This window comes from Bubalus bubalis, chromosome 17 (genome assembly GCF_019923935.1).
Source record: "Bubalus bubalis isolate 160015118507 breed Murrah chromosome 17, NDDB_SH_1, whole genome shotgun sequence".
NCBI lineage: Eukaryota > Metazoa > Chordata > Mammalia > Artiodactyla > Bovidae > Bubalus > Bubalus bubalis.
Genome location: NC_059173.1, coordinates 68,712,951 through 68,857,129, shown reverse-complemented (window position 1 = coordinate 68,857,129; position 144,179 = coordinate 68,712,951).

Here is a 144,179-nt window from a genome sequence, read left to right as displayed (position 1 = left end):
TGAATTGCACCATGCCAGGCCTCCCTGTCTATCACCAACTCCTGGAGTTCACCCAAACTCATGTCCATCAAGTCAGTGATGCCATCCAGCTATCTCATCTGTTGTTCCCTTCTCCTCCTGCCCCCAATCCCTCCCAGCATCAGAGTCTTTTCCAATGAGTCAATTCTTTGCATGAGGTGGCCAAAGTATTGGAGTTTCAGCTTCAGCATCAGTCCTTCCAATGAACACCCAGGACTGCTCTCCTTTAGAATGCACTGGTTGGCTCTCCTTGTAGTCCAAGGTACTCTCAAGAGTCTTCTCCAACACCACAGTTCAAAAGCATCAATTCTTTGGTGCTCAGCTTTCTTCACAGTCCAACTCACATCCATACATGACCACTGGAAAAATCATAGCCTTGACTAGATGGACCTTTGTTGGCAAAGTAATGTCTCTGCTTTTGAATATGCTATCTAGGTTGGTCATAACTTTCCTTCCAAGGAGTAAGTGTCTTTTAATTTCATGGCTGCAGTCACCATCTGCAGTGATTTTGGAGCCCCCAAAAATAAAGTCTGACACTGTTTGCAGTGTTTCCCCATCTATTTGCCATGAAGTGATGGGACCAGATGCCATGATCTTAGCTTTCTGAATGTTGAGCTTTAAGCCAACTTTTCCACTCTCCTCTTTCACTTTCATCAAGAGGCTTTTTAGTTCCTCTTCACTTTCTGCCATAAGGGTGGTGTCATCTGCATAGCTGAGGTTATTGATATTTCTTCTGGCAATCTTGATCCCAGCTTGTGCTTCTTCCAGCCCAGCGTTTCTCATGATGTACTCTGCATATAAGTTAAATAAGCAGGGTGACAGTATACAGCCTTGACGTCCTCCTTTTCCTATTTGGAAGCAGTGTGTTGTTCCATGTCCAGTTCTAACTGTTGCTTCCTGGCCTGCATATAGGTTTCTCAAGAGGCAGGTTAGGTGGTCTGGTATTCCCATCTCTTTCATCATTTTCCACAGTTTATTGTGATCCACACAGTCAAAGGCTTTGGCATAGTCAATAAAGCAGAAATAAATGTTTTTCTGGAACCGTCTTCCTTTTTCCATGATCCAGTGGATGCACCACTAACCAATCAGAAGAAAGACATAAACTCTACAGGCCTCACCCAAAATTTGCCATTAAAACTCTTTCCTGAAACCCACTGGCTAGCACAAGCCACTTCCTCTCCTTACTTGGCCCTGCAGTAAAGCTTTCTCTTCTCCAGACTCCAAGGTTTTGGTTTGTTTGGCTTCGCTGGGCATCAGACACAAGAACTTGGGTTCAACAAAAGAATTCCTACATCTTTATGTATGAACTTTTTAATGTTGTTTTATAAATATTGTAAAATTGCTTAGTAGAATCTTCCAATCAAAACACTGAAACATGTAAAATATCATGTATGAAACGAGTTGCCAGTCCAGGTTCGATGCACGATACTGGATGCTTGGGGCTGGTGCACTGGGATGACCCAGAGGGATGGAATGGGGAGGGAGGAGGGAGGAGGGTTCAGGATGGGGAACACATGTATACCTGTGGCAGATTCATTTTGATATTTGGCAAAACTAATACAGTTAAGTAAAGTTTAAAAATAAAATAAAATTAAAAAAAAAAAAAAAAACCACAGTGAGAAGTCACTTCACACTTGTTTTAATGACTATCTTTAAAGCAATAAGAGATAACCAGTTTTGGAGATATGTGGAGGAAAGGGAACATTTGTGGACACTATTGTAAATTGATGCAGCAACCATGGAAAACAGATTGGAGGTGTCTCAAAATATTAAAAGTAGAACTGCCATATCATCCAGCAACTCAACTTCAGGGTATTTATCTGAAGGAAACAAAATTAGTATCTCAAAAAGATATCTCATCCCTGTGTTTACTGCAGCATTATTTACAAGACATGGAAACAACCTTAGTGTCCATCATGGGAATAATATATATATATATATATATATATATACACACATACATTTTTCTTTGTATATATATATTATATTATTCAGCCATAAACATAAGGAAATCTTGCTATTTGTATTCATAACAACATGAACAGACCTTGAGGGCCCTGTGCTAATGAAATAAGTCAGTTAGAGAAAAACAAATATTGTATAATAGCATTTATATGTGGAGCCTTAAAAACAAACAAACAAACTCATAGAAAACAGATTGATGCCTACAAGAGGCACAGGGTGTGGGGTGGACAAAATGTATGAAAGTGGTCAGAAGACACAAATTTCCAGTTATAAGATAATAAATCCTGAAGATATGATGTACAGCATGCTGACTGTACTTAACAATGCTGAACTGTGTATTTAAAAGTTTTAAGAGAGTAAATCTTAAAAGTTCTCATCATAAAAAATCTGTAATTATATGTGATGATGGATATTAACTAAAGTCATTTATGAATCATTTCAGAATACATGCAATATCAAATCATTATGTTATACACCTAAAACCAATACAAGGCTATATATTAATTATAGCTCAACTAAAAGTAAGTTAAGATAAAATACAAGAGTAACAGCAAAACGAAATAGTTAACAACAAAAGGAAATTGGAACATAAATAAAGTAGAATGAATGAATGAAAAATCACACAAGTGGAAGCAAAAAAATCAAATGCAAAAGCAGTGATGCCTTCTTCTCCACATGCGAGGCTGATGTGACCAAATGAATCGATGAAAGAAATGCATCACAGTTAGGTTTTATATTATGTGTAGGTATTCATCTAATAACTGATATTATTTTTAAAGGAATTTAATATAATAGAAATTTGATTGAAGTAATCTCAAAAAAAGTACTCCTGGCAGCAGTGTATAAGACCTCTTAATAGGGTTCAGTGTTATCATAAAAAAAAAACCTTGTTAATCGGATATATGAAAATTGGTGGCTTATTATTCCAATTCTCATTCTTAAATTGTGAACATAAAAAGTACATTTGTCAGCTCTTGTATGCCCTTTTTCTGACTACTGTGTTTCAGAGAGAAGGCAAAGTTTTTTGTGTCCTATAGAATCAGGGATCATCTGCTTTACTTGTGCACCCCAGTCAGCACTCAGAAAAGACGAGGATACTAGGTGTTCTGGGGAAGCAGTGAGCCGATTTCACATCTCCATCAACTGACTGAGCTATTATTTTGCTTTGGATTGCAAAAAAGAAGGTATTTTTGAAATTCTTACCTAAGAATCCTGGTTTTCCAATCATTTTTTCATTTTTTTAATCCCCTATTTTATTTCTTTAATATTTTGCCTTCTGATAGAAATAAATGGCTAAGAGTTAGTACCAGCACAAGATAATAAAGCTAGCAATTCACGCAAGGAATTAGAAAATTTAGCCTTTTAAATTAATCGCAGCTCATGTGGCTTCACCAAATGCTATGACATGAAAAACTGATACCTCACCTGATGCCATCAAAATAGGTACAGTCCACCTATGACTATTTTGATCCTGGCCTTTTTGTAAATGCTCATGTAAAACTGTTCTGAGACAAATTCTTCTGGGGACTTACTCTGATGTGATTCATAGACCATTTTCATGGCGTTTTTATTAGAAAAATGACAGAGGCCAGTTAAGAGGATTTTAGTAACAATTAAGATCTTGTTTTGTAATTAAAGAACATTCCCAAACTCTGGGACATTTTCCTAGACATTGCTATGTCCAAACGAAAAGTCAATATTCCAGAAGAAAATGTGTTCCACCTTTAGAAGAGTGTTTTAAATCTTAAGCCTAAGTTTTATTTTATTGTTTTGTTTTTTTAAGGCTTAAACTTTTCAGGCATGTAAAATGAAGAGAGAGTCTTCAGAACCCTGAGAAACTCACACACTCAAAGATGGTCACTTTTTTATTTGGAAGATTCATTACTTGGATTTTCCAGTTTTAGTTCAACTAGACCTTCCATTTATAAACTTCAAAGTCCATTCTTTTGTTGTTGTTGTTGTTGTTTATTGACAATGTCTCTTCTGCCACAAACATTGTCCATGACCCAATTCCAAGCACCCCCCTTAAAAACGGCACTTAATTAAACCAACAAAAAAACTAGCAGGGTAAAGAATTATAGGGTCAGAAACACGGGGTCCCAGCATTATAAACAACATGGAGATAGATCATAGAATTCTGTCAAGTATCCCAAATCTAATTTATGTGGTCAATAATATAATTCTTTCCATCTCTGTGAGAAACTTATCCACCACACTCTTGTGAATATATAGTTTGAGTACAATTTCTCCTCTAACCACGCCCCCATTAAAATGTAACACATGTCTATAGCAAGCATTAAATCAAAAAACAAAGTACAGGAAATTGTTTTCATGTGTTGCCTGTGCTTTAAAAGAATGGAATAGAGGAAACTTTGCAATTAATGCTATTGTAATGCTTTATGGCTCAGTATGAAGAACTGTGCCCATTTCTGACCTACTCTCTGCTCCTCTCAAGAAATGATGCAATCTCAATCATTCCTGCTCCCAGGTGAGCCATGACGTTTGCATTTGGTGAGTGGTATCTAAACAGACTTTCTTACATGAACTAAAAGTCAAGAATATTTATGTGCACATTTTTCCCATGAATGTTATTATAACCAGACACAAAATCTAAAGTGCTACTACAAGTTATAGCTGCCTGTACCAATTTCTCAATAAAAGCAGGAAGCTCCTAAAAGAGCAGCAGTATTCTGGAAGGTGCTAAGCGTGCTCCAAGAAGAAAGAAGGAAAGGCACAATTGCTTGTAAAACCAGCGTTGAGTGTCAGCCTCTGACTCTCAAGCGAGCTGTGTCAGACTCCTGGCAATGAACAAGAGCTAGGGCCGTTCCCCACTCCTGCCTAGCCAGGAGGCACAGCCTGGCGCTGGCGACATCATGGTCAAGACACTGTCTCCTGCAGCTGGGACAACTTAAGACACTGAACAGTATCTCTGTCAGATGGGCGTCCAGTTGACCTAAATAGAAGGCAGAGGCATTGAGTCTGGTCTAGCTTTTAGAGAAGGGGCATATATGCATCGCTAGTTTGGTTTGTTTGTTTGTTTTTCTCTAATGCTCACTTGTGATAAAAGCAAAATTCCCACTTACTTAGATAATCTATGAATTGAAAAAACTATTGATTTTTTTGTTCCCTCCGTGTATGCAATCCAATTAGATGTGCTGCTCATGAGATAAATATATGTGACACAGAAGCTCCTTTACTTACAAAATGGCTAGTTTCTGGAAAGTTTTGTCAAATTCAGCTGTTTGTAGCACCAAAGTGATTTTCATAGAAGGGACAGTTATCCCCATTTGGTGGCAATGGACAGACATGGTTCTTATGCTCTGGCTCCTATCTTCTGTAACCATGAAAATGTGCAAGTTGAAAGCTTGTAAGAGGTAAGTTCCCTAGGGCTGGCTGCTGTTACAAATTACCACAAACTGGGTGCCTTAAAACAACGGAAATGTATTCTCTCACCTTTCTGGAGGCTACAAGTCTCTGAAATTCAGGTGTTGGCAGGGTTGGTTGTTTCTGGAGGCTCTGAAAGACGATCTGCTCCAAGCCTCTCTCCTCAGTCCTGCTGGTTGCTGGCGTCCTTTGGTGTTCTTTGGCTTGTAAATGTGTCCCTTCAGTCTCTGCCTCCATCTTCCCATGGTGTCCTCCCTGTGTATCTGTGCCACTCTGTCCAAATATCTGCTTGCTAGAGCATTAGTCATTGGACTAGGCCCAGCCTAATCCAGTATGACCTCTTTTTAACCTGATTACATCTGCAAAGACCCTATTTCCTCATAAGATCACACTCATAGGCAAAAGGGGTTAAGACTTCATTGCATCTTTCTTGGGGACACAATTTAATCCATAATACCCATCATCTCCCAAATATAGTGTTTACATTCAACTAAAATTGTTAAAGTTGTCTTTGTGTAAATGAATGAACAAATGTTGAAAACTTATTACTTATGTCTTACAATCTACTGGTATCTTAACATACAAATCTACTTAATTTGAGAAACATGCATATTCTACTGTGGACATAATAGTAAAGCTTTGTGTACATATACATTTTCAAATTTGCTTATTGAAGTGTCATTGATTTACAATGCTGTGTTAGTTTTAGGTGTATAGCAAAGGAATTCAGTTTTATATATATGTTTTATTCTCTTTCAGATTCTTTTCCATTATCAGTTATTTCAAGATATTGAGTAGAGGTTCCTGTATTATACAGTAAGTCCTTGTTGTTTATCAATTTTATATACAGTCATATACATCCATTAATCCCAAACTCCTAATTTATCCTTCACTCCTATGTACACATACATTGTTTGTGGAGATAAATATGAACACACTCATTCCACCCACAGAAGCACACACAGACACAACCTTTTTATACTACACCCTGCATGAGAACTGATGACGCTTTACCGGGGTGCTTCTCGTGCTACACACACATTCACATCTACATGCTAGGCGTATCTAAGAAGGCTCAGTTATCTTTGAGCACATTCCACAATTCCGTATCTGGCACTGATAAAGGACATTTTTCCATTAATCAGATTCATAGTACAAGCTTATTGAAAAGTGGTGGAAAGGGTCATCAAACAGCATATTTCAACTTATACTCCTTTTTGTTTCTTTAATCAGATGTTCATGGATATCATGGCTAACTATTCACCAAGCCTGTTTCTTCATCTTGTGCACATACCTAGATGATATTTTTTTAGCCAGGTGAATGTGACTGTAGACCTGACTTCTACTCCATGGATGTATGCGGAAGGAATGTGTGCCATCCCAGGCGTGGCTCATAAAAGCCTCCTGCACATAGTCTCCCTTCCTTTGGCTTGAGTCAGACAGGCAAAGCAAACCTGGAAGCTCTATGTTGCAGGGGAAAGAACCACAAGATGAAAGAAGCCTGCATTTCTGAATCACTTCTTGGTGATCATGAATTTTCATTCTGCATGAAGCCCATGCAGCTGATGACTTCCATTGAATTGCTGGATTCTGCACGTGTTAATAGTTTCCTTCCTATGTGCCTGCTGCCATGTGTATTTCTCTCTTATTTAAAGTCTTAGTCTTATCTCCTTGACTAAATGGTAAACATGTTGAGGACTTTTGCTTTGTTTCTTACAACTCCTTGTTTAGAGTCCAGCACTACTGAAATGCTCAGTATGTTTATTGATCTGTGGGTGAGCTGATTCCTAAGAAAACCAAGGGCAAATTTTATCAGATAAATAAGTTTGGGTGTGAAAAAAAAAAAGTGAAAATGTTAGTTGCTCCGTTGTGTCCAACTCTTTGTGACCCCATGGACTGTAGTCTGCTAGGCACCTCAACACAGAGATCAAACCCAGGTCTCCTGCATTGTGGTCAGTTTCTTTACCACCTGAGCCACCAGGGAAGACCCAAAATGTTAGTCGCTTGGTCATGTCTAACTGTTTGTGACCCCATGGACTGTAGCTCTCCAGGCATGGAATTCTCCAGGAAAAAATACTTAATAACTTTCAAACTGGTTTCAAGGCCATAAATGAATACAAAGTGCATATACATACATATATATATTTAAAGTATAAACATTAAGAACCATAAATGCTGTGAAAATCTATTTACATGTGTTGCTCTCTTTATCCAAGAAGATGAAAGAGGTTTTATTGAATTTCTTTCAGAGTATTTTGAGAGAAGGCAGGACATTCTTAGATACAAATTTATTTTGAGCTGAAACTTTCAATGTATTTGCTGCCATACCTCTGCTAATTTATCAAATTACGGTTAAAATTAAAGGTGAAAAAAAACTCACCCTATTTCTCAGATTTAATCACAGTAAATAGGCTCACAAACTAAATTCAGGCCATCTGTAATTACTTCCTATCCCTGTGTAAATTCTGTTTTCCAACTGGGTATTATACTAATGAAAATATAACTTAAGTCCAAGTCAGATTGGCTTCAGTTAGTTTAAAGGGCCTCTGTGAGGACCGAAAAGCTGTCTTGTAATACAAGGAGATGAATGGAAAGACAAAAACTAATAGATGGTGAGGATTCATCCCTTTAATGGCTAGTGTCTTTTTCAGAACAGCTTTTCTTCATTTTCTAGTAACATGATTTACCCCTTTGGGTTGATGAGAAGTCAGAAAACCTGGACTTGATCCACTATAGTGTCCTCCTGTCCTCAGACTTTCTGGAAGCCAAGATGACAAGTGATGATCACGGGATCCAAACACATCTGTTCTGAAATTGTTCCACCTGAGGCTGATGGGACAGACTTCTTTACTTTTCTGGTGGCAGAGTTGTTGGGCTGACTTGAAGGATGACTTTTCCCTTCACATGGAGACAGAGGATGAGGCCAATGTAGATTACAAAAAAAAAGCAGAGATGACAAACAGAAATAGAGAAAAACATAGTCTTAGCAGCACTGATGGAATGCCTTGATAGGATTCAGAGATGATGTTGAGTAATTCCTGAGGCCAGTATTATCCTTTGTCCTGAGGCTGATTTTGTAAGCCTATGAACCCCCATTACTGAGTGAAAGCTAGTTTGTGCTGTACTTTTATCACTTGAAACTAAAAATGGTTTCCGTATTAGTGGTCCTCAGAGCTGAAGTTTTCTTTTCACTCTGGCATGGCATACTGATTTCTGCTAGTTTAGTTTTCTTCTGCCCTTAGTAATCTCACTTTTCACCATTGCTCTGACTATTTTTCCAAACTGTTTTCCAACAAAATCTTAAAGGGTGTACCTTGCACTATATATTCATGATGAATGTTCTGGAAGGTTAAGAATAATATATCTTTGTATTACAGAAATCTTAGAAATGTTTGTGTATACTCTTCATAAAATTCTGGATTTTCTACCTTATGGCACCCCACTTCACAAGGCTCTCCATTTAACAAGCTAGAAAATGGCTTGCAAAGTAGACTCACTGGAATTATATCGCTCCAGGAGACATCTTTATTGTTTTAGTAAAAGAATGTTTGGCTGGAACATAAAACAACTTTTAATGTTCTTTCTAGCATCCTGTAAGGATTGAGATTCTGGGAAAGTAATACAATAAAAATAACAAAAATCACATTTTCCAGGATTCATAAGTATTAATAGTTGAGAGCCAATCATACGGTAAAAGATTACTCACTGAATTTAGAATTAGAAGACATCTGAGACATATTTGATAATAGTGAAAGGCACATAACCCTAAGGGTCTCAAACAAGTTTAATAACCATTAGATTGAAACTAAAATTGATGATATGAATGGCTAAGTCAGCATTGGAAAAGACTCTGATGCTGGGAGGGATTAGGGGCAGGAGGAGAAGGGGACGACAGAGGACGAGATGGCTGGATGGCATCACTGACTCAATGGATGTGAGTCTGAGTGAACTCCGGGAGTCGGTGATGGACAGGGAGGCCTGGCGTGCTGCGATTCATGGGGTCGCAAAGAGTCGGACACGACTGAGCGACTGATCTGATCTGATCTGATGTTATATATTGTTATAAATATATATATAAGTTATAAATATTTATATTGTTATAAATATTCATTTCCAATGCTTATGACTAAGAATTTGAGAAGAACCAATAGCATAACATGAAAATATTTACTAATCAACTTTCTGTTAACATTCAGTTCAGTTCAGTCGCTCAGTTGTGTCCAGCTCTTTGCGACCCCATGAACCTCAGCACGCCAGGCCTCCCTGTCCATCACCAACTCCCAGAGTCCACTCAAACTCATATCTATTGAGTCGGTGATGCCATCCAACCATCTCATCCTTTGTTGTCCTTTTCTCCTCCTGCCTTCAATCTTTCCCAGCATCAAGATTTTTTCAAAGGAGGAAGTTCTTCACATCAGGTGGCCAACGTATTGGAGTTTCACCTTCAGCATCAGTCCTTCCAATGAACACCCAGGACTGATTTCCTTTAGAATGGACTGGTTGGATCCTTTGCAGTCCAAGGGACTCTCAAGAGTCTCCTCCAACACCACAGTTCAAAAGCATCAATTCTGCTGTGCTCAGCTTTCTTTATAATCCAACTCTCACATCCATACAAGACAACTGGATTAGTCCCCACCAAAACATCCCAGTCAACTTCACACTGGCATTATCTTCTTTGTCTGGTCCTGATGATTTCCAGTTGCAACATGAAATTGCAAGTCTTGCCAAAAAATTTTACAAAGGTGAGGAAAGGTTTTTGAGAGAGTTGTTGAATTCCACTGAAAGCTGTTAAAAAGGAGACTCTAGCAGATTTAAATGCATTAGCAATCAAACAAGACAAAAATTAATAAATATAGGAATGCAAAATAAAATGATTTGAATATTAAAATAAAGTGACATTGATGAAACTCTTTTCTGTTTTTTTAAAAAATAAATTATCTGTGTACTATTATCCTTCTGCCATAATGTCACTGTCACCAAAATCCTATTTTTATCCCTTCTTTGCATTTCCTAAGAATTTCAATATAGATAAACTTAAGTGATAATCTAAATTTTGCTTAATAAATAAAAATTATTTTCATATTTTTAGTTTTATTTTTTTAAGAATAGTTCTCAAACAAACATCACTTGTCTAATTCACTTAGAAAAGCTGGTCTGCATTTTAAATGAATTCATTTTGAGTGGCCCTTTCTTGGTTCCAATTTTCTTCTGGTAATAAGAACCCTTGTGTCTCTCTGACAACACTTATCACATTGTTGATGCTTATGTTTTCCATACCAAACTGTGAACTCTTTAAAGTCTGGTAACTTCTTTAATTCATGCTTGATTTCTCTAATGCTTAACTGAGTACCCACTCATAGTGCTGGTGGAATAAATGAATAGATGAGCAGATGAATCTAACATGCATCAGCCAATGGCCCTGGCATTTCCATTTAAGATTGATGTCCTGGGTCCTGGAGGTCTTATAGTCTATTTCTAGAGGCAGAGACCTGCACAAAATAATTTCTTGAATCCCTTAAAATTTATCAATCTCTAAACTATTTTGCATTTGGACCCCTTTGAAAATATAATCTTGAAGTGGACTTAAACATAGATAATCATAACTCACATGAAAAATGTTTCCAAGATATCCAAGGGATATCTCACAAAACTATTTCTTGTCACTAAGAAGGGCCAACTTTTAGATGAGAAATCTACATGCACATCTTCCAAGAGTTATGATACCTGTTTGAGAATGGTCTCATGTAGATTCAAGGAGCCAGTGGCATGATAAACTTCTGCCCAAAAGGTCTTGGGACAGCCCAGAAAGTGGCTCAGAAGCTGGCTGGACTTAGAATGAGGTTGGCCCCAGAAGGGTTTGCACACTCAGCCCACAGTTACTGACATGCTTCTTTGATTCACCTAATGGAAAGTAACCCTAAAGGGGGCCCTCTCTGGCTGGCCTGAAACTATATGGCTCAGACTAAACATATTAAATTCATTACAGCAAATTGGTCTTTGGCCCCTGGTAGTTGCAGGGCTACAGGGAGGACAAAAATCTTTGCTGCTGTCAGGACATTGGAAATCTGCCACTAGAGATACAGATGGAGGTAGGGATGGACTTTCCACAGATTCAAAAATGGGACTCATTATCCAATTAAAACAGATTGATTTAATGGCTTAGAGGATGATATAATGTGTCCAGGAGGGACCCATAAAAGGCTTTGTGAGCTCAAACAAGCACTCTGAAAAAGCACCCTGGGAGTTTCATGCAATGCTATATGGCCCTGCATTTGGAGGCAACTGAATGCCACACACACAGGTCAATATTAGTATGAATACTTTACATCATTTCTTTACCCTAAAGAGAGACCAATGAGGGCTGATACAATACAACTCAATTTACTGATCACCTACTATGTCCCAGGTGTTTTTCTAGTCACTGCTCTATCAACATGTCTTAAAAGCACTCTAACGTCTGAAACAGGTTTCTAAAAAAGGCCAAGGGAGGAAGTCTACAGTATTTGGATAACTCTGGTTTAGTTGACTCCTAAACTAGCTGTCCATCCAATTTAGATGTTTCTTTGGATTAGGAGGCAGTGACCATAAAAACTGTAATAGGCCCAGGAGGAGCTGGAAAGAGCAAAGTGTATTTAGAGTTGTGCGACCATCACTGCTGCAGAAAGGTAGAGGAACCAGAGATCAAATTGCCAACATCCACTGGATCATCAAAAAAACAAGCGAGTTCCAGAAAAACATCTACTTCTGCTTTATTGACTACGCCAAAGCCATTTACTGTGTGAATCACAACAAACTGTGGAAAATTCTTCAAGAGATGGGAATACCAGACCACCTTACCTGCCTCCTGAGAAATCTGTATACAGGTCAAGAAGCAACAGCTAGAACTGTACATGGAGCAACAGACTGGTTTCAAAATGGGAAAGGAGTATTCAAGGTTGTATATTGTCACACTGCTTATTTAACTTATATGCAGAGTACATCATGCAAAACTCCAGGCTGGATGAAGCACAAGTTGGAATCAAGATTGCCAGGAGAAATACCAATAACCTTAGATATGCAGATGACACCACCCTTATGGAAGAAAGTGAAGAAGAATTTAAAAGCCTTTTGATGAAAATGAAAGAGGAGAGTGAAAAAGTCGGCTTAAAGCTCAACATTCAGAAAACTAAGATCATGGCATCTGGTCCCATCACTTCATGGCAAATAGATGGGGAAACAATGGAAACAGCGACAGATTTAATTTTCTTGGGCTTCAACATCACTGCAGATGGTGACTGCCACCATGAAATTAAAAGATGCTTCCTCCTTGGAAGAAAAGTTATGACCAACCTAGACAGCATATTAAAAAGTAAAGAGATTACTTTGCCAACAAAGGTCCATCTAGTCAAAGCTATGGTTTTTCCAGTAGTCATGTATGGATGTGAGAGTTGGACTAAAAACAAAACTGAGTGCCAAAGAATTGATGTTTTTGAACTGTGGAGTTGGAGAAGACTCTTGAGAGTCCCTTGGACTGCAAGGAGATCAAACCAGTCAATCCTAAAGGAAATCAGTCCTGAATATTCTTTGAAAGGACTGATGCTGAAGCTGAAACTCCAATACTTTGGCCACTTGATGCAAAGAGCTGACTCATTTGAAAAGACCCTGATGCTGGGAAAGATTGAAGGTAGGAGGAGAAGGGGATGACAGAGGATGAGATGGTTGGATGACATCACTGACTCAGTGGACTTGAGTTTGAGTAAGCTCTGGGAGTTGGTGATAGACAAGAAAGCCTGGCATGCTGCAGTCCATGGGGTCACAAAGAGCTGGACATGACTTGAGCACCTGAACTGAACTGAACCATCACTGTAATCAAATTTAGAACATTTTTCAGTTCAGTTCAGTTCGGTTCAGTCTCTCAGTCGTGTCCAACTCTTCGCGACCCCATGAATCGCAGCACGCCAGGCCTCCCTGTCCATCACCAATTCCCGGAGTTCACTCAGACTCACATCCATTGAATCAGTGATGCCATCCAGCCATCTCATCCTCTGTCGTCCCCTTCTCCTCCTGCCCCCAATCCCTCCCAGCATCAGAGTCTTTTCCAATGAGTCAATTCTTCACATGAGGTGGCTAAAGTACTGGAGTTTCAGCTTCAGCATCATTCCCTCCAAAGAAATCCCAGGGCTGATCTCCTTCAGAATGGACTGGTTGGATCTCCTTGCAGTCCAAGGGACTCTCAAGAGTCTTTTCCAACACCATAGTTCAAAAGCATCAATTCTTCGGCGCTCAGCCTTCTTCACAGTCCAACTCTCACATCCATACATGACCACAGGAAAAACCATAGCCTTGACTAGACGGACTGACCCTCAAAGAAATCCCATGTTGGAGAACTGATGTCATCAAGATGGTGATATAGGTTGTTCCGTCCTTCAGTCTCCTTCACAAGAGGGCCAGCCAACAACTATCTGTAGACAAGACACCACTGTGAAAACCCCAGAACCTGAGAAGGGGAGGCTGAAGCACCCCCTGGACCCCAGAGACCAAGAAAGGCTACATTAGAAGGGTAGAGGAGTACACTGACAGCATTCCCCAGGCCCGTGGTGTCACCAGTGAGAAAAGAAAATCTGAGGTGGACATCCAGTCCCCCGGGGTAGTGAAACACTTCCCAGGAGGTACACTAGGGTCTTCCTTCATAGGGGTCACTGCGGAAATCTGCAGGGCTTGACCAATGAAGAGCAGACAGAGATGAAGAGCAAAGTTTACAGCAACTGTGCTCGGATCCTGGAGACAATGTTACTGCTTTCAGCTGCATCTGAGGAGATTGCCCAGCTATTGGTTCTGCCCATCTGTAGAGCTAAGTCATGACCCTGTCTGTCCAAAGAACTTAGTTGGTAGTTTTGCCTGATTTGGGTCCCTAGTCAATGGGCAATATCATCCATGGAATTACTTCTGTGGCCCTGCCTGGGCAGAGAAGCAAGTTTGAAGACCTGCCCAGTGGCAGAGGGTAACCCTAAGTCCCAACCCACAAGAAAGTTGCTCAAGGAATCTGGGCAGCTGCAGAGCCCATCTATAGCCAGCAGCCTTGCCACTAGCCTTGCCCAACTGCTGAGTATAAGCCTCTAGTCCCATAAAACCAGAGAACCTAAACAGTGACCATGGGCTTCAGAGACTAGCCTACCATACTGCCCAGCCCTGAAGCATAGCTTAAAACACCATTCAGGAGCAGAGTCCAGCATTAGGGCCAGTCCAATTACTAAACACAGTCTTTGGCCTCCCTCAGTCAGGGAGCCCAGCCAGTGACCTCACCCAAACTTGATGCACAGCTTACAAGAACTCAGACCGAGACCATGCCAAACTACAGAGCACAGTTCTGAACCCCTCTCGACTGCAGGATACAGTGGGAAGCCCTGTCTGACAAGAAACACAGCCAGTGTCTGAACCCAAAAGCAGAGCACAGCAAGAGATCTAGCTGATCACAAAGCCCAGCCTGCAGCCCTGCCTGGTGGGAGGGCACAGCTTGAGTCTCCACCTCACCAAGAGCCACTCGGGAGCCCAATGAAGCCTTGCCCTATCAAAGCCCAACCAGTGGCACTGCCCTGCCGTGGAACAAAGACCACAAACTTGCCTGACCCAGATAATGGTCTCAACTGGCCACAGAGAAGAGTCAGCAGCCCCATCCAACAAAGGAGCTCACCCAGCAGCCATTCTTGCATAGAGAGCCAAGGCACCAGTCACATCCAGCTTTCAGAGATAGAAGCACCTTGCCCCAACTTCACAGTATGAACAGCGCTTTTGCCCAATTACACATCCCACTAGCCTACCTACAGGAATAACTAGATGACCCAACTAGTACACCATGCTGAACCTACTGGTGAAGCTCTTTCCCTGCCAAAGCAAACTTGTAAACTCTAGCAAAAAGGTCTACTTACACAAATATGGAGATACCAACATGACTATATAAGGATAATAAGGAATCATGAAACAGAAATCAATAAAGCTCCAATCAGATCAGCTCAGTTTAGTTACTCACTCATGTCTGACCCTTTGTGACCCCATAGACTGAGCACACAAGGTTTCCCTGTCCATCACCAACTCCCAGAGCTTGCTCAAACTCATGTCCCTTGAGTCAGTGATGCCATCCAACAATCTCACAGTCTGCCAGCCCCTTCTCCTCCTGCCTTCAATCTTTCCCAGCATCAGGGTCTTTTTTAATAAGTCAGTTCTTCGCATCAGGTGGCCAAAGTATTAGAGTTTCAGCTTCAGCATCAGTCCTTCCAGTGAATATTTAGGTTTGATTTCCTTTAGGATTGAGTGGTTGGATCTCCTTGCAGTCCAAGGGACTCTCAAGAGTCTTCTCCAACACCACAGTTCAAAAGCATCAATTATTCGATGCTCAGCCTTCTTTATGGTCCAACTCTCACATCCATACATGACTACTGGAAAAACCATAGATTTGACTGGATGGACCTTTGTTGGCAAAGCAATGTCTCTGCTTTTTAATATGCTGTCTGGGTTTGTCATAACTTTTCTTCCAAGGAGCAAGTATCTTTTAATTTCTTGGCTGCAGTCACCACCTGCAGTGATTTTGGAGCCCAAGAAAATTAAGTCTGTCACTGTTTCCATTGCTTCCCCATCTATTTGCCATGAAATGATGGGACTGGATGCCATGAATTTTGCTTTTTGAATGTTGAGTTTTAAGCCAGATTTTTCACTCTCCTCTTTCACTTTCATCTAGAGACTTTTTAGTTCCTCTTCACCTTCTGCCCTAAGGGAGGTATCATTTGCATATCTGAGATTATTGATATTTCTCCCAGCAATCTTGATTCCAACTTGTGCTTCATCCAGCCCAACAGTACATCACATGATGTACTCTGCATATAAGTTAAATAAGTAGGGTAACATATACAGCTTTGATATACTCCTTTTCCAATTTGGAACCAGTCAATTGCTCCATGTCCGGTTCTAACTGTTGCTTCTTGACTAACATACAAATTTCTCAGGAGGCAGGTAAGGTGTTCTGGTATTCCCATCTCTTGAAGAATTTCCCACAGTTTGTTGTGATTCACACAGTCAAGGCTTTAGTGTAGTCAATGAAGCAAAAGTAGATTTTTTTCTGGAATTCTCTTGCTCAGAAAGAATGAAGATGCTAAGCCAAAGTGAAAAAAGCATCCAGTTGTAGATGTGGCTAGTGATGGAAGTAAGGCCCAATGCTGTAAAGAACAATATTGCATAGGAATCTGGAATGTTAGGTCCGTGAATTAAGGTAAATTGGAAGTGGTCAAACAGGAGATGGCAAGAGTGAACATCGACATTCTAGGAATCAGTGAACTAAAATGGACTGGAATGGGCTGATTTAATTCAGATGACCATTATATCTACTACTTTGTGCAAGAATCTCTTAGAAGAAGTGGATAGCCCTCATAATCAACAAGAGTCTGAAATGCAGTACTTGGGTGCAATCTCAAAAATGACAGAATGGCCTCTGTTCATTTCCAAGGCAACCATTCAATATCACAGTAATCCGAGTCTATACCCCAACCACCAATGTCAAAGAAGCTGAAGTTAAACAGTTCTATGATGACCTAAAAGACCTTCTAGAAATAACACCAAAAAAAAAAAAAAAAAAAAAAGATGGTCTTTGCATTGTAGGGAAATGGAATGCAAAAGTACAAAGTCAAGAGATACCTGGAGTAAAAGGCAAGTTTGGCCTTGGAGTATAAAATGAAGCAGGGAAAAGGCTAACAGAGTTTTGTCAAGAGAATGCACTGGTCACAGCAAATGCCCTCTTCCAACAACACAAGAGACAACTCTACACCTGGACATCACCGGATGGTCAATACTGAAATCAGATTGATTATATTCTTTGCAGCCGAAATTGGAGAAGCTCTATATAGTCAGCAAAAACAAGACTGGGAGCTGACTGTGGATCAGATCATGAACTCCTTATTGCAAAGCTCCAATAACTGACCCTAAAAAAAAAAATCTATGAACTGTTTGACAAAGAATTAAGAATAATCTTCTTAAAGAAATGCTGAAGAGAGTTCTTTGAGCTGAAATGAATAGACAATTATAACAAGGAAACATAAAAACATAAAACATGCTTGTAGAGGTAAGAATATAGTCAAATTCAGAATATTCTAATATTGTAATACAGTGGTGTGTTAATCACTTAAATCTAGTTCAAAGTTTAAAGGGCAGAAATGTTAAGAATAGGAATAGCTATCATAATTTGTTAATTGGATACACAATATAAAAGGAGACAAACTATGACATTGAAAACACAAATTATAGAGTGAGGAGTAAGTATAGAGGTTTTATATGTAATAAAATTAAGCTGCCATCAGCATAAAATACTGTTTATCTATAAGATGTTTTATGTAAACCTCATGGTAATGACAAAGAAAAAGCCTACAGTAAATGCATAAAAGATAAAAGAAAGGAATCAAAGCATATTGCTGTGGAAAATGATCAACCCACAAAGAAAGACAGGAAAAGAAAAAGAAAGGAATAAAGGAACTACAAAACAGCCAGGAAACAATAATATAGCTACAGTAAGTCTTCAGTTCAGTTCAGTTCAGTTGCTCAGTCATGTCCAACTCTTTGCGACCCCATGAATCGCAGCACGCCAGGCCTCCCTGTCCATCACCAACTCCCAGAGCCTACCCAAATTCATGTCCATCGAGTCTGTGATGCCATCCAACCATCTCATCCCCTTTCATCCTTTTCTCCTCCTGCCATCAATCTTTCCTAATATCAGGGTCTTTTCAAATGAGTCAGTTCTTCGCATCAGGTGGCCAAAGTATTAGAGTTTCAGCTTCAACATCAGTCCTTCCAATGAAAATCCAGGACTGGTCTCCTTTAGGAAGGACTGGTTGGATCTCCTTGCAGTCCAAGGGACTCTCAAGAGTCTTCAACACCACAATTCAAAAGTATCAATTCTTCGGCACTCAGCTTTCTTTATAGTCCAACTCTCACATCCATACATGACCACCGGAAAAACCATACCCTTGACTAGACGGACCTTTGTTGGCAAAGTAATGTCTCTGCTTACCTATCAATAATTACCTTAAATTTAAGTGGATTAAATTCTCCAATCAAAAGACATAGAATGGCTGAATGGATTAAAACAAAAATATTCAATAATATCCTGCCTATACGAGATTCACTTTGGCTTTAAGGACCTACATAGGTCCTTAAAGCTAAGCCTTCATAAGGCTGAGACTAAACAAAAGGAAAAAGATATTTCAAGCAAATGGTAACCAAAATAGAAAGTGATAATGAGTTTACCTATATCAAACAGAACAGAGTTTAAGCTAAAAATGGTCACCAGAGACAGAGGTCATTATATAATTACAAAGGAGTCAATTCATCACTAAGATATAACAATAGTGATTATTTTTGCAAACAACATTGGAACAGCCAAGTGTATAAATAAAATACCAAGGTCAGGGGCGGCAGCTGAGAGGAGCAACCCCACATCCAAGGAGTAGTGGAAGCGGGCGCAGGAGGGTGGAAAGGAGCTACTCCACATTCAAGATCAGGAGGGGTGACCTCATCCAAGGTAAGGAGCAGTGGCTGCGCTTTGCTGGAACAGCCATGAAGAGATACCCTACATCCAACATAAAAGAAACCCAAGTAAGATGGTAGGTGTTGCGAGAGAGCATCAGAGGGCAGACACACTGAAACCATAATCACAGAAAACTAGCCAATCTGATCACATGCTAGCCAATCTGATCACATGGACCACAGCCTTGTCTAACTCAATGAAACTAAGCCATGCCATCTGGGGTCACCCAAGACAGACGGGTCATGGTGGAGAGGTCTGACAGAATGTGGTCCACTGGAGAAGGGAATGGCAAACCACTTCAGTATTCTTGCCTTGAGAACCCCATGAACAGTATGAAAAGGCAAAATGATAGGATACTGAAAGAGGAACTCCCCAGGTCGGTAGCTGCCCAATATGCTACTGGAGATCAGTGGAGAAATAACTCCAGAAAGCATGAAGGGAGCCAAAGCAAAAACAATACCCAGTTGTGGATGTGACTGGTGATAGAAACAAGGTCCGATGCTGTAAAGAACAATATTGCATAGGAACCTGGAATGTTAGGTCCATGAATCAAGGCAAATTGGAAGTGGTCAAACAGGAGATGGCATGAGTGAACATCGACATTCTAGGAATCAGTGAACTAAAATGGACTGGAATGGGTGAATTTAACTCAGATGACCAAATACCTACTAAAGTGGACAGGAATCCCTTAGAAGAAATGGAGTAGCCATCATGGTCAACAAAAGAGTCCAAAATGCTGTACTTGGATGCAATCTCAAAAATGACAAAATGATCTCTATTCGTTTCCAAGGCAAACCATTCAATATCACGGTAATCCAAGCCTATGCCCCAACCAGTAACACGGAAGAAGCTGAAGTTAAATGGTTCTATGAAGACCTACAAGACCTTTTAGAACTAACACCCAAAAAAGATTTGCTTTTCATTATAGTGGACTGGAATGCAAAAGTAGGATCAAGAAACACCTGGAGTAACAGGCAAATTTGGCCCTGGAAAACAGAATGAAGCAGGGCAAAGGCTAATAGAGTTTTGCCAAGAGAACACACTGGTCATAGCAAACACCCTCTTCCAACAACACAGAGAAGACTCTACACATGGACATCACCAGACGGTCAAAACCGAAATCAGATTGATTATATTCTTTGCAACCAAAGCTGGAGGAGCTTTATACAGTCAGCAAAAAAAGACTGGGAGCTGACTGTGGCTCAGATCATGAACTCCTTATTGCCAAATTCAGACTGAAATTGAAGAAAGTAGGGAAAACCACTAGACCATTCAGGTATGACCTAAATCAAATCCCTTATGATTATACAGTGGAAGTGAGAAATAGATTTAAGGGACTAGATCGGATAGAGTGCCTGATGAACTCTGGACTGAAGTTCATGACATTGTACAGGAGACAGGGATCAAGATCATCCCAGTGGAAAAGAAATGCAAAAAAGCAAAATGGCTGTCTGAGGAGGTCTTACAAATAGTTATGAAAAGAAAAGAAGCAAAAAGCAAAGGAGAAGAGGAAAGATACTCCCATTTGAATGCAGAGTTCCAAAGAATAGCAAGGAGAGATAAGAAAGTCTTCATCATCAATCAATGCAAGCAAATAGAGGAAAACAGCAGAATGGGGAAGACTAGAGATCTCTTCAGGAAAATTAAAGATACCAAGGGAAAATTTCATGCAAAGATGGGCTCGATAAAGGACAGAAATGGTATGGACCTAACAGAAGCATAAGATATTAAGAACAGCTGGCAAGAATACACAGAAGAACTATAGAAAAAAGATCCTCACGACCCAGATAATTACTCACCTAGAGCCAGACATCTGGGAATGTAAAGTCAAGTGGGCCTTAGAAAGCATCACTATGAACAAAGCTAGTGGAGGTGATGGAATTTCAGTTGAGCTATTTCAAATCCTGAAAGATGATGCTGTGAAAGTCCTGCACTCAATATGCCAGCAAATTTGGAAAACTCGGCAGTGGCCACAGGAGTGGAAAAGGTCAGTTTTCATTCCAATCCCAAAGAAAGGTAATGCCAAAAAATGCTCAAACTACCACACAATTGCACTCATCTCACACACTAGTAAAGTAATGCTCAAAATTCTCCAAGCCAGGCTTCAGCAATATGCGAACCATGAACTTCCAGATGTTCAAGCTGGTTTTAGAAAAGGCAGAGGAACCAGAGATCAAATTGCCATCATCTGCTGAATCATGGAAAAAGCAGGAGAGTTCCAGAAAAACATCTATTTCTGCTTTATTGACAATGCAAAGCCTTTGACTGTGTGGATCACAATAAACTGTGGAAAATTCTGAAAGAGATGGGAATACCAGACCACCTGTTCTGCCTCTTGAGAAACCTATATGAAAGTCAGGAAGCAACAGTTAGAACTGGACATGGAACAACAGACTGGTTCCAAATAGGAAAAGGAGTACATCAAGGCTGTATATTGTCACCCTGCTAATTTAATTTATATGCAGAGTACATCATGAGAAATGCTGGGCTGGAAGAAGCAGAAGCTGGAATCAAGATTGCTGGGAGAAATATCAATAACCTCAGATATGCAGATGACACCACCCTTATGGCAGAAAGTGAAGAGGAACTAAAAAGCCTCTTGATGAAAGTGAAAGAGGAGAGTGGAAAAGTTGGCTTAAAGCTCAACATTCAGAAAACTAAGCTCATGGCATCTGGTCTCATCACTTCATGGCAAAGAGATGGGGAAACAGTGGAAACAGTCTCAGACTTTATTTTTGGGGGCTCCAAAATCACTGCAGATGGTGACTGCAGCCATGAAATTAAAAGATGCTTACCCCTTGGAGGGAAAGTTATGACCAAACTAGACAGCATATTAAAAAGCAGAGATATTACTTTGCCAACAAAGATCCATCTAGTCAAGGCTATGGTGTTTCCAGTGGTCACGTATGGATGTGAGAGTTGGACTGTGAAGAAAGGTGAGTGCCGAAGAATTGATGCTTTAGAACTATGGTGTTGGAGAAGACTCTTGAGAGTCCCTTGGACTGCAAGGTGATCCAACCAGTTCATCCTAAAGGAGACCAGTCTTAGGTGTTCATTTGAAGGACTGATTCTGAGGCTGAAACTCCAATACTTTGGCCACCTCATGTGAAGAGTTGACTCATTGGAAAAGACCTTGATGCTGGGAAGGATTGGGGGCAGGAGGAGAAGGGGATGACAGAGGATGAGATGGCTGGATGGCATCACCGACTCGATGGACATGAGTTTGGGTGGACTCCGGGAGTTGGTGATGGACAGGGAGGCCTGGCGTGCTGTGATTCATTGGGTTGCAAAGAGTCGGACACGACTGAGTGACTAAACTGAACTAAACTGAACAGAATAAAAAGGAAAAATAAACAGCAATAAAATGATAGTTGAGGATTTTAATGCTCCATTCTCCAGGTAGTCAATAAGGAAATAAACAATTTGAACAACACTCTTGACCAATGGACCAAACAGATGTACATAGAACATTCTATCCAACAGCAGCAAAGTATACATTATTCTTCAACACCTACAGAACATTTTCTAAGATAGATCATAGGTTCGACCACAAAATAAGTCACAAAAATCCAAGAACATAGAAATTATATCAAATATCTTTTCTTATCATAAATGATATGAAACTATAAATCAACAGCCAGAGGAAAGTTAGAAAATTTAACAATAAAGAAAATTAAGAAACACACTCTTTAAAGTGTTGCTAAAGAAAAAAAAATTTTAAAGCTTAAGATAAAAAAAAATTTAAACAACTTACCAAAACGTATGGCATGCAGGAAAAGCAGTTCTGAGATAAAAAATTTATAACTAGAAACTCATATTTTTTTTAAGTCTTAAATAAACAACCTAACTTTAAACCTCAAAGAACTAGAAGAATAAACTTAACCCAAATTTATCAGGAGGATGGAAATAAAGATTACAGCATAAATAAATGAAGTAGAGAATAGGAAAACAATAGATAATATAAACAAGTTAACTCTTTGGAAAGAAAATAAACTGATAAACCTGTAGCTAGACAAACCATTAAACTTAAAGGACTCAAATAAAATTATAAATTAAAGAGCAGAAATTACAACTGATACCACAGAAACACAAAGGCTCATAAGAGACTACTACAAACAATTACACATCAACAAATTAGACAACCTAGAGTAAATGGATAAATTCCTAGAAATATACAACTTGCCATGACTAAATCTTGAAAAAATAGAAAATTTGAACAGATTGATACTGAAAAAGGGTATTTCCTGGTAGTCAAAAACCTCCTAAAAAAGGACCTGATGGTTTCACTGGCGAATTACACTAAACATTTAAAGAATTGACATTAATTCTTCTCAAATTTTTCCAAAAAATTCAAGTGAACACTTCCAAGCTCATTTTAAAAGGACGTTATTAGTCAAATTCATCTACCATAGCCAGATAAGGATGCTAGAAGAAAATAAAATTATAGGCCAATATCCCTAATGAGTAACATGCAAAAATTCTCAACAAAATTCTAGCAAACTGAATTCAACAGCACATTACAAGGATCATAAACCATAATTAAGTGGGATTCATCTCTAAGATGTAAGAATGGTTCAAAATATGCAAATCAATAAATGTGTTACATTACATTAATAGAATAAAAGGTAAAAATCATGATCATATTGATAGATGCAGAAAAACACTTTGACAAAATTCAACATGATTTTATGATATAAACTTAGAACAAATTAGATTGATAAGGAATCTACTTCAACATAATAAAGACCATATATAGTGAGCCTGCAGCTAACATAGTTTAAAAGGTAAAAGGTTGAAAACTTTTCTTTAAGACCAGGAACATAACAAGAATTTTCATTCTTACCACACCATTCTATATAGTACTGGAATTCTAGCCAGAGCAATCAAGTAAGAAAAATAATTAAAATTTATTTAAATCAGAAAGAAAGAAGGAAGACAGTACATGTTTACAGATGACATAATCTTATATATAGAAAACCTTAAAGGTTCTACCAAAAAAAAAAAAAAAACTGTTGGAACTAATAAATGAATTCAGTAAAGTTGCAAGATACAAAACCAACATACAAAAATCAGTCACATTTCAAAATATTAACAATGAACTATTTTTAAAAGACAAGCAACTCCTATAGCTCAATTCCAGAAAAATAAATGACCCAATCAAAAAATGGGCCAAAGAACTAAATAGACATTTCTCCAAAGAAGACATACAGATGGCTAACAAACACATGAAAAGATGCTCAACATCACTCATTATCAGAGAAATGCAAATCAAAACCACAATGAGGTACCATTTCACACCAGTCAGAATGGCTGCAGTCCAAAAGTCTACAAGTAATAAATGCTGGAGAGGGTGTGGAGAAAAGGGAACCCTCTTACACTGTTGGTGGGAATGCAAACTAGTACAGCCACTATGGAGAACAGTGTGGAGATTCCTTAAAAAACTGGAAATAGAACTGCCTTATGACCCAGCAATCCCACCGCTGGGCATACACACTGAGGAAACCAGAATTGAAAGAGACACATGTACCCCAATATTCATCGCAGCACTGTTTATAATAGCCAGGACATGGAAGCAACCTAGATGTCGATCAGCAGATGAATGGATAAGAAAGCTTTGGTACATATACACAATGGAGTATTACTCAGCCATTAAAAAGAATACATTTGCATCAGTTCTAATGAGGTGGATGAAACTGGAGCCTATTATACAGAGTGAAGTAAGCCAGAAAGAAAAACACCAATACAGTATACTAACGCATATATATGGAATTTAGAAAGATGGTAACAATAACCCTGTATACGAGACAGCAAAAGAGACACTGATGTATAGAACAGTCTTTTGGACTCTGTGGGAGAGGGAGAGGGTGGGAAGATTTGGGAGAATGGCATTGAAACATGTAAAATATCATGTATGAAACGAGTTGCCAGTCCAGGTTCGATGCACGATACTGGATGCTTGGGGCTAGTGCACCGGGACGACCCAGAGGGATGGTATGGGGAGGGAGGAGGGAGGAGGGTTCAGGATGGGGAACACATGTATACCTGTGGCGGATTCATTTTGATATTTGGCAAAACTAATACAATTTTGTAAAGTATAAAAATAAAATAAAATTAAAAAAATAAATATAAAAGCAAAAAAAAAGAAAGAAAGAAAAAAAAAGATAAACAATCCCTTTCACAATAGGATCAAAAACAATAAAATACTTAGTAATAAATTTAACTAAGGACATGAAAGATTTATACACTGAAAACTGTAAAGCACTGTTGAAAGAAATTGAAGAAGATGCAAATAAATGGAAAGATACCCTTTGTTTATGGATTGGAAGAATCAATATTGCTAAAATGTCCATACTACTCAACGTCATTTTTAGATTCAATGCAATCTTTATTAAGATTCCAATGATAATTTTTAAAGAAATAGAAAAAATAGTTCAAAAATTCATATGGAACCAAAAAGACCTAGAACAGCCAAAGCAATCTTGAGAAAGAAAAACAAAGTTGGCGGCATCACATTTCCAGATTTCAATCTGTGTATAAGCATATGGTAATCAAAACAATATGGTACTGGCATAAAAGCAGAAACATAAATCAATACAACATGATAGAGAAATGAACCCACATGTATATGGTCAACTAATATTAATATTTGATGAAGGGACTGAGAATATCCAATGGGAAAAAGAGAATCTTTTCCATAAATGGTGCTGGAAAAATTGGATATTCACATGCAGAAAAATAAAACTGAACTCCTATCTTAAGTCACCGAAAGCAGGGGAAATTGGCGACGGTGGGGATACAAACTTGTAGTTATAAGATGAATAAGTTCTAGATAGGTAATGTACGCAATGGTGACTATAGTTAACAATAATGTGTACTTAAAATGGCACCCCACTCCAGTACTCTTGCCTGGAAAATCCCATGGATGGAAGAGCCTGGTAGGCTACAGTCTGTGGGGTCGCAAAGAGTTGGACACGACTGAGCGACTTCACCTTACCTTACCTTAAAAGTTCTTAAACGAGTAGGTCTTAAGAAACTAATACATTGTAAATCAACTATATTCTAATTTAAAATTTTTTAAAAAGATTTCATGTCAGACACACACACAAATGGTAACTATTTGAGGTAATAAGTGTGTTAACTAACCTTATCATGGTAATCATTTCTCAGTATAAACATACATCAAATCATCATGTTATACACCCAAGCTTACACAATATTGTATGTCAATTATATTACAGTAAAGTCTGGGGGGAAAGTGCTCCAAAGGTTACAAAAAGGGGTATTTGGTCAGAATGCCAACTATGCGCCCTGAACACAAAGAAATTATACTGAAATGAAATATAAGGATTTAGGTAAAACACTACTTGTCTTTAAAGCTAATTGGAACAGGCTACCACCAATATTTTTAAAACCTCACACTTATAGATTAGTTGGGCAGATCCATCTTGAAAATTTTGTGTTTAGATTTGGAAACTGCTCATCAAGATTTCTGGGGTCTTTCTCCATCTCTTGAAGCTAGTTCTGCTCAAGAGGAAAATTTAGAAGATTTTGTTGCTTTGAATGTCGCTTTCATGAGGTTATGGATAAGGTGCAATTTCAGGTTGAGCATTTAACCTAGAATGGGAGATGAATGAGTTCAGGACTGTTTCTGTTGAAAGAGCTACTGAAAACCTTGGCTGTGCGAGCTGTAAAACATAACATCTATTACTGTATTAAATATTCATAATTTTTCTCTTTAAAACAAAATTTTGTGTTGCTTTAAAAAAAAAAGAATCTATAAAAGATTAGTAAAATAGAAACACAAGTTTATAAATATATAAAAAGCAAGATTGCTAAGAGTCTGCTCTCCAAATGCAGGGAGCCCAGATTCAGTCCCTGGTTAGGGAGCTAGATACCACATGTCTCAACTAATAGTTTATGTTCCACAACTAAAGATTCATGTTAGGGAAATTAAATGGAAGTGTTCTTGTTCAGGCTTCAGAGCCAAGAGAGCAGAGTGGGCCTCTGACCTCACTTCTGACCTGCCTGGACACTACCCCAACTACATGCCTGCTTGTGAGTGCACTGATTGTTACCAGTAATATGAACGGTAATATAGATAAGACACGGAGTGGGTCTTGGAATTCTTGAGCCCCTGGTGGAGGTCTGGCCAACCACACCCAGGGCTTAACAAAATCCTGTGACTGGCAAGATAAACAACATTGTAAAGAAGATTAATGTGAAACCAGAGCTGCATTTTGCTCACATGATGATACCAGTTTGTGTCCTGGGATTATAAGTAGGAACTCCCCAAATCTGCAATTTTGAAGTCTCACCCATGGAACAGACACACTACCCAGGACCTTTTCCCAGTTGGGAGTGCAGCACGGGAGTTCCCAGTGCTGCTTGAGCCTGGATGCTAGTCACCTCAATTAGTTGATATATGTGCTGGTACTCTCCTCCACTGTTGCTGTTTCTTTTCTCTTAATGATTGTATATTGAAAGTAAGTTAAATAATTCTCCATTAAGTATTGAAATTATTTATTTGTATATAATGCATGGTTTCTTTTGTTCATGAATCCTTTGAACCTGAAACAAAAATTAAAATTTTGGCAAAACAATTCCATGTACCACGATGAAGATCAAAGCTCTTGTGTGCCGCAACTAAGACCTAGTGTGGCCACATGAATAAATAAATAAATAAAATATTTTTTGAAAAATGATAGATTGCACATACACTACTTCAAAAGTGTAAGCTAAAAATTTGCCTACAAACTTCCTTGTAATCAAACCAAAAAGGGCACAATAATTTACATTACTCTCATTTTGGAAAGGCAGACTCAAACCAATTTTTTAAAAAAGAATAAAAAAGTCTTCTAGATGCTAGAAGAAATTTCTCACATGGAACATTGTCCAGAAAGCATTAAGTGATGTAATAAACAATACTCATATCTTTTTTGTACAACAAATTAAAAAATGAATGCCATCTGTTTGTTTCTTGTAGAAAATTTTGCTAAAAGCTAAAAGAATACTATTAAAGCAAAACTTGGAGTGGATAAAATATGCTGCATTCCAATAGCCTAATTTGAGCCAAGATTAGAACTTAGAGAAATAAATAGATCCTTCAAAAGTAAGTGGATAGTTTAACTCTTCATTTTAGAGATATCACACTTTTTCCTCTCTTCCCTCAGTATTTATAATTCTAACAATAATATCTCCTACAAGACAGTAATTTTCAGATAAATTGGACAAAGGCAATGGAAAGGCACTAACATATATTCTGAAAGACTGATCTTCAAGGACTAGGCCTGTCCAACCACTTGAGAATTTCTGGCTCAGATAACTTCCCTATATACAGTTGCTCTCATTTTTATTTCTGATGGGGGCACAGAAGACTTTTTGAAATTATTTTCTTAGATGGGAGTCTGGGTACCAATTGCAAGAACATCATATAAAGAAGGTCCGATTGCCAGGAGAACATTGATAGTTCCACCAGGGTTCTCCCTAGAAGGCAGATTTCAGGAGCATATGTGAGCAAAGTAAGGAGTTTCCTGATGAATATCCACTCTGGCATTTAAAAAAAAATCCAATTCAGGCTCCAAAATCTCTCATTCTAGAAAAGGCAGAAATGGTACTGGCCTCAATGGTCATCAAAGTGTAGAACTGACTTCCAAGAAAACCCCCAATAATGCTCCTGCAGAACCTGCAAGGATGATGCCATTTCTCTAAAGGAGTGAACTCCACTCTTTACATCTGTTCTGCATCTCAAGCTGCATGGGGCAACAAAGGTAGATGATTTCTGCTGGACAAGACTTGACTAGGGAAGAAAGATATGAACCCAAGTGGTATTCCCTTTCAACCCAGGAAAATGATGACTAGAGAAAGAGGAAAAAAGGCCTTCAGAACTTTCTATAGAAGCAGCAAAATGACATGAAGCCACTGCACCAAGAGACTTCTCACTTTCCCCACTTGTATCCTTTGGATCAAATTGATGGCAGGCATCTAGAAATTATTGTTTAATAAACATGATGTCTAAGACATTGAGTGGGAATTAATTAAAGGAAGGCCACTTCTTTTGAGCTTGGAATATTAAACAAACCAACTGAATAAATAAAGGTATATTAAGGTATTTCCTTTGTCATCCACCTGGAAAGCATATGCATAGGACAATCTTCAGTGATCTTTTTTAAATGTGCTCAGCCCATTAAATTTATGATGTGGAAAAATGGAGATAAAAGAGCAGAGACTCAAGTCATGGTGATTGAATTTGACCATAATGTGAAAAATAGTTTAGGCCATGAAAACTACTATTTAGCTCAAGAGATCTGCCATCTTCCTACTAATTACTTCTCTCTTTATTTTGCTTCTATGTGCATGAAACTAAGAATCTAAGTTTCTTACTGTGGAGGAGGCAATCCTGAGCAGCACACAAGCACAGAGGTGCTCAGCACACCAGGTGGAAATGGATGTCTGGTAGAGACACTTGCAGTATTTCACTCAACTCTCACTTCCACTGAACAACTCCATGTGACTTGGCCTCTTCAGTACCTCATCTCCATCAAGTCTCTTTTTTCAATGCACTGGCTGTGGCCTCAGCCACTGTCTTCACTTCCCTGGCTACTGTAATTGCCTCCCAACTGATCTTCTGGCTTCCTCTCCAAGCTCTTTTTCACTTCATTCCCCATAACAGGACTCCAAATCTGAGCATGACATTTACCTGGTTAGAAACCTTCAATTGCTTTCCATTATGCTTAGGACCAAAGCACACACACAGATAACAAACAATCAAAAGAATCTCAGGGTTAGGGGCCTATATGAAGCCCTCTCCTTCCTGCTCTATACTGGGCTTCCTTCAGGTTTTCAAACACACTCTACTTCCTGCCCCAAAGGGGTCACATGCATTGTTGCTTCCACCTGCCAACTCCCTTTGCCTGAGTTACACATCCTCCAGGTCTCAGCTGAAATATGATTTCCTCTTTGACTCCGGTCTTCACAGACTTCCTACACAAATTAGGATTCTCTTTATCAATTTTCATAGTCTTTCTCCATCAGAACTCAGAGCACTTGAATTACTTATTCAATTGTCTTCTCCAATAATCAAAAGCTTCATGAGAGAAGCCACGAAGTCCTTTCTTCAAATTTGTAACTACAAAATCTAACATAGAAACAAATATTATTATTTCTATTTAAGAGATTAAAATAACTGAAGAATTGAAAGTTGAAATTATTTGTCCAGGGTCTTTAAGCTAGTAAGCAGAACTGAGCATTTAATCTTTATCCATTAAACTCAAACATTTATATTTCTATTTCACTTGCCTCCTTTGTTTTATGAACAAAGAAATATTTTATTCTTTGAATAAAATATAAAATATTTTGAATAAAATATATAAGAATAAAATACTTAGGAATATATCTACCTAAAGAAACTAAAGACCTATATATAGAAAACTATAAAACACTGATGAAAGAAATCAAAGAGGACACTAATAGATGGAGAAATATACCATGTTCATGGATCGGAAGAATCAATATAGTGAAAATGAGTATACTACCCAAAGCAATCTATAGATTCAATGCAATCCCTATCAAACTGCCAACAGTATTTTTCACAGAGCTAGAACAAACAATTTCACAGTTTGTATGGAAATACAAAAAACCTCAAATAGCCAAAGCAATCTTGAGAAAGAAGAATGGAACTGGAGGAATCAACCTGCCTGATTTCAGGCTCTACTACAAAGCCACAGTCATCAAGACAGTATAGTATTGGCACAAAGACAGAAATATGAACAAAGAAATAGAGAAATGCAAGAAATGAGTATTGAATGTGTAGTATGTTCTAGATTTAGGCTGCTTTCATTAATCCTCACTACCCCATGTGCTATTCTGACCTGTCTCCATGACTAAATGTAAATCTCTTAAGATCAGAGACTGTATGTTCTTTTTTTGTTTTTCTTCTGTATACTTAGCATGTAGCATTTGGTTCTAAACACAAGAGGAGAATTCTGTGCCAAGTGATTGTGAGTATTTACTAACTGAAGAGTGATAGTTTGGAAAACGAATTTTTGAAAGTGAGAGGTTGGGAGGGTCTGTAGGAGAGAAGTCTGATGAGGATGATAAGGTAGTTCATGTCCAAAGACATACACACATACATCCTCTGCATGGAAATATAGCAACAATAGATAAAATAAAGAGAAACTATAAGACCATAGTTGGGATAAAAATAAATGAGGCAATCCATTGCCCAGAAATTGATCATAAAGGCACACTGATGAGTGGGGCTGCGGGACCTGGGACTGGAAGATGGGAAGTAGCAGTGGGTGCTCAACAGAAAACTGACTCCTATGGAGTGACTCTGGCTAAAAATATTTGCTAGTAAAGTGAAGCTAAGAAAGAGAAATCAATAACAGGGATATGAATTTACCCAAGATGAAGTTAATCATATAGAAGAGTGTACGGTCAGGCTACTCAAGGTGGCTATTCTCCTGCTCTCTGCACATCACCTGCCTGACCAGGACCTGCTTCCCCAACACCCTGCTTACAGGGCTGACCTTCCTACATACTTGCCCCAGGCCTCAGCTAGTGACTGTTCTTATCAAAGTGTGGTGAGGAACTTGCTCCTCTTCTGGCTTCCCTGGTAACCAATGAATCACTCTGACGTCAGCACCCCCTATAACTGATCATTTTACAGTCCTCCCCTGGAGTGAAACCTGCTGCAGCCTTGTCTTGCCCTCCATCCAGTGCACACAGTGGGTTGTTTCTCCAGCACCTTGCTTCTGACACATAAGCCCCCCCATCCATTAAACCACTGGTGTGTCTATTGCTGACACATTAGCTATTTCTTTGGTCTTAAAGATGAGCCAGTACAGGCTCAGGAGGCTGCAGCCCACCAAATAATCTGATAAAATATTAATAGACATATGTTTAGAAACTCAAAGAGATAGGAAATAAGAAAAAAACTAAGATAAAAGATATAGAGAATAAGAAATAATACAACGAACTAATCTTTAACCTTAAACCTTTAACCATATGAAATGAAAATGTAATAGATTGCACATATACTAGACAAAAAATAGTTGAGAGATTTAGAAAATTACCTAATGATTTAAGTGCTTAATGGTTTAAGGAATAGTGAATTCAGAAGCACTGAAATCAAGACCATGAGAGAGAAATCCACTATCATTATAAGAAATTTTGACACAGCTCAGTAAGACAGTGATAGATTAAGCAAAGAAAAAAGTAAGAAGGACTTAAAGCCTGAACAAGAAAGCTAAAAAGCTGAGTTAATAGATGCATTTATAGAATCAACCACATTCTAGGGCACAAAATATATCAACAAATCTTAAAAATTCAGCATTAAATAGCTCATATTATCCAATCATAAAATGATTAAATTACAATCAAATAAAAATATTATTTTAAACATTCACATTAGAAATTTAAAATCCAAATCTTAGCTTACTCTTGATGTAAAGAGAAATCACAGTTATTTAGAATAAGATGTTAATAAAATTAATTCACATAAACTTTATAGGAAGCAGCAAAATGGTACTTGTATTAAATCTTTAAATAATAAAAGTTGAAAATAAATACACGAACTAAAAACCTAGGAAAAAATGAAACTAAAATAAGCCTGTAAAATGTAGAAGAAAGAAAAAATAAAGATGAGAGTGAATATTTAAAAATAAAATATTTTTTAAAGTATTAAGAAAATCAAAAGCTATTCTTTGGAAAAATCTAATAAAATACACAAATCTCTAGAAAACCAATAAATTACATAGTGGGAATATGCACAAATAAATATTATCGTAAAAAAGGGAACATAATTATGGAAACAGTAGAAAGTTTTAAAACTCATAAATAAATATTAAATACAACATCAATTCAAATTCATTCTTTAAAACAGACAGTATCCTATAAAAATATCATTTATTAAAATAGTCTCAGACTTCCCTGGTGGGTCAGTGGTTAAGACTCCATGCATCCAATGCAAGGGGCATGGCTTTGATCCTTGATCAGGGAACTAAGATCCCATCTGTTGTTCAGCACAGCCAAAAAATAAATGAACAAATAAAATAGTCTCAGGGAATAACAGAAAATCTGAAAAAATCAATAACCATTAAAGAAATTGCCTAAGTAATCAATTCTTCCATTAGTAAGAGTGATGGTGGGGTAGAAAGACAGAAGGAAATTGTTTTGGAAGTAAGATGTAATGAATCTACAGGAATGAATCTATAGATAACTTGCATTTTGTAAAGACTGTTTCAGAGAACTGAATTAAATAAAGTTGTTCAATCCTTCTAGAAGGCTAGCTGGACCCAAAATGAAAAGGGACAATACAATTACAGCTTAAGAATTGTGAGTATTATGAATAGAGATGCAAAAGTCAGCTGAATTTAGCAAAATTTTCAATATGACCAAGTTTAGTTCCAGGATATAAGAATGGTTGAATACCAGAAAACCTACTAATATTTTATGTGATATTAGCAGATAAAAGGAAAATTTTTCTATGATGCAAAAATTTGATAAATTTCAGAATTTACTCATTCAAGATGGAAATTCTTGCTTGATAAGCTAGGCCTAAAGGGAAAGTTCTTTAACCTAAAAGGAATTTCTGTTAAAAACTTGCATCAGACAGCACACTCAGCTGTAAACTGCAATTCCATCACAATTAAATAAGGAATAAGATAGATTTAATTGCCATTTGCTTTTCAGTCTTATGCTGAGGATACCATCCAATGCAACTAACCAAGACAAGAGAGGAAAACCTTAGGAAGTAGAAAGATTGAATCAAAACACTACCCTCCTTTTCAGTTTCCCTCTGTTCATCCAACCCCATCCATAGTAGATTTTCTGATATTCATGCTTGAACTAAACTCTACTTGGTCATAATGAAAATTCTGCTAAGTTCAACTAACTTCTGCATCTCTATTCATAATATTCATAATTCTTAGACTATAATTGCATTGTCCCTTTTCATTTGGGGTCCAACTAACCTTCTGGATAGAAGGCTAATTTTCTTTCATTTTCAACTTTCTTCACAGGTACCCTTACTTCTTCTAGGGAATCAAGTCTCCATTCCATTCTGCTCTGAATCAAAGACACCCTCTCCTCTAAGTGTCACACAGACAGAAAAGTGGTTAACTTGCCATTCTGTGGGTTGGGGAAGAAGAGATATCAGAGAGGTTTTCATTCTGATTTATAAGTTTGATTTTTCTATAAGCAGCTGAAAATTTCAGATAACTTCTGACAGGGTGGAAATTAACTTTCTCCTGAAATCCTTCATCAAATTAAAAATGAGATTTTTTTTTCTCAGTTATATAACTTTGTCATTACTGTCATTTGTCCTTTATCTGGGCTCAATTACAAGGCAAACCTTGGCAAAGAAGACGTCCATAGTAATCACCTTAACCCAATTCTTATGACTTTTTCCTGTCTAGGAGACAGGGGTGTGTGTGTGTGTGTGTGTGTGTGTGTGTGTGTGTGTGTGTTAGTAGCTCAGTTGTGTCTGACTCTTTGCAACTCCATGGATTTTAGCCTGCCAGACTCCTCTGTCTATGGAATTCTCCAGGCAAGAATACAGGAGTGGATTGCCTTTTCCTTCCCCCAGGGAATCTTCCTGACCCAGGGATCAAACCTGGATCTCCCACATTGCAGGCAGATTCTTTACCATCTGAGCCACCAGGGAACCTTTGTATCAACATCTGTCCTTGAAAAGCATAGTTGTTCTTTGACTCAGCAATCATACTCTTAGGAATTTACTCCAAGGAAACTATCAGATGTAATACAAGGATATTTGTCCCAGCATCACCTATAATAGAAAATATTTTCAATTAATATAAATTTACAATATAGAAATCAGTAAATTATAGGCCATTAATCTCATAAAATGTTTTTCAGCCAATAAAGAAAAAATGATGCTGTAGGAAAATATTTATCAACATGAGAAAAATATTCTTGATATCTTGCTAAGTTAAAAAGCAGCTTGTACAATTTTGTTTGATAAATGTTATTATTTACATAGTCACCTGTGTGGGAAATTATTGAGATGATCTATAACCAAAACTTTGCTTATCTCAGAATGGTATGATTACAATTATTTCTGTTTTATTTGTTTGTTGTTTTTCATTGCGTTTTTTCATGTGTTCCAAATAAGAAAGTAAAAAAAATTAGCCCCTGATAGCTGTCAGTTGGGAGCTGGACTGCCTCTAATAGCCAGATCTTAGTGTTCTACTGAGGAACATAAACCGTTTCACACCTTCATCTGTGACCATGATACAGCAAGACAAAGACAAAACTATTCTCTAAACATGCCTGAGTACAGACAAAAACAAAAACACTGCAAACCACAAACAGCCAAACACAGGGACTGTGACTTCTTTGCCATTTATAACATTAGCCCCATCTGCTCCTTCCTAGATAAAAGCTATTAAGAACCCCAGTCAAAAATTTTCCCTTTTTCCACTTCTTAACAGCATCAATTCACAGCAAACCTACAAAGTCCTTGAACCCTACCCCAAATCACCTAGCACAGCTTAATTTCATAACAAGCCCTGAAGCACAGCCCTGGGGTGCTTCCCAGAGGCCTCCTTGGCCACGAGCAGATCAGTCTAACTGCTTTCCTACAGTTCTGTTTCTGCTGGCCTTTGGCCAAAGGTGGTCTTTGGCAAAGATGTATGCACAGAGTACGTATCCTTTTGTAATTAAAATTATACATATTTTAAAATCAAAATTAAATAATCTCCAGGTGACTTTTGACCTCTTACCAAGAGGTATACCCTCAATTTTCCCTGGGTTCTTGAGTTTACAACCAGCCAGCCCTCTGGCCCAGCACAGGAGGCATCCATAGGTATCATCATAGGAGCTCTATAGGTATCATCAGCCAGGCTTGGAGTTGGTTCTCTGTCTCTGTGGTCACAGAGATCATCATTCTTGCCCTACCTACCTCATGACAACAGTGTAAAGAGGTGACACTGTTTGTAAGTTATAAGCAAACTTGAAAGTAGCTAAAGCGATAACCATTTAATCAATACAGATTTGTCAAGTGACTTCAGCATATATATATAATAATGTTCTGCTGCTGCTGCTAAGTCGCTTCAGTCGTGTCCGACTCTGTGCGACCCCATAGACGGCAGCCCACCAGGCTCCCCCGTCCCTGGGATTCTCCAGGCAAGAACACTGGAGTGGGTTGCCATTTCCTTCTCCAATGCATGAAAGTGAAAAGTGAAAGTGAAGTTGCTCAGTTGTGTCCGACTCTTAGCGACCCCATGGACTGCAGCCCACCAGGGTCCTCCATCCATGGGATTTTCCAGGCAAGAGTACTGGAGTGGGGTGCCATTGCCTTCTCCAATATAATATCAAAGAGCTCCAACTGAAAAGGAACTGAATCCTAAGTCTGTCTCTAAGAAAACAGGGAAATAACAGAATGGCATTGTGGGAAAATTAACAAGATGGCACCAGTCAAGCCCTCTGGCCCCCTGTTCTGTAAACAATGATTTTGCAAGGTTATGTAACAGCTGAGATCACTTATAGCAATGCACATGCGTGTCACAAGGTACTCACTTGGTCATGGGTTACTCTGTGCGGTATGCCTGTGTAAGCTTTACCCGGAAAAGCCCGGAAGGGTTGTATGCAGTTATGTTGTGTTATGTCTGCTGCTACGGCATCAGCCAGTAGAGAATAAACATGTCTGCGGTTCCTACAGCTCCTCGCATTTTTTTCCAGCCTTGTAGCTCACACCTTGCCTACCCTGGGTTCAGTGAACAGTGCATACAATGTAAACAATAAGACAGTTGGTGACATACAGAGGATCGGCAACATGGGCATTCAGTTCAGTTCAGTCACTCAGTCGTGTCCAAATCTTTGCGACCCCATGGCCTGCAGCACACCAGGCTTCCCTGTCCATTACCTCTCAGAGCTTGCTCAAACTCATGTCCATCGAGTCAGTGATGACATCCAACCATCTCATCCTCTGCCATCCCCTTCTCCTCCAGCCTTCAATCTTTCTCAGCTTCAGGGTCTTTTTCAATGAGTCAGTTCTTCGCATCAGGTGGCCAAAGTATTGGAGTTTCAGTTTCAGCATCAGTCCTTCCAATGAATATTCAGGACTGATTTCCTTTAGCATTGACTGATTGGATCAAGGATCATTTAAAATAATAGAAAACATCAACAATGATTCCCTCAGAAATCATCAAACAGGATAAATTCATTTATTTTGGACTTCCCTAATTCAGCTTAATAGGGAAAATCGATTTAAATCTAAGAAATTTAAAAATAAAATTATTTGTCCCAATAGCAATTTTTCATACAGTTTTCTAAACCTTGGCATCAATTTTCATGCAGAACTATGAGTCAACTACCTCTGACTCAATTGACTGTTTTATTAAATCTGTAAAAGAAGGGAAGAAAATAAGAGAAACAACACAATGTGTTAATATGTACTTCTATGCTAGAAACAATCATTTCTTAACTTCTAAGAGGGTAAGAATAATAGGGCAATGATCAGAAATGAAGAAATGCAGGGGTCAAAAAATAATAACTTGGATAGCTTTTAAGAGCAACTAAACCAAAATGAATAGATACCTCAATGCTAGTGGCATAGTTTACTATGTGAGCTGTTTCAAACATTTTAAGAAGGTATTCTAAATGAGGTTAACATTGGAGTATTAATGAAACTAAGGATTTCTCATAATGTTTTCTTTCTAAACATGATGAGTTTTATTTTTCTTTTCTGTTTTCTTAAAAATAGAAATCAGCTGTTTTCATTTATAAATATTTTATTGAAAATGCATTATGAGGGACTTTTAAACCAGCTCTTAAACAAACAAATGGAATCCTTGACCTTCTTTGCAAAAAATCAGATGTTTCTTATCTCACTTTTTAAAATGTAAAAAGGGGACTAGTCTGTGGTCATAAATAAGGTTTCACAGAACTAAGATGCCAAGATTAAAATCTTTCTCCTACATGGCTATTTAATGCATTAATTGCTAAGGGAAAAATAAGTTCAAAACCAGACTCCAAGAATTGATAAGGGGTTACATTTAAGCTATGTAAAAGACTACAGGGATCCCCTGGTCCCAGCAGGTAACTGTTTGAGTTTTCAGGCTTCTTGTTTCCACTGTAGATGATTAAAAATGCTTTGGTGGGCAGATGGGCCATCTGATGCAGACGTGATGCAGCCACTCACAGAGCTGACAGTGGCACCATGCTGGTTTCCAGACCAGCGCACCGCCTCAGCACCCCCCACCACCCAGAGCTGTGCGTCTCATAGAAACACCCTCTGTGCAGGAGCCTAGTACCATGCTTTGTTTTTTCCCTCCTCTTACATTCCCTGTTTAAGGTCCTCATTTTTCCACTTATAAGTATCTGGCAAAGATTACAAAATAAATGAAATAAAGAGGAAAATAGTGTCATATTTCAAGATACAGGATAGGTTTGTAAGGGGACAAAAATCTCATCATGTGATATTTGTATCTAAGTAGAAAGCATCACATAATAATCTATCTTCTGCATCTTTTTTTTTAATAAAACACTCCTGTTTGCAGACAAATCTTTTTGGTCAGTGTTGTACACAATAGGTTGTATCTTCCTTTGGCAAGTTGTCCTTGACACCTGTGATACCAGGACACTATAATTGGGGATTGTTTTCAAAGTAGATACATGTCAGTGTTTATGTCAATTTTTAAATTGAAGATGATGAAAAGTGAGGAAATACGTGGTGACAGTCACAGCCTGAGTCAATTCATGTTTAGAGATTCACACACTCTATTTCCTTTTGCACTGTGTCATGACGCTGGAGGCGTGAGGTATTAGGATACATGTAAAAGATGTGTATCCTCATCACCAGAATGACTAAATAATGGAGGGCACAGACAATGCCTTCTCCTCTTCCAGAAGTTAGCAAATATATGAGTCTTGTGTACCTGGAAAAATGTCACTTCCTGTTATCGAATTAAGTCATATGGGCCCTGTTTGGGCCATAGCTCAGCCCAGGCAGGGGATGGTTCTCCTTCTGTTGGGGTTTGAGTAGTCAAATAACAAAACTCAAGCTGAGATTGATGTGGCCAATGGCCAAGGAATGAAAAAGTAGGAACTAAGTTCATAATCAACCTCTTGCTCATCTGGTGAGGGATTTAATTTCAAAGAATAAAGGTAAAGATGAAAAGAGGAGGGGTGAAATGCAGAGGTGTGTACATTAGTCTACCTTGGAAGGAGAAGAAATTCTTTGAGGGAATGGGGTGCCACACCCTTTTTTTTTTTTTTTAATTTTATTTTATTTTTAAACTTTACATAACTGTATTAGATTTGCCAAACATCAAAATGAATCCACCACAGGTATACATGTGTTCCCCATCCTGAACCCTCCTCCCTCCTCCCTCCCCATTCCATCCCTCTGGGTCGTCCCAGTGCACCAGCCCCAAGCATCCAGTATCGTGCATCGAACCTGGACTGGCATCTCATTTCATACATGATATTTTACATGTTTCAATGCCATTGTATTGGTTTTGCCATATATCAAAATGAATCCGCCACAGGTATACATGTGTTCCCCATCCTGAACCCTCCTCCCTCCTCCCTCCCCATACCATCCCTCTGGGTTGTCCCATTGTACCAGCCCCAAGCATCCAGTATCGTGCATCGAACCTGGACTGGTGACTCGTTTCATACATGATAGTATACATGTTTCAATGCCATTCTCTCAAATCATCCCACCCTCTCCCTCTCCCTCTCCCACAGAATCCAAAAGACTGTTCTATACATCAGTGTCTCTTTTGCTGTCTCGTACACAGGGTTATTGTTATCATCTTTCTAAATTCCATATATATGAGTTAGTATACTGTATTGGTGTTTTTCTTTCTGGCTGACTTCACTCTGTATAATAGGCTCCAGTTTCATCCACCTCATTAGAACTGATTCAAATGTATTCTTTTTAATGGCTGAGTAATACTCCATTGTGTATATGTATCACTGCTTTCTTATCCATTCATCTGCTGATGGACATCTAGGTTGCTTCCATGTCCTGGCTATTATAAACAGTGCTGCGATGAACATTGGGGTACACGTGTCTCTTTCCCTTCTGGTTTCCTCAGTGTGTATGCCCAGCAGTAGGATTGCTGGATCATAAGGCAGTTCTATTTCCAGTTTTTTAAGGAATCTCCACACTGTTCTCCATAGAGGCTGTACTAGTTTGCATTCCCACCAACAGTGTAAGAGGGTTCCTTTTCTCCACACCCTCTCCAGCATTTATTGCTTGTAGACTTTTGGATCGCAGCCATTCTGACTGGCATGAAATGGTACCTCATTGTGGTTTTGATTTGCATTTCTCTGATAATGAGTGATGTTGAGCATCTTTTCATGTGTTTGTTAGCCATCTGTATGTCTTCTTTGGAGAAATGTCTATTTAGTTCTTTGGCCCATTTTTTGATTGGGTCATTTATTTTTCTGGAATTGAGCTTTGGAGTTGCTTGTATATTTTTGAGATTAGTTGTTTGTCATTTGCTTCATTTGCCATTATTTTCTCCCATCCTGAAGGCTGTCTTTTCACCTTGCTTATAGTTTCCTTTGTTGTGCAGAAGCTTTTAAGTTTAATTAGGTCCCATTTGTTTATTTTTGCTTTTATTTCCAATATTCTGGGAGGTGGGTCATAGAGGATCCTGCTGTGATGTATGTCAGAGAGTGTTTTGCCTATGTTCTCCTCTAGGAGTTTTATAGTTTCTGGTCTTACATTTAGATCTTTAATCCACTTTGAGTTTATTTTTGTGTATGGTGTTAGAAAGTGGTCTAGTTTCATTCTTTTACAAGTGGTTGACCAGTTTTCCCAGCACTACTTGTTAAAGAGATTGTCTTTAATCCATTGTATATTCTTGCCTCCTTTGTCAAAGATAAGGTGTCCATATGTGCGTGGATTTATCTCTGGGTTTTCTATTTTGTTCCATTGATCTATATTTCTGTCTTTGTGCCAGTACCATACTGTCTTGATGACTGTGGCTTTGTAGTATAGTCTGAAGTCAGGCAGGTTGATTCCTCCAGTTCCATTCTTCTTTCTCATGATAGCTTTGGCTATTCGAGGTTTTTTGTATTTCCATACAAATTGTGAAATTATTTGTTCCAGCTCTGTGAAGAATACCGTTGGTAGCTTGATAGGGATTGCATTGAATCTATAAATTGCTTTGGGTAGTATACTCATTTTCACTATATTGATTCTTTCAAGCCATGAACATGGTATATTTCTCCATCTATTAGTGTCCTCTTTGATTTCTTTGACCAGTGTTTTATAGTTTTCTATATATAGGTCTTTAGTTTTTTAGGTAGATATATTCCTAAGTCTTTTATTCTTTTCATTGCAATGGTGAATGGAATTGATTCCTTAATTTCTCTATTTTCTCATTATTAGTGTATAGGAATGCAAGGGATTTCTGTGTGTTGATTTATATCCTGCAACTTTACTATAATCATTGATTAGTTCTAGTAATTTTCTGGTGGAGTCTTTAGGGTTTTCTATGTAGAGAATCATGTCATCTGCACACAGTGAGAGCTTTACTTCTTCTTTTCCAATTTGGATTCCTTTTATTTATTTCTTTTTCTGCTCTGATTGCTGTGGCCAAAACTTCCAAAACTATGTTGAATAGTAATGGTGAAAGTGGGCACCCTTGTCTTGTTCCTGACTTTAGAGGAAATGCTTTCAATTTTTCACCATTGAGGATAATGTTTGCTGTGGGTTTGTCATATATAGCTTTTATTATGTTGAGGTATATTCCTTCTTTTCCTGCTTTCTGGAGAGTTTTTATCATAAATGGATATTGAATTTTGTCAAAGGCTTTCTCTGCATCTATTGAGATAATCATATGGTTTTTATTTTTCAATTTGTTATTGTGGTGATTTCATTGATTGATTTATGGATATTGAAGAATCCTTGCATCCCTGGGATAAAGCCCACTTGGTCATGATGTATGATCTTTTTAATGTGTTGTTGGATTCTGATTGCTAGAATTTTGTTAAGGATTTTTGCATCTATGTTCATCAGTGATATTGGCCTGTAGTTTTTTGTTTGTTTGTTTGTTTGTTTGGCATCTTTTTCAGGTTTTGGTATTAGGGTGATGGTGGCCTCATAGAATGAGTTTGGAAGTTTACCTTCCTCTGCAATTTTCTGGAAGAGTGAGTAGGATAGGTGTTAGCTCTTCTCTAAATTTTTGGTAGAATTCAGCTGTGAAGCCATCTGGACCTGGGCTTTTGTTTGCTGGAAGATTTTTGATTACAGTTTCAATTTCCGTGCTTGTGATGGGTCTGTTAAGATTTTCTATTTCTTCTTGGTCCAGTTTTGGAAAATTGTACTTTTCTAAGAATTTGTCCATTTCTTCCACGTTGTCCATTTTATTGGCATATAATTGCTGATAGTAGTCTCTTATGGTCCTTTGTATTTCTGTGTTGTCTGTTGTGATCTCTCCATTTTCATTTCTAAGTTTATTGATTTGATTTTTCTCCCTTTGTTTCTTGATGAGTCTGGCTAATAGTTTGTCAATTTTATTCATCCTTTCAAAGAACCAGCTTTTGGCTTTGTTGATTTTTGCTATGGTCTCTTTTGTTTCTTTTGCATTTATTTCTGCCCTAATTTTTAAGATTTCTTTCCTTCTACTAACCCTGGGGTTCTTCATTTCTTCCTTTTCTAGTTGCTTTAGGTGTAGAGTTAGGTTATTTATTTGACTTTTTTCTTGTTTCTTGAGGTATGCCCGTATTGCTATGAACTTTCCCCTTAGGACTGCTTTTACCGTGTCCCACAGGTTTTGGGTTGTTGTGTTTTCATTTTCATTAGTTTCTATGCAAATTTTAATTTCTTTTTTGATTTCTTCTGTGATTTGTTGGTTATTCAGCAGCATGTTGTTCAGCCTCCATATGTTGGAATTTTTAATAGCTTTTCTCCTGTAATTGAGATCTAATCTTACTGCATTGTGGTCAGAAAAGATGCTTGGAATGATTTCAATTTTTTTAATTTACCAAGGCTAGATGTATGGCCCACGCTGTGATCTATCCTGGAGAAGGTTCCATGTGCGCTTGAGAAAAAGGTGAAATTCATTGTTTTGGGATGAAATGTCCTATAGATATCAATTAGGTCTAACTGGTCTATTGTAGCATTTAAAGTTTGTGTTTCCTTGTTAATTTTCTGTTTAGTTGATCTATCCATAGGTGTGAGTGGGGTATTAAAGTCTCCCACTATTATTGTGTTATTGTTGATTTCTCCGTTCATACTTGTTAGCATTTGTCTTACATATTGCGGTGCTCCCATGTTGGGTGCATATATATTTATAATTGTTATATCTTCTTCTTCGATTGATCCTTTGATCATTATGTAGTGACCATCTTTGTCTCTTTTCACAGCCTTTGTTTTAAAGTCTATTTTATCTGATATGAGTATTGCTACTCCTGCTTTCTTTTGGTCCCTATTTGCATGGAAAATCTTTTTCCAGCCCTTCACTTTCAGTCTGTATGTGTCCCCTGTTTTGAGGTGGGTCTCTTGTAGACAACATATGTAGGGGTCTTGTTTTTGCATCCATTCAGCCAGTCTTCGTCTTTTGGTTGGGGCATTCAACCCATTTACGTTTAAGGTAATTATTGATAAGTATGATCCCGTTGCCATTTACTTTATTGTTTTGGGTTCGAATTTATACACCTTTTTTGTGTTTCCTACCTAGAGAATATCCTTTAGTATTTGTTGGAGAGCTGGTTTGGTGTTGCTGAATTCTCTCAGCTTTTGCTTGTCTGAAAAGCTTTTGATTTCTCCTTCATATTTGAATGAGATCCTTGCTGGGTACAATAATCTGGGCTGTAGGTTATTTTCTTTCATCACTTTAAGTATGTCTTGCCATTCCCTCCTGGCTTGAAGAGTTTCTATTGAAAGATCAGCTGTTATCCTTATGGGAATTCCCTTGTGTGTTATTTGTTGTTTTTCCCTTGCTGCTTTTAATATTTGTTCTTTGTGTTTGATCTTTGTTAATTTGATTAATATGTGTCTTGGGGTGTTTCGCCTTGGGTTTATCCTGTTTGGGACTCTCTGGGTTTCTTGGGCTTGAGTGATTATTTCCTTCCCCATTTTAGGAAAGTTTTCAACTATTATCTCCTCAAGTATTTTCTCATGGTCTTTCTTTTTGTCTTCTTCTTCTGGGAACCCTATGATTCGAATGTTGTAGCGTTTAATATTGTCCTGGAGGTCTCTGAGATTGTCCTCATTTCTTTTAATTTGTTTTTCTTTTTTCATCTCTGATTCATTTATTTCTACCATTCTATCTTCTACCTCACTAATCCTATCTTCTGCTTCTGTTATTCTACTATTTGTTGCCTCCAGAGTGTTTTTTATCTCATTTATTGCATTATTCATATATATTGACTTTTTTTTAATTCCTTCTAGGTCCTTGTTAAACCTTTCTTGCATCTTCTCAATCCTTGTCTCCAGGCTATTTATCTGTGATTCCATTTTGATTTCAAGATTTTGGATCAATTTCACTATCATTATTCGGAATTCTTTATCAGGTAGATTCCCTATCTCTTCCTCTTTTGTTTGGTTTGGTGGGCATTTATCCTGTTCCTTTACCTGCTGTGTATTCCTCTGTCTCTTCATCTTGTTTAAATTGCTGAGTTTGGGGTGTCCTTTATGTATTCTGGCAGTTTGTGGAGTTCTCTTTATTGTGGCATTTCCTCGCTGTGCGTGGGTTTGTACAGGTGGCTTGTCAAGGTTTCTTGGTTAGGGAAGCTTGTGTCGGTGTTCTGGTGGATGGAGCTGTATTTCTTCTCTCTGGAGTGCAATGAAGTGTCCAGTAATGAGTTATGAGATGTCTATGGTTTGGGAGTGACTTTGGGCAGCCTGTATCTTGGAGCTCAGGGCTGTGTTCTTGTGTTGCTGGAGAATTTCCTTGGTATGTCTTGCCCTGGAACTTGTTGGCCCTTGTGTGGTGCTTGGTTTCAGTGTAGGTATGGAGGCGTTTGATGAGCTCCTGTCAATTAATGTTCCCTGGAGTCAGGAGTTCCCTGGAGTCAGGGTTTGGACTTAAGCCTCCTGCTTCCAGTTATCAGTCTTATTTTTACAGTAGTTTCAAAACTTCTCCTTCTATACAGCACCATTGATAAAACATCTAGGTTAAAGATGAAAAGTTTCTCCACCATGAGGGTCACCCAGAGAGGTTCACAGCATTACATGGAGAAGAGAAGAGGGAGGAGGAAGCTAGAGGTGACCTGAATGAGATGAGGTGGAATCAATAGAGGAGAGAGTGGGCTAGCCAGTAATCACTCCCTTATGTGCACTCCACAAGTGGACTGCTCATATATGTTCAAGGAGTTATACAGAGAAGAGAAGAAGGAGGAAGGAGACAGAGGTGGCCAGGAGGATAAAAGGGGGAAATGAAAAGGAGGGAGACAGATCCAGCCAGTAATCAGTTCCCTAAGTGTTCTCCACTGTCTGGAATACACAGAAATTCACGGAGTTGGGTAGAGTAGAGAGGGGTTAGGGAGGAGACACAGGCAACCTGGTGGAGAAAAAGGAGAGTCCAAAGTGGGAGAGAGCAGTCAAGACAGTAATCTTGCTCCCTAGTAAAAAATGGGTACTGAAGATTGGGTTCTTAAAGGTCAAAATTGGTAACAAATACATAAAAGCAAAAATTAAAAATCTAGAGTAGTTTGGAATTTCAAAAATACAATGTTAAAGAAAAGAAGAAGAAAGAGAGAAAAACAAAACAAACAAACAAAGTCGCAAAAGTTATACAGAAAATATAGGTACAAAATTGATAACAAATACCAAAAAGCATAAATTAAACGTCTAGAGTAGAGTTTGGAATTTCAGATATACAATGTTAAAGAAAAGAAGAAGAGAAAGAAAGAGAAGAAAAAAAAGTCACAAAAAATAGAAAAAAAAAATAGGTACAAAATTGATAACAAATACCAAAAAGCTAAAATTAAAAATCTAGAGTAGAGTTCGGAATTTCAAAAATGCAATGTTAAAGAAAAGAAGAAAAAAAAAAAAAAACAAGGTCACAAAATTTATAAAAAATATATATATATGAAGCTTGCTTTAAAAAAAAATAGGGTGTTTTTTTGTTTTGTTTTTTTTTTTTGCAAAGTACTAGTAGGTTATAAAAGTGAAAATTAAAGGAGTAATAGAGGACTTAAAATTTTTTAAAAAATTAAAAAAAAAAGAAAGGAAGAATGATCGTAAAAATAGTAAAAATATATCTAGGACTTTCTCTGGTGTTATTGTGGGTATTGTGGGGTCAGTTCATTTTCGGCTAGTTCCTTGGTCCGGCTTATATTCTCAAGATCTATAGGCCCCTTCCTATGTAGTCAGTACTAACCACAGGGTTTTAATCTATTGCCTGTAGCTTCCAAGGCGGTTCCCTCTGTTATAGCTTCTTCTGTTTGCTGGTCTCTTCAGTGTCTGATTTCCTCCCTGACACAAAGGGGATGGTGGTGGACACTTTTTTTTTTTTTTTTTTTTTTTTTTAGGCTCACTTGTTCAGTTGCGCTGTGGGGAGGGAGGGACACTGCAAACAAATAACACTGGCATGTGCTCGCAGTGCCTTAGCCACACTGGGCCTGCCCCCACTCATGGCACGTGTAGCCTGCCTGCCTACACTGCTCAGCCTCTAGGTTGCCCCGCCAGGAACCATCCACGGCTGGCCCTGGGCTGCTTGCACCTCCCAGGTCTAAGCCACTCAGGTTCAAGCACTCGGTAGCCCTCAGAAGCACAGACTCAGTTGGGCCTGCGTTTTGTGCCCTTCCCAGGTCTGAGCAGCTCAGGTGATGAGGTGTTTGGTGAGCGTGGTTGCTGCGACTTATCGCCTCCCCGCCGCTCAGTTATCTGGGTGTACAACCGGCGCACCTTCTCAGGCGGATGTTGACCATCCAGAACCCCAAGAAGTTTTAGTTAGCAAAGAAGCCTGCTTAAAGTTTTGTAGATAATGTCTCTCTGGGGCTGCGATTGCCCCCTTCCGGCTCTGGCTGCCTGTCACCGGAGGGGGAAGGTCTGCAGCCGGCTATCTCTGTTCAGTCCTTTGTTCTGTGCGCGGGCCTGGCGGTGTCTTAGGTTAGGGCTGGCTTTTCGCATGGTAGATATCCCACAGTCTGGTTTGCTAGCCCAAATTATTTTGTTCAGATAGTGCTCGGGGTATTCAGGCCAGATCCTTACTCTAAGCGCTGCAGCCTGTGCCACGCCTCCCTGCCCAGCCCCGCTTGCTAGTGCCACACCCTTTTTATCCTTTTATGGCTCTTACTGTCTGGTTCTTGCTGCTGGCAGGGGTGTCATTTTGTTAGGGGAAGCACACTGATTGAAACCGCCCACCCTGGTCAGGCACCATAGTAACCATTTGCGTGAGTTGTTTTATGACAGGTGATCCCGATAAGGAATACGGAACCAATAAGCCACCACCAACCAGAAGAGTTCGGGAAAGGTGGAAAGGAGACACCACGTATCTGTCCATTTCCCAGAATCCCTCTCCCTAGCATCCATCTTGGCTGAGAGATGTGGATTCAAGAAAGACTCTGAATTAGAATGATTGGCCAAAGACCACCGGGAAACTAATCCCATCACCATAAAACCTGAGACTGCAAGCACACAGCAAAGTAGTTCTCCTGGGTTCCCTTACCCTACTGCTCTCCACCCGGGTACACTTTCCCAATAACATCTCTTGCTTTGTCAGCACATGTGTCTCCTCGGACAATTCATTTCCTAGTGTTAAACGAGAGCTTGCCAATGATGACTGCTGTACAACCCTAGGGGACTGGCTTGGGAATCTCCCTCTAAATTAGAGGCCCTGGGAAGCTCTAGGGGGCAGAGCCCATTCAGTGCTGCACAATCTGAATTCCTGGGCTGACCTGAGACAGCAGCCATAGGCCCTCTAGCTGTTTCCACTGAGCTTATTATATGCAGATTGCTATGAGACTTTAGGGGTAGAAAGACAAAGAGGAGTTCTTACCTTATTTATCTCTATGGCTTATTGTCTGTCTCAAGCACTAGTGATTTTCATGTGTTATTAACCACTCTGCCCAGTTCCTGGAGGTGGTCCTCAGGAAATAGTTTGAATGAGTAAATGTTTGAAATACTGGAGACTCCATCATCTCTAGGTAGCAGTTTTCTTAGTTCTTTAATGCATTGCCCCCATAATATTTCCTAAACTACCCAATGGCCAACTTTGTTTCTAGCCCTGTTTTGCCTTTATTATGATTTGTTAAAATCCTTTAAGCTAGACTCCAGCAGTATGTGAATTGAGAAGTTCCAGATGCATAAGATGGGTTTAGAAAAGGCAGAGGAACCAGAGATCAAATTGCCAGCATTCATTGGATCATAGAAAAGCAAAGGAATTCCAAAAAAAAATCGACTTCTGTTTCATTGACTACATTAAAGCCTTTGACTGTGTGGATCACTACAAACTGGAAAATTCTTAAAGAGATGGGAATACCAGACCACCTTACCTGTTTCCTGAGAAACCTGTAGATGGGTCAAGAAGCAACAGTTAAAACCTTAATAAACACCACACTGGTTCAAAATTGGGAAAGGAATATGTCAAGGATGTATTAATGTCACCTTGCTTATTTAACTTCTATGCAGAGTACATCCTGTGTAATATCAGGCTGGATGAATCACAAGCTGGAATCAAGATTGCCAGGAGAAATATCAAGAACCTCACATTTGCAGATGATACCACTCTAATAGCAGAAAGTGAAGAGGAACTAAAGAGCTGCTTGATGAGTGTGAAAGAGGAGAGCGAAAAATCTGTCTTAAAACTCAAGACTAAGACCACGGCATCCAGTCCCATCACTTCATGGCAAATAGAAGGGGGGAAAAGTGGAAGCAGTGACAGATTTCTTTTCTTAGCCTCCAAAATCACTGTGGAGAGTGACTGCAGACATGAAATTAAAATATGCTTGCTTCTCGCAAGGAAAACTATGACAAACCTAGACAGCATATTAAAAAGAAGAGATATCACTTTGCTGACAAAGGTCTGTATAGTCTAAGCTATGGCTTTTCCAGTAGTTATGTATGAATGTAATAGTCAGACTATAAAGAAGGCTGAGCACCAAAGAATTGATGCTTTCAAGCTGTGGTGTTGGAGAAGACTCCTGAGAGTCCCTTAGAGAGCAAGGAAATCAACCCTAAATATTCATTGGAAGGACCGATACTGAAGTTGAAGCTCCAATACATCGGCTACCTGATGTGAAGAGCTGACTCATTGGAAAAGTCCCTGATGCTGGGAAAGATTGAAAGTAAAATGAGAAGGGGGCAGCAAAGGATGAGATAGTTAGATAACATCACCAATTCAATGGACATGAATTTAAGCAAACTCAGGGAGATAGTGAAGGAAAGGGGAGCCTGGCGTGCTGCAGTCCAGGGGGTTGCAAAGAATCAGACACAACTTAGCAACTGAAAAACAACAACAACAATGATTTGTTAAACATGTTTCTCTTCCATCATTGAAACCATCATTTCAGTTTTATGGTTAATATAGAGACAAGAGAGAACAATCTTGTCTTTTGTTGTTTATTTCAATTAAAAAAAAACACAAACATGAATATACCAAAGGGGGAAAAAAATGTAAGACTCTTCTCAATGGGCATGCTATGCTCCATTTTTCTTATCATGTATTGGTCTCTGGAGATCAACTTCTTCCAGAGGAGACTGAGGATGGGAGCTCCATGTAACAAAGCTTTGAAACAGTGTGAGATGAAGAGATGTGCCTTTGGCCTAGTAGGAATGGAGCTTTCCAAATTTGTGGTTCAACTTTACAATGAGACAGAACTGATGTCTGTTAGGAAAGTGGTTTATTTTCTCTAGAGGTTATATTGAAATGTTCACTGGCATTTCATTTAGTGATAATGAAAATGGCAAAAATAAATGTGCATTAGTCTATTTTATTTGAGATGGGCTCAAAGATCTCTCCAACATGCTGGACACACCATGGCCTTACCAGCCAAGAGGGGGATGACTAAATAGGAATCTGTTGCAAATACTCAATAAGTACATATGATCTGAATTTCAGAAACAGAATTTCCAATCCCTGTAATTCTACTGCACACCATTATTGGTGGAGGTTGCCAAACTGAGAAAAATTAAAGTACAAAGCAGTTGAACACACCCTTACATAATACATAGCTTTTATTCTGCCAGCAATAAAACATTCTCAGAGGACCCAGAGACCTACATTCCTAAGGACCATGCCTGACATTGATTGATTGTTTTCTAATACATTTTCCAAGCTACCTGGTCGAATGTGTTCACCGCAAATCTGGCTCAAATTCTAGCCAGTCCTTCTGAGTCACCCCGCCTGCCTATCCTCATCTGCACTGTGCTTTCTGCTCAGCTGATGTCATTTCAATCAGACTTTCTAATTCACCCTTTGGGTTGACATGACGCTCTGTAAAGGCCCCTCCTGCCTGTCCCATGGGTTCTGCATGGTAGCTCCCCAGCTGTTGAGGGTAGAGACCCTATGTCTTCCTATCCTGAATTCACTTAGTATTCCGTATACAACAGGAGCCCAGTGAGTGCAGTGAGAGGACCTGTGGCCACTGTCCCGCAGCTGGCTGGGTTTGGGACCATTGGGTAGTCTCCCACCAGGGGAGGTTCCCAGGGCCTCTAACTTACAGGGAGGAGCCCAAGCTGCTCCCCTAGCATCGCACAGTCACCACAGCTGGCAGTAAAGGCATGTTGCAGAACGAGGAGTCAGGTGGGTGTTCAAAAAGAAAGACCCGTCAGGGGAGGGCCTAACATGGATGCATAAGATGGCTGCATGGGCCTCAGTCCTTCCGGCTGCTTGGCCTTTACCCTGATGGTCAGAGAGCAGAGCCCTAGGGAGCCGAGTTGGTCCCCATTGCTATGGTAAACCACCACTCGCTCACCTTCTATCCTCCCACAGAGCAGCTCTTACTTCCTTTTTCCCTTCTGACTCTTCTCACTTCACCCGTCCTCCCCTTCTTTTCTTTGCTGGCTTCACCATTCATGGAGAATTTCCCACAAGGCTTTATGTCCAAGGCCATGAAGAGTCAAAGGTGAGCACAACTTGATCTCTGCCCTCTAGAAACTTAAACCACCTTGGGGAGATGAGGCCTGAACCTGTGCAGGAGCCAGAGGATACTTCAGATGGGTAGAGCGTTTACTGAAGAGACATTTCACAAAGATGTTGATAGTGTCAGGAGAACTGAAAAGGATTGAGAAAACCCAAGAATCAGCAGTACAGGGAAGACAGGACCACCTTAAGCCCAGAGAAGCAAAGAAAGAGTCAGAAAGAATTATGTCGGGGAAGAGGGGCTGGCCTGAAACACATTGGCCGCAGGGTCTCCGTGTGGATGCTTCCTTGCTCCTCAGTTCCCTCTGTCTCATCTGCTGCTCCCCTTCAATCTCTCCCTATGGCCCTAACTCAAGCCTTTATTCTCTACTGTCTCTTTTCTCCATCAGAAGACTCTGCCCCTTCCTGATATTCATAGGCACCCTCATCAAATAAACTGTACAAAATAGTGCATTTATAAATGCTTATACAAATGGATTTAAAGTCATATTCTCATTTAAGAAAATAAAAAGCTATGCTCTCACATTTATCTATACAAGTTCAGAGAGAGGATTTTGTGTCTAAAATGATGGACAACAATGAGAGGGCCAATAGAAACCAAAGAATACAGAAAACTCCAAAGACAGGCCATAGAAGCCCAGAGCAAAAATAATCACTAATTTAACAGTGCAAGATAAATTAATAGAAAGAAATCCAAAAAGATGAGAAGACGAGATGAGACAAATGAGATAGGGTTGTGAGGGACCTATACAAGTGCTTTTTGAATTCATGGAAAATCCCTGGTGGCTCAGAGGATAAAAAATCTGCCTGCAATGCAGGAGACCCAAGTCTGATACCTGGAGAAGGAAATGGCTACCCATTCTGGTATTCTTGCCTGGAGAATTTCATGGACAGAGGAGCCTGGCGGGCTACAGTCCATAGGATTGCAAAGATCCAGACATGACTGAGCAATTAACACTATTCCTACTACATTGCTTCTATCTCCCAAGCAACTCATCTGTAAAATGGTTCATGTCAAGTACATTTGGTTATGACCAGCATGGGAACAATAAAAGTCTTAGTAATCAAAATTATACTGTTTCCTAAACATGCTATATTATCCATTTTATATTTAGTTACACTGAGCTTGACACATGCAGAATTCCACCAAAACTCCCTTGTGTAATTTCATGAGAAGTACATTTCACAAAAATTCTGCTTGGCTGATCTTGAAGGAACTGTTCTCTGAGCCCATTTGCTAGGCTGCTGTCTGGAACATGGTGTGGGACTGGGATGAAATCCATCATGGTATTGGCAGGTGGTTAGCCAGCTTTGGACAGAATATTTCAAATAAACACCTGTATGTTACTTTAGAATCTTCTGCAGTTTTGACTTTAATAGATTTGAAATATTTCAAACATGTTTAAAGTTCACATGTTTTTAGGTTTTACACCAAGGCTCAAACTGGAGCGAGTGCTTTTTTATTTATTTATTTTTTCTCCTGCTATTTCAATGAGAAACTGCAAGACTTGCTTTCAGTTCCATAGTCACCATCGAACAGCAGTGCATGTGGACCATCTCCCTGGAGGAGGCTGACATGAGAACTGCAGCACAATCCAGAGGTTTGCCACATCCATCTGTTTGTTTGATTGTGACATTTCTGCGTACTCCTCTGACATCACTAACTTCCAAGCCACCCTCAGAGACCTGGCTCTCAGCTTCTCCTTGGCAGCTGTGAAGACTGGACATCATACAGAAGCCTGCCAAAAAGCCACGTAAGTGCCTCTAGAACTGAAATTCTGAGCTCTTCTCCATTAACAGACAAACAGTACTGACATTTGAAACATGCCATTAATTAAATGCCCAGACAAGTAGAATATCATCTTGGTGCTGACTGAACAAAAGAATACATATTTAACTGAGTCTGTAAATATCTTACCTATAGGAAGAGATAGAAAAATGTGGTCATTATGATTGATTTTCTGCTATTTCTTAGAAATATACTAACCCAGCAGTCATTTTATTTGTCATATCACAATGGAGTTAGTGATGTTTTGGTTTTGGTTTGTTAACACCAGGGGTGGCTTGTGTTTGGGATTTATGCACTACAGGATTTTGTCCATTTTGAGAGATTTTTTTTCTGTGACTTTCCCAAGCCCATTTTTAACATTTCCATGTTTCCATCCTATTGATCCCTCCCCCACAGCTTGAATGTCCAGGGCAGGAAGTTGAGCAAGTTGGAGGCCTAAGCAATGTAGAAATCCATGGAAAGGTGGCTGGAAAGCTCAGTATCCCACAGCAAAGTATCTGATGGCAAGTACATTTGGTTATGACCAGTGTAGGAACAATAAAAGGCACAGTAATCAAAATCACACTGTTTCTTAAACATGCTTTATTATCCATTTTGTATTTAATTATGTTGAGCTTTGACCCATGCAGAATTCCATCAAAATGGGTTTCCTGATTACTTGCTCGTCGCTCTGAATTGATGATCTGGGATCATCATAATGATAATTACTTTGTAGTTCAAAAAGTGTTTCTGGGCACAATATTTTTCCAGACCCTCAACCTTGTGAGGTAGGCATTACTACCATGAACATCTCAACAGATATTTGAACAGCAGACCTCCAGAAGACTAAGGATGTCTAAGAGAACAGGGCAGGTGTGCTGTAGCCCAGAGCTGAGGAGCTTTAGCTGAGTGCAGAGAATCAGATGTGGGCTCCTTTGCCGATCTTGTATATAACTCCGTCTTCAGAGAGCCAACCTCTTGATGCCTGGGGCATCAGGCATCGATACCTTTGGCTCAGGATGCTCGTGGCACATTGCTTCTTAAGATGCAGACTTCTCCCACCTGCCACCCCACATGTCCATGAATATTCATTTTCTCCAATATGAAAAAGCTCTGCTCTGCAGATGAGCTCTAGGTCTTTGCCACCATTACTCATGATGCCAGGGCTTCAGACCTCCGACCTTCATGCCCTTCCTTCTACTCCTCTCTTTTTTCTCTTGTTTCCCCATGCTTCTCTGAGTCCTTCAGCTTTCCTTCCCATGCAATCTTGGGCAGGTTATTTCACTTTACTTGTGCTCTAGTTTCCCAATATGTAAAATGAAGGTGATAAAAATAGCATTGACTTCCTGCAATAGTTATTAAGTTTGAATGAATTAATACCTGGAAACAGGTATCTAGTACATATTAAACACTAAGTAAATGTTATTTGATACTGTTGTTTCACTTATATATATAAACATCCATATAGAGATGTTTCCTTCAGGTCAGTTACTGAGTTAACCAAAAAAACACTCAAGGGGGTTGATCCTTTTAAAACTTCTAATGTGGGTTCTAGGGTTGCTGTTTGGTTTGGGGTTTTTTCCCTCTGCTAAATTCCTTCTTCAGTTTTTGGATATTAACCGGGGCCTTGTTTGAGTTGCCAGGCATTCAGTTTCTGAATAAAGTTTCCTGAAATAATAGGAAAGCAAATTTATTCCTATGAGTACATTGCTTAAGCCCGCAAGAGTTTCATTTACTTTGAAATGATATCCAAAGAATGTGTGGGAGCTGAAGAAAACTGAATAAAGAAGCCCCCAAATGATTAAAAGTTTTAGAAAGAAATGTGTGAATATACCCAAGGTTCTATGGCCTTGAGAAAAGGAGGTTAAGGAGAGATTTGACCACAGTCTTCAAATATTTCTGTACTTATTAAGAAACGGATCCTAGCTGGCTTCTCTCTCAAGACTCAGATAAGAAACTAGTCAAGTTTGTTTATTTTTTAATAATTTCTTATTGAAGTATAGTGAATTTACAGTGTTGTGTTAGTTTCAGGTATACTATTGAGTTATATATATAATATATAATTGAGTTGTATATATAATATATATATATATTATTGAGTTGTATATATAATATATATTGATTGAGTTGTATATATAACATATGGAGGCTAAATAACACACTTCTTAATAACCAATAAATCACAGAAGAAATCAAAAAAGAAATCAAATTATGCATTGAAACGAATGAAAATGAAAACACAACAACCCCAAACTTATGGGATTCAGTAAAAGCAGTGCTAAGGGGAAGGTTCATAGCAATACAAGTTTACCTCAAGAAACAAGAGAAAAGTCAAATAATTAGCCTAACTTTACACCTAAAGCAACTAGAAACAGAAGAAATGAGGAAGCCCAGGGTTAGTAGAAGGAAAGAAATCATAAAAATTAGGGCAGAAACAAAGGAGACCATAGCAAAAACCAACAAAACTAAAAGCTGGTTCTTTGAGAAGATAAATAAAATAGACAAACCATTAGCCAGACTCATCAAGAAAAAAAGGGAGAAGAATAAAATCAACAAAATTAGAAATGAAAATGGAGAAATCACAGCAGACCACAGAGAAATACAAAGGATCATAAGAGACTCCTATGAGAAACTATATGCCAATAAAATGGACAACTTGGAAGAAATGGACAAATTTTTAGAAAAGTATAACCTTTGAAAACTGAACCAGGAAGAAATAGAAAATCTTAATAGACCCATCACAAGCACAGAAATTGAAACTGCAATCAGAAATCTTCAAACAAAAGCCCAGGACCAGATGGTTTCACAGGTGAATTCTACCAAAAATTTAGAGAAAAGCTAACACCTATCCTACTCAAACTCTTCCAGAAAATTGCAGAGGAAGGTAAACTTCCAAACTCATTCTATGAGGCCACCATCACCCTAATACCAAAACCAAAGATGCCACAAAAAAGAAAACTACAAGCCAATATCACTGATGAACACAGATGTAAAAATTCTCAACAAAATTTTAGCACACAAAATCCAACAACATATTAAAAAAATCACACATCATGACCAAGTGAGCTTTATCCCAGGGATACATGGGTTCTTCCATATTCGCAAATCAATCAATGTGATACACCACATTAAAAGATTGAAACATAAAAACCATATAATTATCTCAATAGATGAAGAGAAAGACTTTGACAAAATTCAACATCCATTTTTGATAAAAAAAAAAAAAACCCTCCAGAAAGCAGGCATAGAAGGAACATACCTCTACATAATAAAAGCATATATGATAAACTCAGAGCAAACATTATCCTCAATGGTGAAAAATTGAAACCATTTCCCCTAAAGTCAGGAACAAGACAAGGGTGCCCACTCTTACCACTACTATTCAACATAGTTTTGGAACTTTTGGGTACAGCAATCAGAAAAGAAAAAGAAATAAAAGGAATCCAGACTGGAAAAGAAGTAAAACTCTCACTGTTTGCAGATGACATGATCCTCTATATAGAAAACCCTAAAGACACCACCAGAAAATTACTGGAGCTAATCAATGAATATAGTAAAATTTCAGGATACAAAATTAATATACAGCAATCCCTTGCATTCCTATACACTAACAATGAGAAAACAGAAAGAGAAATTAAGGAAACAATTCTATTCACCATTGCAATGAAAAGAATAAAATACTTAGGAATAGATCTACCTGAAGAAAAAAAGACCTATGTATAGAAAACTATAAAACACTGATGAAAGAAATCAAAGATGACACAAATAGATGGAGATTTATACCATGTTCATGGATCAGAAGAATCAATATAGTGAAAATGAGTATACTACCCAAAGCAATCTATAGATTCAATGCAATCCCTATGAAGCTACCAATGGCATTTTTCAGAGAACTAGAACCAATAATTTCACAATTTGTATGGAAATACAAAAAACCTCTAATAGCCAAAGCAATCTTGAGAAAGAAGAATGGAACTGGAGGAATCAAGCTGCCTGACTTCAGACTATACTACAAAGCTACAGTCATCAAGACAGTATGATACTGGCACAAAGACAGAAATATAGATCAATGGAACAAAATAGAAAGCCAGAGATAAATCCATGCACCTATGGACACCTTATCTTTGACAAGGGAGGCAAGAATATACAATGGAGAAAAGACAATCTCTTTAACAAGTGGTGCTGGGAAAACTGGTCAACCACTTGTAAAAGAATGAAACTAGACCACTTTCTAACACCATACACAAAAATAAACTCAAAATGGGTTAAAGATCTAAATATAAGACCAGAAACTATAAAACTCCTAGAGGAAAACATAGGCAAAACACTCTCCAACATAAATCACAGCAAGATCCTCTATGACCCACCTCCCAGAGTAATGGAAATAAAAGCAAAAATAAACAAATGGGACCTAATTAAACTTAAAATCATTTGCACAACAAAGGACACTATAAGCAAGGTGAAAAGACAGCCTTCAGAATGGGAGAAAATAACAGCAAACAAAGCAACTGACAAAGAATTAATCTCAAAAATATACAAGCAGCTCCTGCAGCCTAATTCCAGAAAAATAAATGACCCAATCAAATAATAGGCCAAAGAACTTAAACAGACATTTCTCCAAAGAATACATACAGATGGCTAACAACACACGAAAAGATGCTAAACATCAGTCATTATCAGAGAAATGCAAATCAAAACCACAATGAGATACCATCTCACACCAGTTAGAATGGCAATCATTAAAAAGTCAGGAAACAACAGGTGCTGGAGAGGATGTGGAGAAATAGGAACACTTTTACACTGTTGGTGGGACTGTAAACTAGTTCAACCATTGTGGAAAACAGTGTGGAGATTCCTTAAAAAACTGGAAACAGAACTGCCATACAACCCAGCAATCCCACTGCTGGGCATACACACTGAGGAAACCATAAAGAGACACGTGTACCCCAATGTTCATCACAGCATTGTTTACAATAGCTAGGACATGGAAGGATGTCCATTGGCAGACGAATGGATAAGAAAGCTCCGGTACCTATACACAATGGAATATTACTCAACTATTAAAAAGAATGCATTTGAATCAGTTCTCATGAGGTGGATGGAATTGGAGCCTATTATACAGAGTGAAGTAAGTCAGAAAGAAAAACATCAATACAGTATATTAACACATACGTGAACTGTGAACTTCCAGATGTTCAAGCTGGTTTTAGAAAAGGCAGAGGAACCAGAGATCAAATTGCCAATTCACTGGATCATCGAAAAAGCAAGAGAGTTCCAGAAAAACATCTATTTCTGCTTTATTGACTATGCCAAAGCCTTTGACTGTGTGGATCACAATAAACTGTGGAAAATTCTGAGAGAGATGGGAATACCAGACCACCTGACCTGCCTCTTGAGAAACCTATATGCAGGTCAGGAAGCAACAGTTACAACTGGACATGGAACAACAGACTTGTTCCAAGTAGGAAAAGGAGTATATCAAGGCTGTATATTGTAACCCTGCTATTTAATTTATATGCAGAGTACCTCATGAGAAACGCTGGGCTGGAAGAACCACAAGCTGGAGTCAAGATTGCTGGGAGAAATATCAATAACCTCAGATATGCAGATGACACCACCCTTATGGCAGAAAGTGAAGAAGAACTAAAGAGCCTCTTGAAGAAAGTGAAAGAGGAGAGTGAAAAAGTTGGCTTAAAGCTCAGCATTCAGAAAACTAGGATCATGGCATTCAGTCCCATCACTTTATGGCAAATAGATAGGGAAACAGTGGAAACAGTGGCTGACTTTATTTTTCTGGGCTCCAAAATCACTGCAGATGGTGACTGCAGCCCGGAAATTAAAAGACGCTTACTCCTTGGAAGGAAAGTTATGACCAACCTAGATAGCATATTAAAAAGCAGAGACATTACTTTGTCAACAAAGGTCCATCTAGTCAAAGCTATGGTTTTTCCAGTAGTCATGTATGGATGTGAGAGTTGGACTATAAAGAAAGCTGAGCACAGAAGAATTGATGCTTTTGAATTGTGGTGTTGGAGAAGACTCTTGAGATTCCCTTGGACTGCAAGGAGATCCAACCAGTCCATCCTAAAGGAGATCACACCTGGGTGTTCATTGGAAGGACTGATGTTGAAGCTGAAACTCCAATCTTTTGGCCACCTGATGCAAAGAGCTGACTCATTTGAAGAGACCCTGATGCTGGGAAAGATTGAGGGGAGTAGGACAAGGGGACGACAGAGGATGAGATGGTTGGATGGCATCATCGACACAATGGACATGAGTTTGGGTGGACTCTGGGAGTTGGTGATGAACAGGGAGGCCTGGCGTGCTGTGGTTCATGGGGTCACAAAGAGTCAGACACGACTGAGTGACTGAACTGAACTGAACTGAACACATATATATGGGATTTAGAAAGATAGTAACAACAACCCTATATGTGAGACAGCAAAAGAGATATAGATGTCAAGAACAGACTTTTGGACTCGATGGGAGAAGGCAAGGGTGGGATGATTTGGGACAATAGCATTGAAACATATATATTACCATATGTGAAACAGATCACCAGTCCAGGTTCGATGAATGAGACAGGGTGCTCAGGGCTGGTGCACTGGGATGACCCTGAGGGATGGAATTGGGAGGGAGGCGGGAGGGGGGTTCAGGATGGGGGACACAGGCACACCCATGGCTGATTCATGTCAATGTATGGCAAAACCACTACAATATTGTAAAGTAATTAGCTTCCAATTAAAATAAATAAATAAATTAAAAAAAAAAAAAAAAAGAATTCATGCTTCCACTGCAGAGCGCATGGGTTCAATCCCTGATCTGGGAACTAAGATCCTACATGCTGCATGATGTGGCCAAAAATAATTAAAATAAAATTATATAATTATTATTATGTATTCAGTATATGTATGTGTGTGTGTGTGTGTGTGTGTATATATATATATATATATATATATATATATATATTAGTTAGTGTTAGTTACTCAGTTGTGTCCACCTCTTTGTGACCCCATGGACTGTAGCCCACTAAGCTCCTTCGTACATGGAATTCTCCAAGCAAGAACACTGCAGTTAGGTAGCCATGCCTTCCTCCAAGGGATCTTCACAACTCAGGGATAGAACCCAGGCCTCCTGCCATTGCAGGTGGATTCTGTACCATCTGAGCCATCAGAGAAGCCATACACACACACACAGAAACACACACACACACACACACACACACACACATATGTATATTTCTTTTTCAGATCCTTTTCCATTAGAGGTTTTCAATGTTTTTTCTTGAAGTCATTCTCTGTGGTGGGGTTCTGTGATGAAGAGTCATGACTACATTAGATCCTCAGATCATTTATCCAGCTCTAATTTTATTTCCTTGTTGAATCTGGAATGGGTCAACAGGGCTGCCTTCCTTTTGAAGACTTGGAGAAGAATCTATTTCCTTGCCTCTCATCTCCTAAAGGCTGTCTGCATTTCCAACTCATGGACTCATCTTCTACCTCCGATTCCAACAGTGTAGTCTCTTCCAGTCTCTGCTCCATCATCACACTGCCTCATATGCTTCCTCTGACCCTCCTACCTCCTTCTTATAAGACCTCTCGCTCTTTTAGAACTATATTGGAAACACCATGATAATCCAGGGAAATTTCCCAACTCAAGGTCTTTAACTTAATCTCATCTTCAAAACCCCTTTTATTTAAGGTAACATAGTCACAGGTTCCAGAGATTAGGATGCAGACACCTTTGGGGCTTACATTATTCTTCCTTCCATACCACCAATGGGTTCACACTACACAGATGCCAGAATCACAGTGACTCTCCATTCTCCCATTTCCTGGACACCTGAAGAGCTGCCTCCCATCTCTGCCCTTACCCTAAGAACTGTCTCAGATATTTATTGGAACCTCTAGGGATATATTTCATATTCTTGCCTCCAGGACTTCGTGGATGGGGAGTGCAGAGGGTGCCTCTCTGAGGACAGTGTGTCTGTGTCTTCTTGGAAAACACTGATTTCCTACTACTCTCATGAACTGGCTTAGAAAAGAAGTCACCTAAAGTGTTTTCCTCAAGTTGCAGTCCTAGAGACAATGAACAGCAGATTCATCTAGCAAATGTGATAAATTGTACTATCTTGGCTGAACATTCAACCTACAGAATGAGACAATGTGTGTGTACAATTTGCTTTAAAACTCTGCTTAGGAATGAGCTTTTTCCCAAGGTAGTGTTTTAATAAGGTTTGAGATTCTTTGGCTTAACAAACAATATTAGCATTGTACAGAAAAGCAAAACATCTTCCTTTTGTCTCCTGGAAACAATGTTTCATCTTCCTTAGCATTTTTTTTTAGGTATTTCCATTTCCCTAGAGCATCCCTAAAGCTTCAGTCAACAAAAAACTCTAAATCTGGTCATCACTACCATTATCAGTTTATGCCAGATTCTCCCAAACAATTATTTGTGTGTCTGTGTCCAACTCTTTGTGACCCCATGGACTGCCAGGCTTCTTCCAGGCAAGGATGCTGAAGTGAGGCATCATTTCTTCCTCCGAGGCATCTTCCCAACCCAGGGATCAAACCCTCCTCTCTTGCATCTCCTGCATTGGCAGGTGGATTCTTTACCACTAGCACCATCTGGGAAACAATATTTGGCTTAAATATTTGTTTCCTCAAAGCACTCTTGTGTATATGTTTATTCTTTAAGTAAGTCAAAGAAAAATATTTCTAAAATGTATAACTCTAAGGCAACTTGAAATGTTACAAAACCAAGGCAGGCAATCACTGGGTATGTAATCTATTTAAGAATAAGGATACAGTTGTCTAAAGATACATTAAAAAGTCAACAAAAGGTTGTGAACTTGACTAATCACTGCACAACACTGATTATATTCAGCTGTGGGCATGTTGGAAAAGGCCAAAATATGCAGTCTGTGAACTGACTCCTATTTAGCTGATTACTTATCTGCATCACAGCAAAGGAAATTTGGGAACTGTGGTCCTACCACTCAAAACCCTTGAAGACCAACAGTCTTTGGGGAGTGGGCCAAAGATTTGAATGCTTTTTGCTAGTATAATCCTGCTTAAGGCTCATTCCAGGAAACATACCCAGGGCACCATTGATTCAATATTTTGGGTCATTTAAATTGTGCAGCTGGGTCATCACACACTTAATCCTGGGGAAAGGTGAAGCAAACAGTTATTAATACAGCTCAAGATGTCAGTGGCCCATGGCCAATATTTGACATGGCCGTGATTTGATCCCCATGTTAAACACACAAACCGAGAAACTGCTTAAGCCTCCTCTATTTGTTCTGCTTTTCTAGAAATCAAGCTTTTGTGTTAGCAGTAGGCAGATTTTGAGGTGGCCCCACATTTTCTGTTTTTGAGTGACTCTCCCCTCACACAGTTCCTTTAAGGAAACCCCACTCCAAACTGTCAGACTAACATGTTGGACAATTTTGCCGTGTTTTCAAAGAGCTCCCAAAAGAAAATTATGCTTGTCAGTGTATAAACTCTGCCACAGGGAGAGGCTTTGTGAATTGAAAGCCTTGCCTTCAGAATTTTCAAAATGATGGCAAATTTAGCCAAATTGGGCAAAAGTGAATCAGGTTTCACAAATTTTGGAATGTTTATTTAAATCTTTAAAACACATGTTGCCACAGCTGTGTTTAGCATAAAATTATGATGAAAATAATCTTAATGAAAATGACGGCATATTTATATAATGCCTTCCATCCAACCAGAGCCAAACCCACGACACAGCTGATCTCATTAGGCCTGACTAAATCCCCTTTGAGCTACAACGTAAATATTAGTTCCAATTTGCAGATGAAGAAATTGGGACATGGGCAAGATTATTTACAGCTAAGTAGATTAAGTTATAGCTAGCCTGACTCTCCATCTGTGGAGTAAGTTGCCATTAAATCAGACTCTGAAGAGGGGGAGGGAGGAAAAGTCCTCTCTCCAAGGTCCCCACGTGGGTTGCCTGTCCTAGCCATGGGGGCAGAGCACCATGCCAGAGATGTTATGCAGTACTCTCTCTAGAAATTCACTGTATAGATCTACAGGCAGATATTATCTTCTCAAAACATAGCAGCGAGGGTGAGAGTTGAGGTGACAGGAAGTTTTCCATCTTGGGTTTCATTGATAGGAAACAAGAGACAAGAAGAGGCTAATTCCAAGCCCCACACAGCAAGGACCAAGAGTCAGCACCCAGCCTGCTCTTCCTGGCATCATTAGTCAGTCTTCCGTCTGTTTGGAATGTTGGGGAATGGTAAAAAAACATTTTACAAAAGGTCCATTGTTAGCTCAAACACTTCAATTTGGTCTATGGAATATTGTCCTTGCCTCAATCTAGATTCTTTCTAAGTGATAAAGCTAACCCAAGCAAGCAAGCATATTGCAGGTTAGTTCCCATGGGTTTCTGCCAGCAGATGGGTAAAGTTCTGCCCGTCAACTCCTAGAAGGCAGCTGTGAGATGTTACCTTATAACATAGGACTCAAACCCCCAACCCAAGAAGCACCTGAACACTAGAGATGTATCAATTACCAGTTTTGACTCTCCTTTTAACACCATATTTTGAATTATAACTTTAAAGTAGAAAAGAAAGCTCTGCTTCATCTCTGCCAATCAGTACTGATGTTAGGTATGTGTTTTCCAAACTCAATAAAAAGTTGCCTTTCTTCTACTCAGAAAAAAATTTCATGAAGCCATTTTTGCCAAAACCTGAATAAAATCTGTCCAAGAAAAGACACTGTCTAGAATCAGAGAAAAACAACTCTTTTGAATGTCGTATCAGTTCACTTCAGTCACTCAGTCGTGTCTGACTCTTTGTGACCCCATGAATTGCAGCACACCAGGCCTCCCTGTCCATCACCAACTCCCAGAGTTCACTCAGACTCAAGTCCATCGAGTCAGTGATGCCATCCAGCCATCTCATCCTCTGCCGTCCCCTTCTCCTCCTGCCCCCAATCCCTCCCAGCATCAGAGTCTTTTCCAATGAGTCAACTCTTCACATGAGGTGGCCAAAGTACTGGAGTTTCAGCTTTAGCATCATTTCTTCCAAAGAAATCCCAGGGCTAATCTTCTTCAGAATGGACTGGTTGGATCTCCTTGCAGTCCAAGGGACCCTCAAGAGTCTTCTCCAACACCACAGTTCAAAAGCATCAATTCTTTGGTGCTCAGCTTTCTTTATAGTCCGACTCTCACATCCATACATGACCACAGGAAAAACCATGGCCTTGACTAGATGGACCTTTGTTGGCAAAGTAATGTCTCTGCTTTTTAATATGCTAGCTAGGTTGGACATAACTTTCCTTCCAAGGAGTAAGCGTCTTTTAATTTCATGGCTGCAGTCACCATCTGCAGTGATTTTGGAGCCCCCTAAAATAAAGTCTGACACTGTTTCCACTGTTTCCCCATCTCTTTCCCATGAAGTGATGGGACCAAATGCCATGATCTTAGTTTTCTGAATGTTGAGCTTTAAGCCAACTTTTTCACTCTCCACTTTCACCTTCATCAAGAGGCTTTTGTGTTCCTCTTCACTTTCTGCCATAAGGGTGGTGTCATCTGCATATCTGAGGTTATTGATATTTCTCCCGGCAATCTTGATTCCAGCTTGTGCTTCTTCCAGCCCAGCGTTTCTCATGATGTACTCTGCATATAAGTTAAATAAGCAGGATGACAATATACAGCCTTGACGTCCTTCTTTTCCTATTTGGAACCAGTGTGTTGTTCCATGTCCAGTTGTAACTGTTGCTTCCTGACCTGCATATAGGTTTCTCAAGAGGCAGATCAAATGGTCTGGTATTTCCATCTCTCTCAGAATTTTCCACAGTTTATTGTGATCCACACAGTCAAAGGCTTTGCATTGTCAATAAAGCAGAAATAGATGTTTTTCTGGAACTCTCTTGCTTTTTTGATGATCCAGCAGATGTTGGCAATTTGATCTCTGGTTCCTCTGCCTTTTCTAAAACCAGCTTGAACATCTGGAAGTTCACAGTTCATGTATTGCTGAGTCCTGGCTTGCAGAATTTTGAGCATTACTTTACTAGTGTGTGAGATGAGTGCAATTGTGTGGTAGTTTGAGCATTCTTTGGCATTGCCTTTCTTTGGGATTGGAATGAAAATGGACCTTTTCCAGTCCTGTGGCCACTGCTGAGTTTTCCAAATTTGCTGGCATATTGAGTGCAGGACTTTCACAGCATCGTCTTTCAGGATTTGAAATAACTCAACTGGAATCCCATCACCATAGACTTTATCTAAATTTGAACTCTCAGAGTGCCACACTATATTCAACTTTAGTAAAAATACACATACTCATACATGGAGGGAAGCTTTTATTTCCATACTCCTTTTTGCCATGAGAGTGATGGAAATAGTATGTATTTAACACTCTATTTAATTTATATTTTAATAGTTAATAATAATCAAGGCTTTTCCTACATATGGACCCAGCCTCTGACAGGCCTGGGTTATTGATTCACTTAAAACATGACTAGGGAAAGTCATTCAAGCTTTCTAAACCTCAGTTTTCTCATATGTAAAATGGATATAAAATGGTTGTGAAAATTAAACTTGGACACAGAGCTTGCCCAAAGTAGGCCCTGGATGAATGAAAATTTCCTCATACTATCTTTCCAGTCACCATTCCTCTCCTAAACCTATAAAGATTTCCAAAATCAGTGTGCATTTAATAGACAGTGTGTGTATATGTGTGTGTGTGTGTGTGTGGACTAGATATATTAGAATATCAATAGCAGTCATCCCTGGAAAGTAGAATAATAAACAATTTTTATTTTCTCCTCTGTACTTTTCTAATTTGCAAAATTCACCGTCATGTAAAATGAAGATATACATTTTTAAAGGCTAATTTTTAGAAAAATCACTTTGAAGACCTACTTTGAGAAAAACAAAATTGAGTTGTAAATATTTAGAGCTAACAAAAAATAATATTAGAAAAGGTTAACTGCAAGTTTTCTTATATATGAAAGAAAATTGAGGCCCAGAGAGGCCATTTCAACCAAAGACTCTAAGTTGATTTGAGGCTGTAACCCACTTCCTCATGTAACTGGTACCCCAGAGCTCTCCAGCCTGTGAGCACAGATGAGGTAGCAATTTGACCCTAAGTCAATACCCCCGTCTGTTCAATGCCTGCCCTGCTCAGTGATTCCACTGATTTGCACAGATCTGTACAGGTCAAGTTAACTGGTCTCTATAAAGATATACTGATCACATACCAGTAGATACTGGTCACATACCAGGATGTGAGAGTTGGACCGTAAAGAAGGCTGAGCACCAAAGAATTTGGTGCTTTTGAATTGTGGCACTGGAGAAGACTGTTGAGAGTCCATTGGACTGCAAGGAGATCCAACCAGTCCATCCTAAAGGAAATCAACCCTGAATGTTCACTGGAAAGACTGATATCAAAGCTGAAGCTCCAATACTTTGGCCACCTGATGTGAAGAGCTGACTCATTGGAAAAGACCCTGATGCTGGAAAAGATTAAGGGCGGGAGGAGAAGGGGGTGACAGAGGATGAGATGGTTGGATGTCCATCACCCACTCAATGGACATGAGTTTGAGCAAATTCTGGGAGATAGTTAAAGACAGGGAAGCCTGGCATGCTGCTGTCCATGGGGTCACAAAGAGTCAGATACCAGTTAGTAACTGAACAACAACAATAATAAATAGTGGTCATTAAATTATTTGATACATGTACATCTTATATTGAAGGCCTTACCACTTCTACCTTTGTCAGGGTCCCATAATGGGAGGATGAGAAGCAGGGCCCTCAGGGGAGATGAATAAGGCACTCATCTAGGCACCAAATTTAAGGGAGTGTCAAAAAGCTCAGTAGTCAAGGCAATTTTTGATTTTTAAAAATCAAAATCAACAGGAAAATCCTTAATGAAAAAAATATCAAAATTTTAAGCACAGATAGTGCGGTATAACAGAAAATACATATTGGTCTTTGTCTCTGATTCCTGGCAAAGAACTCCTAAAGCCCTTGGAATTTCCTAAGTGACAAGAGCATATTTTGTTATTCATAACATGCCTTTTCAATCACACCTGAGTTTATCCTAAGGAGGTGACTCTGGTAGTCAGTAGGAACAAGTGTGGGTACCTTGGACACCCCACTTGCAGCTGGCATCTCAAGTGGGAAAGTCTTACTGGTCTGGAGCTTATAACCCATGGTCTGCTTAACTGTCAGAATTGAATTAAATTGAATTGTTGGACACCCAATTGGTGATGGAGAGCTGGAGAGCTAGTGTGGAAAAAATGACAAGTACACAGTGTTGGGAGAAAACACACACGTTTGGTGTCATGAGTGATATAAGAAAACACTGCACAGATAGGATCAGCTGCTCTACTGAGCCAGACCATAATGGAGACAGAGGCAAGAGGAAGGGTAGTCATACTGCTCCCATCCTCATGGAAAACTTTGGTATTTTGTTTATCATGGATTGCTGGCATTAATTTTTTAAATGCTGCACTAAAACATTTATCCAGATGACCAAAGTTCTTGGCTAATTAAATGAATAAATAGAATAAATGAATAAATAAAATATGGTTAGAGTAACCAAGAAGTCTATAACTGAAGCCAAGATTGGACTCTGGATTTCTTATCTGAATGAGTCATCACGGAGAATGAACTGCTCCACAGTCAAGTAATTGCCCTCTTCCCAGATCCCAGGAATATGAGGCTTTTCTCATTTGTAGACTGTCCCAGCTTCTCAAAATCCACGTCCAAGAAAACAAATCCAAAACAGCCAATAGATTTAACAAATGGCACCACTAAAATGCAAAGGACTTGAGTCCTGATGAGGTTTTCACTGAATGTGGTGAGAGGTCTGCCTGGGACATATAACAGAGCAGGTGCTGCATCCTGGAGCTCCCACCAAGGTGACCAGGAAGCAATCACCTGAGGGCATCAAGACTAGAAAGGAAGTCTAGAGTAGGGTCCAGGGAAATGGACCAAGTAGTCCTAGGTCCTGCAGTAAGAGACAGACAGCAACTCATGGCCACTCAGGTGATGGCAGCCCTGGTTAATCCCTTATGTTGGAGAAGACTCTTAAGAGTCCCTTGAACTGTAAGATCAAACCAGTCAATAACAGTCCTGGATATTCATTGGAAGGACTGATGCTGAAGCTGAAACTCCAATACTTTGGCCACCTGATGCGAAGAACTGACTCATTGCTAAAGACCCTGATGCTGGGAAAGATTGAAGGCAGGAGGAGTAGAGGATGACAGAGGATGAGATGGTTGGATGACTTGATGGACATGAGTTTGAGAAAGCTGCAGGAGTTGGTGATAGACATGGAGACCTGGTGTGCTGCAGTCCATGGGGTCACAAAGAGTCACACACAACTGAGTAACTGAACTGAACTGAGAGCCTGAAAGCAATCAGCTTAGAAAAGAGCAATTCAGATCCCATCATATGCATGGTTTTTGCATCAACCTTTGGCGAAAATATATTAAAAGGCATTTTCTTCACTGTGCTTCACATAATATCTACGTGGCTCTTGATTTCTGGAACTCTTCACATAACCTTCAAATCTCTTGGCAGCAACACTGGAATACCACAGCTTTTGCTAACACCCAAAGCACCAGGCTTCTATGTGCTGGAAATTCCAGTTTGCTGTGTGAAACCACTGTCTCAGTGGTTTGGAGCAATGTCTCAGGCAGTTTGGAGCAATGACTGACAGGACTGACAACAATAATTCTAGAAGCCAAAAGTTGAGGTTCTACAAAGAGGATCACATTTTCTACTCAAGGCCAGTTGTTTTCCCAAGCTCTGAAATTTAGATTTTGAATTTTGCCACTTGAAAGATTTTTTTCCACACCCCTCTCACCCCTTTAAACCAGTTCACTCAGTCTTTACAGCCATTTTGAACACTTATGGAGCACTGGAAGTTTTATGAGACGTGGTGATGTTATTTGTTGAATTCTTTTTTTTTCTAAACTGTCTTGATATTTTTTTCTCCTATTTTTGTAGTACCTCAGGATGCCACAGAACTTTTAAAATACTTGATCTTACCTCTTGTTCATTTGTGGTATTGTTGCTGTTTGGTAATTTGACTTGATTTTGCTTTAGGCTGGGTTTGGTTGAGAGGGAATTGCTATAACAGGAGTTTTCCACTCAGCTCAAAAGTTTGAGCTGTGAAAGCTTGTGTTTCAGTCTCTATACTAAAAGCAAGGAGAAAATGAGGTCCACATAGGTTGAGGATCTAACCAGTGTCACCCAATGATTTCAGGCTGACCCATGGATGGGACTACTCTCTTTAAACCACACAAACAAAGTCTGGTCCACAAGGCTTCTGCAGAAAGAGACAGAGTTGTAGCAGGTATTAAAACCTCTTTCCCCTAAAACACAGTGACATTCCCAGGGGGCTATATGGAGCCTGAAATAGGGGCAAGAGGCATGGATCTCAGCCTATCACTGTCCCGAGAGTTGGCAGCTGGTGAGGGCTAGTCCTCTTCTGTCGTGAGGCTCAGCTACTCCAGGTGTCTTCTGAGACACTCCTCCCAAAAGTCTGCTCCATGGATCAAGAGACCCAGAGACTTCAGCATCCTCTAAAGGCTTTTGGTGTCCTTCTCAACCAGTATCCTTGGCTCCATGGCACGGCTCACAATCACAGAACCTCATGCCCATCCCCTACCCATCTCCTAGGAAGACATTCTTCTCCCTGCCTCCGGATGGGCCACTTCCTTCAGCTCTCAGCCCTGGGCTTCATCTCCTATGAGAGCTGAGATAAACTGCCTTCGTCTCCATGAAGAGACAAAACAATGCAAAAGTTATCTGCTTGTTTCCTGGAAGCTGTATAAAGTAAAGCCAGCAGTATTGGTCTAGTTGTAAAAATAAAAAATAAACCAGTCTTTTATTTCTTATAAATCAGTGTTTTCTATGTCTTGGGGCACTTATAAGGAGAAGGGCACTCCATAGGGCATCTCTGTCTACATTGGCATCCCCAGAAAACTTCGAGCCTCCCCTCCCCTCCACCTACCTCTTAGCTTAAACTCCATCTGTAAAACTCTTCACTAAGTACCTAGAACCCTGGGCTTTAGTGACCTCTGCTTAGTATTATAAAAATCCCTTAGGGCAGGAGCATATACCATCCTGATCCACTCTAAGAAATAAGGGGCAAGGGAGTAACAGTGGAAGGATAAACACAGATTAACATTGATTTAAGTTATCCTGTCATATCTGGATAATGCTTATGGGGAGAACAGATTTTATGGGTTAAAGGGAAAAATATTTTAAAGCATCACTCCAGAGCTTTAAATTGCTTTATGCTAAATAATATTTTAAAGTTATCATATCCAAGACCATAAATAATACTTCAGAAAAGTTTGATAATGACCTTTTTTTTCTACTTATATTAAACATAATGCCAATTTCTTTCTTAATGTTCTTGTTTTATGAAATAAAAGACTTCTCTAGTTCTGCTTCCTTCCCTCCTGCATTAGTTTCCCTATGACTTTTGTAACAAATTATCATAAAGCTGGTGGCTTATAAAGCACAAATTTACTGACTTACAGCTCTGGGGGTCAGAATTCATAAAATCAAGGTGTCAGCAGGGCTATGTTCTTTCTGGCAGCTCTCAGGGAGAAACTGTCTCCTTGCTTGTTCATCTATGGAAGCTGCCAGTATTTCTTGGCTCTTCGCCCCTTCCTTACATCATTCCTCTTGTCATCGCTGCTTCCATCTTCACATCTCTTCCTCTGACTCTGATTCTCTGTCTCTGTGTTTCACTTATAAGAACCCTTGTGAATTCACAGGTTCATCTGGATAATCCGGAATAATCTCCCCATCTCAAGATCTTTAGATTGATCACATCTGCAAAGGCCCTTTTCCATGTAAGGTAACATAGAGACTCTGGGGATGAGAACATCTTTGGGGGGGCATTATTCAGCCGACCACACTCCTGAGCCACTTTGACCATATTTTGACATCCCTAACCTTGCACTCACTCCTTCCCTGCCACCCTGGCCTCTGGCTCTCCTGGTGTCATGTCAGACACCAGAGCATCCCTGCTGTTTCCTCTGCCAGGCGTCCCTTCCCTAGTGAGCTGCCTGAACCACTCCTTCTGCTCCTCCAAGCCTCTACTCAAACATCACCTTCTCAACAGCCCTCTTTAATCCACCTTATTTGTAAATTTATCTTCCTCTCCCTTCTCCAGATACTTGCTATCCCTTTGCTTAATTAATTTTACTCCACAGTAATCACAATCTAACCCACTGTGTATTTTATTCATTAACTTTTTTTCTGATTAAAAAATTTTTTTTCCTTTTAATGGGAAAATAATTACAATATTGGGATAGCTTCTACTAGATATCTCTTTTACCACTTTCAAATGTGGGCTCTGTGAGGGCAAGGATTCTTTCTTTTTCTGCTGAATCTTTTGGACTTAGAAAAGTACCTGGCACATAACAGGCCTTCAAAAATATTAGATAAATAAATTGCTCTGGGTCATTTATTAGAGAATCTCCCACATCAATATCTTTAAGTTTTACATGGGGCTAGTTAGGCTCTTAATAAAACACATTTTCTAATTTTTGCAGCGTGCTAAGTTGGTCACTCACCTAGAGCCAGACATGCTGGAATGTGAAGTCAAGTGGGCCTTAGAAAGCATCACTATGAACAAAGCTAGTGGAGGTGATGGAATTCCAGTTGAGCTATTCCAAATCCTGAAAGATGATGCTGTGAAAGTGCTGCACTCAATATGCCAGCAAATTTGGAAAACTCAGCAGTGGCCACAGGACTGGAAAAGGTCAGTTTTCATTCCAATCCCAAAGAAAGGCAATGCCAAAGAATGCTCAAACTACTGCACAATTACACTCATCTCACACACGAGTAAAGTAATGTTCAAAATTCTCCAAGCCAGGCTTCAGCAATACGTGAACCATGAACTTCCAGCTGTTCAAACTGGTTTTAGAAAAGGCAGAGAAACCAGAGATCAAATTGCCAACATCCGCTGGATCATAGAAAAAGCAAGAGAGCTCCAGAAAAACATCTATTTCTGCTTTATTGACAATGCAAAGCCTTTGACTGTGTGGATCACAATAAACTGTGGAAAATTCTGAGAGAGATGGGAATACCAGACCACCTGACCTGCCTCTTGAGAAACCTGTATGCAGGTCAGGAAGCAACAGTTACAACTGGACATGGAACAACACACTGGTTCCAAATAGGAAAAGGAGGACGTCAAGGCTGTATACTGTCACCCTGCTTATTTAACTTATATGCAGAGTACATCATGAGAAACGCTGGGCTGGAAGAAGCACAAGCTGGAATCAAGATTGCCGGGAGAAATACCAATAACCTCAGATATGCAGATGACACCACCCTTATGGCAGAAAGTGAAGAGAAACTAAAGAGCCTCTTGATGAAAGTGAAAGAGGAGAGTGAAAAAGTTGGCTTAAAGCTCAACATTCAGAAAACTAAGATCATGGCATCTGGTCCCATCACTTCATGGGAAAGAGATGGAGAAACAGTGGAAACAGTGTCAGACTTTATTTTGGGCGGCTCCAAAATCACTGCAGATGGTGACTGCAGCCATGAAATTAAAAGACGCTTACTCCTTGGAAGGAGAGTTATGACCAACCTAGATAACATATTAAAAAGCAGAGACATTACTTTGCCAACAAAGGTCTGTCTAGTCTAGGCTATGGTTTTTCCAGTGGTCATGTATGGGTGTGAGAGCTGGACTGTGAGGAAAGCTGAGCACCGAAGAATTGATGCTTTTGAACTGTGGTGTTGGAGAAGACTCTTGAGAGTCCCTTGGACTGCAAGGAGATCCAACCAGTGCATTCTAAAACAGATCAGTCCTGGGTGTTCATTGGAAGGAATGATGCTAAAGCTGAAACTCCAGTACTTTGGCCACCTCATGCGAAGTGTTGACTCATTGGAAAAGACTCTGATGCTGGGAGGGATTGGGAGCAGGAGGAGAAGGTGATGGCAGAGGATGAGATGGCTGGATGGCATCACCAGCTCGATGGGCCTCAGTTTGAATGAACTCCGGGAGTTGGTGATGTACAGGGAGGCCTGGCGTGCTGCGATTCATGGGGTAGCGAAGAGTCAGACACAACTGAGTGACTGAACTGAACTGAACTGAAAACACCGTCAGGCCCGCTCATAGAACAAAGGACTGAGCAGAGCTAGCCGGCTGCAGACCAGCCTATCCCCCTCTGGTGACAGGCAGGCAAGGGCAGCCAGAGCCAGAAGGGGGCAATCGCTGCCCCAGAGAGGCATTATCTATCAAACTGCAAGCAGGCTTCCTTGCTAACCAAGACTTCTTGGGATTCTGGACGGTCAACATCCGCCTGAGAAGGTGCGCCGGTTGTACACCCAGAAAACTGAGCAGCAGGGACGGGGGAGGCGATAAGTTGCAGCATCTGCTCTTGCCAAACACCTGGTCACCTGAGCTGCTCGGATCTGGGAAGGGCACAAAACGCAGGCCCAACCAAGTCTGCGCCTCTGAGGACTACCCAAGTGCCTGAACCTGAGCGGCTTAGACCTGGGAAGTGCATACAACCCAGGGCCGGCCTCGGACGGTTCCCGGCAGAGCAACCTAGAGCCTGAGCAGTGTGGACAGGGAGGGCAAATGCGCCGTGAGCAGGGGCAGGCCCAGTGTGGCTGAGGCGCTGCGAGCACATGCCAGTGTTATTTGTTTGCAGCGACCCTCCCTCCCCACAGCGTGACCGAACAAGTGAGCCTAAAAAAGTGTGCACCACCACCCCTGTGTCAGGGCATAAATTAGACAACTGAAGTGACCAGCAAACAGAAGAAGCTAAAACAGAGGGAACCTCCTTGGAAGTTACAGGTGCAATAGATTAAAACCCTGTAGTTAGTACCAACTACATAGGAAGGGGCCTATAGACCTTGAGAAATATAAGCCGGTTCAAGGAACTATCCAAAAATGAACTGACCCTCACACTGCCCACAACAACACCAGAGAAATTCCTAGATATATTTTTACTATTTTTACTATCATTTTTTAATTTTTAAGTCCTCTATTACTCCTTTAATTTTCATTTTTATAACCTACTATTACTTTGCAAAAAAAGGAGAGACCCTATTTTTTTAAAGCAAACTTCATATATATATATTTTATAATTTTTGTGACTTTTTTTTTCCATTACTATTGTATTTTTGAAAATCCAGCTTCTACTCTAGACTTTTAATCTTTGCTTTTCGGTATTTGTTTCAATTTTGTACCTTTAAGAACCCAATCTTCAGTACCCATTTTTACTTGGGAGCAAGATTACTGGCTTGACTGCTCTCTCCCCCTTTGGACTCTCCTTTTTCTCCACCAGGTCACCTCTATCTCCTCCCTCCCCTTCTCTTCTCTACCCAACTCTGTGAATCTCTTTGTGTGTTCCAGATGGTGGAGAACACTTAGGGAACTGACTACTGGCTAGATCTGTCTCTCTCCTTTTGATTCCTCCCTTTATCCTCCTGGCCACCTCTGTCTCCTTCCTTCCTCTTCTCTTTTCTGTATAACTCCGTGAACATCTCTGAGTGGTCCAGACTGTGAAGCACACACAACGAAGTGATTACTGGCTAGCTTGCTCTCTCCCCTTTTGATTCCACCTCATCTCATCCTGGTCACCTCTGTCTCCCTCTCCCTCTTCTCTTCTCCATGTAACTCTGTGAACCTCTCTGGGTGTCCCTCATTGTGGAGAAACTTTTCATCTTTAACCTAGATGTTTTATCAATGTTGCTGTATAGATGGAGAAGTCTTGAGGCTACTGTAAAAATAAGACTGAAAACCAGAAGCAGGGGGCTCAAGTCCAAATCCTGAGAACACCAGAGAACTCCTGACTCCAGGGAACATTAATCGACAGGAGCTCATCAAACACCTCCATACCTACACTGAAACTAAGCACCACCCAAGGGCCAACAAGCTCCAGAGCAAGACATACCATGCAAATTCTCCAGCAACACAGCCCTGAGCTTCATTTTTTTTAAATATAAATTTATTTATTTTAATTTGAGGTTAAATAATTTACAATATTGTATTGGTTTTGCCATACATCAACATGATATACAGGCTGCCCAAAGTCACTCCCAAACCATAGACATCTCATAACTCATTACTGGACACTTCATTGCACTCCAAAGAGAAGAAATCCAGCTCCACCCACTAGAACACCGACACAAGCTTCTCTAACCAGGAAACCTTGACAAGCCACCCGTACAACTCCACCCAAAGCGAGGAAACCCCACAATAAAGAGAACTCCACAAACTGCCAGAATACAGAAAGGACACCCAAAACACAGCAATATAAACAAGATGAATAGACAGAGGAATATCCAGCAGGTAAAGGAACAGGATAAATGCCCACCAAACCAAACAAAAGAGGAAGAGATAGGGAATCTACCTGATAAAGAATTCCGAATAATGATAGTGAAAATGATCCAAAATCTTGAAATCAAAATGGAATCACAGATATATAGCCTGGAGACAAGGGTTGAGAAGATGCGAGAAAGGTTTAACAAGGACCTAGAAGAAATAAAAGAGTCAATATATAATGAATAATGCAATAAATGAGATAAAAAACACTCTGGAGGGAAGAAATAGTAGAATTTCTTCAGAAGAAAGGATTAGTGAGGTAGAAGAAAGAATGGTAGAAGTAAATGAATCAGAGAGGAAAAAACAAAAATGAATTAAAAGAAATGAGGACAATCTCAGAGACCTCTGGGACAATGTTAAACACCCCAACATTCAAACCATAGGAGTCCCAGAAGAAGAAGACAAAAAGAAAGACCATGAGAAAATACTTGAGGGATAATAGTTGAAAACTTCCCTAAAATGGGGAAGGAAATAATCACCCAAGTCAAAGAAACCCAGAGAGTCCCAAACAGGATAAACCCAAGGTGAAACACCCCAAGACACATATTAATCAAATTAACAAAGATCAAACACAGAGAACAAATATTTAAAGCAGCAAGAAAAAAACAACAAATAACACACAAGGGGATTCCCATAAGGATAACAGCTGATCTTTCAATATAAACTCTTCAGGCCAGGAGGGAATGGCAGGACATACTTAAAGTGATGAAAGAAAATAACCTACAGCCCAGATTATTGTACCCAGCAAGGATCTCACTCAAATATGAAGGAGAAATCAAAAGCTTTATAGACAAGCAAAAGCTGAGAGAATTCAGCACCACCAAACCAGCTCTCCAACAAATGCTAAATAAAGGATCTTCTCTAGACAGGAAACACAGAAAGGGGGTATAAACTCGAACCCAAAACAATAAAGTAAATGGCAACAGGATCATACTTATCAATAATTATCTTAAATGTAAGTGGGTTGAATGCCCCAAGCAAAAGACAAAGACTGGCTGAATGGATACAAAAACAAGACCCCTACATATGTTGTCTACAAGAGACCCACCTCAAAACAAGGAACACATACAGATTGAAAGTGAGGGGCTGGAAAAAGATATTCCATGCAAATAGAGACCAAAAGAAAGCAGGAGTAGCAATACTCATATCAGATAAAATAGACTTTAAAACAAAGGCTGTGAAAAGAGACAAAGGATACTACATAATGATCAAAGGATCAATCCAAGAAGGAGATATAAAAATTATAAATATATATGCACCCAACATAGGAGCACCACAATATGTAAATGCACCACAAATGCTGATGAGTATGAAAGGGAAAATTAACATTCACACAATAATTGTGGGAGACTTTAATACCCCACTCACACCTATGGATAGATCAACTAAACAGAAAATTAACAAGGAAACACAAACTTTATCTGATACAATGGACCAGTTAGACCTAATTGATATCTATAGGACATTTCACCCCAAAACAATGAATTTCACCTTTTTCTCAAGCACACACAGAACCTTCTCCAGGATAGATCACAGCATGGGCCGTAAATCTAGCCCTCATAAATTGAAAAAAAAAATTGAAATCACTCCAAGGATCTTTTCTGACCACAATGCAGTAAGATTAGATCTCAATTACAGGAGAAAAACTATTAAAAATTCCAACATATGGAGGCTGAACAACACGCTGCTGAATAACCAACAAATCACAGAAGAAATCAAAGTATGCATTGAAATGAATGAAAATGAAAACATAACAACCCAAAACCTGTGGGACACTGTAAAATCAGTACTAAGGGGAAGGTTCATAGCAATACAGGCATACCTCAAGAAACAAGAAAAAAATCAAATAAATAACCTAACTCTACACCTAAAGCAACTAGAAAAGGAAGAAATGAAGAACCCCAGGGTTAATAGAAGGAAAGAAGTCTTTAAAATTAGGGCAGAAATAAATGAAAAAGAAACAAAAGAGACCATAGCAAAAATCAACAAAGCCAAAAGCTGGTTGTTTGAGAGGATAAATAAAATTGACAAACCATTAGCCAGACTCATCAAGAAACAAAGGGAGAAAAATCAAATCAATAAAATTAGAAATGAAAATGGAGAGATCACAACAGACAACACAGAAATACAAGGGATCACAAGAGACAACTATTAGCAATTATATGCCAATAAAATGGACAACTTGGAAGAAATGGACAAATTCTTAGAAAAGTACAACTTTCCAAACTGGACCAGGAAGAAATAGAAAATCATAACAGACCCATCACAAGCACGGAAATTGAAACTGTAATCAGAAATCTTCCAGCAAACAAAAGCCCAGGTCCAGACAGCTTCACAGCTGAATTCTACCAAAAACTTAGAGAAGAGCTAACACCTATCCTCGGAGAAGGCAATGGAAACCCACTCCAGTACTCTTGCCTGGAAAATCCCATGGGTGGAGGAGCCTGGTAGGCTGCAGTTCATGGGGTCGCTATGAGTCAGATACGACTGAGCGACTTCACTTTCACTTTTCACTTTAATGCATTCAAGAAGGAAATGGCAACCCACTCCAGTGTTCTTGCCTGGAGAATCCCAGGGACGGGGGAGCCTGGTAGGCTGCCGTCTATGGGGTCGCACAGAGTTGGACACTATTAAGTGACTTAGCAGCAGTAGCAGCAGCAGCAACACCTATCCTACTCAAACTCTTCCAGAAAATTGCAGAGGAAGGTAAACTTCCAAACACATTCTATGAGGCCACCATCACCCTAATACCAAAAATGCCACTAAAGATGGCACCAAAAAAGAAAACTACAGACCAATATCACTGATGAACATAGATGCAAAAATCCTTAACAAAATTCTAGCAATCAGAATCCAACAACACATTAAAAAGATCATACATCATGACCAAGTGGGCTTTATCCCAAGGACGCAAGGATTCTTCAATATCCGCAAATCAATCAATGTAATACACCACATTAACAAATTGAAAAACAAAAGCTATATGATTATCTCAATAGATGCATAGAAAGCCTTTGACAAAATTCAACATCCATGTATGATAAAAACTCTCCAGAAAGCAGGAATAGAAGGAACATACCTCTACATAATAAAAGCTATCTATGACAAACCCACAGCAAACATTATCCTCAATGGTGAAAAATTGAAAGCATTTCCCCTAAAGTCAGGAACAAGACAAGGGTGCCCACTTTCACCACTACTATTCAACATAGCTTTGGAAGTTTTGGCCACAGCAATCAGAGCAGAAAAAGAAATAAAAGGAATCCAAATTGGAAAAGAAGAAGTAAAACTCTCACTGTTTGCAGATGACATGAACTTCTACATAGAAAACCCTAAAGACTCCACCAGAAAATTACTAGAGCTAATCAATGAATATAGTAAAGTGGCAGGATATAAAATCAACACACAGAAATCCCTTGCATTCCTATACACTAATAATGGAAAATAGAGAAATTAAAGAAACAATTTCATTCACCATTGCAATGAAAAGAATAAAAGACTTAGGAATATATCTACCTAAAGAAACAAAAGACCTATATATAGAAAACTATAAAACACTGGTCAAAGAAATCAAAGAGGACACTAACAGATGGAGAAATATACCGTGTTCATGGCTTGAAAGAATCAATATAGTGAAAATGAGTATACTACCCAAAGCAATCTATAGATTCAATGCAATCCCTATCAAGCTACCAATGGTATTTTTCACAGAGCTAGAACAAATAATTTCACAATTTGTATGGAAATACAAAAAACCTCGAATAGCCAAAGCTATCTTGAGAAAGAAGAATGGAACTGGAGGAATCAACCTGCCTGACTTCAGGCTCTACTACAAAGCCATAGTCATCAAGACAGTATGGTACTGGCACAAAGAGAGAAATATAGATCAATGGAACAAAATAGAAAGCCAAGAGATAAATCCATGCACCTATGGACACCTTATCTTTGACAAAGGAGGCAAGAATATACAATGGAGAAAAGACAATCTCTTTAACAAGTGGTGCTGGGAAAACTGGTCAACCACTTGTAAAAGAATGAAACTAGACCACTTTCTAACACTATACACAAAAATAAACTCAAAATGGATTAAAGATCTAAACATAAGACCAGAAACTAGAGGAGAACAGAACATAGGCAAAACACTCTCCGACATAAATCACAGCAGGATCCTTTATAACCCACCTCCCAGAATATTGGAAATAAAAGCAAAAATGAACAAATGGGACCTAATTAAAATTAAAAGCTTCTGCACAACAAAGGAAACTATAAGCAAGGTGAAAAGACAGCCTTCAGAATGGGAGAAAATAACAGCAAATGAAGCAACTGACAAAGAATTAATCTCAAAAATATACAAGCAACTCCTGCAGCTCAATTCCAGAAAAATAAACGACCCAGTCAAAAAATGGGCCAAGGACCTAAACAAACATTTCTCCAAAGAAGACATACAGATGGCTAACAAACACATGAAAAGATGCTCAACATCACTCATTATCAGAGAAATGCAAATCAAAACCACTATGAGGTACCATTTCATGCCAGTCAGAATGGTTGTGATCCAAAAGTCTACAAGCAATAAATGCTGGAGAGGGTGCAGAGAAAAGGGAACCCTCTTAAACTGTTGGTGGGAATGCAAACTAGTACAGCCACTATGGAGAACAGTGTGGAGATTCCTTAAAAAACTGGAAATAGAACTGCCATACGACCCAGCAATCCCACTGCTGGGCATACACACTGAGGAAACCAGAATTGAAAGAGACACGTGTACCCCAATGTTCATGGCAGTACTGTTTATAATAGCCAGGACATGGAAGCAACCTAGATGTCCATCAGTAGACGAATGGATAAGAAAGCTGTGGTACATATACACAATGGAGTATTACTCAGCTATTAAAAAGAATACATTTGAATCAGTTCTAATGAGGTGGATGAAACTGGAGCCTATTATACAGAGTGAAGTCAGCCAGAAAGAAAAACACCAGTACAGTATACTAACACATATATATGGAATTTGGAAAGATGGTAACAATAACCCTGTATGAGAGACAGCAAAAGAGACACAGATGTATAGAACAGTCTTTTGGACTCTGTGGGAGAGGGCGAGGGTGGGATGATTTGGGGAAATGGCATTGAAACATGTGTAATATCATATGTGAAATGAATCGCCAATCCAGGTTCCATGCATGATACAGGATGCTCAGGACTGGTGCACTGGGACGACCCAGAGGGATCATATGGGGAGGGAGGTGGGAGGGGCTTCAAGATGGGGAACACGTGTACCCCCATGGCGGATTTATGTTGATGTATGGCAAAACCACTACAATATTGTAAAGTAATTTGCCTCCAATTAAAATAAATAAATTTATATTAAAAAAATAAAGCTGAAACTCCAATACTTTGGCTACCTCATGCGAAGAGTTGACTCATTGGAAAAGACTTTGATGCTGAGAGGGACTAGGGGCAGGAGGAGAAGGGGACGACAGAAGATGAGATGGTTGGATGGCATCACCGACTTGAGGGACAGTAGTTTGAGTGAACTCCGGGGGTTGGTGATAGACAGAGAGGCCTGGCGTACTGCAATTCATGGGGTCGAAAAGAGTTGGACGCGACTGAATGACTGAACTGAAGTGAACTGAAATAAGTTTTGGGAGCCCACTGGAGGAAGGTTTCTGGGCCCTTGCTATCTATTATACATTCATTCATTTAATCCTCAATTTGTGCCAGATACTCTCCAATTTACTTGATCCAGGAAACCAGTTAATGGCTGGGCAGAGGAAGAGAGTTCTCCAGGTTGAGTGGACTGGGAGAAAGGACTCATGGGTCAAGTGCTCTTTAAACACCCTTCCAAGCAGTCCTCCTAATTTTAGGTGCATTACACCCTCAGTTCCAGGAGTACCAGGTGCCATTGCCTCCTAGGATTCTGGGAAACTCTGCAGTAGACGTTTCCATTTAATATATTGTCTTTCACTTTTCTTTATATCTTTTACCACTCGTTCGATTGCTTTCCAGCATCCTAAGTTTGATTGCTCTTGTCTCCTCTTTGCTCATCCTTCCTTTGGTGTTTACACCCATAACAAATCCTTTTAACGTTATTTTTATTAGTTTTATGAAGTAATAAGAGTAAATGTACACCCAGCCCACCATCTTCATTAGAAATGCCCCATATTTCCTACTTTGGGATTTTGGATCAATATATTGATCTACTGTATGTTCTATGCATGCTTATTTTCTTAATGTGAATTCTAGTAGAAATTATGCTCCATGTCACGTCCCAGTTCGCATTTATGAATAATACCTCATAATTGACTATCGCTTTACATTACATGGGGCATTTTTTAAATTTGTCTAACTAATTCTGTGAGGTGCTCGAGGATCCAAGACTCAGAAGAACTAGGGGACAACGTGCCCAAGATCAACACAGCCAGTCAGTGGCGGGCCTCATTCTCAAACACATCTTCCGGCTGCTGACTCTGCCACGTGGTCTCTCTCTTTGTCATTCTACCTTTCCATTTCACAAGAAAAACACATGGGGTGGGGCAGTGTTTCTTTTCATAAATTTGACACAATTCAGAAAGCTGCTGAAAAAAAAGGTATATTCCTGAATGTGAATCCCGGAAGACTGCCCACTCCGGTCCTCAGCAGGGAAGACATTTTGCTGGCCTGTTAGGATGGCCCATTTGTTGTAGTTTACCTAGAATGTCTCGTCAGTACTGCCTACCCCATGCAGTGGCCTAGTGGTGATTCGGCTTAAGCTGAGAGTCTACCCACTCGGTCTCTGTGGTCCTTTCTGGGTCTCAAGTCTTCCAAAATCTCATAGACTCTTCCTCTGATCCCCACGAAGTTCTCACATCTTTGCTCCCATAAGCAGATCTGCACATATGTTTCCCATGACTGTGAACTATGAGAAGTTGTCAGGGCCTTTCAATCACTCTAACAGCCTATAAAAACTTGCTGTATTTTCAGTTTTACTAAATATTTCTATAATTCAAAAATTATGGAAATGGATAATGTTTCTGTTCTTTGGGAATATATTTAACAGCTGTGTGCATACCAGATGCAAATGAATATATCGAAATAAATTGTGCGTTTTATAGACTACACTTCATATTAACTGCCTTCCCCTTCAGACACCTTGGACCCTGCCCCTGCCAGAATATGGAAGATGCTAGAGCACTTTACAGGGGGGCATTTTTTTTCTTGGCTCTACCAAGAGAAAAGGTGAGGTTCTATCCAAGCATTCTGAGTATAAGCACAAGTTGTTTGGCCTAAGCCAGCACTTCTCAAGTTGAAAAGCAACTTGGTAAAGGTGACTCTGTGTTAGGGAGTGGTGGGCATTGGTTAAGCTGTTAGCCCCCTCTAACTCCAGTTTCCACAGTTGAAAAGCAGAGATATTTCACCCAACAGAGTTTACTCAGGGTTAAACATGGTAAATTAGGTCCCTAACAAAGAGATCAGTAACTATAGGGGGATGATTGTCACATACTGCCAAACCTCCAAATCAAAAGCTGAAAAGTTCAGTCTTAGCTTTTCCTGACTGCTGGCAACTCCTTTGCAGGCAGAGGATTTGAAAATGGCCCAGTTGGTCACCACAGCCTAAGGCTTTGAATCTGAAGCAAGTATTACAAAAAACAAGAGCAATTGCAGAAGATTCCTTGGTGGCCCAGGGGCCTCCAGGGTCCAATCCCAGTTCCAGAGTGGGATACAGTGCTTGACATCTCTGTGCATCCTTTCCTGCTTCTTCTTCCACTTCTGAGTCAGTTTCTCTGACCTCCCTACTATTTTGTGACCTACCCATTAGCCCTCTAATAAATGTATTTTGCCTTAAGATAGTTTAAAATAGATAAATTCTCATGTTTATAACAAAGAAAGCTGTTATTAAATACACTTCTGTTCCTTTCTAGAGTTTAAGGATCCCACCTTGTGCATCACACAGGAAAGTTCTAAGCACGTAATGGAGATAACAGCAGAGATTTTCCAGAAAGCTGCTTGGTAGAAACCAACCATAAGTCATATGAATTTGTTTACTTCCTCAGAGCCTCCTCTCTATCTTATTTCTCTTATTTCCAGTTATCCAGCTTTGAAAGACAAAAATCAGACTGGGAATGGAGTTCTGAGCAATCAGGAGGGTTATCAGTCAGGGTTGCTTGGGGAAAACTGTAACTCAGGGCTTTTTTGTAGGGATTCTCTCATTGATAAGGATTGGGGAACACTCAGCAGACTGTCACAGGGAAAACCATAGTTCTTGTAGCCAGATGGCAGAGACAAATCTCCACAGAAGACTTCCATGTACCAATCCTGGGACATCAGCAATGGCTCTGGTTTCCCAGACAGGCAAGCAAGAACTCACTAAGTGAATTCACTGGGCCAGTGTTGAGACCTAGGCCATGAATCAAGAGTACATCATGCAAAATACCAGGCTGGATAAATCACAAGCTGAAATCAAGATTGCTGGGAGAAATATCAACAATCTCAGATATGCAGATAATTCCACTGTAATGGCAGAAAGTGAAGAGGAACTCAAGACCCTCTTGATAAGGGTGAAAGAGGAGAGAGAAAAAGCTGGCTTAAAACTGAACATTCAAAAAACTAAGATCATGGCATCCAGTCCTATCACTTTGTGGCAAATAGATGGGGGGAAAAGTGGCAACAGTGGCAGGTTTTCTGGGGCTCCAAAATCACTGCAGACAGTGACTGCAGCCACAAAATTAAAAGATGCTTGCTCCTTGGAAGTAAAGCTGTGACAAACCTAGAAAGTGTATTAAAAAGCAAAGACATCACTTTGCCAACAAAGGTCCATATTGCCAAAGTTATGGTTTTTCCAGTGGTCATGTATGGATGTGAGAGTTGGACCATAAAGAAGGCTGAGCACTGAAGAATTGATGCTTTTGAATTGTGGTGCTGGAGAAAACTCTTGAGAGTCCCTAAGACTGCAAGGAGATCAAACCAGTCAATCCTAAAGGAAATCGACCCTGGATATTCATTGGAAAACTGATGCTGAAGCTGGAGTTCCAATACTTTGGACTTTTCCAATGAGCTGACTCCTTGGGGGAAAAAAAAACCTGATGCTGAGAAAGATTAAAGACTGAAGGAGAAGACGGTGGCAGAGGATGAGATGGTTAGATAGCATCACTGACTCAATGGACATGAATTTGAGCAAACTCTGGGACACAGTGAAGGACAGGGAAGTCTGGCATGCTGCAGTCTATGGGGTTGCAAAGAGTCAGACACGACTGAACAACAACAGCAACTCACAGGAAGAAAAGTCATAGTTTGTCTGCCTGGATCTAAACTCCAGCTCTGCATCCTGCTAGCAGAGGGACTTTGAGCTCATTACTAAAGATATCAGTGTCCTCCTTTCCACATTTGTGAAATGGGAATAATAATAGCATCTATTTCACAAAGCCCTTGTGGGGATTCAGTAAGTCAGAACATCTCAAGTGCTTCCTACAGGGCCCAGAACAGCATTGGCACTCAATGAATTGTGGTCATTATTGTTGAAATTTTTCAGCTGCCAAATAAATGGACAACATGTAACTAATTGCCTTATAAGATGGCCATCAAGTGCTTACTTTACAAGAATTACTAGCAGTTGTACAATGGTCAGCAACTTACAAAGAACTTCTTTGCATAGGGAGTAATGGTTAAGAGCTTAATCGTGACATCAGAAGAGCTTGGGTTCAAGCCCTAATCTGTCACTTCACAGCCCAGTGATTTTGGGCAACTTCTCTGAGCATCCATTTACACATCTCTGATATAAAGTTAATAATACCTACTTCTTGGAGCTAATTTGAGGATTAAATTAGATAATATACATAAACAACTTAGTTCAGTGCCTGACACATGGAAAACACCAAAGAATTATTATCATCTTCCCAACAAATCTATGAGGCAGTATATTTTTTATTTCTAATTCTCTAGATGAGAAACCTGAGGGTAAAAAGAATAAGTCACCCCTCCAGGATCATGTGACCCAGAAAAGGCAGGAGAACAACTTCAAATCCTACATTTTTCATCTAACCACCTTTGGCCCTCCCTGGTCAGCATGACATTGTGATTTCTACTTTTGGTGGGTAAACTGTCAGGCTGTGTCCAATTTTCTCAATTAGGTAAAGAAGTTTCCATGATGCTCAGATTATACTAGCATCATTTCTGTCTCTGCCTGTATCCTTTCGAGTCAACCGATCCCAACTTGCTGGGCAGATGATTGGGAGTGTGAGCAGAAGCTAATCCATGTTCCTATCATAGAAAGGACAGCCTTTATCCAAAACTGCATTTTGTCAGATTCTCTCTAGGCATTTTCTTTCTTGTCAATGAGCTCTCTGGTGTTTGAGACCTCTCATGGAGTACACTCTTGTCACCCTGTCACCCTTCTTTATGTTAAACAGGATCATTTCAGGCCTGGAAACACATCAGTTTCCAAAGTGAAGAGCCAGTTTCAGAGCCATAAATTAAAAACATGGAGAAAATGTTCTATCCTGTCAGAAAGAACTCCATCTTCCTCAAACTTGCTTTCCCGTACTTCATCCCTGCACTTTCTCTCAGTGGACTTGACAGAAAAATTGTTTGGATGTGTCATGTGCTGTCATCCTGGGCCAACAAACTGATGGTTCAACACAAAATGACTGAGCAGCCCAGGAATCTCATGCTGGAACTACCTCACACTGGAGTTAAGGGAACAAGTCATCCCACCTGGGAATTTTAAGCAACAGTTCGGCATCACCCTAATTTGATCATTGATTTCTTAGTGAAGATAACATCTCTGGGAAGAACAGGGATTGGGAGGGGTGGGCAGCAGGAAATACCTTCTCATGGCCCTAAACACAAGGTTCTTTTCACCAAAGGAGGGGGAATCTTCTCCAATGGAAACAAATTTCTGTCTGTCTGTCTCTCTTTTCCCCTCTCTACTTGCTCTCTCTCTCAACCCACAAAAATGCTCAAAAGAGCTAGAAACATCCAACAACTCCAAAACAATGCAGGGAGTCAATTTATTATTGTACTTTTAGGATTACTTGTTTGCCAAGTGAGTGAAGTGAAGTGAAAATCTCTTAGTGGTGTCCAACTCTTTGTGACCCCATGGACTATACAGTCCATGGAATTCTCCAGGCCAGAATACTGGAGTGGGTGGCTGTTCCCTTCTCCAGGGTATCTTCCCAACCCAGGGATCAAACCCAGGTCTCCCGCATGTGGGCAGATTCTTTACCAGCTGAGCCACAAAATTGTTCATTATTGAGTACTTTAGTAATTACAGCACAGCTGGCTGGAGGACAGCCTCTTGCCTGGGTGACCAGGTCTAGTTCCCGATGCTGTGTGACTTTGAGGAAGTTGTTTGACCTCTCTGGGTCTCAGTTTCTCCATCAGGGAAAACAGGTGGTGGGTGGTGAGGAAGAGTTGGATACTTTAGTATTTAATGATGTGCATATTTTATGGACCTCAACTTGGGAAATTTTGGCTGCCCCCTGAGAAAGAACCAAAGAGGAACTCTTCTAAAAGTCTTCCTTCAGAAGAAGGATGAGTATTAGTTTATATGGAGAAACTCTATTAGAACTAGGGGTATGAGTACATGGCAACTACAGAAGTTAAGAAATTGATACAATTCCAAGTAAACTTAGAGCTGGAATCTCATGGAGATCCACTGTTGATCCCTTCCTTCTTCCAGGATGAAACCTGAAGTCCAGACAGGCAAAGAGTCAGAAACGCCTGAGCTCTTCCCACACACAGGAGGCCACCACCTGGTTAGAATGACTCAGCTTGTGAACTATGGCGCCATTCACTATTTGGCAATCAGACTCTCAGTAACGGAATGATAAAAGGATTCCCATCATTGCTTTTGCAATGTTAGAGAGGACCCTCTCACATATGCATTTTTGTGAGAGGGAGAAAAAAAAAGATCAGCTAAACAGACATTTCTTTGGGGGATGTGGCCCTGACACTGAGCTGGGGCTCCTGGGGTAAAACAAGCCTAGGGAAGTTACTGGTTGTCCTCATGTGATGTGTTCTGCCTTGACCAAGGAACATGTCATTTATGTAGGACAGTTAATCCTTGAAATCAGAAAAAATGTTTGTGTCTCCTGGAGTCTTATTTAGTAATTATTTTCCCATTACAAGTAAAATTAATATGCTCAGACACAAATATGCTGCTCTGTTCAGCTGCTAACCTAACCTGTTTCTGTCTTCAGCTCTGAGTGTGTCAACTTAAAGTTTGTGACAACCATCTATTTCAACACTAACTGGCCTTGATTACATTTTTACAAAACAGTTAAATTATTTGTTTATTTAACTGACGGCTGCGTTGCTCACTGGGAACATATATATAAAAAAGTTAAAAATCAACAGATAACTTCATGAACAAAACATGAATACAAACACAAATTACCATTTTATTAGGTTTGACATATATAACAGCTCTCAATATTGCCTGGAGCCATTAGCTAAATAAATTAACTCTTGCACACTGACAGGCAAAAAAGAAAGGAAAGTTCTATTTCATTCGGCGTAAAAAGAAAACCAAATTCACAGTTTAGCATGTGAGAAAGGTACAAACATCAGTGAGGCAAGGCTCCAATAGCTACCCATTCTTTTTCTATGGAATTGGGCATGAGCCAAATCAGCAACTAAACCATAGACAACATTTTAATCATATAAACCTTTATGCAAGTGAAGTTGCTCAGTTATATGCGACTCTTTGTGATCCCATGGACTGTAGCCTACCAGGCTCCTCTGTCCAGGGAATTTTCCAGGCAAGAATACTGGAGTGAGTTGCCATTTCCTTCTTGAGGGGATCTTCCCAATCCAGAGACTGAACCCATGTCTCCCGCATTGCAGGCAGAAACTTTACCGCCTGGCCCACCAGGGAAGCCCCCCAAAAACCTTTACACACAATTTCAAAAAAGTAATTTGGAGGAGAAAGATTTAATTCCTTCTTCATTGTTTCAGCAGAAAGATGCTAGAGAGTTTTAAACTCTACCCCCTTGGAGCACTATTTTAATAAAGGACTGAATTTACCTAAGTACCTAGTTTTAAAAAATGTGGTTACATGTATTTTGAAAACCAAGCCAAGAAATACAAGACCCATAAAATCCTGAAGCATATTAAGTGACGGTTCCTTTTTCCTTAATCCACAACCACAAATATCAATTAAATGTAATTATATTAAATAGGTTCCCCTACGAGCAAATAAAGATTTGCCAGGACACAAATTGCAACCCAGGTGAACAATAGATAATTTTCTTGACTACACAGACAAATACAGATGGTATATTTCAGAATGTAACATAACATATGTGTATTTACCATAACATATATATTTCTTTCTTTCTTAGCTACTAAATGGCAGTAGGCCAAAAAATACAAATTAAAATATATGAGTTTTTCTTTCTCTTTTCTTGGATGAGAGAATAAATATGGCACTTTATATTAATAACAGCTAATTAAAAGGCTATTAATCAGGGGCAATATTTAATAAGTGGACTTGATGAAGTAAATGCCAGAAATAACCTTGTAGGTTTGAGGGGGGGAAAAAAAACTTATTTAAACAACTATTTTTCTTATTAAAAACAAATGTTTTACTGAGCTCGCTGTGAGAGGAAGAAATGAATCCATGAATAGGAAAATAAAATAGGTAGGATTAAAAAGTATGTTCCTAACTATTTAGGGAGCTAACTAGTCCCATGGAAGAGAAAGGAGAAGGAGCAAAGGGCAAAGACCAAATACAACTTTCTCAATTATGAAAAGAGGCTGCCCGTTCAATGTTTTGGAGAAGGAAATGGCAGCCCACTCCAGTGTTCTTGCCTGGAGAATCCCAGGGGCGGGGGAGCCTGGTGGGCTGCCGTCTCTGGGGTCACACAGAGTCGGACACGACTGAAGTGACGCAGCAGCAGCAGCATTCAATGTTTGAATGTAGAGCTCTCAAGGAATATTTTTCAGGAAAGCTTTTTGTTTTCCTACAGGAAAATGAGCAAGCGTCATACTTGTCTTTCTTTTCACTATATGATATGTAATGTATGAATTTCTCCTGTCAGATGTTCTTAGGGCTGGAAATTTAATTCATTTTTGGTGTAGGATGGAAAACCTCAAAAAATAATCAATTTAAGATTGAGCATGCTGATATGTCAAGTATTTTTAGTCTCTGCCCTTGTTTAAAGTAATAAAAATAATTATCTAAAAACAGAATCTTGGAAGCACAGGCATTTTCTTTTTCTTATTGTTCACTCTCTTCAAATAGAAACCCCTTTCTCCCACTATATTGACTTTCATAGCAAAAATATTCCACTTTCCAATCTAGGAAGTGTTATGGGCAGCAGAACCTGGGGCTTTTCAATCTATTTGATCCTCAGCTTTCTCAGCTGAAAAGTTTCAGAAGTGGCCACTAAGAACCTTAATCAGTATTAGTGATTCTGTGATTTCCTAGAACAACGTCAAATAATATGACCTCGTGTGTGTATGTATGCTCGGTCACTAGGTCATGTCCAACTCTTTGCAATCCTATGGATCTCAGCCCTCCAGGCTCTTCTGTCCATGGAATTTTTCAGGCAGGAATATTGGAATTGGTTTGTCATTTCCTCCTTCAGAGGATCCTCCCAACCCAAGGATAGAGCATGCATTTCCTGCGTCTCTTGCATTGACAGGCAGATTCTTTACCACCTGGAAAGCACCATTATGACCTCAAGGTAGGACTTATCCTGATGAGACAGATACTGCTGTGTAAGTAGCTGTCTGCTCCTTCCCTCCTCAAGGTCCAAGGTCAGTTCTATATGACCCTGGGCTTGAGGGAACCTCCTCCCTCGAGATGCCCCTTGAGATGCCCCTCGAGCTGCCTAGAAAGATTCCTCAGGAGATGGGGTAGCCTATCTCTACTGAGTTAATTCTCAGGGAGTGTAAGGACCAGGAGAGATGTACTTGGTCCTGGTCCCTCCAACTGATGGTCAGGGACCACCCTTCTCACCCAGAGAGTTCCCATCGAGCCAGGCTCTCCTCCAGGGAGGTAAGGTGGGTCAGCTCCTCCAGATCCCTTTTCCCTTCCTCATGCTATTGCCCGCACCACATTCCTCCTTGCTCCCATCATCAATACCCCTAACTTCTCATTTTCCCTAGAGTTCCTTCTTTCCTCTGTTAGGTGTTACTTTAGGTGTTACTGAACCCAAAGCTTCATGTTCTGCCTTGTGAACCTCAGGAGCCTCTTCAGCTGTGGTTGGTGAGCTTTTCCTGTCTCCTGCACTCTCCGAAGCCCAGGTGGGAATGGGGCAGGGAGCTTCCCTCCTTGGATGGCAAAGAGGGAAGGTTATAGAATGGTTCTGCATCCCTTCCTTGTTTGCCACCCTTCCTACCACATCCTACCTCTTCTTTCTTCCCTTCCTTCCTTCCTTCTTTCTTTCATTCATTCTTTTTCTCCCTCTCCCTCTATCCCTTTCTTCTTCCTTCTTTTCTTCTTTCCTTTCTTAGAGGACCTCAGAAATATTAATCGCACTTTCTAGTTCATGCCACACTATCCACAACTTGTGGAAAGCTAGTCTCTGGTGTTTAATTAGTTACCCCTTTCCCCTGTTCTCTTCTGCTGTTTCCCTACTCAAACCATGAAACCATTCTGATGCTCTATATGGATCCTCCTGTTTGTATATGCACTTGTAAAATGCATGTCTATACATGTCTTTTAAATGATCTAAGTGGTACTATATTGTAGATCTCATAGTAGAAGCTACTACTCAGCCTCTCATGTCACCTGTTGTTACTACCAGCTGCACAGAAACTCATGACATAATCCACATGCATACCTCCACCGGCTTTGACCACAATAATCACCTCGGTGAGCATCTTTGTGGATACCGGTGAGGAAATACCTGGGTCACATGCAGGAGTGGAATGTCTTAATCTGACTGGGCATGCCAGATTGCTCTTCAGAAGGGCTATCCTGAGCTTCACTCCCATCTGTGGTGCAGAGTTTCCTCTATCTCCCCAGCAGCATGTGGTCCTCAGATGTCATTTAATGAAGGATAATTATCATAAGTTATAAAGTGAAAGGAAACTTCTCTGTGTTCACTGGTTCATTGCTCCCCAAATTCTTCCCAAATTTCAAAAATAAATACACTTGGATTTTTATTAGACGTTTTCTTTTTAGAAAGAATGTGACGGGTTTCTGGTTCCAAATGGTGGGGTAGAAAGATATGTGCTCATCTCCTCCTTCGAGAACACCAAAACTGCAACTAGCTGTTGAACAACCATCAACAGGTGGATGCCGGACCTCAACAAAAAAAGATACCCTATGTCCAAAGACAAAGAAGCTACAGCAAGATGGTAGGAAGGGCACAGTCATGATAAAATCAAATCCCATACCCACTGGGTGAGTGACCCACAGACTTGAGAACATAATACCAAAGAAGTTCTCCCACCATTGTGAAGGTTCTGAACACCATATCAGGCTTCCCAGCCTGGGGGTCCAACAAAGGCACTGGGGAGCCCCAGGGAATCTGACCTTGAAGACCAGCAGGATTTGATTATAGGACTTCCAGAGGACCGGGGAAAACAGAGACTCCAGTCTTGGAGGGTAGAAACAAAATCTTGCTTGCACCAAGACCCAGAAGAAAGGAGCAGTGACCCCACAGGAGACCGAACCAAAACAACCTGCTATTGTTGAAGGGCCTCCTGTGGAGGCGCCGGTCAGCAGGGGCTCACCACTGGTAGCAGCAGTCCTGGAAGGCCCCCCTTGGCATAAAAGCCTCTCGGAGGTCACCATTAACCCTACCATAGAACCCACAGACCCCAGGACTGGGTCACCTCAGGTCAAACAACTACCAAGGAGGGAGCACAACCCAACAACAGAGAAATGGATTCAAGTTTTACTGAGCAAGGCCCCAGTAAAAGAATAAGACCCAGTTTTTCCTACTGCCAGTCCCTCCCATCAGGAAGCTTACACAAGCTTCTCTATATCTCTTTTTTTTTTTTTTTGGATGTTCTTTCTCAAGCCTTTATCAAGTGTACCAGAAAAGCTTTTTTACACACACACATATATATAGCATGTATAACATATGTATATATCTTAGAAAACTTATGAATTTTTGCTTAACTAAAAAATTTATGACATTTTGACTCCACTTATTTGTCTTAGTATGAATAGAATGCTAGATTCCTAATTTAAAAAATAGATATGCAGCAAGCAACAAGGATTACTGTATAGCACAAGGAACTGTACTCAATATCTTATAATAACCTATAATAGGAAATAATCTGAAAAATAATATATACGTATATGTGTAACTGAGTCACCTTGGTGTGCATCTGGAATATCGTCAGTCAACTGTACTTCAGTAAAATGCATATGTTATGAAAAAAGAATGTGACAGTATTATTATAGATGAAAAAGGAACAGAAAAAAAAATGAATTATGCTGGTGTGAATAGTCCCCAAATGTTATATACTAGGAAAAAAGATGTAATGTGTAAGGCTCCACAAGAAATACATTAGGATTTACTGATTGAAGATCTAGCTGGAAGATGAACTCACCTGGTAAATCTTTCATCCATGAGATTTATTTTACTGAAGTATAATTGCTTTACCATGTTGTGCTAGTTAACGTAGTCTCAGCCTGAAAGCGTTCACTAGCACTCGAGCTGGTTGGGTGCACTCCCTGTGTGTTAGAACTGCCTGTTTACTTGTCTGTCTCCCTCCAGGCTTTGTCAGACTGCAGGGCCTCCAGCCTTGTTCATTGCTGAACCTTACTGCTTAATCCACACTGTGTCTAATTCATTCTGAGTGTCTGATCCATACTGATTATTGAATAAATAAGAGTTCTAATTAGGAAGTTTTTGCTCACAACACCAAGAAATTCTTGTACTCCAGCTGGGTGTCCCACAATTCAGTTCAACTCCAAGGTTATCTACCTGAAGCGCGTGAGATCTCACGTCCTCCCGGTCTTCCCTCCAGCACACACATCAGATGCCGAGCGTAAGTCCAGGTTGCCCCTGTCCTTCTGACCATCCATCTGCAGATCTGAGGTTCCAGATGATCTCGGGGAGAGAAGTGAGCAGTGGCTTGAAGCTGAATCTAGTTCCTTGCCCAGGAATTGAACTTGGGTAGCCTGGATGAAAACCAGGAATCCTAGCGAGGCATCCACTAGGGGCCAGAGGCAAAGTTGCCCTGGTTCTTGCCCCATCTAAAAAATGAATTTCTCAAAGAGGCAAAAGCTTATTTTGCACTAAGTTTATTATTAAAGGCACAGCATTATATGTGGGAGAGCACACAGAGAAACAATTTATTTAAGACAGACTCAAAGCAGAAATACACACCGGGAGAAATAAGGTGTGAGTACCCCTCTAATGAGGAGACACGCACCAGAGAATTGTTTCAGGTAACCTGTATAGGTCCATTCTTCCAGGTCTTTGCTTACCTTTGGCCAATTATCTAATTTCTTTTCCACACCTGACCTGCCCCATGTCCCCCCTGGACATGCATGCACATCTTTCTGCCAAGATACAGATTCCAGCACAGAGAACTGCAGGGAGGGTGATGCCATCCATTATGGGATGGTGCCCCCTCCATTGTTGACCCACAAGGACCCATTCTGTGCATGTGTAGTTGGGGAGGTCTCCTTGACCTCAAGAGTGAGAATATGTGGTTTATCTTTTATCCCAAGCAGGATGCAGCTCCTCTGGGCTCCTGCCTTTAGCTTTATCTTGGAGTATCTGTCCACAGGAAACAGATTCCAGCTGCTCAGCCTGAGGCCCATCTATTACCTGCCTCATAAGGACCTCTTCCTTGGGTTTGATTAGAGTTCCAAAAGCACTCATATAATCCAGAGACACATCTTATCTACCATATCACCAGTTTATTATGAAAGGATATAACTCAGGAACAGCCAGATGGAGAGGTGCACAGCACAACATGTGGGGGAAGGGCATGGAGCGTCCCTGCCACGGGAGTGCACTACCCTCCCCACACCTCCCATGGTCGCGAATCAGGAAGCTCACAGAACCCACGTTTAGGGGTTCTTATGGAGGCAACATTCTATAACCATGATTGATTAAATTATTGGCCATTGGCAATTGATTCAACCCCAGTCCTCTCCCCCCGCCGCCAGAGGTCAGAATGAGATTGAAAGTTCTGACCCTCTAGTTACCCTGTTGGGTGCCCTGGCACCCAGCCTCCATCATTAGGTTACCAGAGCACTTTGGAAAATCTGCCTCATTACCTGACAAAACACATCTTAACACATTACATAACATAACAAAAGACATCTTAACTGTTCTAACACTTAGGAAATGGTTTTAGGAACTCTTTCAGAAATGGGAACAAAGACCAAATTTTATATTTATATATATATATATATTTTTATAAGTTATAATATCACAGCAAATATTTCTTCAATAAATGAATGCATAAATAAGTGCATTGATTTGGGATTGTCAAAACCTAACATAGGCTTCCCTGATGTTTTGGGGTAAAGAATCTGCCTGCAAGGCAGGAGACAAAAGTTTGATCCCTGGGTCAGGAAGGTCCCCTGGAGAAAGAAATGGCAATCCACTCCAGTATTCTTGTCTAGGAAATCCCATGGACACAGATCGTTCGTTGTTGGGGAAACTAGAAAGGCCCGTGCTCCTGGAAAAGTTGTAGGCCCCGGGACAGGAGTGAGAAAGAACAGCCAAGAGGTAGTATTCCTTGAGGCACAACTTCTCTCCCACCTCCCCTACCCTACAGGCTTTCTCCTTCTTGACAGTGTAATGAAGGGCTGGTTTGGGGCAGGGGTCCTCTGATGACACACAGATCTATACATGCACATACCAAGGAGAAAACGCATAGAATCATAGTAAGACTATTTGTTTTCACATCCTTGCAGTACAAAAAGTAATCTAAAGTTGACAGTTTCTAGGCGTAGTTTTCCCTCAATAAGCCTTCCATATTTTTCCTGGATGTGAAAGACTGTTTTCACAGCCAGAAAAGAGCACTTGAGAAATTCTTCAGGACTGAGTGACACTACAGGCCATCTTCCTTGATTCACAAGGAGTGAAAAAGTCATACTGTGTTTCTACCTAATTAAAATCAGCAAGACAGCCTTCCAAATCAAAGCCAGCCTATGCCAACTATTTGGCCGGAGAACTCAGACATTTGATAGCTCCAGTCTCAGCTGTTCACATTCCAAATATGATAACACTTCTGCTTGTGCTGTAGAGTCTGCTCAGGACTCTAGACTGAATGCCTCTCACCTCTCTGCGCCAACCTTGGTGTTCGTGCTGAGATCTGCAGTGGAACCCTGATAGCACAAATTACAGGGCTCTGGCTCACTGTTCACTTGGAGATTACTATAAAAAGAGAGCATTTATGCTAAATTTATGTTCCTCGAGAACCTGGTCTATCACTAAGAGCTTTAGGGTCTTACCCTTATAGTAACATATCAAGATTGGTTGACTTACTGATATAAATTTGAAAATCAAACTAGTCCTACTGTTACTTCTGGCTCTCCCTTCTAAGGTTGCTGTACAGATGTCCTGTCCCACCTCTAAGACAACTGAGGTAAAAGCCCCACTTCCCTGGCATGGTCACTGGCAGGATGGTGATTTCTTCGGTTCTTCTCCTCTAAAAGGAAAGAATTCAGTCAAGAGGCATAGAGAAGTTTCAGGCAGCAAGATTTTTATTAAGCAGAGTGAAAGTACAGTCCTGGAAAAAGATGAGAGTAAGCTTCCTGGAAACCAGAAGCAGTCCTGCAATGTGGTAGGGTTGGGTTTTTTAGAATGGTTGTCCCTCCCTGTGTCCTGTGTCATCTGAATGACAAGTTGATTGACTGCTTTATAACTTCTTTCCTAGAATTCAGGTGCTTACCCATAAGCACCCAAGTGAAACCCATGGAGTTGGGGGCAAAACCACAATTCTAGTTTATTACAAATACAGCATAATGAGTCCTGGTACCTTGAATCACCTTTTAGTCTTGGTGTACCTACATCAGCCTGTGCTGGCAATTTTATCTTGCTTGGTCTTGATATAGCTGGATACCTAGCAGCAGTTCTTGACCACAAGTGAGAGGATCTCTGAGCTTGTTCTGATCGCCTGTGTCCAAGTTGGGGAGGGAAAGATCAGCCCATCCCAGATGCGGTGGGACCTGCTATGTCTGGCGGCCTACCTAAGAGTATAAGATCATCTTCTCAAATCCTTTGGACTCCTTAGAATAAAGGAGACATTTCATGGCAAAATAAATAGTCTCCATCTTCAATAAAAAATTTAACCCTACCATAAAAGGCCATGGACATAAGTTTGAGCAAGATTCAGGAGTTGGTGATGGAGAGGGAAGCCTGGCATGCTGCAGTCCATGGGGTCGCAGAGTCGGACAGGACTGAACTGAACTGAACTGATACATATATATATACATATATACATCATAGATAACATTTACTCAGCTGTTATCACTGTTATAAGGCACTACTCTGAGTGCTTTACATACATTAATCCATGTAATACTATTATTGTCCTTATTTTGCTGATATTCAAAGTTACACAATAGTTACAATAGTTTGTTACACAGTTATACATTCAACCAAGGCAATTTGGTTCCAGGACCTTTTTCTTAAAGAGGATGCTCTATTACATCCCTAGTAGACAGCTTGAGCTCTGAGAAGGCTCACAAGAGAAGCATGACACACAGCTCCTGCCTACCAGGACCTCAAAGTCTAGAGCAGCAAAATCGTGGCATTGTCTCCAGTCAGTACGAGTGTTGCGCACGCAGCCAACAAGCTCCACCCGCAGAACAAAACTAGTGTGGGACTGACGCTTTCTCTGACAAGCCACATCCAATTCAGGGTGCCTCCAGCCCTCCCTGCTATCAGCACGGGCCAGGCCCTGGAGGTTGGGAGGGAAGTGAACTGCAGGGGCCCCAAGAGGCCTGCTTGCTTGAGACCCAAGCAAGTCCAGAGGGGCTGCTTTTCAGAATCGGTTCTGTTCTAGTTTGAATAGGAGCAAGCCCACCAACGGCGCCAGTCTGCAGGAACCAGCGTCCAGGGTACCACCACCTTGTGGGCATCCTCAGGCTGCAGATGGGGAGAACGCCTCTGTGGTTGTCAGTCTGGCATTTCCCCGTCACTCTAATGAGTAATTATGCTGACTCGATGTCTCATTTCATGGAGGCCAGCCCGCCTGCCCCTTCAAGGCTTCTCCGGGCCCCAGCAGAGCCCGGCAAAGAGAAAGCCCAGGCCACAACCCACTGCCACCTCCAGCCCTCCCAGCACTTCGCTTAAAGGCAAATCTGAGTCTGTTTCAGGAATCTCAAAATAAATGTTTTCAATCCACCAGAGCCTGTTAACAAATATGAAATTGTTATATATTTTGCCTCACTTAAAGTGTACCTGATACAACCTGTGATGATCAGGATTTATACAAAAGATACATTAAAAGATGAGTATTAATTTATGAATATTAATATATCTACTCTAAAAGATTCAAGCAATTCCCCTGCAGAGCAAGTTTCCTTAGTGGCCTTAAACATACAATTCAAACTCCAACCCCACCCCTGACCTCCACCATACACACTTCATCTTATTTCATTTTAAGTGAAGGTTTTTATTTTTCCAGGAACCCATTTATTGTGTGTTTACAACATATGCTTATCTGGGAGCTTATCAGCAGAGCTCTCCCCAACAACTAAAAATATGTAGGACTAATCTGAAGTTGAATACAAGTGGTTCTATAAACACTGGGGTCCCCCTAACCCCTCCTTCTTGGCTCTCTGAGTAACTGAGTTCTCCTCTCCCTCGGGCTCCCAGCGAGAACACAAGCCTGCTGCTGACAAGAAGAAATGCTGCTCATTGACAGACTGGGGCTGGAAGGCGGGACCCGAGTCACAGCTTCAGCCCGCGGAGGAGGATCGGCTCCGGAGGCGCATCAGCAGACAGTTACCTGATGGTAAACAGTTTGACTTTAAAGTAGTTTTATGGCCGCAGTAAGTGATTTCCACTCTGTCTCACAGGTGTATGTACACATTTTTTTCTTTTTTTGTGGAGGAAACTATAATATCCTCCTCTTAGCACCACAGAATCCCTCTCCCAGAGAGCATATTAAATGACTTTCCAGTTTCCAAGGCTTCGTTAAGAGCTATGTAAAAACAGTTACATATTTTACACAGGCTGTCGCTAAGCATGTGGACTCCCCTAAAGACACTTCCAGCCAAAAACCCATTCAATTTTTATGAAAGGAGTTAAAAAGAACTTCCTTTTTCCTCTTCCTCCCCACCCTACACCTTATCTGTGCATGCATGGGTGCGTGCTAAGTTGCTTCAGTCTTGTCTGACTCTTTGCTACCCATGGACTGTAGCCCACCAGTCCTCTGTCCAAATTCTCCAGGCGAGAATACTGGAGTGGGTTGCCATGCCATCATCCAGGGGATCTTCCCGACCCAGCGAGGGAACCTGTGTCTCTAATGTCTCCTGCCCTGGCAGGTGAGTTCTTTACCACTAGCACCGCCTGAGAAAACCCACATCTTATCTAAGGCCATCAAATCATAGCCAGCATGCTGGGAGTATCATCGTCAGTGCTGGTCACTTAGTCATTTCCGATTCTTTGTGACTCCACGGACTGTAGCCCACCAGGCTCCTCTGTCCATGGAATTTCCCAGGCAAAAATGCTGGAGTGGGTTGCCATTTCCTTCTCCAGAGGATCTTCCTGACCCAGGGGTCGAACCTGGGTGTCCTGCATTGCAGGCAGATTATGTATTGTCTGAGCAACCAGGGAAGCCCTGTTGGGAGTATAGTGACCCCTAAAATAACATTGTGTCATCCCTACCAAATTCCCAGATCAGTAGCCCAGGATCTGGTTCATTTGGAAGTTTCAAAACCTGCGTGAGAAGCTACACTTCTACCTCTGAGAACCATCTGTTGCCTTGGCCAGATGAATCCTGTGAAAAGAGCGAGTTTCCTTTGCGTCTTGACAAAGTAACAGAGAGTCCAGCACAGTTCCACAGGGCCCAGGATCCGGCACTCTGTGTGTGTCTCAGTCAGCTCGGTCTGCTGTCACAGAATACCACAAACAACCAAATATTTATATCTCACAGTCCTGGAGGGTGAGATGTCTGAGATCAGGGCACCAGCAGATCCCGTGGATGGGGAGGGCCTATTTCCTAGCTTGTAGACGGCACCTTCTCACTGTGTCTTCATTTAGTGAGAGCTCTGGTCCCCTCATTCTCTTATAAACATACCAATCCTTAGGAGGGCTCCACCCCCAAGATCTAATTATATCACAAAGGCCCTGCTCCCTAATGCACCACCCCATTGGGGGTTAGGGTTTCCACATGTGAGTTTGCAGGGGCACACAAATGTGCAGCCCAGAACAGTGTATTACTCCCACTAACTATCTTTAATGAACTGTGTTACTTCCCAGAAAATTTGCCTCTTCACTCTCACAGGGCAGGATGCAAATCAAGACTTGTTGTAGTATTTTATTTCTAGCTTTGCACAATGCTTATACAACAGGTATTCAATAAATACTTCTTGAATGAATGAATAAATCTTAAACAATGCAGGCATGGTGACAGAGACTTTCTCAGCTGATGGCCCTTAAAGCACTCGGCCCCTAGTGAGGCTCCATCTACCCTGTCATCAGGCAGATGCTGTGGCCCTGCCCTTCTCCTCCCTTCCCCAGATACTAATTTCACTACACAGCTGCTCTCACTCTTGGGAGGAAGAAAAGCAGAAGGAGAGAAGGGCAGATTCAAGAGGTTTATCTTCTCTAAACACCCACAACAATTTTTCTTAATGACAGCTTTAAATATGTAGATGCTATCATTGCTTCCTTAAAAGATGGTGGACTGAATTGCTTTGCAGCCTTTGCTTGTTAGGGAGAATTTATTGAAAAGGAAAAGAACCATCTGTCCAAATTTCTCTGAATGTTTTTCAAATACACATGAATCTAAAAAGTTAGATTAACTTTTAGATTAACCCTAGATTCTTCCTAAATACTAAGAAAGCAAATACATTTTTATTAATTGAATGCTTCATGTTGCTAGCATATTCCTTTTAAAATAGGTTACATTTTAGATATACTGAACGTTAGTTCCCTGACTTTCCATGTTGCTAAGCAAACTTTGCAAACTTCTGGCCAAAATTAGGGTGGGTCGACCCTTCTGCTCATTCAGAAATGAAGACCATGGAGCCCCCAGGCTCTCTCAGCTAACCTTACCTTTGAGACTCGCTTCTCTCACCTGCAAATTGCCAAGTTGGGCTAAACTCCCTGGGGCATCAGGAAATGGGGTAGAGGTGTAGGAGAGGCATGGAAGAGCTAACAACAGCAATTCCGGTTTCATCTGCGTTCATACTGGTTCAGTCTAAAATTTTCTTGATCAAAACGGAGTTCTGATATTAAAAAAAAAAGTAAAAATGTCTGCAAACTCTTGGACTAAATGAATGATGGCTGAGGTCCTTAGGGGTTCCAAATTCCCATGGTAGAGTTTAGTCTTATAATTTTACCACTTAGGGGCTTCTCTGCTGGCTCAAATGGTAAAGAATCTGCCTGCAATGCAGAAAACACAGATTTAATCCCTGGGTTGGAAAGATCCCCTGGAGAAGGAAATGACTACCCACTCCCATATTTTTGCCTGGAGAATTCCATGGACAGAGGAGCCTGGTGGGCTACAGTCCATAGGGTCACAAACAGCCGGACATGACTGAGCAACTAACACTTTACTACTACTACTACTAAGTCACTTCAGTCGTGTCCGACTCTGTGTGACCCCATAGACGGCAGCCCAACAGGCTCCCCCATCCCTGGGATTCTCCAGGCAACAACACTGGAGTGGGTTGCCATTTCCTTCTCCAATGCATGAAAGTGAAAAGTGAAAGTGAAGTCGCTCAGTCATATCCGACCCTTAGTGACCCCATGGACTGCAGCCTACCAGGCTCCTCCGTCCATGGGATTTTCCAGGCAAAAGTACTGGAGTGGCACTTTACCACATAAGTAAAACTCACAGTTTTGTAGTCATTGATCATTGGTTTGGTTTTAAAAGCAAGGAGTAGCTCTGTTTGGTAAGAAATGTGATACCCTCATTTATAGCAGGTCCTCTGGAAAGCTAGGAATCCCCATCAAGAAGGCCTGCTTGGCATAAGGAGGGCACAGGAGAGGCAAACAGCAAGGGACTGCCCTTTTGCTACTGAGAGGAGAAGAGAAGGATAAGAGGACATAGCAAGAGCATCTCAATAGTAGAAGTTGTGGAGAAAGAAGGGCTCCAGAGAAGGGAATCGCATATGAAAGGAAAAGATGGTTCTTGGCTGATTCCCTGCCTTGAACAGAAGGGAGGGGTGTACAGAGCCCCTCACTGGTAGGATCCTGCAAAGACAAACAGGGCCAAGGAGGAGGAAAGAATACAGTGAGCGGAAAGTGATAGAAGAATAAATAAGTCATCTACATACAAACTTTCAGGTTGCGGTCCTTCAAAGATACGAATGTGGGCTCCGTCAGTGCCACGTGTGAGTGAAGTTGCATCCTGCCCTCTATCACCCACTGCTGACAGTTTTTCAGCTCTGCCGTCTCTCACCTCCCCTCCCTCTTCCAGTCAGTAACTCTTCTTGTCTGTTCACTCAGTGCCAATCCCTGCTTGCCAGCTGTTGTATTGTGCTCCTGTTCTTTTCAAGGTGAAAAGTTAAGTGTTACTCACTCAGTCATGTCTGACTCTTTCCAGCCCCATGGACTGCATCCCACCAGGCTCCTCTGTCCATGGGATTCTCCAGGCAAGAATGCTAGAATGTGTTGCCATTCCCTTCTCCAGGGGATCTTCCTGACTCAGAGATCGAACCCAGGTCTCCCACAATGCAGACAGATTCTTTACTCTCTGAGCCACCGAGAAGCCCTTTTCAAGGTATTAGACTGTAAGATTAAACATGTTTATTTTCTGTTTGTTTTTATGTGATATTTGTGTGAAAAGTACCATAAACTTATTACAATAAAATACTATATAGCTGATTGTGTTAGTTGGGTACTTTGGCTAACTTTGTTGGACTTAGGAAACAAATTGGATGTATGAACACATTCTCGGAATAGAACTGGTTCATATGTAGGGGGCTTACTGTAGAGGATGTGTTGATAGTTTAGCATGCTTTGAGAAAGCTTTCCAAGGCATGACTGATGGCTGAAGTGAAATAAAAGGTTAAAATCAGAAGATACAGATGAACCAAATAAGAATTTCACAATAAGTGGAGGGAACAAACAGCAGAAAGAAAAAGAAAGAAAGAAAGATTTGGCCAAGAAAGAGCTTGTTTCAAACTGCATAGGAAAAAGATGACTCTTTGGTCAAAGTTAACAGCCCTAAAGATTAGCTTCTGAGTCAAACTATCAATGGAAGTTCTTATAACTGCCTCATAAATGGCCTTATTAATTTCACAACACTCAGAACAGTAAGTAAGGGCTCAGAACAGATTCTTAAAACATCTTAGAAATAAAATCTGACGCTAACTATGTCCAGCTTTTATTCAGGAAGCTTCTATATACTTACCATTTGCAAGACATTTACTTCTCTTAACTTATTCTCCCTGTTAGATTTTTATCCACACTTTTAAAAGTCTGGGCAGAAATCGAGAAATATAAGATTTCTATAGAGAAGAGGGAGAAAAAGTGACTAGAAGGAGGTAACATGTATTAGAGTCTAGAGAACCTCATTTTCCAAATCTAAAATGTTAAGTGATTGGAATATTGTGACAACTTGCTTCTGTGCAAAGAAAAACTGACTCTATTTTTAATTCATTGTTCCTAAGAAGAGTTGACTCATTGGAAAAGACTCTGATGCTGGGAGAGATTGGGGGCAGGAGGAAAAGGGGACAACAGAGGATGAGATGGCTAGATGGCATCACCGACTCGATGGATGTGAGTTTGAGTGAACTCTGGGAGATGGTGATGGACAGGGAGGCCTGGCATGCTGCGATTCATGGGGTCGCAAAGAGTCAGATATGACTGAGTGACTGAAATGAACTGAACTGAACTAAAGAATACCTCTGCCCACCAAAACAGGCAAGATGAGACTGGGAAATTAACAAGCTGAGAGTCCATCCTTCCTCGAGGTTTGAATCCTTCCACAGACTGTCTGCTCTCCGTCATAAAATTTACCACAGTCTCTTTAAAATAGTGACAACTAATACCCTTTATTAATGATCGTGATAATTCTGTTCAGTTCAGTTGCTCAGTCGTGTCCGACTCTTTGCGACCCCATGAACCGCAGCACACCAGGCCTCCCTGTCCATCACCAACTCCCAAAGTCCACCCAAACCTACGTCCATTGAGTTGGTGATGCTATCCAACCATCTCATCCTCTGTCATCCCCTTCTCCTCCTGCCCCCAATCCCTCCCAGCATCAAGGTCTTTTCCAATGAGTCACCTCTTCACATGAGATGAACAAATCATTCCTTCCAATGAACACTCAGGACTGGTCTCCTTTAGGATGGACTGGTTGGATCTCCTTGCAGTCCAAGGGACTCGCAAGAGTCTTCTCCAGCACCACAGTTCAAAAGCATCAATTCTTTGTCACTCAGCTTTCTTTATAGTCCAACTTTCACACCCATACATGACTACTGGAAAAACCATAGCCTTGACTAGAAGGACCTTTGTTGACAAAGTAATGTCTCTGCTTTTTAATATGCTGTCTAGGTTGGTCATAACTTTCCTTCCAAGGAGTAAGCGTCTTTAATTTCCTGGCTGCAATCACCATCTGTAGTGATTTTGGAGCCCAGAAAAATAAAGTCAGCCACTATTTCTACTGTTTCCCCATCTATTTGCCATGAAGTGGTGGGACCGGATGCCATGATCTTCGTTTTCTGAATGTTGAGCTTTAAGCCAACTTTTTCACTCTCCTCTTTCACTTTCACCAAGAGGCTCTTTAGTTCTTCTTCACTTTCTGCCATAAGGGTGGTGTCATCTGCATATCTGAGGTTATTGATATTTCTCCCGGCAATCTTGACTCCAGCTTGTGCTTCTTCCAGCCCAGCGTTTCTCATGATGTACTCTGCATATAAGTTAAATAAACAGGGTAACAATATACAGCCTTGATGTACTTCTTTTCCTATTTGGAACCAGTCTATTGTTCCATGTCCACTTCTAACTGTTGCTTCCTGACCTGCATACAGGTTTCTCAAGAGGCAGGTCAGGTGGTATGGTATTCTCATCTCTTGAAGAATTTTCCACAGTTTATTGTGATCCACACAGTCAAAAGCTTTGGCATAGTCAATAAAGCAGAAATAGATGTTTTTCTGGAACTCTCTTGCTTTTTGATGATCCAGCAGATGTTGGCAATTTGATCTCTGGTTCCTCTGTCTTTTCTAAAACCAGCTTGAGCATCTGGAAGTTCAAGGTTCACATATTGCTGAAGCCTGGCTTGGAGAATTTTGAGCATTACTTTACTAGCATGTGAGATGAGTGCAATTGTGAGGTAATTTGAGCATTCTTTGGCATTGCCTTTCTTTGGGTGGGATTGGAATGAAAACTGACCTTTTCCAGTCCTGTGGCCACTGCTGAGTTTTCCAAATTTGCTGGCATATTGAGTGCAGCACTTTCACAGCATCATCTTTCAGGATTTGAAATAGCTCAACTAGAAATCCATCACCTCCACTAGCTTTGTTCATAGTGATGCTTCATAAGGCCCACTTGACTTTACATTCCAGGATGTCTGGCTCTAGGTGAGTGATCACACCATCGTGATTATCTGGGTCATGAAGATTTTTTTTGTACAGTTCTTCTGTGTATTCTTGCCATCTCTTCTTAATATCTTCTGCTTCTGTTAGGTCCCTACCATTTCTGTGCTTTATTGAGCCCATCTTTGCATGAAATGTTCCTTTGGTATCTCTAATTTTCTTGAAGAGATCTCTAGTCTTTCCCATTCTATTGCTTTCCTCTATTTCTTTGCATTGATAGCTGAGGAAGGCTTTCTTATATCTCCTTGCTATTCTTTGGAACTCTGCATTCAAATGGATATATCTTTCCTTTTCTCCTTTGCTTTTCACTTCCCTTCTTTTCACAGCTATTTGTAAGGCCTCCTCAGGCAGCCATTTTGCTTTTTTGCATTTCTTTTCCCTGGGGATGGTCTTGATCCCCGTCTCCTGTACAATGTCATGAACCTCCGTCCATAGTTCATCGGGCACTCTGTCTGTCAGATCTAGTCCCTTAAATCTATTTCTCACTTCCACTGTATAGACATAAGGGATTTGATTTAGGTCACACCTGAATGGTCTAGTGGTTTTTCTCCACTTTCTTCAATTTCAGTCTGAATTTGGCAATAAGGGGTTCATGATCTGAGCCACAGTCAGCTCCCAGTCTTTTTTTGCTGACTGTATAGAGCTTCTCCATCTTTGGCTGCAAAGAATATAATCAATCTGATTTCGGTGTCGACCATCTGGTGATGTCCATGTGTAGAGTCTTCTCTTGTGTTGTTGGAAGAGGGTGTTTACTATGACCAGTGCGTTCTCTTGGCAAAACTCTATTAGCCTTTGCCCTGCTTCATTCTGTACTCCAAGGCCAAATTTGCCCATTACTCCAGATGTTTCTTGACTTCCTACTTTTGCATTCCAGTCCCCTACAATGAAAAGGACATCTTTTTGGGGTGTTAGTTCTAGAAGGTATTGTAGGTCTTCATAGAACCGTTCAACTTCAGCTTCTTCAGTGTTTCTGGGATTATTGTGTGTATGTGCTGATTTGCCATAGCCAAAAGAGCAAAAAGCTCTACGCTTAAAAATAAAAGTTACACAGTTTCCTAGGGCCAAGTGCCCACAGCTTAGTGACAACATCAGATGTTTAACACAAATGATAAACTGAATAAGCTTGTTTTGTGTCATGCCCATAATGGAGAGTTTCTGGGACAGTTTCCTCCTTATATGGAAGGACACGGGATGTACCACTGTTCTTTTCTGGAATGTGACTGACTGAAGATTTTCAAATCTTACTCTGAAGAAATCCCTCTCTCTGTGGGTGAGGTTTTTCCCCTCTTGCATGCTATAGAAAGAACAAAATAAAAACTAAACCAAGAACTAAATCAATAAAGCAACCTGGCAGGGAGCATCACTGGCAGGGTAGAGCAGCTCAGTGTCCTGTATTGACTGAACCCAGGAAGCCTGTGGGTCTCTGTCCTCCTCTCACCAAAGCCCGAGTGTGCAGAACCAGGACCCCAAGGCCCCATGGGAACACTGCTCCCACCACCCCTCGCCCCACCTCTCTGCCCAGGAGGCCAGTTCTCAGAGCTCCCCCTCTACCCCCAACATAGCAGTGTATGCCCTCTCACTTTGGAAGGAAGCTGCTGAAACCCCACCTCCCCCACAGTGCATCCCCAGCAGCCACTGCAGCCTCAACTCTTCCTTTTCCAAAATGTTTCCAGGCCAGAAGTCTGACTTGAGAACTTGATGTTAAATCTCACTCTTTTCTTTCCCTTATAAGGGGTTAAACCTACCTTTTCTTTCCCTCCAGATCAAGTACAACTTGTTTTGCTATCCCATTCAGATGACAAACTAGAAGAGGGCCAGGTATGTCGTATCTTTTTTTTTCCCTGGTGGCCTCAGCCTGAGCCTCACTTGGCGAGGTGAATTGATTTAGTCTGAACAGTAAGGGGTAAGAGGACACAAAAGCATTTATTTTGTAGATAAAGATCCTTAAAAGCTGAGGAATAAAACTATCATATGGCCCAACAGTTCCACTACTGGGCATATACCCTGAGGAAACCATAATTGAAAAAGACACGTGTACCCCAATGTTCATCACAGCACTGTTTACAATAGACAGGACATGGAAGCAACCTAGATGTCCATCAGCAGACAAATGGATAAAGAAGTGTTGGTACATGTATACAATGGGATCCTATTCAGCCATAAAAAGAAATGCATTTGAGTCAGTGCTAATGAGGTGAATGAACCTAGAGCCTATTACACAGAGTGAAATAAGTCAGAAAGAAGAAAACAAATGTATATTAAAGCATATGGAATCTAGAAAGATGGGATTGAGCAGTAGAGACACAGACCTAGCGAACAGACTTGTGGACCCAGTGGGGAAAGGAAAGGGTGGGATGAATTGAAAGAGTAGCATTGAAACATGAACATTACTGTATGTAAAATATATAACCAGTGGAAATTGGCTGTATGATGCAAGGAGCTCAAACAGTGCTCTGTGACAAGCTCAGGAGTGGAATGGGGTGGGAGGCAGGAAGGAGGTTCAGAAGGAAGGGGACGTATGTATACCTGTGGCTGATTCATGTTGATGTATGGCAGAAACCAATAAAATATTGTAAATAAATTATCCTCTAATTAAAAATAAATTTCAAAAAGAAAAAGATCAGAACCCTTCCTCTTTCTTAAGCATATAAGGTAGAGGTGGGGGTGAAAAACCCCCACCAAAGTCCCTCTCTGCACATATTTGGGGTCAAAGAGCAAAGAGAAGCCTTTGCTCTCTCCTTGTTACTTTCAAATTTTTTAAATTGCCTGTGATTTTGGAGAAAAATAAAAGAATGGGGGAGGATTGACTATCAAAGACAATCGATGAGCTCTAGAAAGCTAACTTTTCTTTTTCTTTATTAATTATATACTTATTAAAATATATCATTATTGAATGGTTTTATATATGTGTATATATATAATATTTCGCACTGCAGTATGGTCTAGGCATGCACTGGTGGATAAAAATGTGCATGGCCATGATCCTCACAGAGCTTGTTGCCTACCAACTGGGACAGATTTTGAACAAGTAAAGAGACAAGACAAAATACTAATGGGTGGGTTATATGATCTTTGAATTATATCTCCATAAGACTGTCACCAAAAAAGTAAAGACTATGGAGAAGGGTCTTTGTCAGTAGAGTGTCAGGACCGTGTCTCCACTCTGTGTTGCTTGGGAGGGTCTCATGTACCATCCCATCCTCTGAGGGCCCTCAGTGATAGCTGTGCTGGGTGCTGCTAACAACATCTGTGCGATGACGATGTTTGCAGAGTCAGAATCAAACCTTTCCTCTCAAAGACTATGGAGACTGGGACAAAATGCTCAGCTGCTACCTCCTATCACCAGAGTTCTGGCCACATTCCAGACTTGGCAAATCGGATCGGCTATTCCTGAGGTCACTCCTCTCCCCCTCTCCTGGAGGGTAACTTCCATCTCTAACTGCTTCCGCAGCTTCATTTTCCACTTTGGTGAGTCACCAGGCAGAGGATGGAGAATGTGTCATTTCGGTCCTCATCTGTGCAGACAATCTGATACCATACACAATCCTTTAGCATATTTCTTCTGTATTTGTATCTTGGCAAAGGCAAGCTACATTGTTTGCAGTTCTATTCTCATTGCCAGCTTTTTCTGGAAAAAATCACAGAAAAGATGAGAATACCTCAAGCCACAAGCACCTGGCTCCCTGGTGTAGGGTTTTGCGCATTCCCCTGCCCTCCTCTTTGGTTTCCAGCTCCCTCTCTACTCCCTTTCTGTCTCTCTCTGTCTCTCTTTCAGCTGATGCTTTTGACAACAACCTCTATAGACTCTTCTGGGGCTCCCAGGTGTACTCTGGAGCTGCCTGAGAACACACTAAGCCCTTCACTCTTTCACACCGTGAAAATTAAACATTCCAGAAGAACTCTTCTTCCAGGTGAAACAGACTGGCTTCATCTCTGACAGGTTTTCTACTTGTGCTGACATGAGAGGCAACAAAAAATTCGGTGTTCTCCAACAGGCTCTAAGAATACAACGAAAGGAAGCCCTAATCTAAAACAGCCCAGAATTCCAGTGTTTTGGACATGTCCTACCATCTACAAATCTTTAGAGCTAGCTCCTCTAATAACAGCACAGACTTGTTGGACTTCCAAAAGATAAATTACTGTTTGCTCCAGCACCACATTTAGGGAAGCCTTCCCTACAGGGCCAAGCCATGGTTACAGGCATGAGAGTGTTCATTTGGTGAACCAGAGTTGCATATTAGAAGTTATTTACCAACCTTCATCACTAACAATATTAAAATATAAGCCTTGGCTTGTGAGTCAAACTGTTTTCTTGATATGTGGGTTTAAATGTTTTCAATATATTAAGACTCTGCAGTGAAATATTGACACTATATTTGTCAGCTTTATGTCAATCACATGTCTGAAATATTTACTCTGGATAAACAGTGTGACCCAGATCTATTTGTGTGGGGCACTGCATGTTTATTCTTCAAAGCATCTTTATTCCTCCATCAGCTACTGTAGAGAATTCCCCCAAGAAGATAGTAATAGATTGTGAATAGAGAGAACTAAATAAGGAGTTTGGACCATCCCCTAAGTGGAATGCCAAGCAGCAAACTGAATAACATATTTGATTCAATTATCACAAAAAAAAGGTTGCATCAACAATTCAAAGATGCAGTCATGGGCTCAGTCATGAATTTGAAAATGATCAATCCCTAATACTATTAGGCTGAGCCAAAGGATGTATCATTTTAGTATAGATTTAAGATGACCCAACAATCATTATAATAATGTAAACACAGTAGAGACTCCAATCAGGGCTGAGCACCCAGGTGGATTTTCTTTTTCCTATCAACTCCAGGATTTGACAAATAATTATTTAGATGGTTAGATTAGTTGAGTAAGTGTATCTTCTTGAATGTTCTCTGCAGACTTCACCCCAGGAATGTGGTCCTGCCATGTGTGGTTGCCTGATAGAAGCTGCATAATTTGTCACCTATAAGTTTGCCTCCTGTTTCAGAAAACCACTTACGTAACTAACTGAGCCAGTGCAGACTTCCGGCCTCAGGTCAATAGAATCTCTACCCTCACCTCAAGTGCAGTTTAGAGCAAGCAAAGAAAGGATTGAACAACAGATGCCCAAGTGTGAACAGAGCAAGTAGCAGACACAGCCATTGCTCTCAGGGACTTAGATCCCATTTCCCCTTAATATAACTTGGGTCATATTTTTCCTCTATTAAAATATTGGATTGTGTCATAGGTTGAATTGTATTCCCCAAAGGTATGTTGAAGTTTTAACCCTTGGTATCTGTGAATAGGACCCCATTTGAAATAGGATCTTTGCAGATACAATATCATTAAGACAAGGACATATGGGATAAAGGTGAGCCCTAATTCAATTACTGGTTTTATAATAAGGAGAGAGAAATTCAGACACATGGACTCACAGGAGAGGAGCCCATGTAAAAATGGAAGTAGATATTGGAGTGATGCATCTATGATCCAAGGAATGCCAGCAACCATTGGAAGCTAAAAGAGGCAAGAATGGAACCTAGAGCTTTCTAAGAAAGCATGACTGTGATGACCTCTTGGTTTTGGACTTCTAGCCTCCAGAACTATGAGACAATACATTTCTGGTGTTATAAGCCACCCAGGTTGTAGAAGGAAATCAATACATGTTGATTTCCCTTTTTTCTTCCATTTCAGTTACTTAATCTCTGAGTTTTCTATTTTTAATATCTGCAGTGCCTGTGCAGGCTTCCCTGGTAGCTCAGCTGGTAAAGAATCCCCCTGCAATGCAGGAAACTCTGGTTCAACCCCTGGGTCAGGAAGATCCCCTGGAGGAGGGCATGGCAACCCACTCCAGTATTCTTGCCTGGAGAATCCCATGGACAGAGGAGCCTGCCAGGCTGCAGTCCATGCTGTTGCAAAGAGTCAGACATGACTGAGCGACTAAGCACACACAGAGAGTGCTTGTGCAGGGCTTCCCTGGACGCTCAGATAGTAAAGAATCTGCCTGCAATGCAGGGGACCTGGGTTCAATCCCCGGGTCAGGAAGATCCCCAGAAGAAGGGCATGGGACCCACTCCAGTATTCTTGCATGGAGAATTCCATGGACAGAGGAGCCTGGCGGCTGCAGTCCATGAAATCGCAGACTCAGACATGACTGAGCAACTAACACTTTCACTTTCTTTCATTCATAGGCTTGTGCATTGATTTGAAGATTACATTTTTATTTTAGAATATATCTCTGGGAATGTTATCAAGTTTTGCTGAAGACTTTGCAGTGGAATGTTTGCATATAAGACAGAAAGAAAGAAAATGCTTGTTTGTGTGTTTAAATACATTAAACTATTGCCAAAATAAAATAAATGTTCATCCATGGTATGATGGTTAAATTGGAACTAATACTGCTGCAGAAAACCTGTGGAGAATAAGCTTACCCACCACTTAATGGACACAATTCACTGTGCAGGGGCTCACCAATGGGTTTCTCCATGAATTGTTTCTAGTGGGCTGCCATGTCCATTTACATCATTAAGTGCGGAGGAACAGACAAAGCAGAGAAGGCAATGGCAACCCCCTCTAGTACTCTTGCCTGGAAAATCTCATGGATGGAGGAGCCTGGTAGGCTGCAGTCCATGGGGTCGCTAAGAGTCGGGCATGACTAGGCGACTTTACTTTCACTTTTCACTTTCATGCTTTGGAGAAGGAAATGGCAACCCACTCCAGTATTCTTGCCAGGAGAATCCCAGGGACAGAGGAGCCTGGTGGGCTGCCATCTATGGGGTCACACAGAGTTGGACACAACTGAAGTGACTTAGCAGCAGCAACAGACAAAGAGGATTTGAATCCTCATCAAATTGAGTGGCAGCAAGGATTAGACGGGATGATATAGTTCCTGCTGAGCGCCTAAGGTCCAGTGAAGAGAAACCACTACCATCATTATTAACTGCAAAGATACCTAAGATTCTCTTATTGTAAATCACTCTGCATCTTTTGTGAAAGGTGAGTTTGTGATCTCAGTGTAACAACCACAGATAGGAGAAAAGACTCCTTGCCCCAGCTGTGATTCCCAAAGTTAAGAGAGTAGCCAGCAGGGTCGGATAGAAAGCAAGTGTAGTGTCATAGTGGATTTCCCATGCTGTTTGTTGACATCAAATTTAATCACATTTGTTTTTATAAGTATTTTAGCTTTTCATTTTAAAATAATTTAAAATTTAAGTTATAAAAGCAGTACAAGGTACACCCCATATACCCTTTATCCTGAATCATCAATTGTTTATTTTATTCCATTTATCTTTCTCTTTCTCCAGATAGACCAGTAGATGATAGATAGATAGAAGACAAATATATTCAGAGGTAAGAAATAGATAATTGATAAAGACAAACATGTAAATATATGTGTGCACATGTGTGTATTTTTTTCTATGTGCACACACATATGTATATGTATGTATACATATACATGCATATTATTTTTTGAAACATTTGGGAGTAACATGAAGACATTAAATGTCTTTACCCCTGAATGCATCAGAGTATATTTCTTACAAACAAGGACAGTCTCTTACAAAACCACAGTGCAGTTAATTTTGGTGCAATTCTCTTATCTACACAGGCCATTTTCAGCATTTATCAAAGGTCCCCAAATGAACTTTACAAGACTCACGCCAGGCATACACTCTGCATTTGGGGGTCACGTTTCTCAGTCTTCTTCAGAGGAGAACACTTACCCGGGCTTTGTTTTTGTTGGCCTATTCACTTTGAAGATCACAGACCACTTATTTTCCTCACAATCAGATTCAGATCATGCATTTTTGGTAGAAACGTCAAAGGGCCAGGCTGCGCCCTCCTCAGGGCTCAGGAGAGGAGGCTCTGCTCTCAGTGAATTTCGCTGGTGCTGGTGTTGACCTCCACCACTTGGATAAGGTGGTGTTCCCAGGATTTCTCCACTGTGAAGTAACTTTTTTTTCTATGTAATTAACAAGTAATTTGTGGGGAGGCCTTCTAAGATTCCCAGGGAACTAGCCGGTAAAGAATCCACCTGCAATCCAGGAGACCCTGGTTTGATTCCTAGGTTGGTAAGTTCCCCTGGAGAAGGGATAGGCTACCCACTCCAGTATTCTTGGGCTTCCCTGGTGGCTCCTGCCAAAGCAGGAGATGTAAGAGATGCAGATTCTATCCCTGGGTTGGGAAGATCCCCTGGAGGAAGAAATGGCAAACCACTCCAGTATTCTTGGCTAAGAAATTCCAGGGCCAGAGGAGCCTGGCCAGCTTCAGTCCATGGGGTCACAAACAGTCAGACTCGATTGAGCAACTAAGCACACCACAACAGGCTCTTAGATTATGAAGGCATCCTGTTCCTTATCAAACTTTCACCCACCATCTTTAGCATCAGTGGTTGATTTTCTAAGTTCATCATTCCTTCTATATTTATTACATGGCATTCTATTTTATTCTTTTTTATTTTTGATTCCATGATTGTTAGCATGTATTTCTATTTATTTTTCTACTTGTGTCAGTATGAACTCGTAGATTTTTATTCAGTGTGTTATAATCCATTACTATCATATTCATTATTATGCTTAAATTAACCCAGATCGATCAGTAGGAGCCCTTTCAAGCCGGCTCCTCCGTGGTTTTGATATGTCTCCATTAATCTTTGAGCACTACCTTACTTTCTAGCAAAATAAGAGGCCTATGAGCACTTTTAGCAAAACAATAACCTGTTTGCATTAGTTCTCGCCATACAAAAATAAATAAGTAAATATCACAGAGTCAGCCTCCCCTTTGCATACCCTTGTCCTGAGGTTCATGGAAGGAAACTGGTTCTGAAACCCTGTGTCCTATAAGGCCATGGAGAAGCATTTGGCAGAAGTCTTTCTGTGTGTGTAGGCACTGAGGCCTCTGAGTAGAGGGAAAATGTGCTTATTTCCATTTATTTCTTATTCAAGTGTCGTTGACTTCCATTTGGCATAGTCTTATGACACTTTATCTGCTCTTAGTTTGGAAGAGCGATGCTGAAGAGAAAAAGTACTCAGATTCAAAAAGAATCAAGGATCTTATTCACAGGTCCCATGCCTCAGCCACCAGTATGCACAAAGTGTATTCATATTAGGCGTCTCTGAACCAGCAGACAAGAGCAAGAGGAGCAACACAGAACACGGGGGACGGGCAGGAGAGAGTTCAGAGTGGACTGCAGTGTGACCACAGACATTTCTCAGTTGGCCCACATATGTAACAGGATGGGGAAGACAAGAATCCTGAAGGAAATGTGATGGGAAGGTTATATTTTGTGTTTAAACCTAAATTCCCATTCCCTTATCACAAAGGGTTAAGATGGTTAAATTATTCTCCACTTATAAAAAAGAATGTTAAAAGATTTAACTGCTAATCCCTCTTCAGATCTTAAAGGAAGATTAATGGGGTGAGTGGAGGACTAATTCTATTGCACATTTTGCCTTCAGATCACATTTTTCTAGCAGGTTACATGATTACGGAGTATTAATCATAATACTCGTTTGGAGGGAGCACAACTGGGAGCTGAGCTCTGCAGGGTGAAGGTCTCCATATGCTTAGTGAATAGGAAGGGAGGAAGTAGTCCTGGACTAGGCTGGAAAATCAAATTCAGTGAAACTGGAAACAAATTGCTGCAGGGACTTTTCATAGATGGCCTTCCATCTGTGTTTGCCAGATACGGACCTTACTCCCAAAAGTGGGAAAACGCAATATCCCACATGGACACACATGATGACAGCCTAGAAGGAGAAATAAATTATACCCATAATAGCCTTGGTTTAATCTTTTGGGCATGGTTAGACTGAGCACGTGAAATGAGGCCAAAACATGTCCTCACATACCTCTTAACAAAGTAAGCCCTTTTATTTCTGCAATAAACATTAATTTTATGGTTTGGTTAGGCACCATCACCCTCACCTCTCCACTTACAGAAGAATTTCCCCTCAACTGAAATCCAGAGAAGGGTGGAGGGCGTGGGGGGAAGCAACAGGCTGCAGGCACTAAGGGGTCCAAAGGCACCACACGCCACCTTACGTTATTTGGAAATGTGGCTTTAATGTGACTTTAAAAGCAATTTAGAAATAAACGTGTTAGCATGTGGAAAGTCAGCTTCAACAGAATGGATAAGGGGTCTCTTGGCACACAAAAGGTGTCTGATAAAGTGTGTTCCAGACCAAAGCTCCAAATGAAGTATTTGAGAATGTCATCCAAAAGAAAGAGGGGAGAAAAGCCAAATATTTGGCAAAAACACTGCTGAATCGTGAAACTGTACACCAGGCTGCCAAGTCTCAAAGAATACTCTTAGGTACAATTTGCTCAACCAACTAAATAAGAGGCAGCCATAAATTACAGATGAATATAAATGGAGGTGGACTTCAGGGTCACCTCCAAGCCTATTAAAACTTTAAACACTGGTGCCTGAAAGGTTGAAAATAGTGCTTGGTGCTGTGGTGACCTGCCTAAAGAAGACTCTGTGCATGCGCATGTGTTGTGTGTGTGTGTGTTGTGTGTGTGTGTGTGTGTGTGTGTGTGTGTGTGTGTGTGAATGGGAGACAGACAGATAGACAGAGCTCTACTGCTGGTCTACCCTGCTGGTCTTGCTTAGTACTCCAGAAAATAAAATGCCTGTGGAAATAACCACATGATGCCAATGGAAAATGAAAACAGCTCCAAGAACAAAGGTGCCAATGGAGCTGTGGAAGTCACAGAGCTTTCACTGATTTTTTAGCAACAGGATGCTTACATCAAGGCCTTAAACACAGTTCCATTAAGACAATGCCTGAGGGAAAGCAAGCACGAATGTCAGGTTAGGAGAGCAGCCCCCACACTTCCACCCCAAGGAGATGAAGCTGCAGGCAGGGCATAGAGAGGCTGCTTGCACGGCTCTGGGTCTCCTCAGACTCAGGGGCACATCTCTCTGCCTGGGATGCGTCTGTTTGCCTCAGAATAGCAAGGGTGATCTGAACTTTTATTTGTGCTGGGCTCTGTGGTATACAGAAGGTGAGCATATACATTGAAACTTTTAAAGATCCAACTCTTCTAAAATGTGGCATATCTTTTATTCTGAATTCAAAGTGTAATTTTTTATGAACACAAAGTGTAATTCATAAAATACTGCCTAACATGTTATACGACAGACTGTACTCAGCTGTCTTAAGATGAGCTTCGGTAGAAAGGAAGATGGTCAAGGAGTAGACAATGCAGATTATTGACTGCCTTTACAACGAGCTCCATCCACGTTTCAGAAACTTCCCCAAACGCCTTCCTTTCACAGGTCTAGCCTAGGACGCTACAAAGTACATTCACTAGATCCTGTCTTCTCAAAGCTGATAACTGAAAAAACAAATAAAAGATACACAAGACTGATTGATGAACAAACAGTTCAGAATGCAGCACAGATGACATGTATTTAATCTCATGGCAAAAAAACACAGACCTGGGGGTTGGACAGACTCTCAACTGCACCACTTACTGTACTGATAACCTTCAGCAAGTTACCTAAATTCTGTGTCCCAGTTATTACATCTGCAGAACAGGAAAATCATAAAAATACTTACTGTAATTAGTCAGGGTTTAGTAGAACTAATAAGATGTATATATATCCTATTTCTATTTAGAAAGAGGTATTGAGTTGGCTCATGCAATTAGGGAGACTGGCAAGTCCACAGTCTGAAAGGTGGCCAGCAGGCTGGGGACTCAATGGAGAGGAGACTTTGCAGGAGACAGCTGAAGATCATCTGAAGGCAGAGTTTCCTCTTGCTTGAGGGAGCTCAGACTTTTGTACTAGTCAGGCCTTCAACTGATTAGATGAGGCCCATCCACACTACAGAAGGCAGTCTGTTTTACTCAAAGTTTACCAATTTAAGTGTTAATCTCATCCAAAAACACCCCCACAAAAACCTTCGAAATGATGTCTGACCACATACCTGGACACCCTGCCTGGCTAAATCAACACATAAAATTAACTACACACCACTTCATAGGGTTGTGTGTGCTCAGTCACTCAGTCATGTCCGACTGTTTGCCACCCCATGGACTGCAGCCCACCAGGCTCCTCTGTCCATGGGGATTCTCCAGGCCAGAATACTGGAGTGTGTTTCCATGCTCTCCTCCAGGGGATCAGGGATCAAACCCAGGTCTCCCACATTGCAGGGAGATTCTTTACCATCTGAGCCACCAGGAAGCCCCCAAAGGATTTTGGCCAGAATTAAATCAGTTGGTTTATGTAAAATGCTTTGGACTGTGACAGGCACCTAAAAAGTGTTAGGCATGTTAGCTATTGCTATTATTGTTACTATTATTATTATCATTCTTATTAGATAAAGATTAATGAGTGGCAAAACGAGCCACTGTGAGGATGGCTTTCCTGGAGAGAGACCCAAGCATTTGGGAAAGGCCTCGGAAAGAAACTGGAGGTTTCTGGAAGTGTGGGAATAGGGAAAGAGTGAGTGGAAGGCCATGAGATGAAGTGTGGCTGGAAAAAAATCTGACTGGGAGCACAGGGGGATGAGTGGGAAGATAAGCAAAGTGGTGGCCTTTGGAATAGGAGGTAAAACCTTCAGGCTTCTTTGCAGAGTCACTGAAGATTCCCTAGAATAGAATAAACTAAGGGTGGGGTGCTTAAAATAACTTTGGCAGGAAATTTAAAGAAAGGGCTGAGCAGGAGGTAAGATCTTCCAGGAAGAAGAGCTTGCAACACTTCAAGTAATGAATGAGGAACAGCCATTTTGTCCACTGCCCCTAAGAACTACAGAAAGGTGGAGGACTGAAAACATGATAGGTTTTCTTGTGGAGGATATTGAAACCTGCCTGCAGGTAGATCCTGGTATGGGGGAAACTTGGCCAAGGGGAAGAGTGGCAGAAAACTCAGCAACTTCTTTTGGCAAGTGTCATTTTCATTCAGTCTTTTCCCTGTGCTGCTTATCTCTTACTTTACATAAGCTTACCCTTCTCAACTTATACCATTAATAAAATAAGACACTAATTTATTCTATTTGGTCAAAAGGCTCAAAACATAGCACTGAATGGTTCAGTTCAGTTCAGTTCAATCGCTCAGTCATGTCCTACTCTTTACAACCCCATGAATCGCAGCACGCCAGGCCTCCCTGTCCATCACCAACTCCCAGAGTTCACTCAGACTCACGTCCATCCAGTCAGTGATGCCATCCAGCCATCTTATCCTCTGTCGTCCCCTTCTCCTCCTGCCCCCAATCCCTCCCAGCATCAGAGTCTTTTCCAATGAGTCAACTCTTCACATGAGGTGGCCAAAGTACTGGAGTTTCAGCTTTAGCATCATTCCTTCCAAAGAAATCCCAGGGCTGATCTCCTTCAGAATGGACTGGTTGGATCTCCTTGCAGTCCAAGGGACTCTCAAGAGTCTTCTCCAACACCACAGTTCAAAAGCTTCAATTCTTCGGCACTCAGCTTTCTTCACAGTCCAACTCTCACATCCATACATCACCACAGGAAAAACCACAGCCTTGACTAGACGGACCTTTGTTGGCAAAGTAATGTCTCTGCTTTTCAATATGCTGTCTAGGTTGGTCATAACTTTCCTTCCAAGGAGTAAGCATCTTTTAATTTCATGGCTGCAATCACCATCTTCAGTGACTTTGGAGCCCCCCAAAATAAAGTCTGACACTGTTTCCACTGTTTCCCCATCTATTTTCCATGAAGTGATGGGACCAGATGCCATGATCTTCGTTTTCTGAATGTTGAGCTTTAAGCCAACTTTTTCACTTTCCTCTTTCACTTTCATCAAGAGGCTTTTTAGTTCCTCTTCACTTTCTGCCATAAGGGTGCTGTCATCTGCATATCTGAGGTTATTGATATTTCTCCAGACATAAATCATAGCAGGATCCAATACTCTATGACCCACCTCCCAGAGTAATGGAAATAAAAGCAAAAATAAACACACAGGATGTGATTAAACTTAAAAGCTTTTGCACAACGAAGGAAACTATAAGCAAGGTGAAAAGACAGCCTTCAGAATGGGAGAAAATAATAGCAAATGAAGCAGCTGACAAAGAATTAATCTCAAAAATATACAAGCAACTCATGCAACTCAATTCCAGAAAAATAAAAGACCCAATCAAAAAATGGGCCAAAGAACTTAAACAGACATTTCTCCAAAGAAGACATACAGAGGGCTAACACATGAAAAGATAATCAACATCACTCATTATCAGAGAAATGCAAATCAAAACCACAAAGAGGTACCATCTCACGCCAGTCAGAATGGCTGCTCTCCAAAAGTCTACAAGCAATAAATGCTGGAGAGGGTGTGGAGAAAAGGGAACCCTCTTACACTGTTGGTGGGAATGCAAAGTAGTACAGCCACTATGGAGAACAGTGTGGAGATTCCTTAAAAAACTGGAAATAGAACTGCCATACGACCCAGCAATCCCACTGCTGGGCATACACACCGAGAAAACCAGAATTGAAAGAAACAGGTGTACCCCAATGTTCATCGCAGCACTGTTTACAATAGCTAGGACATGGAAGCAACGTAGATGTCCATCGGCAGACAAATGGATAAGAAAGCTGTGGTACATATACACAATGGAATATTACTCACCTATTAAAAAGAATGCATTTGAATCACTTCTAATGAGGTGGATGAAACTGGAGCCTATTATACAGAGCAAAGTAAGTCAGAAAGAAAAACACCAATATAGTATATTAACGCATATATATATGGAATTTAGAAAGAAGGCAATGGTAACCCTATATGCAAGACAGCAAAAGAGACACAGATGTAAAGAACAGATTTTTGGACATGGTGGGAGAAGGCAAGGGTGGAATGATTTGAGAGAATAGCATTGAAATATGTAGATTACCATATGTGAAATAGATCGCCAGTCCAGGTTCAATGCATGAGACAGGGTGCTCAGGGCCAATGCACTGGGATGACCCTAAGGGATGGGGATGGGGAGGGAGGTGGGATTGGGGTTCAGGATGGGGGACACATGTATACCCGTGGCTGATTCATGGCAATGTATGGCAAAACCACTATAATATTGTCAAGTAATTAGCCTCCAATTAAAATAAATAAATTTATTTTTTAAAAGACAAAAAAAAAAAAGAAATATACACTCTTACCTCACGTCCTTCTGCAGCTACTGGCACCTTTGTGTGTTGTTCTTCACAGCAGATTATCTCAACTCATACTGAGACCACTCTGTCTTCAACCTATTTCAATAAATATGATGCCCCAATAAATATGATCATCAAAAGTACATAGAAAAGCAATTTAACTACAATGTCTAAAATAATTCTGAAGAATTTTGCTAGAATATTCACTATACCTGATGTGAAGACTTACTATAAAACTATAGGAATCAAGACAGTGCGATATTGACCAAAAAGTCAACAGAGTCTGGCAATAGACTCATACATATATGATCAATCAATTTTCAACAAAGATGCAAAGACAATTCAATGTAGAAGACAATCTTTTCAACAAATAGTTTTTGAGTAATTGGACTCCATAAGACCAAAAATAAACATTTCCTATAACTACCATCAAATACAAAAATTAAACCAATATGCATCACAGAACTAAATGTGACACCAAAAGTTATTAAAATTGTAGAAGAAAACATAGAAGAAAATATTTGTGGTCTTTAGTTAGTGCAGTGAGTTGATAGTGTGTCTCCAAAACTTATGTTCACCCAGAATCCCAGAACGTGACTTTATTTGGAAACACAGTCTTTGCAGATGTGATTAGTTATGTTAAGGTGAGGTCATACTAGATTAAGGTGGGCCCTGAATCTGAAGAATGGTGCTCTTACAAGAAGAGAAGCGGACACATAGAAACAAGTGGAAGGGAAATCACCATGTGAAGACGAAGGTGAAGATGAAGTGACGCACCCATAACCCAAGCAACATCAGGTCTTGCCAGCAGAAGCTAGGAGAGAGGCATGGAACAGACTCTCCCTTAGAGCATCCAAAAGGAACCAACTTTGCCGACATCTTGATTTGGGACTTCTGGCCTCAGGAAGTGTAGAGAATAAATTTCTGTTGTTTTAAGCCACAAAAAAAAAAAAAAAAAAAAAAAAAAAAAATTATCATGTGCCCAAGGCTAGAAGGCTAGGAGGCAAAGCCATAGGAACAAAGGTAGTCACAACTTCTCTTTCCATCTTCCTGGGAGGAAAAAAAGAGACAGCCAGGTCAAGTTTACTTCTATTCAATATTTACTTATCATGCATCTCTTACTGAAAGATATTGTGTAGGACCTAACCACAGGTACCTCCAATGGGTTAGCTACTTTGAATCCATTAACTTGAGAGGAAACAAGACCATTTTCTTAAAGAAACTTGATATAAAGAGAATAGACTGCCTCTCCAAAATGGTTAAGTCATAAGTGGTTAAGTCATAGGTGGTTGCCCTAACAGGTAGCAGAGAGGCATGTTCAATGGGCTTTTGTAGATAAGGAGAAGGGGTGAGCACTGAAAGCCTTCAGAGCTGAGGAAAGATGTAAGTCTTCATCTGGTTTCCAAGGATGGTAGAATTTGAATTGGCACCTCAGCCTTGGTGGAGGAGAGGCAGTAACGGAGGAAAGGACAACAACAGTGAGCATGGTGGGACATTCCCGTCCCACTACGAGAGGAGTCTGCAATTGGAAACAAGAGGAAAGGTCACAGGGTCACACTGCATCAACGTGCTCTCTGGGGAACCCCATACTTGCTTTCTTCCCTTGCCAAGGTCTGAGTCCAGCTGAATCACTGTGCTGACTGAGAAGAACTAGCCCAGTGTCCAGCGTAGGCTAGGTGCTCAGTAAGTGTTTGTTCAATGAATGGCCCATCTACTTTACTGAATCTATTTCTTTAGTTGCGGAGATCAATTCCACAGACATTCTGACTATGGACATGACAAAGGAGAGGGTCAGGCCCCTGGAAGCATCTCACTTGCCTTGACTACCACACATCAGACATCTGGGTTGAGCATGTGAGATGAGCAGATGCCAACTGTACTCAAGTTCTTGCAGCAGGTGATGGTAAAGGAGTAGGACTCTTTCAGACTTTTTTCTTCCCTTGAGGATTTTGGAAAACCAGGAATTTGGGAAAACAATAAGCAGAAAATAAATGAAAAGGGAGAAACATTAAAATATATTTTTTAAAACACATTCTCTTCTCACTGGGGCAAACATCTCTTGTGAGAGTAAGAAGGAGATCTGGTTTTATAGTGATAAAAATCACCATTAGCTTATTATTTTTATAATGCTTTCTCCAAAAGCAGAATCAAGAAAAGTGTGACTATAAAATTATAAGGAAAATCATATCTGGAAAGGGAAGACTCAGAACTTAATAAAGCAACTCAGCTACAGAGAAATGCCCTAGTGTTACTTCTGTAGAAGCTTAGGAAACAGTACATCATTTTCTACATTCTCTTCCCATAGCTGTGAAGACCTAGAAAGCACAGCAAGATGGAGCCTCTGTCCTGGGTTTCTAGAGATGGACAGACGCAGCACGCCCTCTGCCAACACACAGAGGACATAGCATGTGTGTGAAAAAGGAATTTGGGTTGGGTAAAGCCAATGAGATTTCTGGGTCTTTAATGCCTCTTGAGAAACCTGTATGCAGGTCAGGAAGCAACAGTTAGAACGGGACATGGAACAACAGACTGGTTCCAAATAGGAAAAGGAGTACGTCAAGGCTGTATATTGTCACCCTGCTTATTTAACTTACATGCAGAGTATATCATGAGAAATACTGGGCTGCAAGAAGCACAAGCTGGAATCAAGATTGCCAGGAGAAATATCAATAACCTCAGATATGCAGATGACACCACCCTCATGGCAGAAAGTGAAGAAGAACTAAAAAGCCTCTTGATGAAAGTGAAAGAGGAAAGTGAAAAAGTTGGCTTAAAGCTCAACATTCAGAAAACTAAGATCATGGCAACTGGTCCCATCACTTCATGACAAATAGATGGGGAAACAGTGGAAACAGTGTCAGACTTTATTTTGGGGGGCTCCAAAATCACTGCAGATGGTGATTGCAGCCATGAAATTAAAAGATGCTTACTCCTTGGAAGGAAAGTTCTGACCAACCTAGATAGCATTTTAAAAAGCAGAGATATTACTTTGCCAACAAAGGTCCATCTACTCAAGGCTATAGTTTTTCCAGTGGTCATGTATGGATGTGAGAGTTGGACTGTGAAGAAAGCTGAATGCTGGTGAATTGATGCTTTTGAACTGTGGTGCTGGAGAAGACTCTTGAGAGTCCCTTGGACTACAAGGAGATCCAACCAGTCCATCCTAAAGGAGACCAGTCCTGGGTGTTCATTGGAAGGACTGATGCTGAGGCTGAAACTCCAATACTTTGGCCCCCTCATGCGAAGAGCTGACTCATTGGAAAAGACCCTGATGCTGGGAGGGATTGGGGGCAGGAGGAGAAGGGGATGACAGAGGATGAGATGGCTGGATTATATCACCGACTCTATGAACATGAGTTTGTGTGAACTCTGGGAGCTGGTGATGGACAGGGAGGCCTGGCGTGCTGCGATTCATGGGGTTGCAAAGAGTCAGACATGACTGAGCGACTGAACTGAACTGAACTGAATGCAGCAAAACCTTCTTTGTCCTAAGACAAAAGTTTAGAATAAAAACTAGAAGATGGAGAGGAGAATTTTGTTGTTATTTAGTCATTCATATTCATTAAGTCAATGATGTATCCAACCATCTCATCCTCTGTTACCTCCTTCTCCTTCCATACTCAATCTTTAACAGCATCAGGGTCTTTTCCAATGAGTCAATTCTTCACCTCAGGTGGCCAGACTACTGGAGCTTCAGCTTCAGCATCAATCCTTTCAATAAATATTCAGGACTGATTTCCTTTAGGATTGACTGGTTTGTTCTCCTTGTTGTCCAGGTGATTCACAAGAGTCTTTATCAGCACCACAGTTTAAAAACATCAATTCTTTGGCGCTCAGACTTCTTTATGGTCCAACTCTCACACTGTACATGACTATTGGAAAAAGTATAGCTTTGATAAGACTACCTTTGTCAGCAAAGTGACATCTTTGCTTTTTAATGCACTGTCTAGTACTCTTGCCTGGAAAATCCCATGGACGGAGGAGCCTGGTAGGCTGCAGTCCATGGGGTCGCTAAGAGTCGGACACGACTGAGCAACTTCACTTTCACTTTTCACTTTCATGCATTGGAGAAGGAAATGGCAACCCACTCCCGTGTTCTTGCCTGGAGAATCCCAGGGACCGGGCAGCTTGGCAGGCTGCCCTCTATGGGGTTGCACAGAGTCGGACATGACTGAAGCGACTGAGCAGCAGCAGCAGCAGCAGCAGTAGGTTTGTCATAGTTTTTCTTCCAAGGAGTAAGCATCTTTTAATTTCATGGCTGCAGTCACCATCCACAGCAATTTTGGAACCAAGGAAAATAAAATCTGTCACTGTTTCCATTATTTTCCCCATTTATTTGCCATGAAGTGATGGGGCCAGATGCCATGTTCTTAGTTTTTTGAATGTTGAGCGTTAAGCCAGCTTTTTCACTCTCTCTTTCACCTTCATCAAGAAGCTCTTTAGTTCCACTTCATTTTCTGCCATTAGGGTGGTGTCATCTGCATATCTGAGGTTATTGATATTTCTTCTGGCAATCTTAATCCAAGCTTGAGCTTCATCCAGCCAAGCATTTTGCATGATGTGCTCTTCATATAAGTTAAATTAGCAGTGTGACAATACACAGCCTTGATGTACTCCTTTCCCAATTTTGAACCAGTTCTTTGTTCCATGACCAGTTCTAACTGTTGCTTCTTGACGTGCATACAGGTTTTGCAGGAAGCAGGTAAGGTGGTCTGGTATTCCCATCTCTTGAAGAATTTTCCACAGTTTGTTGTGATCCACACAAAGGGTTTAGCATAGTCAGTGAAGGAGAAGTAGATGTTTTCCTGGGACTCTCTTGCTTTTTTCTATGATCCAATGGATGTTGGCAATTTGAGCTCTGGTTCCTCTGCCTTTTCTAAATCCAGCTTGTACATCTGGAAGTTCTAGAATAACAATCTTCAAAATACATACTAAGCATTAAACTCTAACCTCCACAGTACATTATTTGTGAAGGAAACAATGATTGTCACTATCTGATCCATTTCCTTTCCTCCTAACACATACACCCATAATAGCCTTTAAATAAGTAAGGTAGCAGATAAGTAGCCCTATGAAGAGTCATTATCTATATTAAATAAATTGATGATGCACAAGATAAAAATGCTGCCCGCGTGGCTTCCATTAACTGACCCTGGAGACAGACAATAACAATAGCAAATACATTGAACACTTAATGTGTGTCAAGTACTTTTCCAAGAAGTTTACATACATTATTCTGTCTAAAGCTCAGGACTACTCCATAATCCTGATTTTATGGATGAGGAAGCTGAAGTTCAGAAGGATTACATCACTTGCCCAAGGTCATACAGCTGATAAACAGTAGAGTTGAGATGAATCCAGAGTGAGGCTTCAGAGCTCACCTTCTTAAGCCATATGCTATGATTGTCTCTTCACTCTTCCCAAGCCCATCTGAGGTTAGAGGGTTCTGCCAAGGTCACAGCGTTGGCAGAGGGTCAACTACTGTCTAGATTTTTTTTCTTCCTTCTTCACTGCCCTGTCTCTCCCCAGTCTCTTCCCCTTGACTTCATCTCCTCCCCTTGCCTGTCGCCAAGGACTTCCTTTTAGAACCCTGGTTGTGTTCTAGCCCCAGGGGGCTGCATTTCTAAGATATTTTAGGACACTAGCCTTCTCTACTAAAACACGGCAGTGTCACAGATACGCTGCTAACTGAACTAAACTCCATCATCCTACCCACTGCCTTTGAGGTTCATTACTTGCTTTTGCTATTTGTGTGTTTTTATAAATTTTTTAAAGTTTCCAAGTGATTCTGCTGGGCAGTCAGAATAGAAAACTCTGCCCAAAGGGAAGTTAAAGATGATGAATAAAAGTTGGCCTGTCTGCACTTGCTGTGAAGAGACTGTTCCACACCACCGACTGTGAAGGCTCTGGCCTGCCTACACTCTGGGCCAGGGCGGTTCTCCGCAGAGCCTCCCCTTCCCCTCTGCGGCCACGGAGGCGCCGCAACGGGAGGAGTCGGGTCTGCGGCCTGCACCGGAGGCACCTCCAAGGGCTTCCTGGCGTCCCGCTGCAGTCAGTGCGCCAAGGTAACACCGGGAACGCTGTTCTCAAGGAGAATTTTAAGGCTTAGGTAAAGCCTCAGAGGAACGCCCACTTCTGCTTTTCCTTCTAAACAAGTCTTCGAGACTCCACGGAAAGTGCTGGAAGCAGAGGAGAGGCCCGGGCTCTGCGGCAGCCAGCTCTGAGCCCAAGCGGGAGGAGCTGCAGCGAGGTTCGAAACGTTTATTTCCATGGCTAATCATGGCAGAAACAGAGGATGTGACCTGAAGGATTTGACAGATCCCCTCTCTCAAGTGTTGAGCCGTTTTTATTGCCTTTCAGATTCAGGGAACTTGGATGGGGGTTGAGGGAAGGTGCAAAAATCAAAATCTGGGTTTACAACAGAATCCCAGAGCCTCAGAAGGCAGTTTGCAGAGAGCTGCTGGCACGACCCTTCACTGTGCACCCGCCATCCCTGCTCCTCAAGCCGCGGCCTCGCCCCGTGAGGTGGGAGACGAGAGATGCATCAGCCAAGATGGACCCCATTCAGCGCGCCCCGCCCCTACCCCCGCTCCTAACCTGCCTCCCCATCCCCAGGGGACCTGACAAACCCAGCTTCTCGCTCCGGCAATCAAAGCAGAATTCCTGACGGTGATCTGAGAAGGCTGGGTGGAGGCGAGTAAGAAAAACTAGGTAAAAAACCAACAGTTTTGTTCCCTTGCCTTCATATTTGCCTTCAGCTTGGGGATTTCCAGCATACCTGTTACAGCTTTTTTTTTTTTTCCTCCCCCAAGTTAAGTAGAGCTGAGCCAAGTTTTCTTTCCTCTTTCCCTGGAGAAAACAAGGGGGGAAAGGCCTGTGTCCTGTATTTTAAAACATCTGGTGAGGCCATCAGGAGGAAAAAAAAAAAAAAAAACCTAAAGGCTATATATAATTTAACTTACCTTTTGGGATAGTTTTTATTACATTTACTTTCTTGGATATACACAAAAAAAGTTTGGCATTTCCCCCATTAGTTAATGGGTTTGGAATTTTATTAATCAATGTCTAAATGTTCGTAAAATAACACCACCTTTTAAAAGCAGGGCAAGGACCATTTCCAAATGCTTCCAGTCAGAAGGAATAATATTAAAATGCAGGTTAGATATGTGCTAAAACCAGTCTTTGGGGAGTGGGGCATAAGCTCTCAATTATCCCAGCCACCTCCAGAGCCAGAGATCAAGGCCAGAAATGCCCCCCAGGCCAAGGAATGTACCTGGGGACTGGGCAGACAGGGCCCTCAGGCAGCCAAGCTGAACTCACTTCCCTCCACCCAAGCCCCACTGGAAACCCACCTCTAGTCCAGCCCCAGCAGTGGGGCATTAACCACTTGTCTCCAGGAAGTGGGCAGCCCTAAATATGCTGAAAAAAGGTAAAAGTGTATATTACATCTTCCTTTTTTTCAGAGTCACACGTTTACTATGACTATTAATGAGAACAGGGACCATGTTTCTGCTCACATTTAATAATTATCAAACACCCAGCACAGAGCCAGATATAAAATAGGTACTTAATACACAGTTAATGAATATCCAGCAACTTCACTCCTAGTAACACATCAGAGAGAAGTGAGTGCATTTGTTCATCAAATATCATGGGTGCAAAGCCTCTTGGCACATCTGTTCTTAACAGCCAAGATCTGAAAACAACCCATGTCTGTCAGTAGTAGAATGGATAAATAGAATGTGGGATATTTGTGCAATGGAATACCCCGAAATTTTAAAAAAGAATAAGAAAACAATTATTATTCTATTCAACAACACAATATTGAGCAAAAGAAGCTCCCTAAAATGTGTAATTACCTTTTATAGTTCAAGAACAAAGCAGAATAAATGTGTGATGATGGATGTCAGAAAAGTAGTTACTTCTGATAGGGGCAGGTAGCTGTAGGTGGGTGGCCTTACAGGAAGCTGTAGGCAGGTGCCAGGGGTATTGACTGGGAAGAGTTCAGAACTCCTTGAGGAGCTGGAAGTCCTGTCTTTAGTTTGAGGTGCAACAGATGCTAAATTATCCCACACCGAGAATGATAACTAGTGAAGGAAAGCTGTGATTTAGCGCTCTGCCTAAGAATGTGACCTAATTAGATATCCTGTTACAAAAGAAAAGCTCCGGGAAAGCAGTGACTTGTCCCTGGTCATCCTGAATCCTAGCACCCAGAACAGGACCCATCACAGTAAAAACGTTCGTGAATGAAGTCAAATGCTGGCCATGCTCCTCCCCTGATCCTCCCACCCTGTCATGCTCACTCACTGCTCTCCCCACCTGTGAGAACCCGCTGGGCCTGGAGGCCAGCGCTGCCCCCAGTCCCAGTGTCTAGCGGGCACACCTTAGATTTCCACCTCAGCCGGCTCTGTCTCTTGGGCTGGCTCTTTCTCTTCCACATTTTCCCATGTACCCATGCTCGACACCTCCGCCCCCTGGTGGACCACAGCTCCTCTATAGCCAAGAGACCATCTCATGGGTGAGATGGTCTTCCAGTTCCTACCACTATCAATCTAGTTCAAGCCTTCATGACCTCAAGAAATATCCCCCAGGAAGCTCCAATCCATATTTACCACCCTCCTGACCCCTAGATCAGTCTTATGCACAGTTTGAATCCTGGCACTCCTGTCCACAAACTTTCACAAGGTCTTCTTCATTGTCTATCAGATGAGACACCTTGCTCCTTGGCCTGGCACTCAAGATCCTCTGAACCTAGGCCTCAAAATGCCTTTTTTTTATCTTTATCTCCTATTATCCTTTCACAGGCACCTTTCCTTTAAGTCAAACTGAATGACTTGAAATCTCTAAACAAATGTGGCAGTTTCCCACCCCCAGCACCTTTGCTTATAGCTTTCCTTCCCCAGGAATGCCTTCCTCGCTTGTCTCTTCACTTGGCACCCCCGGCATCGTCATCAGCTCCACTTGAGATCTTCACCATCTTTCACAAAGGCTTAACCTTCCTATGGCCTCTCAACATGCACTCTGAATTCCCCAGCTGTTTGTCCTTAGTTCCTGCTCTCAATCGATTTTTTTTTTTTCCATTTGTGTTATTCTTATGGCTTAGTATTTGGTATCTTATGGTAGCATTTTAAGCTCACTTAGGGCAGAAGACAGGTCTTCCTCCTCTTTCAACTCACACAGTATCTTGCCCTCAGACAAGATTAAATGCATGTTGATAGAATAAATACATAAAGGGAAGGAATCAGCCCTCAATTAACTACTATGTTTAATAATATTCAATAAATTAATTTACACTTAGGAGTAAATAAATGCTCAAAGAATTATACACACAAAGATATTTTAACTGTAACTGGGGACAACCCATCAAATGAAAGAATGGCTATAATGACTGAACTTCACGCATGTAATACTGGAGCTTCCTGACACCACCTCAAATCAGATCAAGAATTTGTCTGCTTTGGATAAAATCAGCCTTAAAGACTGGCTAGGCCTGGATGTTGCAAGGTTCCCAAGAGGCACTTACCTTCCTTGTAACCTGATACAACCTTACAGTACCACTCAGCCCAAAATAAAACAAGACTAACTGTTACCCTCTCTCTGCTGTGTGTAGAGACTATTACTCTCTCGCTGCTGTATGTAGAGACTGTTATCCCCCTCTCTGCCGTGTGTAGAGACTGTTACTCTCTCTCTTTGCTATGTGTAGAGACTGTTACCCGATCTCCGCTGTGTGTAGAGACTGTTACCCCCTCTCCGCCGTCTACTACAATGTGCAGTTTTAAGAAAATGGCTGCCTTCCCCAGGCTGCTTCCTTCTGTCAGATCTTGCTCGAAGGCACCAGTGTGTGGCCCTTAGTACTGCAGCCTCTGCTTGGGCCCTTGGCTGTAGCCTGTGTGCTTGTGGTCCTGGCTGGCTCCTCGTGACTTCGGCAGGAAAGGGGAACCTGCCCCTTGCCATCCCCGGACACTGCAGGGGAATGTTCTAACCTTTCTCCAGTCCTTGTGGGAAGTTATACTAGGAGGCAATTTGAGGCAGACTCCCTAAATCTTATGAATTCCTCCACTTCTGAATTCACTAAGACCAGAGGAGCTTTTCCCAGGGCCGAAAGAAACATTCCAGTCCACTGACATAAAAATGCCCATGGGAGAGTCCAAGGGAAATCAGGGAAAATGCACAGGAAGGAGACTGATGAGATTACATAGCAGAGGTTTCACAAGAACACAAGGTCACAAGGTCAGACATTCAAAGTGAGAAAAGGCGAGAGGGCTTCTGCCAGTTCCTATAGATAATCACAGAGGCTTAGCACCAAGAGCAAACACACACACACACTAAAGATACCAAAAACAAATGCAAAGTTTTCCCTTAGAAAAAATTAAAGTCCCTGGCAGAAAACTGGGAAGGGAATTGTGAGGAGCCAGGCTGTCCTGGCCAGTGTTCACTAGATACTCCATACATTGAAAGCTACCGCTCACTCACCAGGCCAGGCCCCAGGCCGGCCTTCCACGCTCTCGGCTCTCCTGGGGGAGGACTCAGTCCTGCTGCCAGCTGGCAGCAGGTCCGAGCAGACTGGCAGGGCCCTGCCTTCTCTAAGTGAATGCATGTGGTCCTCTCAACCTCGCAGTGCATGCCCGCTAGCCTGCTCTGCTGCCCCTTCCTGGAAAGTTAAGGTACACACGACAGAGCCCAACTCATGAGACTGGTCATCTGCTGAAGAGTGGAAAGAGGCCTCCACTCCCCAAGTCCCTGGACATACACAGACTTTCTGTTCAAGGAGTCAATGCTCGTTTCTTGTGCATTGGATTCTCTGTGCACATTTCTGTGGCTGTGTGCTACGTCCAAAGTTGAGGGAAGTGGATAGAAATGAAAAACTTGAAAAAAGTTAGCCACTGAGCGTGAACCTCAATGTGTCCCAGGGAATACAGCCCAGGAATAAAATTATTAATCAAATCTCAGTGGAAAGCTGTCTGACCACAGTCATCTTGAATCTAAAGGAGCACCCGGGGAATAATGGAGACACACCCTGTGGGTTTGCTCTCCAGAGTCTCGTCACTGCCCGGCCGTGGGCAAGGACGCCATCTGCACCGTCTCCTCGGGAGCCCTGACCGCGATGGGCAAGACCTGATGGAAGAAGGCTTCAAAAGGAAGCCCGAAAAAAAAATAAAAGGAAGCCTGCCAAGTTGGGGGGTTGACACTTGTCTTCCTTCCCCAGAGGAAGGCTCCTTCCTACATCCTCCTCTTTGTCACATTCCTTCCCTCACCCTATTTGGGGTCAGCTCTTCAAAATAATGGATTTCCTATTCGATAATTGTTCTTAATTCTTTCAGAAATGGAAGAAGGATCAGTTGCCACTTGATAAACAAGCATGTGTGCCTTGGGCCAGTTGGGTGTTTCAGTAAGTAGCAACTGTTGGAGGACAGGGAGAAGTTTTGGGAATCCTTCTGTAGAGAGTGGAAAACAATAGCAAACAGAAGGCCTCTGGAGGCACTAAGTGCCCAGCTGTGGTTCAAGGTGACTCATATGGAGTGGTGCCCATCTATCTACAGGGCCGCGTCGCTTTCTCCAGCTGTCAGCAGTCCAGTTACAAGCATGGAAAGAACAGGTGTGAGCAAGTCCTGGCTGGAGAGCCTGAGCACAGAGAGGCAAAGGAGCTAGGGTCCTGGCAAGAGAAGGGTGGACTTCATGGGTAATATCCTGTCTGCAGAGGAGGGAAGGGAAAGCTGAGGGCAGCTGAAGGGCAGAGAGAAAATCCAGGTATAAAGAGACTGAGGGACATTCTGGAAGCCCCAACCCCAAGTGCATCTTCCCTGAACAGAGTCCAGGGCAGTGTGTTGAGCTCGTGGGTCAGCTCTCCGTGAGTCTAGAGCAGACACAGGGGACATCGGTTACACACCCCATTCAGTGCCTCCTCTACCACCCACAGATTCCTTGCCTTACCTCATCCTCACAGGGGCAGAAGGGAGAGGTGGAGAGAAGACCAGGAGAGAGGGAACAAAAGCGCCATGGAAGGCAGGGCCAGAAAAGATGGTGCCACGCAGCTTTTTTATTCTTTTTTTTGGTTCACTTCCTTGATGGGTGACCACTGTGGAGGCAGAGTCAGAGACACAGGAAAGCTACCACCCTCACCTTGCTGCCAATCAACCAGGGCTCAGACCACAAAAAAAGAGACTGCTGGAGGCCAGCGAGGGGGCAGACAGGCCAGCCTCAGCTGCCCCCACTTCTCTGCGCCTCCCTCCTGCTGGGAAGAAGTGAAGAGGCAGTCTGTGCCCCTGCCCCCTCCTGCAGCTCTTGCACTGAGGTGGTGAGCGCTGAGCTCCAGGAGGCGCTGTGATATCAACACGCCCCCGCAGAGGTGCAGTGACGTGATGATTCAGTGACACAGGGTCAAATCAGGTTGCAGCCCTGTCCAGCCTCCGCCTGATGTTCCTTCTGGAGATACAAGGAAGCCAACAAGCACTCTTCATTTTTTGTTCTTTGCTTTTTTTTGCTTTCCTATGTTAATTTTTGAAAACTGACACCCAGCACATCTGTAGAAATTCTCTTAGTAAAACAAAAGTACAATTTGAATGCAACATGCCATTCCCTGAAGACACGGTCCTTAGCTTAGTCCTTCCCGTATTTCTGCTTGGTCTGCGGATCCATAACACCTTTTCTGACCTGGATCAGCCAACATGATGAAAGGTGTAGGGAATTGTGCAGTTCTCAGAGAAAATTTGAGAACTTTTGAAAAGCAGTTTGATAATACTGTTTAAATTGTTCACCTTATATAATCATCAATTCCACCTCTAGGAATTCATTCCAGGGAAATAGGCAAAGATTTATGAATAAAAATAGTAATAGAAGTTTTCTTTATAAAAGCAAAAAAGTTTGAAAGTAGAAATTTAGCTGAATGACTTACAGCATAAGGGGATATTACAAAACCATTAGAAATTATATAATATGTATAGATATTTATCACAAAAAAATAAAAGGGGGTTCTAAGCTGTGTGATCCTATTTTGGTGAAATGGAGGGCAGATCCTTAAAGTTTCTCTGTGGTGACCTTTCTTTTTTATGCTTATTGCATTTTATGAGTGTTCCTTATGAACTGTATTATTTTTTAGTAGAAGGAAAAATCATGCTACTTACATATACATGCACACACAGGCTCTGCCGGCCTGGCTGTCTCTCCCCGGCTGTGGGAGGCAGGCTCCAGGGCTCTCGGTGTGACTGGAGCCGGTCCTGTTCCTCTCTCTCAGAAGCTAGTTGAAGGCCTGGAAGAGATGCATGGAGGGGAGGATGGGAAGGAACTCAGCTCTCCAAGTTCTCCTATTACCAGTACAGGCATGTCAATCAAACCAAATCTCCTGTTCCAGAATATTTTTGCTTGCAGAATCCAAAATACTGAATCTACGGGAAAAAGAGAAAGCCCTGAAGGGCTCTGCTGGCTCTAAGTGGGTTCTCTCAATCCATGGCTTTACATTCTTGGTCAAAGTAGTTTAAATGTTTACTTTCTGTCGAAGAGAATGAGCATGTGCTGTCCATACGGTGGCTGGTTGCTGATGGTCTCAGCAGCGCCAGCACCACGACCTTGGCACCTTGGTTCATCCTCAAGCCTCAGTGTCCTCTTGTAAAATCAGAGGCAGTATGTGTTCATTGTTTCTCAGGATGCTCCACATGTTGAGGAGCTCGTGGCTCAAAGATGCAGGAAGGAGGGGTGCTGTGTGGGAGCAGCCGAGGAAGATGCCACACCCACAGCACTCTGGACCCCCCCACTCCCAGTGTAACCAGACCAACCGCTCTTTCATATAGGAAGGGTCAAAGTAGAGTACATCTGGAAAATAGAATCTTACAATGACCAGTTTGAAAACCACCAAAAGATAGCTATCATGTACTTAGTGATACTTACTACTTCCTGTACTTAGTATCAGCTCCAAATCCAGGTGACTTCTTAGTATTTTTCAGTTGAGTAAGGCACTGATCATGCAGGCTCTTTTCCCACTTTCCAGTGTGATTTGTTTTTTTTTTTTTTTTTCCTTCCCCACAGACAAAGGCTGCCGTCTTTAGGTACAGCTCCAGAAATGAGATTCAAATATGCACCAGGCAAGGATGTGTTATGAACTCATGCTCCCACAGAAAGAGAGGGACACCTGTCAGCCTGGCATGTCTACAAGGCACCTGGCACCGATTAGTCCTGCCCTGGCTAAGTGGCCCTGCGCAAGACTGCTCGAAAGGAAAGTGGAGCTATTTGGGGTTCTTTGCTTGGGTTTTTCTCTTTCTTTCCATATGAGCTTCCCAGGTGGCTCAGATCTGCAATGCAGGAGATTGGTTTCAATGCCTGGGTCAGAAAGATCCCCTGGAGAAAGGAATGGCTACCCAATCCAGTATTCTTGCCTAAAGAATTCCATAGACAAAGAAGCCTGGTGGGCTACAGCCTATGGGGTCCCAGAGAGTCAGCCATGACTGAATGACTAGCACTTTCGCTTTTTTCTTCCCATGTGGGGAAATGGCTCAGTGCCCCGTTGTCCATGGTACCTGCTATTGTGCAGCACTGATGGGCCTGTTTGTTCGTACATGTGATGCCCTTTGGTGGTGGAGGCACGCATGCCCAGTTGTTCAGTCAAGTTTCTTTGTGACACGTTGGACTGTAGTCCTCTACACTCCTCTGTCCGTGGGATTTTTCCAGACAAGAATACTGGAGTGCATTGCCAGTTCCCCCTTCAGGGAAACTTCCCAACCCAGGGATCAAGCCTGCATCTCCTGCATCACTTACATTGCAGGCAGAGTCGTTACTGCTGAGCCATCAGGGAAGCCTTTGGTGGTGGATATCTGCACCTTAAAAGTACATTGAATGAGGATGAAATAGTGCCAAACTTCATTTCTCAAAATGAAAGCACCAAAGCAGGACTTTCAAAGCTATCTTGTCCTTTGATTAAACAAGCTTAAAAATTGTAAACAAGATCAAAAAATCTCTTTTCTTTTTTTCCCTGAAAATGAAAAGCGTTGGGAAGATTTGGGAGAATGGCATTGAAACATGTAAAATATCATGTATGAAATGAGTTGCCAGTCCAGGTTCGATGCACGATACTGGATGCTTGGGGCTGGTGCACTGGGACGACCCAGAGGGATGGTATGGGGAGGGAGGAGAGAGGAGGGTTCAGGATGGGGAACACATGTATACCTGTGGCGGATTCATTTTGATATTTGGCAAAACTAATACAGTTATGTAAAGTTTAAAAATAAAATAAAATTTAAAAAAAAAAGCGTTGGGGACAGGAAGAGAAGAGGAGGAGATGGGTCAGAAAGAAGAGTAAAAGATAAATTAAAATTTGTTTATTTTAGAGCAAGCTTTTTAATCTCAAGTACTAGAGATTTCAATTCTGGATGGGCTGGGGAATTCTTAACTTGTTAAGTTTCCATCAAGTTGACAAACAAAACCATCTATGGGAAGGGCTGCAGGGGACCTGGATTTGATTGCATTTTGCTCTCATATCTTGAGCAGTGTTGGAAGAGACCACGATGAGGATAAAAGTCATGTTGACAGAATCCAGAGCAACTTGGCCAAAAGAGCCCTCACCTTTCTGCTCTCCACACCTCAGACACGCACACCAGGTCATTTACGACTCATGCTGAGACTTCTCCACACCCATCCTGCCCAGGCAGGGGTAAAGATCTGGGCAGCCTCTCTGAGAGCCATGTATGGGCTGGGCTGGCCTCCCCCAAACATGGCTCACAGAAATCTGACCCCCTACATTAGAATGTGAGAAGATGAGGGAGATTTCACTTGGATTTAAATTAAGTTGGGTATTTCCCATATTTTGTTGTTCATAAAAAGCTGCATTTGTCTTATTATGAAACATCTTCATATCTATACGGAAGGGCTTTGAAGACTGATACATTTTCCCAAGTATAGCAGGGTTTATAGCAGTGCAGAGAAGAAAGAAGGCATCTTCAGAGTAGCTTTGAGTTTGTGCTTTAGCAGATGCTCTAGGAGGAACTCATCTCTGGATGCACAGTACCCCTGCCCCTGCCGTGTGCTGGCAGTGATCATAAAGCCAACATGTGGTGCATGACACCCTCTCCAGAAACATCCCTGAGCCCTTTTCCTAAATAACTCATGAAATATTCGACACTCCTCGCGGATGGTAGACCATGTCACAATCCTCATTCTATGCAGGAGGGTGGGTGATGCAGCTAGGAGGTGGGGAACAAGACAGAACCTGGCACTCCGGCACCAGGAATCTAGGACTGAAACCACTGCATCCCATCAACTTATTTCAGTAATGAATGAGATCGGCTCTGCCTTTGAAGGAAAGTACTACCAGGTGGAAGGAGGAAGTAGTCCTGCTCGTGTACAGCATGGGAGGACAACGCTCGTGGCTCAGTGGAGAGGGATGTAAGGTCACGGTTCTGAGTGGAAGCATCTGCACTGCAGGAAGGCATGAAAACAGCAAAGAGCAGAGCAGCTGTTTGGTTCTGGGAACTGAACAGAAAGTCAAATGTCTTACCTAAGTGCTGTATTTAATTCCTGCATTGTTTCATTGCGGTGTTTACATCTCTAGACACACTTGCATCAAAACTTGGCAAAACTGGGCTTTTTTCTGAGTAAGCTTTCCAGAATGGTTGCTGCCCACCAGCTGCCCAAAATGGGAGGCCCTCCCAAACCCTGGTTTTTCCTTAACCAAGGCCATTTCTGTTTGTTAGGACCTTAATGACATCATTATTCTGCTCTGGAAGGCAGCATATAGTGTGTATTATACATTCTATTGAAGAAATGTATAAACAATGAAGGGGGAGCCGTTATCCAAATGCATCATTAGCAGGAATTATTTTATCTCAGTGCTACTTATTTTTCCAACATTACTTTGTGGACAAAGGTCCATATAATCAAAGCTATGGTTTTTTCAGGAGGCATGTATGGATGTGAGAGTTGGACCATAAAGAAAACTGAGCACCACCGAATAGATGCTTTTGAACTGTGGTGTTGGATAAGACTCTTGAGAGTCCCTTGGACTGCAAGGAAATCAAACCAGTCAATTCTAAAGGAAATCAATCCTGAATATTCATTGGCAGGACTGATGCTGAAGCTGAAGGTCCAATACTTTGGCCACCTGATGCGAAGAACTGACTCATTGGAAATGACGCTGATGCTGGGAAAGATTGAAGACAGGAGGAGAAGGGGACAACAGAGAATGAGATGTTTGAATGGCATCGCTGACTTAATGGACACAAGTTTGAGCAAACTCCAGGAGATAGTGAAGGACAGGGAAGCCTGGCGTGCTGCAGTCCATGGGGTTGCAAAGAGTCGGACATGACTGAGTAACTAAACAACAACTTATTGTCACTTTGCCAGAATGAGACACTGGGCAAGGCTGATTTAAACTGGAGAACTTCTGAGCTGAATGCGACACTAGTGTGAGTGAGTTAGTGAGGAAGACTGGCTTGGGAAGTCTGAAGAGGGGCTGGGGCAGGGGGACCTAAGAGCAGGGGCAGCCTGCTCTATGCACTTGAGAGCCACAGGGTTGGGCCCTGCAAGGAGGCAACTAGAGCAAAAAAAAAAAAAAAAAAAAGAGTGGGTTTGGCCACCCTGGAAATATTCTGCTTTCTTCTGTTGGGGATACGTGTTGAAAAGTGTCATGTTGACAGAGTGGATTATTTTCATCTCTTGGTATCCATTGAGGATTGGTTCCAGGAACTTCTCAGATACCAAAATCCACAGATGCTCAGGTCTCATATATAAAATGGGCTAGTGCTTGCTATAACCTGTGTGCATCCTCCCGTATACTTTAAATCATCTCTAGATTACTTATAATGCCTATTTATTATTACTGTTATTACTTATAATACTATGTAAATTCTATGTAAATAGATGCCCAAATTCAAGTTTTACCTTTTGGAACTTTCTAGAATTTTTTCTCCAAATAGTTTCAATCCCAGATTGGTTGAATCCATGGATGGATAATCCATGGATATGGAGGGCTGTCTGGTTATATACAGAAGATTTTCTTCACATGAGGAGGTCAAGAAAAAAGTATGAATTCCAAGATGACACCAAGATTCATTTCCAAGAAAGAAAAGGTGAACAGTGACATAATAATTAAGGTGGCATTTCTTAGCTGTCCTTAACTGGCAGGATTCACCAGGACCTATGTTACATGTCTGAGCAAGTCTGGAATCACAGTGCACTGCAACAAAATGCACAACTTTGGCCTTGGTCCCAAGCCCTAGAGAAAAAGAAAGACGGAGACTGCTCAGCCGTCTGAGCTGTCCTAGTGAAACTAGTGCCATCTCCGGCAGGGCACATTGGAGGCCACTTGTTCAAGGACAGACATCTGGTCCAGACTCACTCCTGGAGTCCATGGGAACTGGGCCGTTCCTGGGTCAGAGATGGAGGTGAAGGCCGCAGCAAACCACACTCTCACACACTCTGTCACAGGTAACAGCCGGCAGGGACTTGTGCCCAAGCCCTAGTCCCCTCCTCGAGGAAAATACAACAGAGAATTGCTGACTCCTATTTCCGGCAACTTGATTCAAGCAAAATCAAGTTAACAAATAACTTCAAGAAGAAAAAAGGGGAAGGGTGTAGCACGTGGTAATAAGCACTACCTTAGTATGAAGTGGGGGAAGGGCAGCACCCCTGATGCCTGGCACCTGTGTGCTGAGTCGTGTCCGACTCCGTGTGACCCTCTGCACTGAAGCCCTCCAGGGCCCTCTGTCCAAGGGATTCCCCAGGCAAGAATCCTGCAGTGGGTTGCCATGCCCTCCTCCAGGGGATCTTCCAGACCCAGGGATCAAACCCGCATCTCTTACGTCTCCCGCATTGGCAAGTAGGTTCTTTCCCACTAGCACTACCTGAGAAGCCCCTGTTGCCTCCTAACTAAAGCTAAACAAAGCCATGTTTAGGTCATCAGCCCACTTCATAAATGTATGGTAAAGCTATTCAACCTCTCTGAACCTCACTTTCTTCATATGTAAAATAGAAATAAATCATAGAAGCTGTCTCAGTGTGTTCTTGGAAGAATTAAGATAAGGCCCAGGACATAGCACTTATTAAGCATTTCCATGGATGCTCCTCCTGAGGGTTACCTCCACCAGTGGAGACCAGGCCCCTCTCAGATGGGTGCACAGGATCCCAAACTTGCCAAGAAATCTGGTGATTTCAGTAAATCAGATCCCACCCAAAGCAAGATTCCAAGGCAGAGGCAAAGCCTTGCCATCCAGGCTGGCAAAGCCATGCCATGTATTAGCACCCACAGATTCTCCTTGGTCACAGATCCACTTTTTCCTGGTGACAAAGCAAGATCAAACCTTCAGAGACTGGGGTGTCATTCATTTTAAAATGTGAGAGAAAATCTAGAACAAGGTCAAAGTTTTCTCTCTCTGTCTCTATTTGCACAGTAAGATACTATTTATATACTGTAAATTTCATTTCTTTTAGGTGTACAGTTCTGAATTTTGACTAATGTACACAGCCATGTAACCACCAGTACAATCAAGATATCAAATATCTCATTACCCTTGAGCCTTCACTCCTAACGATCACTGATAATTTCTAATCCTGTAATTTGTCCTTTCTCAGAAATCACAGAAATGGAATTATACAGTATGTAGCTATTTGTGTCTTTCTCCTTACACTTACTATACTTTTGAGATTCAAAAATCATTGCATTTTTAAAAAATTTTTATTGGAGTGTAGTTGCTCTGTAATATTGTGTTAGTTTCTTTTTTTTTTAATTTATTTTATTTTATTTTATTTTTTAACTTTACAATATTGTATTGGTTTTGCCATATATCAAAATGAATCCACCACAGGTATACACGTGTTCCCCATCCTGAACCCTCCTCCCTTCTCCCTCCCCGTACCATCCCTCTGGGTCGTCCCAGTGCACCAGCCCCAAGCATCCAGTATAGAGTGAATCAGCTATATGTACACATATATCCCCTCTTTTTGGAATTTCCTTCCCATTTAGGTCACCACAGAGCACTGAGTAGAGCTCCCTGTGCTATACAGCAGGTTCTCCTTAGTCAACTGTTTTATACATCCGTCGGTGCAGTTCAGTTGCTCAGTCATGTCCAGCAGTTTGCGACCCCATGAATCGCAGCACTCCAGGCCTCCCTGTCCATCACCAACTCCCACCTTCAACCTTTCCCAACATCAGGATCTTTTCAAATGAGTCAGTTCATCGCATCAGGTGGCCAAAGTATTGGAGTTTCAGCTTCAGCATCAGTCCTTCCAATGGATATTCAGGACTGATTTCCTTTAGAATGGACTGGTTGGATCTCCTTGCAGTCCAAGGCACTCTCAAGAATCTTCTCCAAGACCACACCACACAAAAGCATCAATTCTTTGGCGCTCAGCTTTCCTTATAGTCCAACTCTCATATCCATACATGACTACTGGAAAAAACACAGCTTTGACTAGATGTACCTTTGTTGGCAAAGTAATGTGTCTGATTTTTAATACACTGTCTAGGTTGGTCATAACTTTTCTTCCAAGGAGCGTCTTTTAATTTCATGGCTGCAGTCACCACCTGCAGTCATTTTGAAGCCAAAATAATAATAATAATAAGTAAAGTCTGTCACTGTTTCCATTGTTTCCCCATCTATTTGCCATGAAGTGTTGGGACTGGATGCCATGATCTTAGTTTTCTTAATGTTGAGCTTTAAGCCAACTTTTTCACTCTCCTCTTTCACTTTCATCAAGAGGCTTTTTAGTTCTTCTCTTTCTGCCATAAGGGTGGTGTCATCTGCATATCTGAGATTATTGATATTTCTCTGGGCAATATTGATTCCAGCTTGTGCTTCATCCAGCCCAGCATTTCTCTTGAGGCATATAATAAGCAGGGTGACAATATACTGCCTTGACGTACTCCTTTCCCAATTTGGAATCAGTCTGTTTTTCCATGTCCAGTTCTAACTGTTCCTTCTTGATCTGCATACAGATTTCTCAGGATACAGGTCAGGTGGTCTGGTATTCCCAATCTCTTTAAGAATTTTCCACAGTTTGTTATGATCCACACAGTCAAAGGTTTTGGTGTAGTCTATAAAGCAGAAGTAGATGTTTTTCTGGAACTCTCTTGCTTTTTTGATGATCCAACGGATGTTGGCAATTTGATCTCTGGTTCCTCTGCCTTTTCTAAATCCAGCTTGAACATCTGGAAGTTCACAGTGCATGTACTGTTGAAGCCTGGCTTGGAGAATTTTGAGCATTACTTTGCTAGCTTGTGAGATGGGACCTTTTGAAGGAGGTTTCCATTATCTTCATATACCTTCACCACAGTTTGGCCTCAGGTCAAATAACAGGGAGGGAGCAGCCACAAAAATTTGATTAAAAATTGGATTAAAGATTTACTGAGCATGGCCCCGCCCATCAGAACAAGACCTCAGTCAGTCTCTCCCATCAAGACTCTGTGGGAGAGGGAGAGGGTGGGAAGATTTGGGAGAATGGCATTGAAACATGTATAATATCATGTATGAAACGAGTTGCCAGTCCAGGTTCGATGCACGATACTGGATGCTTGGGGCTAGTGCACCGGGACGACCCAGAGGGATGGTATGGGGAGGGAGGAGGGAGGAGGGTTCAGGATGGGGAACACATGTATACCTGTGGCGGATTCATTTTGATATTTGGCAAAACTAATACAATTATGTAAAGTTTAAAAATAAAATAAAATTAAAAAAAAAAAAAGAAGCTTCCATAAGCCTCTTATCCTTCTCCATCAGAGGGCAGACAGACTGAAAACCACAGTCACAGAAAACTAACCAATCTGATCACATGATCCAGTCTTGTCTAACTCAATGAAACTATGACCCATGCCATGTAGAGCCACCCAAGACGGATAGGTCATGGTGGAAAGTTCTGACAAAATGTGGCCCACTGGAGAAGGGAATGGCAAACCACTTCAGTATTGAGAGCTCCATGAACAGTATTGAAAAGGCAAATAGGTTCATTTGTCCCATTTTTCTATATTCCACATAATCTACACTCTACATGGGTTGCTTCCAGATTTGGCAATACTGAATAAACTGATAAAAACATTTCACATACAAGTTTATGTGAAGATGTATGCTTTCATTTTTCTTGAGAAAATACCTAGGATTTTTATTGCTGGGTAAAATTGAATGCCTAACTTTATAAGAAATTTAACAACCTTTATTCAAAATAACGATAACATTTTGCATTCATATATATTCATAGTCTGCTGCCTTGTCAGCACTTAATATTATTTTTTGTTTCCTGTTTTGGGTGTTTTTTTGTTTTTTTTTTTTTAGCCATTCCAATAGGTGTGTAATAATACACCAATATTTTTATTCTTTTTTAATTGAGATATGATTGATGTTATTTTATAAGTTGCAGGTGTACAACATAATGATTCACAATTTTTAAAGATTATGCTCCATTTATAGTTATTATAAACTATTGGCTATATTCCCTGTGTTGTACAATTTTTCCATGTAACTTAGATTTATTTTATATATACTAGTTTACACCTTTTAATCCCCTACCTCTTTCTTGCCCCTCTCCCCTTCTTTCTCCTCACTGCTAACTGTGATCCACACAGTCAAAGGCTTTGGCATAGTCAATAAAGCAGAATTAGATGTTTTTCTGAAACTCTCTTGCTTTTTCTATGATCCAGCGGATATTGGCAATTTGATCTCTGGTTCCTCTGCCTTTTCTAAAACCAGCTTGAACATCAGGAAGTTCACGGTTCACATATTGCTGAAGCCTGGCTTGGAGAATTTTAAGCATTACTTTACTAGTGTGTGAGATGAGTGCAATTGTGCGGTAGTTTGAGCAATACCCTCCAAGTCCATCCATGTTGTTGGAAATGGCAAATTTTCATTCTTTTTCATGGCTGAATAGTATTCTATTGTATATGTATATACTTCTTTTTTATTCATTCATCTTTTGGTAGGTATTAAGTTGCTTCCACATCTCAGCAATTGTAAATAATGCTGCTATGAAAATTGGGGTGTATAAATTTTTTCAAATTAGTGTGTTTTTTTTTTCAGATATATTCCCAGGAATGGAATTACTGAATCATATAATTTCATTTTTAATTTTTTGAGAAACCACCATACTGCTTTCCACAGAGACTGCACCAATTTATATTCCCACCAATACTGTATGAAGGTTCCCTTTTCTCTACATGCTTGCTAACATTTGTTATTGATGGTCTTTTTAGTGATAGCCATTCTGAAACGTGCGATGTCACATCTCTTTTTGCTTTTAATTTGTTTTTCTCTGATTATTGGCCCTATATTATAATATATGTTTTCATGTGTCTGTTGTCCTTCTGTATGTCTTCTGTGGAGAAATGTCTACTCAGGTGTTCTGCCCATTTTTTAATCTGGCTGTTTGTTTTGCTTTGTGTTTTGCTTTTGAGTTGTATGAGGTGTTTATATATTTCAGATATTAACTTCTTATGAGTCATATCATGAGCAAATATTTCCTCCCATTCAATAGGTTGTCTTTTCATTTTGTCAATGGTTTCCTTTGCAGTGCAAAAAGTTTTAAGTCTATTAGATCCCATTTGTTCATTTTTGCTTTTATTTCCTTTGCTTTAGGAGACAGATCCAAAAAATATTGCTATGATTTATGTCCAAGAATGTCCTGCCTAGGTTTTATTCTAGGAATTTCATGGTTTCTGGTCCTACATTTAGGTCTTTAATTCATTTGGAATTAATGTTTGCATATGGTATGAGAAAACATTCTAATTTCATTTTTTACATGTAGCTGTCCAGTTTTCCCAGCACCACTCATTAAAGAGACTTTTTCTCCATTATATATTCTTATCTCCTTTGCCATCGATTAATTAACCGTAAGTATGTGGATTTACTTCTAGGCCCTCATTTCTGCTCCATTCATCTCTGTCTGTTTTTGTGCTGGTACCATACTGTTTTAGTTACTGTAGCGTTGCAGTAAAATCTGAAGTCAAAGAGTATGATTCCTCAGCTCTGTTGTTCTTTCTTAAGATTGTTTTGGCTATTTGTGTTTCCATACAGAAAAATTGTTAAGTGTTTGTTCTGTTTCTGTGAAAAATGTCTTCAGTATTTTTATAGGGATGATGTTTTTTAGTTTGTGTTTTACTAATGACTGTAATATGTGACAGTAATATGTAGCATCTTTTCATATGCATATTTGCCTTTCAGATCACTTCTTAATTAAAATGTCTGTTTAAATCTTTTGCCCATTTTTAAAAATTAGATTGTTTTCTTTTTGAGATTTGAGAATTTTTTTTCATAGATTCTTGTTATCAGTCTTCTTTCAGGTACATGGTTTACAAGTCTTTTCTTTCCATTTTCATACTGGTGTCTTTTAATGATCAGAAATTTTAAATTTTTATAAAGTCCAATGTATCAAAATTGCCTTTTAGGGTTTCTGTTTTTGTATTCTATCTAAAAACACCTTTGCCTAATTCAAAGTCACAAAGATTT